Below are 138,006 nucleotides of genomic sequence, written 5' to 3'. Positions count from 1 at the left end.
AGTGGAGAAAAAAGAACACTTTACGTGCTTTTAAACTGTACACAAGCACCCTCACAGTGCCAGCAGTGAGCCTGCAATGTCCCTGGCCCATTTGCAACCTTCCAGGCTGCTATTTTACACATTATGAGTGTTTCAGCTCCAAGGGGGCAAAGTCACTCCTTCTACCCAGGGCTACGGAGCTCCAAGTCGGGTAAGATTCCAGGTTTTCCCCCTGGATGGAAGTGGGGAAAAAAAAGAACACTTTACGTGCTTTAAAACAGCACACAAGCACCCTCACAGTGCCAGCACTGGGCCTGCAATGTCCCTGGCCCATTTGCAACCTTCCAGGCAGCTATTTTACACATTATGGGTGTTTCAGCTCCAAGGGGGAAAAGTCACTCCTTCTACCCAGGGCTACGGAGCTCCAAGTAGGGTAAGATTCCAGGTTTTGCCCCTGGATGGAAGTGGAAAAAAAAGAACACTTTAAGGCCCGTATTTATACTTTTTTTAGCGCCGCATTTGCGCCGCTTTTTGACGGCTAACGGCGCAAACCTACAAAATACAATGGTATTTTGCAAGTTTGCGCCGTTTTTGCGTCAAAAAACGACGCAAATGCGGCGCTAAAAAAAGTATAAATACGGGTAAGTGCTTTAAAACCGCACACAAGCACCCTCACAGTGCCAGCAGTGAGCCTGCAATGTCCCTGGCCCATTTGCAACCTTCCAGGCAGCTATTTTACACATTATGGGTGTTTCAGCTCCCAGGGGGCAAAGTCACTCCTTCTACCCAGGGCTACGGAGCTCCAAGTAGGGTAAGATTCCAGGTTTTCCCCCTGGATGGAAGTGGAGAAAAAAGAACACTTTACGTGCTTCAAAACTGTACACAAGCACCCTCACAGTGTCAGCACTGGGCCTGCAATGTCCCTGGCCCATTTGCAACCTCCAGGCAGCTGTTTTCGACATTAGGCTCCAAGGGGGAAAAGTCACTCCTTCTACCCAGGGCTACGGAGCTCCAAGTAGGGTAAGATTCCAGGTTTTCCCCCTAGATGGAAGTGGAAAAAAAGATCATTTTTCGTGCTTCAAAACTGTACACAAGCACCATCACAGTGTCAGCACTGGGCCTGCAATGTCCCTGGGCCATTTGCAACCTTCCAGGCAGCTATTTTACACATTATGGGTGTTTCAGCTCCAAGAGGGAAAAGTCACTCCTTCTACCCAGGGCTACGGAGCTCCAAGTAGGGTAAGATTCCAGGTTTTCCCCCTGGATGGAAGTGGAAAAAAAAGAACACTTTACGTGCTTCAAAACGGTACACAAGCACCCTCACAGTGTCAGCACTGGGCCTGCAATGTCCCTGGCCCATTTGCAAGCTCCAGGCAGCTGTTTTCGACATTAGGCTCCAAGGGGGAAAAGTCACTCCTTCTACCCAGGGCTACGGAGATCCAAGTAGGGTAAGATTCCAGGTTTTCCCCCTGGATGGAAGTGGGGAAAAAAAAGAACACTTTACGTGCTTTAAAACCGCACACAAGCACCCTCACAGTGCAAGCACTGGGCCTGCAATGTCCCTGGCCCATTTGCAACCTCCAGGCAGCTGTTTTCGACATTAGGCTCCAAGGGGGCAAAGTCACTCCTTCTACCCAGGGCTACGGAGCTCCAAGTAGGGTAATATTCCAGGTTTTCCCCCTGGATGGAAGTGGAAAAAAAAAGAACACTTTACGTGCTTCAAAATGTTACACAAGCACCCTCACAGTGTCAGCGCTGGGCCTGCAATGTCCCTGGGCCATTTGCAACCTTCCAGGCAGCTATTTTACACATTATGGGTGTTTCAGCTCCAAGGGGGCAAAGTCACTCCTTCTACCCAGGGCTACGGAGCTCCAAGTAGGGTAAGATTCCAGGATTTCCCCCTGGATGGAAGTTGGAAAAAAAGAACACTTTACGTGCTTCAAAACGGTACACAAGCACCCTCACAGCGTCAGCACTGGGCCTGCAATGTCCCTGGCCCATTTGCAAGCTCCAGGCAGCTGTTTTCGACATTAGGCTCCAAGGGGGCAAAGTCACTCCTTCTACCCAGGGCTACGGAGCTCCAAGTAGGGTAAGATTCCAGGTTTTCCCCCTGGATGGAAGTGGAAAAAAAATAACACTTTACGTGCTTCAAAACTGTACACAAGCACCCTCACAGTGTCAGCACTGGGCCTGCAATGTCCCTGGCCCATTTGTAACCTTCCAGGCTGCTATTTTACACATTATGAGTGTTTCAGCTCCAAGGGGACAAAGTCACTCCTTCTACCCAGGGCTACGGAGCTCCAAGTAGGGTAAGATTCCAGTTTTTCCCCCTGGATGGAAGTGGAAAAAAAAGAACACTTTACGTGCTTTTAAACTGTACACAAGCACCCTCACAGTGTCATCACTGGGCCTGCAATGTCCCTGGGCCATTTGCACCCTTCCAGGCAGCTATTTTACACATTATGAGTGTTTCAGCTCCAAGGGGGCAAAGTCACTCCTTCTACCCAGGGCTACGGAGCTCCAAGTAGGGTAAGATTCCAGTTTTTCCCCCTGGATGGAAGTGGAAAAAAAAGAACACTTTACGTGCTTCAAAACGGTACACAAGCACCCTCACAGTGTCAGCACTGGGCCTGCAATGTCCCTGGCCCATTTGCAACCTCCAGGCAGCTGTTTTCGACATTAGGCTCCAAGGGGGAAAAGTCACTCCTTCTACCCAGGGCTACGGAGCTCCAAGTAGGGTAAGATTCCAGGTTTTCCCCCTAGATGGAAGTGGAAAAAAAGATCATTTTTCGTGCTTCAAAACTGTACACAAGCACCATCACAGTGTCAGCACTGGGCCTGCAATGTCCCTGGGCCATTTGCAACCTTCCAGGCAGCTATTTTACACATTATGGGTGTTTCAGCTCCAAGGGGGAAAAGTCACTCCTTCTACCCAGGGCTGCGGAGCTCCAAGTAGGGTAAGATTCCAGGTTTTCCCCCTGGATGGAAGTGGAGTAAAAAGAACACTTTACGTGCTTCAAAACGGTACACAAGCACCCTCACAGCGTCAGCACTGGGCCTGCAATGTCCCTGGCCCATTTGCAACCTCCAGGCAGCTGTTTTCGACATTAGGCTCCAAGGGGGCAAAGTCACTCCTTCTACCCAGGGCTACGGAGCTCCAAGTAGGGTAATATTCCAGGTTTTCCCCCTGGATGGAAGTGGAAAAAAAAAGAACACTTTACGTGCTTCAAAATGTTACACAAGCACCCTCACAGTGTCAGCGCTGGGCCTGCAATGTCCCTGGGCCATTTGCAACCTTCCAGGCAGCTATTTTACACATTATGGGTGTTTCAGCTCCAAGGGGGCAAAGTCACTCCTTCTACCCAGGGCTACGGAGCTCCAAGTAGGGTAAGATTCCAGGTTTTCCCCCTGGATGGAAGTGGAGAAAAAAGAACACTTTACGTGCTTTTAAACTGTACACAAGCACCCTCACAGTGCCAGCAGTGAGCCTGCAATGTCCCTGGCCCATTTGCAACCTTCCAGGCTGCTATTTTACACATTATGAGTGTTTCAGCTCCAAGGGGGCAAAGTCACTCCTTCTACCCAGGGCTACGGAGCTCCAAGTCGGGTAAGATTCCAGGTTTTCCCCCTGGATGGAAGTGGGGAAAAAAAAGAACACTTTACGTGCTTTAAAACAGCACACAAGCACCCTCACAGTGCCAGCACTGGGCCTGCAATGTCCCTGGCCCATTTGCAACCTTCCAGGCAGCTATTTTACACATTATGGGTGTTTCAGCTCCAAGGGGGAAAAGTCACTCCTTCTACCCAGGGCTGCGGAGCTCCAAGTAGGGTAAGATTCCAGGTTTTCCCCCTGGATGGAAGTGGAGTAAAAAGAACACTTTACGTGCTTCAAAACGGTACACAAGCACCCTCACAGCGTCAGCACTGGGCCTGCAATGTCCCTGGCCCATTTGCAACCTCCAGGCAGCTGTTTTCGACATTAGGCTCCAAGGGGGCAAAGTCACTCCTTCTACCCAGGGCTACGGAGCTCCAAGTAGGGTAATATTCCAGGTTTTCCCCCTGGATGGAAGTGGAAAAAAAAAGAACACTTTACGTGCTTCAAAATGTTACACAAGCACCCTCACAGTGTCAGCGCTGGGCCTGCAATGTCCCTGGGCCATTTGCAACCTTCCAGGCAGCTATTTTACACATTATGGGTGTTTCAGCTCCAAGGGGGCAAAGTCACTCCTTCTACCCAGGGCTACGGAGCTCCAAGTAGGGTAAGATTCCAGGTTTTCCCCCTGGATGGAAGTGGGATAAAAAAGAACACTTTACGTGCTTTAAAACCGCACACAAGCACCCTCACAGTGCCAGCACTGGGCCTGCAATGTCCCTGGCCCTTTTGCAACCTTCCAGGCTGCTATTTTACACATTATGGGTGTTTCAGCTCCAAGGGGGCAAAGTCACTCCTTCTACCCAGGGCTACGGAGCTCCAAGCAGGGTAAGATTCCAGGTTTTCCCCCTGGATGGAAGTGGAGAAAAAAGAACACTTTACGTGCTTTTAAACTGTACACAAGCACCCTCACAGTGCCAGCAGTGAGCCTGCAATGTCCCTGGCCCATTTGCAACCTTCCAGGCTGCTATTTTACACATTATGAGTGTTTCAGCTCCAAGGGGGCAAAGTCACTCCTTCTACCCAGGGCTACGGAGCTCCAAGTAGGGTAAGATTCCAGGTTTTCCCCCTGGATGGAAGTGGAGAAAAAAGAACACTTTACGTGCTTTTAAACTGTACACAAGCACCCTCACAGTGCCAGCAGTGAGCCTGCAATGTCCCTGGCCCATTTGCAACCTTCCAGGCTGCTATTTTACACATTATGAGTGTTTCAGCTCCAAGGGGGCAAAGTCACTCCTTCTACCCAGGGCTACGGAGCTCCAAGTCGGGTAAGATTCCAGGTTTTCCCCCTGGATGGAAGTGGGGAAAAAAAAGAACACTTTACGTGCTTTAAAACAGCACACAAGCACCCTCACAGTGCCAGCACTGGGCCTGCAATGTCCCTGGCCCATTTGCAACCTTCCAGGCAGCTATTTTACACATTATGGGTGTTTCAGCTCCAAGGGGGAAAAGTCACTCCTTCTACCCAGGGCTACGGAGCTCCAAGTAGGGTAAGATTCCAGGTTTTGCCCCTGGATGGAAGTGGAAAAAAAAGAACACTTTAAGGCCCGTATTTATACTTTTTTTAGCGCCGCATTTGCGCCGCTTTTTGACGGCTAACGGCGCAAACCTACAAAATACAATGGTATTTTGCAAGTTTGCGCCGTTTTTGCGTCAAAAAACGACGCAAATGCGGCGCTAAAAAAAGTATAAATACGGGCCTTAAGTGCTTTAAAACCGCACACAAGCACCCTCACAGTGCCAGCAGTGAGCCTGCAATGTCCCTGGCCCATTTGCAACCTTCCAGGCAGCTATTTTACACATTATGGGTGTTTCAGCTCCCAGGGGGCAAAGTCACTCCTTCTACCCAGGGCTACGGAGCTCCAAGTAGGGTAAGATTCCAGGTTTTCCCCCTGGATGGAAGTGGAGAAAAAAGAACACTTTACGTGCTTCAAAACTGTACACAAGCACCCTCACAGTGTCAGCACTGGGCCTGCAATGTCCCTGGCCCATTTGCAACCTCCAGGCAGCTGTTTTCGACATTAGGCTCCAAGGGGGAAAAGTCACTCCTTCTACCCAGGGCTACGGAGCTCCAAGTAGGGTAAGATTCCAGGTTTTCCCCCTAGATGGAAGTGGAAAAAAAGATCATTTTTCGTGCTTCAAAACTGTACACAAGCACCATCACAGTGTCAGCACTGGGCCTGCAATGTCCCTGGGCCATTTGCAACCTTCCAGGCAGCTATTTTACACATTATGGGTGTTTCAGCTCCAAGAGGGAAAAGTCACTCCTTCTACCCAGGGCTACGGAGCTCCAAGTAGGGTAAGATTCCAGGTTTTCCCCCTGGATGGAAGTGGAAAAAAAAGAACACTTTACGTGCTTCAAAACGGTACACAAGCACCCTCACAGTGTCAGCACTGGGCCTGCAATGTCCCTGGCCCATTTGCAAGCTCCAGGCAGCTGTTTTCGACATTAGGCTCCAAGGGGGAAAAGTCACTCCTTCTACCCAGGGCTACGGAGCTCCAAGTAGGGTAAGATTCCAGGTTTTCCCCCTGGATGGAAGTGGGGAAAAAAAAGAACACTTTACGTGCTTTAAAACCGCACACAAGCACCCTCACAGTGCAAGCACTGGGCCTGCAATGTCCCTGGCCCATTTGCAACCTCCAGGCAGCTGTTTTCGACATTAGGCTCCAAGGGGGCAAAGTCACTCCTTCTACCCAGGGCTACGGAGCTCCAAGTAGGGTAATATTCCAGGTTTTCCCCCTGGATGGAAGTGGAAAAAAAAAGAACACTTTACGTGCTTCAAAATGTTACACAAGCACCCTCACAGTGTCAGCGCTGGGCCTGCAATGTCCCTGGGCCATTTGCAACCTTCCAGGCAGCTATTTTACACATTATGGGTGTTTCAGCTCCAAGGGGGCAAAGTCACTCCTTCTACCCAGGGCTACGGAGCTCCAAGTAGGGTAAGATTCCAGGATTTCCCCCTGGATGGAAGTTGGAAAAAAAGAACACTTTACGTGCTTCAAAACGGTACACAAGCACCCTCACAGCGTCAGCACTGGGCCTGCAATGTCCCTGGCCCATTTGCAAGCTCCAGGCAGCTGTTTTCGACATTAGGCTCCAAGGGGGCAAAGTCACTCCTTCTACCCAGGGCTACGGAGCTCCAAGTAGGGTAAGATTCCAGGTTTTCCCCCTGGATGGAAGTGGAAAAAAAATAACACTTTACGTGCTTCAAAACTGTACACAAGCACCCTCACAGTGTCAGCACTGGGCCTGCAATGTCCCTGGCCCATTTGTAACCTTCCAGGCTGCTATTTTACACATTATGAGTGTTTCAGCTCCAAGGGGACAAAGTCACTCCTTCTACCCAGGGCTACGGAGCTCCAAGTAGGGTAAGATTCCAGTTTTTCCCCCTGGATGGAAGTGGAAAAAAAAGAACACTTTACGTGCTTTTAAACTGTACACAAGCACCCTCACAGTGTCATCACTGGGCCTGCAATGTCCCTGGGCCATTTGCACCCTTCCAGGCAGCTATTTTACACATTATGAGTGTTTCAGCTCCAAGGGGGCAAAGTCACTCCTTCTACCCAGGGCTACGGAGCTCCAAGTAGGGTAAGATTCCAGTTTTTCCCCCTGGATGGAAGTGGAAAAAAAAGAACACTTTACGTGCTTCAAAACGGTACACAAGCACCCTCACAGTGTCAGCACTGGGCCTGCAATGTCCCTGGCCCATTTGCAACCTCCAGGCAGCTGTTTTCGACATTAGGCTCCAAGGGGGAAAAGTCACTCCTTCTACCCAGGGCTACGGAGCTCCAAGTAGGGTAAGATTCCAGGTTTTCCCCCTAGATGGAAGTGGAAAAAAAGATCATTTTTCGTGCTTCAAAACTGTACACAAGCACCATCACAGTGTCAGCACTGGGCCTGCAATGTCCCTGGGCCATTTGCAACCTTCCAGGCAGCTATTTTACACATTATGGGTGTTTCAGCTCCAAGGGGGAAAAGTCACTCCTTCTACCCAGGGCTGCGGAGCTCCAAGTAGGGTAAGATTCCAGGTTTTCCCCCTGGATGGAAGTGGAGTAAAAAGAACACTTTACGTGCTTCAAAACGGTACACAAGCACCCTCACAGCGTCAGCACTGGGCCTGCAATGTCCCTGGCCCATTTGCAACCTCCAGGCAGCTGTTTTCGACATTAGGCTCCAAGGGGGCAAAGTCACTCCTTCTACCCAGGGCTACGGAGCTCCAAGTAGGGTAATATTCCAGGTTTTCCCCCTGGATGGAAGTGGAAAAAAAAAGAACACTTTACGTGCTTCAAAATGTTACACAAGCACCCTCACAGTGTCAGCGCTGGGCCTGCAATGTCCCTGGGCCATTTGCAACCTTCCAGGCAGCTATTTTACACATTATGGGTGTTTCAGCTCCAAGGGGGCAAAGTCACTCCTTCTACCCAGGGCTACGGAGCTCCAAGTAGGGTAAGATTCCAGGTTTTCCCCCTGGATGGAAGTGGAGAAAAAAGAACACTTTACGTGCTTTTAAACTGTACACAAGCACCCTCACAGTGCCAGCAGTGAGCCTGCAATGTCCCTGGCCCATTTGCAACCTTCCAGGCTGCTATTTTACACATTATGAGTGTTTCAGCTCCAAGGGGGCAAAGTCACTCCTTCTACCCAGGGCTACGGAGCTCCAAGTCGGGTAAGATTCCAGGTTTTCCCCCTGGATGGAAGTGGGGAAAAAAAAGAACACTTTACGTGCTTTAAAACAGCACACAAGCACCCTCACAGTGCCAGCACTGGGCCTGCAATGTCCCTGGCCCATTTGCAACCTTCCAGGCAGCTATTTTACACATTATGGGTGTTTCAGCTCCAAGGGGGAAAAGTCACTCCTTCTACCCAGGGCTGCGGAGCTCCAAGTAGGGTAAGATTCCAGGTTTTCCCCCTGGATGGAAGTGGAGTAAAAAGAACACTTTACGTGCTTCAAAACGGTACACAAGCACCCTCACAGCGTCAGCACTGGGCCTGCAATGTCCCTGGCCCATTTGCAACCTCCAGGCAGCTGTTTTCGACATTAGGCTCCAAGGGGGCAAAGTCACTCCTTCTACCCAGGGCTACGGAGCTCCAAGTAGGGTAATATTCCAGGTTTTCCCCCTGGATGGAAGTGGAAAAAAAAAGAACACTTTACGTGCTTCAAAATGTTACACAAGCACCCTCACAGTGTCAGCGCTGGGCCTGCAATGTCCCTGGGCCATTTGCAACCTTCCAGGCAGCTATTTTACACATTATGGGTGTTTCAGCTCCAAGGGGGCAAAGTCACTCCTTCTACCCAGGGCTACGGAGCTCCAAGTAGGGTAAGATTCCAGGTTTTCCCCCTGGATGGAAGTGGGATAAAAAAGAACACTTTACGTGCTTTAAAACCGCACACAAGCACCCTCACAGTGCCAGCACTGGGCCTGCAATGTCCCTGGCCCTTTTGCAACCTTCCAGGCTGCTATTTTACACATTATGGGTGTTTCAGCTCCAAGGGGGCAAAGTCACTCCTTCTACCCAGGGCTACGGAGCTCCAAGCAGGGTAAGATTCCAGGTTTTCCCCCTGGATGGAAGTGGAGAAAAAAGAACACTTTACGTGCTTTTAAACTGTACACAAGCACCCTCACAGTGCCAGCAGTGAGCCTGCAATGTCCCTGGCCCATTTGCAACCTTCCAGGCTGTTATTTTACACATTATGGGTGTTTCAGCTCCAAGGGGGCAAAGTCACTCCTTCTACCCAGGGCTACGGAGCTCCAAGTAGGGTAAGATTCCAGGTTTTCCCCCTGGATGGAAGTGGGAAAAAAAAGAACACTTTACGTGCTTTAAAACCGCACACAAGCACCCTCACAGTGCAAGCACTGGGCCTGCAATGTCCCTGGCCCATTTGCAAGCTCCAGGCAGCTGTTTTCGACATTAGGCTCCAAGGGGGCAAAGTCACTCCTTCTACCCAGGGCTACGGAGCTCCAAGTAGGGTAAGATTCCAGGTTTTACCCCTGGATGGAAGTGGAAAAAAAGAGAACACTTTACGTGCTTCAAAGAGGTACACAAGCACCCTCACAGTGTCAGCGCTGGGCCTACAATGTCCCTGGCCCTTTTTTAACCTCGTTTTACACATTATGAGTGTTTCAGCTCCACGGGGGTAAAGTCACTCCTTCTACCCAGGGCTACGGAGCTCCAAGTCGGGTAAGATTCCAGGTTTTCCCCCTGGATGGAAGTGGGAAAAAAAGAACACTTTACGTGCTTCAAAGAGGTACACAAGCACCCTCACAGTGTCAGCACTGGGCCTGCAGTGTCCCTGGGCCCATTTGTAACCTTCCAGGCAGCTATTTTACACATTATGAGTGTTTCAGCTCCAAGGGGGCAAAGTCACTCCTTCTACCCAGGGCTACGGAGCTCCAAGTAGGGTAAGATTCCAGGTTTAACCCCGGGATGGAAGTGAAAAATAAAAGAACACTTTACATGATTCAAAACGGTACACAAGCACCCTCACAGTGTCAGCACTGGGCCTGCAATGTCCCTGGCCCATTTGCAACCTCCAGGCAGCTGTTTTCGACATTAGGCTCCAAGGGGGCAAAGTCACTCCTTCTACCCAGGGCTACGGAGCTCCAAGTAGGGTAAGATTCCAGGTTTTCCCCCTGGATGGAAGTGGAGAAAAAAGAACACTTTACGTGCTTCAAAACTGTACACAAGCACCCACACAGTGTCAGCACTGGGCCTGCAATGTCCCTGGGCCATTTGCTACCTTCCAGGGAGCTATTTTACACATTATGGGTGTTTCAGCTTCAAGGGGGCAAAGTCACTCCTTCTACCCAGGGCTACGGAGCTCCAAGTAGGGTAAGATTCCAGGTTTTCCCACTGGATGGAAGTGGGGAAAAAAAGAACACTTTACGTGCTTTAAAACCGCACACAAGCACCCTCACAGTGCCAGCAGTGAGCCTGCAATGTCCCTGGCCCATTTGCAACCTTCCAGGCTGTTATTTTACACATTATGGGTGTTTCAGCTCCAAGGGGGCAAAGTCACTCCTTCTACCCAGGGCTACGGAGCACCAAGTAGGGTAAGATTCCAGGTTTTCCCCCTGGATGGAAGTGGAGAAAAAAGAACACTTTACGTGCTTCAAAACTGTGCACAAGCACCCTCACAGTGTCAGCACTGGGCCTGCAATGTCCCTGGCCCATTTGCAACCTTCCAGGAAGCTATTTTACACATTATGGGTGTTTCAGTTCCAAGGGGGCAAAGTCACTCCTTCTACCCAGGGCTACGGAGCTCCAAGTAGGGTAAGATTCCAGGTTTTCCCCCTGGATGGAAGTGGGAAAAAAAAGAACACTTTACGTGCTTTAAAACCGCACACAAGCACCTTCACAGTGCCAGCACTGAGCCTGCAATGTCCCTGTCCCATTTGCGACCTTCCAGGCTGCTATTTTACACATTATGAGTGTTTCAGCTCCAAGGGGGCAAAGTCACTCCTTCTACCCAGGGCTACGGAGCTCCAAGTAGGGTAAGATTCCAGGTTTTCCCCCTGGATGGAAGTGGAGAAAAAAGAACACTTTACGTGCTTCAAAACTGTACACAAGCACCCTCACAGTGTCAGCACTGGGCCTGCAATGTCCCTGGGCCATTTGCAACCTTCCAGGCAGCTATTTTACACATTATGAGTGTTTCAGCTCCAAGGGGGCAAAGTCACTCCTTCTACACGGGGCTACGGAGCTCCAAGTAGGGTAAGATTCCAGGTTTAACCCCGGGATGGAAGTGAAAAATAAAAGAACACTTTACATGATTCAAAACGGTACACAAGCACCCTCACAGTGTCAGCACTGGGCCTGCAATGTCCCTGGCCCATTTGCAACCTCCAGGCAGCGGTTTTCGACATTAGGCTCCAAGGGGGCAAAGTCACTCCTTCTACCCAGGGCTACGGAGCTCCAAGTAGGGTAAGATTCCAGGTTTTCCCCCTGGATGGAAGTGGGAAAAAAAAGAACACTTTACGTGCTTTAAAACGGTACACAAGCACCCTCACAGCGTCAGCACTGGGCCTGCAATGTCCCTGGCCCATTTGCAACCTTCCAGGCAGCTATATTTCACATTATGGGTGTTTCAGCTCCAAGGGGGCAAAGTCACTCCTTCTACCCAGGGCTACGGAGCTCCAAGTAGGGTAAGATTCCAGGTTTTCCCCCTGGATGGAAGTGGAGAAAAAAGAACTCTTTACGTGCTTCAAAACTGTACACAAGCACCCTCACAGTGTCAGCACTGGGCCTGCAATGTCCCTGGGCCATTTGCTACCTTCCAGGCAGCTATTTTACACATTATGGGTGTTTCAGCTCCAAGGGGGCAAAGTCACTCCTTCTACCCAGGGCTACGGAGCTCCAAGTAGTGTAAGATTCCAGGTTTTCCCCCTGGATGGAAGTGGAAAAAAAAGAACACTTTACGTGCTTCAAAACGGTACACAAGCACCCTCACAGTGTCAGCACTGGGCCTGCAATGTCCCTGGCCCATTTGCAAGCTCCAGGCAGCTGTTTTCGACATTAGGCTCCAAGGGGGAAAAGTCACTCCTTCTACCCAGGGCTACGGAGCTCCAAGTAGGGTAAGATTCCAGGTTTTTCCCCTGGATGGAAGTGGGGAAAAAAAAGAACACTTTACGTGCTTTAAAACCGCACATAAGCACCCTCACAGTGCAAGCACTGGGCCTGCAATGTCCCTGGCCCATTTGCAACCTCCAGGCAGCTGTTTTCGACATTAGGCTCCAAGGGGGCAAAGTCACTACTTCTACCCAGGGCTACGGAGCTCCAAGTAAGGTAAGATTCCAGGTTTTCCCCCTGGATGGAAGTGGAGAAAAAAGAACACTTTACGTGCTTTTAAACTGTACACAAGCACCCTCACAGTGCCAGCAGTGAGCCTGCAATGTCCCTGGCCCATTTGCAACCTTCCAGGCTGCTATTTTACTCATTATGAGTGTTTCAGCTCCAAGGGGGCAAAGTCACTCCTTCTACCCAGGGCTACGGAGCTCCAAGTATGGTAAGATTCCAGGTTTTCCCCCTGGATGGAAGTGGAGAAAAAAGAACACTTTACGTGCTTCAAAACTGTACACAAGCACCCCCACCGTGTCAGCACTGGGCCTGCAATGTCCCTGGGCCATTTGCAACCTTCCAGGCAGCTATTTTACACATTATGAGTGTTTCAGCTTCAAGGGGGCAAAGTCACTCCTTCTACACAGGGCTACGGAGCTCCAAGTAGGGTTAGATTCCAGGTTTTCCCCCTGGATGGAAGTGGAAAAAAAAGAACACTTTACGTGCTTCAAAACTGTACACAAGCACCCTCACAGTGTCAGCACTGGGCCTGCAATGTCCCTGGCCATTTGCAACCTCCAGGCAGCTGTTTTCGACATTAGGCTCCAAGGGGGCAAAGTCACTCCTTCTACCCAGGGCTACGGAGCTCCAAGTTGGGTAAGATTCCAGGTTTTCCCCCTGGATGGAAGTGGAGAAAAAAGAACACTTTACGTGCTTCAAAACTGTACACAAGCACCCTCACAGTGTCAGCACTGGGCCTGCAATGTCCCTCGGCCATTTGCAACCTTCCAGGCAGCTATTTTACACATTATGGGTGTTTCAGCTCCAAGGGGGCAAAGTCACTCCTTCTACCCAGGGCTACGGAGCACCAAGTAGGGTAAGATTCCAGGTTTTCCCCCTGGATGGAAGTGGAGAAAAAAGAACACTTTACGTGCTTCAAAACTGTGCACAAGCACCCTCACAGTGTCAGCACTGGGCCTGCAATGTCCCTGGCCCATTTGCAACCTTCCAGGAAGCTATTTTACACATTATGGGTGTTTCAGTTCCAAGGGGGCAAAGTCACTCCTTCTACCCAGGGCTACGGAGCTCCAAGTAGGGTAAGATTCCAGGTTTTCCCCCTGGATGGAAGTGGAAAAAAAAAGAACACTTTACGTGCTTCAAAATGTTACACAAGCACCCTCACAGTGTCAGCGCTGGGCCTGCAATGTCCCTGGGCCATTTGCAACCTTCCAGGCAGCTATTTTACACATTATGGGTGTTTCAGCTCCAAGGGGGCAAAGTCACTCCTTCTACCCAGGGCTACGGAGCTCCAAGTAGGGTAAGATTCCAGGATTTCCCCCTGGATGGAAGTTGGAAAAAAAGAACACTTTACGTGCTTCAAAACGGTACACAAGCACCCTCACAGCGTCAGCACTGGGCCTGCAATGTCCCTGGCCCATTTGCAAGCTCCAGGCAGCTGTTTTCGACATTAGGCTCCAAGGGGGCAAAGTCACTCCTTCTACCCAGGGCTACGGAGCTCCAAGTAGGGTAAGATTCCAGGTTTTCCCCCTGGATGGAAGTGGAAAAAAAATAACACTTTACGTGCTTCAAAACTGTACACAAGCACCCTCACAGTGTCAGCACTGGGCCTGCAATGTCCCTGGCCCATTTGTAACCTTCCAGGCTGCTATTTTACACATTATGAGTGTTTCAGCTCCAAGGGGACAAAGTCACTCCTTCTACCCAGGGCTACGGAGCTCCAAGTAGGGTAAGATTCCAGTTTTTCCCCCTGGATGGAAGTGGAAAAAAAAGAACACTTTACGTGCTTTTAAACTGTACACAAGCACCCTCACAGTGTCATCACTGGGCCTGCAATGTCCCTGGGCCATTTGCACCCTTCCAGGCAGCTATTTTACACATTATGAGTGTTTCAGCTCCAAGGGGGCAAAGTCACTCCTTCTACCCAGGGCTACGGAGCTCCAAGTAGGGTAAGATTCCAGTTTTTCCCCCTGGATGGAAGTGGAAAAAAAAGAACACTTTACGAGCTTCAAAACGGTACACAAGCACCCTCACAGTGTCAGCACTGGGCCTGCAATGTCCCTGGCCCATTTGCAACCTCCAGGCAGCTGTTTTCGACATTAGGCTCCAAGGGGGAAAAGTCACTCCTTCTACCCAGGGCTACGGAGCTCCAAGTAGGGTAAGATTCCAGGTTTTCCCCCTAGATGGAAGTGGAAAAAAAGATCATTTTTCGTGCTTCAAAACTGTACACAAGCACCATCACAGTGTCAGCACTGGGCCTGCAATGTCCCTGGGCCATTTGCAACCTTCCAGGCAGCTATTTTACACATTATGGGTGTTTCAGCTCCAAGGGGGCAAAGTCACTCCTTCTACCCAGGGCTACGGAGCTCCAAGTAGGGTTAGATTCCAGGTTTTCCCCCTGGATGGAAGTGGAAAAAAAAGAACACTTTACGTGCTTCAAAACTGTACACAAGCACCCTCACAGTGTCAGCACTGGGCCTGCAATGTCCCTGGCCCATTTGCAACCTCCAGGCAGCTGTTTTCGACATTAGGCTCCAAGGGGGCAAAGTCACTCCTTCTACCCAGGGCTACGGAGCTCCAAGTAGGGTAAGATTCCAGGTTTTCCCCCTAGATGGAAGTGGAAAAAAAGATCATTTTTCGTGCTTCAAAACTGTACACAAGCACCATCACAGTGTCAGCACTGGGCCTGCAGTGTCCCTGGGCCATTTGCAACCTTCCAGGCAGCTATTTTACACATTATGGGTGTTTCAGCTCCAAGGGGGAAAAGTCACTCCTTCTACCCAGGGCTGCGGAGCTCCAAGTAGGGTAAGATTCCAGGTTTTCCCCCTTGATGGAAGTGGAAAAAAAAGAACATGTTACGTGCTTCAAAACTGTACACAAGCACCCTCACAGTGTCAGCACTGGGCCTGCAATGTCCCTGGGCCATTTGCTACCTTCCAGGCAGCTATTTTACACATTATGGGTGTTTCAGCTCCAAGGGGGCAAAGTCACTCCTTCTACCCAGGGCTACGGAGCTCCAAGTAGGGTAAGATTCCAGGTTTTGCCCCTGGATGGAAGTGGAAAAAAAAGAACACTTTAAGGCCCGTATTTATACTTTTTTTAGCGCCGCATTTGCGCCGCTTTTTGACGGCTAACGGCGCAAACCTACAAAATACAATGGTATTTTGCAAGTTTGCGCCGTTTTTGCGTCAAAAAACGACGCAAATGCGGCGCTAAAAAAAGTATAAATACGGGCCTAAGTGCTTTAAAACCGCACACAAGCACCCTCACAGTGCCAGCAGTGAGCCTGCAATGTCCCTGGCCCATTTGCAACCTTCCAGGCAGCTATTTTACACATTATGGGTGTTTCAGCTCCCAGGGGGCAAAGTCACTCCTTCTACCCAGGGCTACGGAGCTCCAAGTAGGGTAAGATTCCAGGTTTTCCCCCTGGATGGAAGTGGAGAAAAAAGAACACTTTACGTGCTTCAAAACTGTACACAAGCACCCTCACAGTGTCAGCACTGGGCCTGCAATGTCCCTGGCCCATTTGCAACCTCCAGGCAGCTGTTTTCGACATTAGGCTCCAAGGGGGAAAAGTCACTCCTTCTACCCAGGGCTACGGAGCTCCAAGTAGGGTAAGATTCCAGGTTTTCCCCCTAGATGGAAGTGGAAAAAAAGATCATTTTTCGTGCTTCAAAACTGTACACAAGCACCATCACAGTGTCAGCACTGGGCCTGCAATGTCCCTGGGCCATTTGCAACCTTCCAGGCAGCTATTTTACACATTATGGGTGTTTCAGCTCCAAGAGGGAAAAGTCACTCCTTCTACCCAGGGCTACGGAGCTCCAAGTAGGGTAAGATTCCAGGTTTTCCCCCTGGATGGAAGTGGAAAAAAAAGAACACTTTACGTGCTTCAAAACGGTACACAAGCACCCTCACAGTGTCAGCACTGGGCCTGCAATGTCCCTGGCCCATTTGCAAGCTCCAGGCAGCTGTTTTCGACATTAGGCTCCAAGGGGGAAAAGTCACTCCTTCTACCCAGGGCTACGGAGCTCCAAGTAGGGTAAGATTCCAGGTTTTCCCCCTGGATGGAAGTGGGGAAAAAAAAGAACACTTTACGTGCTTTAAAACCGCACACAAGCACCCTCACAGTGCAAGCACTGGGCCTGCAATGTCCCTGGCCCATTTGCAACCTCCAGGCAGCTGTTTTCGACATTAGGCTCCAAGGGGGCAAAGTCACTCCTTCTACCCAGGGCTACGGAGCTCCAAGTAGGGTAATATTCCAGGTTTTCCCCCTGGATGGAAGTGGAAAAAAAAAGAACACTTTACGTGCTTCAAAATGTTACACAAGCACCCTCACAGTGTCAGCGCTGGGCCTGCAATGTCCCTGGGCCATTTGCAACCTTCCAGGCAGCTATTTTACACATTATGGGTGTTTCAGCTCCAAGGGGGCAAAGTCACTCCTTCTACCCAGGGCTACGGAGCTCCAAGTAGGGTAAGATTCCAGGATTTCCCCCTGGATGGAAGTTGGAAAAAAAGAACACTTTACGTGCTTCAAAACGGTACACAAGCACCCTCACAGCGTCAGCACTGGGCCTGCAATGTCCCTGGCCCATTTGCAAGCTCCAGGCAGCTGTTTTCGACATTAGGCTCCAAGGGGGCAAAGTCACTCCTTCTACCCAGGGCTACGGAGCTCCAAGTAGGGTAAGATTCCAGGTTTTCCCCCTGGATGGAAGTGGAAAAAAAATAACACTTTACGTGCTTCAAAACTGTACACAAGCACCCTCACAGTGTCAGCACTGGGCCTGCAATGTCCCTGGCCCATTTGTAACCTTCCAGGCTGCTATTTTACACATTATGAGTGTTTCAGCTCCAAGGGGACAAAGTCACTCCTTCTACCCAGGGCTACGGAGCTCCAAGTAGGGTAAGATTCCAGTTTTTCCCCCTGGATGGAAGTGGAAAAAAAAGAACACTTTACGTGCTTTTAAACTGTACACAAGCACCCTCACAGTGTCATCACTGGGCCTGCAATGTCCCTGGGCCATTTGCACCCTTCCAGGCAGCTATTTTACACATTATGAGTGTTTCAGCTCCAAGGGGGCAAAGTCACTCCTTCTACCCAGGGCTACGGAGCTCCAAGTAGGGTAAGATTCCAGTTTTTCCCCCTGGATGGAAGTGGAAAAAAAAGAACACTTTACGTGCTTCAAAACGGTACACAAGCACCCTCACAGTGTCAGCACTGGGCCTGCAATGTCCCTGGCCCATTTGCAACCTCCAGGCAGCTGTTTTCGACATTAGGCTCCAAGGGGGAAAAGTCACTCCTTCTACCCAGGGCTACGGAGCTCCAAGTAGGGTAAGATTCCAGGTTTTCCCCCTAGATGGAAGTGGAAAAAAAGATCATTTTTCGTGCTTCAAAACTGTACACAAGCACCATCACAGTGTCAGCACTGGGCCTGCAATGTCCCTGGGCCATTTGCAACCTTCCAGGCAGCTATTTTACACATTATGGGTGTTTCAGCTCCAAGGGGGAAAAGTCACTCCTTCTACCCAGGGCTGCGGAGCTCCAAGTAGGGTAAGATTCCAGGTTTTCCCCCTGGATGGAAGTGGAGTAAAAAGAACACTTTACGTGCTTCAAAACGGTACACAAGCACCCTCACAGCGTCAGCACTGGGCCTGCAATGTCCCTGGCCCATTTGCAACCTCCAGGCAGCTGTTTTCGACATTAGGCTCCAAGGGGGCAAAGTCACTCCTTCTACCCAGGGCTACGGAGCTCCAAGTAGGGTAATATTCCAGGTTTTCCCCCTGGATGGAAGTGGAAAAAAAAAGAACACTTTACGTGCTTCAAAATGTTACACAAGCACCCTCACAGTGTCAGCGCTGGGCCTGCAATGTCCCTGGGCCATTTGCAACCTTCCAGGCAGCTATTTTACACATTATGGGTGTTTCAGCTCCAAGGGGGCAAAGTCACTCCTTCTACCCAGGGCTACGGAGCTCCAAGTAGGGTAAGATTCCAGGTTTTCCCCCTGGATGGAAGTGGAGAAAAAAGAACACTTTACGTGCTTTTAAACTGTACACAAGCACCCTCACAGTGCCAGCAGTGAGCCTGCAATGTCCCTGGCCCATTTGCAACCTTCCAGGCTGCTATTTTACACATTATGAGTGTTTCAGCTCCAAGGGGGCAAAGTCACTCCTTCTACCCAGGGCTACGGAGCTCCAAGTCGGGTAAGATTCCAGGTTTTCCCCCTGGATGGAAGTGGGGAAAAAAAAGAACACTTTACGTGCTTTAAAACAGCACACAAGCACCCTCACAGTGCCAGCACTGGGCCTGCAATGTCCCTGGCCCATTTGCAACCTTCCAGGCAGCTATTTTACACATTATGGGTGTTTCAGCTCCAAGGGGGAAAAGTCACTCCTTCTACCCAGGGCTGCGGAGCTCCAAGTAGGGTAAGATTCCAGGTTTTCCCCCTGGATGGAAGTGGAGTAAAAAGAACACTTTACGTGCTTCAAAACGGTACACAAGCACCCTCACAGCGTCAGCACTGGGCCTGCAATGTCCCTGGCCCATTTGCAACCTCCAGGCAGCTGTTTTCGACATTAGGCTCCAAGGGGGCAAAGTCACTCCTTCTACCCAGGGCTACGGAGCTCCAAGTAGGGTAATATTCCAGGTTTTCCCCCTGGATGGAAGTGGAAAAAAAAAGAACACTTTACGTGCTTCAAAATGTTACACAAGCACCCTCACAGTGTCAGCGCTGGGCCTGCAATGTCCCTGGGCCATTTGCAACCTTCCAGGCAGCTATTTTACACATTATGGGTGTTTCAGCTCCAAGGGGGCAAAGTCACTCCTTCTACCCAGGGCTACGGAGCTCCAAGTAGGGTAAGATTCCAGGTTTTCCCCCTGGATGGAAGTGGGATAAAAAAGAACACTTTACGTGCTTTAAAACCGCACACAAGCACCCTCACAGTGCCAGCACTGGGCCTGCAATGTCCCTGGCCCTTTTGCAACCTTCCAGGCTGCTATTTTACACATTATGGGTGTTTCAGCTCCAAGGGGGCAAAGTCACTCCTTCTACCCAGGGCTACGGAGCTCCAAGCAGGGTAAGATTCCAGGTTTTCCCCCTGGATGGAAGTGGAGAAAAAAGAACACTTTACGTGCTTTTAAACTGTACACAAGCACCCTCACAGTGCCAGCAGTGAGCCTGCAATGTCCCTGGCCCATTTGCAACCTTCCAGGCTGCTATTTTACACATTATGAGTGTTTCAGCTCCAAGGGGGCAAAGTCACTCCTTCTACCCAGGGCTACGGAGCTCCAAGTAGGGTAAGATTCCAGGTTTTCCCCCTGGATGGAAGTGGAGAAAAAAGAACACTTTACGTGCTTTTAAACTGTACACAAGCACCCTCACAGTGCCAGCAGTGAGCCTGCAATGTCCCTGGCCCATTTGCAACCTTCCAGGCTGCTATTTTACACATTATGAGTGTTTCAGCTCCAAGGGGGCAAAGTCACTCCTTCTACCCAGGGCTACGGAGCTCCAAGTCGGGTAAGATTCCAGGTTTTCCCCCTGGATGGAAGTGGGGAAAAAAAAGAACACTTTACGTGCTTTAAAACAGCACACAAGCACCCTCACAGTGCCAGCACTGGGCCTGCAATGTCCCTGGCCCATTTGCAACCTTCCAGGCAGCTATTTTACACATTATGGGTGTTTCAGCTCCAAGGGGGAAAAGTCACTCCTTCTACCCAGGGCTACGGAGCTCCAAGTAGGGTAAGATTCCAGGTTTTGCCCCTGGATGGAAGTGGAAAAAAAAGAACACTTTAAGGCCCGTATTTATACTTTTTTTAGCGCCGCATTTGCGCCGCTTTTTGACGGCTAACGGCGCAAACCTACAAAATACAATGGTATTTTGCAAGTTTGCGCCGTTTTTGCGTCAAAAAACGACGCAAATGCGGCGCTAAAAAAAGTATAAATACGGGCCTTAAGTGCTTTAAAACCGCACACAAGCACCCTCACAGTGCCAGCAGTGAGCCTGCAATGTCCCTGGCCCATTTGCAACCTTCCAGGCAGCTATTTTACACATTATGGGTGTTTCAGCTCCCAGGGGGCAAAGTCACTCCTTCTACCCAGGGCTACGGAGCTCCAAGTAGGGTAAGATTCCAGGTTTTCCCCCTGGATGGAAGTGGAGAAAAAAGAACACTTTACGTGCTTCAAAACTGTACACAAGCACCCTCACAGTGTCAGCACTGGGCCTGCAATGTCCCTGGCCCATTTGCAACCTCCAGGCAGCTGTTTTCGACATTAGGCTCCAAGGGGGAAAAGTCACTCCTTCTACCCAGGGCTACGGAGCTCCAAGTAGGGTAAGATTCCAGGTTTTCCCCCTAGATGGAAGTGGAAAAAAAGATCATTTTTCGTGCTTCAAAACTGTACACAAGCACCATCACAGTGTCAGCACTGGGCCTGCAATGTCCCTGGGCCATTTGCAACCTTCCAGGCAGCTATTTTACACATTATGGGTGTTTCAGCTCCAAGAGGGAAAAGTCACTCCTTCTACCCAGGGCTACGGAGCTCCAAGTAGGGTAAGATTCCAGGTTTTCCCCCTGGATGGAAGTGGAAAAAAAAGAACACTTTACGTGCTTCAAAACGGTACACAAGCACCCTCACAGTGTCAGCACTGGGCCTGCAATGTCCCTGGCCCATTTGCAAGCTCCAGGCAGCTGTTTTCGACATTAGGCTCCAAGGGGGAAAAGTCACTCCTTCTACCCAGGGCTACGGAGCTCCAAGTAGGGTAAGATTCCAGGTTTTCCCCCTGGATGGAAGTGGGGAAAAAAAAGAACACTTTACGTGCTTTAAAACCGCACACAAGCTCCCTCACAGTGCAAGCACTGGGCCTGCAATGTCCCTGGCCCATTTGCAACCTCCAGGCAGCTGTTTTCGACATTAGGCTCCAAGGGGGCAAAGTCACTCCTTCTACCCAGGGCTACGGAGCTCCAAGTAGGGTAATATTCCAGGTTTTCCCCCTGGATGGAAGTGGAAAAAAAAAGAACACTTTACATGCTTCAAAATGTTACACAAGCACCCTCACAGTGTCAGCGCTGGGCCTGCAATGTCCCTGGGCCATTTGCAACCTTCCAGGCAGCTATTTTACACATTATGGGTGTTTCAGCTCCAAGGGGGCAAAGTCACTCCTTCTACCCAGGGCTACGGAGCTCCAAGTAGGGTAAGATTCCAGGATTTCCCCCTGGATGGAAGTTGGAAAAAAAGAACACTTTACGTGCTTCAAAACGGTACACAAGCACCCTCACAGCGTCAGCACTGGGCCTGCAATGTCCCTGGCCCATTTGCAAGCTCCAGGCAGCTGTTTTCGACATTAGGCTCCAAGGGGGCAAAGTCACTCCTTCTACCCAGGGCTACGGAGCTCCAAGTAGGGTAAGATTCCAGGTTTTCCCCCTGGATGGAAGTGGAAAAAAAATAACACTTTACGTGCTTCAAAACTGTACACAAGCACCCTCACAGTGTCAGCACTGGGCCTGCAATGTCCCTGGCCCATTTGTAACCTTCCAGGCTGCTATTTTACACATTATGAGTGTTTCAGCTCCAAGGGGACAAAGTCACTCCTTCTACCCAGGGCTACGGAGCTCCAAGTAGGGTAAGATTCCAGTTTTTCCCCCTGGATGGAAGTGGAAAAAAAAGAACACTTTACGTGCTTTTAAACTGTACACAAGCACCCTCACAGTGTCATCACTGGGCCTGCAATGTCCCTGGGCCATTTGCACCCTTCCAGGCAGCTATTTTACACATTATGAGTGTTTCAGCTCCAAGGGGGCAAAGTCACTCCTTCTACCCAGGGCTACGGAGCTCCAAGTAGGGTAAGATTCCAGTTTTTCCCCCTGGATGGAAGTGGAAAAAAAAGAACACTTTACGTGCTTCAAAACGGTACACAAGCACCCTCACAGTGTCAGCACTGGGCCTGCAATGTCCCTGGCCCATTTGCAACCTCCAGGCAGCTGTTTTCGACATTAGGCTCCAAGGGGGAAAAGTCACTCCTTCTACCCAGGGCTACGGAGCTCCAAGTAGGGTAAGATTCCAGGTTTTCCCCCTAGATGGAAGTGGAAAAAAAGATCATTTTTCGTGCTTCAAAACTGTACACAAGCACCATCACAGTGTCAGCACTGGGCCTGCAATGTCCCTGGGCCATTTGCAACCTTCCAGGCAGCTATTTTACACATTATGGGTGTTTCAGCTCCAAGGGGGAAAAGTCACTCCTTCTACCCAGGGCTGCGGAGCTCCAAGTAGGGTAAGATTCCAGGTTTTCCCCCTGGATGGAAGTGGAGTAAAAAGAACACTTTACGTGCTTCAAAACGGTACACAAGCACCCTCACAGCGTCAGCACTGGGCCTGCAATGTCCCTGGCCCATTTGCAACCTCCAGGCAGCTGTTTTCGACATTAGGCTCCAAGGGGGCAAAGTCACTCCTTCTACCCAGGGCTACGGAGCTCCAAGTAGGGTAATATTCCAGGTTTTCCCCCTGGATGGAAGTGGAAAAAAAAAGAACACTTTACGTGCTTCAAAATGTTACACAAGCACCCTCACAGTGTCAGCGCTGGGCCTGCAATGTCCCTGGGCCATTTGCAACCTTCCAGGCAGCTATTTTACACATTATGGGTGTTTCAGCTCCAAGGGGGCAAAGTCACTCCTTCTACCCAGGGCTACGGAGCTCCAAGTAGGGTAAGATTCCAGGTTTTCCCCCTGGATGGAAGTGGAGAAAAAAGAACACTTTACGTGCTTTTAAACTGTACACAAGCACCCTCACAGTGCCAGCAGTGAGCCTGCAATGTCCCTGGCCCATTTGCAACCTTCCAGGCTGCTATTTTACACATTATGAGTGTTTCAGCTCCAAGGGGGCAAAGTCACTCCTTCTACCCAGGGCTACGGAGCTCCAAGTCGGGTAAGATTCCAGGTTTTCCCCCTGGATGGAAGTGGGGAAAAAAAAGAACACTTTACGTGCTTTAAAACAGCACACAAGCACCCTCACAGTGCCAGCACTGGGCCTGCAATGTCCCTGGCCCATTTGCAACCTTCCAGGCAGCTATTTTACACATTATGGGTGTTTCAGCTCCAAGGGGGAAAAGTCACTCCTTCTACCCAGGGCTGCGGAGCTCCAAGTAGGGTAAGATTCCAGGTTTTCCCCCTGGATGGAAGTGGAGTAAAAAGAACACTTTACGTGCTTCAAAACGGTACACAAGCACCCTCACAGCGTCAGCACTGGGCCTGCAATGTCCCTGGCCCATTTGCAACCTCCAGGCAGCTGTTTTCGACATTAGGCTCCAAGGGGGCAAAGTCACTCCTTCTACCCAGGGCTACGGAGCTCCAAGTAGGGTAATATTCCAGGTTTTCCCCCTGGATGGAAGTGGAAAAAAAAAGAACACTTTACGTGCTTCAAAATGTTACACAAGCACCCTCACAGTGTCAGCGCTGGGCCTGCAATGTCCCTGGGCCATTTGCAACCTTCCAGGCAGCTATTTTACACATTATGGGTGTTTCAGCTCCAAGGGGGCAAAGTCACTCCTTCTACCCAGGGCTACGGAGCTCCAAGTAGGGTAAGATTCCAGGTTTTCCCCCTGGATGGAAGTGGGATAAAAAAGAACACTTTACGTGCTTTAAAACCGCACACAAGCACCCTCACAGTGCCAGCACTGGGCCTGCAATGTCCCTGGCCCTTTTGCAACCTTCCAGGCTGCTATTTTACACATTATGGGTGTTTCAGCTCCAAGGGGGCAAAGTCACTCCTTCTACCCAGGGCTACGGAGCTCCAAGCAGGGTAAGATTCCAGGTTTTCCCCCTGGATGGAAGTGGAGAAAAAAGAACACTTTACGTGCTTTTAAACTGTACACAAGCACCCTCACAGTGCCAGCAGTGAGCCTGCAATGTCCCTGGCCCATTTGCAACCTTCCAGGCTGTTATTTTACACATTATGGGTGTTTCAGCTCCAAGGGGGCAAAGTCACTCCTTCTACCCAGGGCTACGGAGCTCCAAGTAGGGTAAGATTCCAGGTTTTCCCCCTGGATGGAAGTGGGAAAAAAAAGAACACTTTACGTGCTTTAAAACCGCACACAAGCACCCTCACAGTGCAAGCACTGGGCCTGCAATGTCCCTGGCCCATTTGCAAGCTCCAGGCAGCTGTTTTCGACATTAGGCTCCAAGGGGGCAAAGTCACTCCTTCTACCCAGGGCTACGGAGCTCCAAGTAGGGTAAGATTCCAGGTTTTACCCCTGGATGGAAGTGGAAAAAAAGAGAACACTTTACGTGCTTCAAAGAGGTACACAAGCACCCTCACAGTGTCAGCGCTGGGCCTACAATGTCCCTGGCCCTTTTTTAACCTCGTTTTACACATTATGAGTGTTTCAGCTCCACGGGGGTAAAGTCACTCCTTCTACCCAGGGCTACGGAGCTCCAAGTCGGGTAAGATTCCAGGTTTTCCCCCTGGATGGAAGTGGGAAAAAAAGAACACTTTACGTGCTTCAAAGAGGTACACAAGCACCCTCACAGTGTCAGCACTGGGCCTGCAGTGTCCCTGGGCCCATTTGTAACCTTCCAGGCAGCTATTTTACACATTATGAGTGTTTCAGCTCCAAGGGGGCAAAGTCACTCCTTCTACCCAGGGCTACGGAGCTCCAAGTAGGGTAAGATTCCAGGTTTAACCCCGGGATGGAAGTGAAAAATAAAAGAACACTTTACATGATTCAAAACGGTACACAAGCACCCTCACAGTGTCAGCACTGGGCCTGCAATGTCCCTGGCCCATTTGCAACCTCCAGGCAGCTGTTTTCGACATTAGGCTCCAAGGGGGCAAAGTCACTCCTTCTACCCAGGGCTACGGAGCTCCAAGTAGGGTAAGATTCCAGGTTTTCCCCCTGGATGGAAGTGGAGAAAAAAGAACACTTTACGTGCTTCAAAACTGTACACAAGCACCCACACAGTGTCAGCACTGGGCCTGCAATGTCCCTGGGCCATTTGCTACCTTCCAGGGAGCTATTTTACACATTATGGGTGTTTCAGCTTCAAGGGGGCAAAGTCACTCCTTCTACCCAGGGCTACGGAGCTCCAAGTAGGGTAAGATTCCAGGTTTTCCCACTGGATGGAAGTGGGGAAAAAAAGAACACTTTACGTGCTTTAAAACCGCACACAAGCACCCTCACAGTGCCAGCAGTGAGCCTGCAATGTCCCTGGCCCATTTGCAACCTTCCAGGCTGTTATTTTACACATTATGGGTGTTTCAGCTCCAAGGGGGCAAAGTCACTCCTTCTACCCAGGGCTACGGAGCACCAAGTAGGGTAAGATTCCAGGTTTTCCCCCTGGATGGAAGTGGAGAAAAAAGAACACTTTACGTGCTTCAAAACTGTGCACAAGCACCCTCACAGTGTCAGCACTGGGCCTGCAATGTCCCTGGCCCATTTGCAACCTTCCAGGAAGCTATTTTACACATTATGGGTGTTTCAGTTCCAAGGGGGCAAAGTCACTCCTTCTACCCAGGGCTACGGAGCTCCAAGTAGGGTAAGATTCCAGGTTTTCCCCCTGGATGGAAGTGGGAAAAAAAAGAACACTTTACGTGCTTTAAAACCGCACACAAGCACCTTCACAGTGCCAGCACTGAGCCTGCAATGTCCCTGTCCCATTTGCGACCTTCCAGGCTGCTATTTTACACATTATGAGTGTTTCAGCTCCAAGGGGGCAAAGTCACTCCTTCTACCCAGGGCTACGGAGCTCCAAGTAGGGTAAGATTCCAGGTTTTCCCCCTGGATGGAAGTGGAGAAAAAAGAACACTTTACGTGCTTCAAAACTGTACACAAGCACCCTCACAGTGTCAGCACTGGGCCTGCAATGTCCCTGGGCCATTTGCAACCTTCCAGGCAGCTATTTTACACATTATGAGTGTTTCAGCTCCAAGGGGGCAAAGTCACTCCTTCTACCCGGGGCTACGGAGCTCCAAGTAGGGTAAGATTCCAGGTTTAACCCCGGGATGGAAGTGAAAAATAAAAGAACACTTTACATGATACAAAACGGTACACAAGCACCCTCACAGTGTCAGCACTGGGCCTGCAATGTCCCTGGCCCATTTGCAACCTCCAGGCAGCGGTTTTCGACATTAGGCTCCAAGGGGGCAAAGTCACTCCTTCTACCCAGGGCTACGGAGCTCCAAGTAGGGTAAGATTCCAGGTTTTCCCCCTGGATGGAAGTGGGAAAAAAAAGAACACTTTACGTGCTTTAAAACGGTACACAAGCACCCTCACAGCGTCAGCACTGGGCCTGCAATGTCCCTGGCCCATTTGCAACCTTCCAGGCAGCTATATTTCACATTATGGGTGTTTCAGCTCCAAGGGGGCAAAGTCACTCCTTCTACCCAGGGCTACGGAGCTCCAAGTAGGGTAAGATTCCAGGTTTTCCCCCTGGATGGAAGTGGAGAAAAAAGAACTCTTTACGTGCTTCAAAACTGTACACAAGCACCCTCACAGTGTCAGCACTGGGCCTGCAATGTCCCTGGGCCATTTGCTACCTTCCAGGCAGCTATTTTACACATTATGGGTGTTTCAGCTCCAAGGGGGCAAAGTCACTCCTTCTACCCAGGGCTACGGAGCTCCAAGTAGTGTAAGATTCCAGGTTTTCCCCCTGGATGGAAGTGGAAAAAAAAGAACACTTTACGTGCTTCAAAACGGTACACAAGCACCCTCACAGTGTCAGCACTGGGCCTGCAATGTCCCTGGCCCATTTGCAAGCTCCAGGCAGCTGTTTTCGACATTAGGCTCCAAGGGGGAAAAGTCACTCCTTCTACCCAGGGCTACGGAGCTCCAAGTAGGGTAAGATTCCAGGTTTTTCCCCTGGATGGAAGTGGGGAAAAAAAAGAACACTTTACGTGCTTTAAAACCGCACATAAGCACCCTCACAGTGCAAGCACTGGGCCTGCAATGTCCCTGGCCCATTTGCAACCTCCAGGCAGCTGTTTTCGACATTAGGCTCCAAGGGGGCAAAGTCACTACTTCTACCCAGGGCTACGGAGCTCCAAGTAAGGTAAGATTCCAGGTTTTCCCCCTGGATGGAAGTGGAGAAAAAAGAACACTTTACGTGCTTTTAAACTGTACACAAGCACCCTCACAGTGCCAGCAGTGAGCCTGCAATGTCCCTGGCCCATTTGCAACCTTCCAGGCTGCTATTTTACTCATTATGAGTGTTTCAGCTCCAAGGGGGCAAAGTCACTCCTTCTACCCAGGGCTACGGAGCTCCAAGTATGGTAAGATTCCAGGTTTTCCCCCTGGATGGAAGTGGAGAAAAAAGAACACTTTACGTGCTTCAAAACTGTACACAAGCACCCCCACCGTGTCAGCACTGGGCCTGCAATGTCCCTGGGCCATTTGCAACCTTCCAGGCAGCTATTTTACACATTATGAGTGTTTCAGCTTCAAGGGGGCAAAGTCACTCCTTCTACACAGGGCTACGGAGCTCCAAGTAGGGTTAGATTCCAGGTTTTCCCCCTGGATGGAAGTGGAAAAAAAAGAACACTTTACGTGCTTCAAAACTGTACACAAGCACCCTCACAGTGTCAGCACTGGGCCTGCAATGTCCCTGGCCATTTGCAACCTCCAGGCAGCTGTTTTCGACATTAGGCTCCAAGGGGGCAAAGTCACTCCTTCTACCCAGGGCTACGGAGCTCCAAGTTGGGTAAGATTCCAGGTTTTCCCCCTGGATGGAAGTGGAGAAAAAAGAACACTTTACGTGCTTCAAAACTGTACACAAGCACCCTCACAGTGTCAGCACTGGGCCTGCAATGTCCCTCGGCCATTTGCAACCTTCCAGGCAGCTATTTTACACATTATGGGTGTTTCAGCTCCAAGGGGGCAAAGTCACTCCTTCTACCCAGGGCTACGGAGCACCAAGTAGGGTAAGATTCCAGGTTTTCCCCCTGGATGGAAGTGGAGAAAAAAGAACACTTTACGTGCTTCAAAACTGTGCACAAGCACCCTCACAGTGTCAGCACTGGGCCTGCAATGTCCCTGGCCCATTTGCAACCTTCCAGGAAGCTATTTTACACATTATGGGTGTTTCAGTTCCAAGGGGGCAAAGTCACTCCTTCTACCCAGGGCTACGGAGCTCCAAGTAGGGTAAGATTCCAGGTTTTCCCCCTGGATGGAAGTGGAAAAAAAAAGAACACTTTACGTGCTTCAAAATGTTACACAAGCACCCTCACAGTGTCAGCGCTGGGCCTGCAATGTCCCTGGGCCATTTGCAACCTTCCAGGCAGCTATTTTACACATTATGGGTGTTTCAGCTCCAAGGGGGCAAAGTCACTCCTTCTACCCAGGGCTACGGAGCTCCAAGTAGGGTAAGATTCCAGGATTTCCCCCTGGATGGAAGTTGGAAAAAAAGAACACTTTACGTGCTTCAAAACGGTACACAAGCACCCTCACAGCGTCAGCACTGGGCCTGCAATGTCCCTGGCCCATTTGCAAGCTCCAGGCAGCTGTTTTCGACATTAGGCTCCAAGGGGGCAAAGTCACTCCTTCTACCCAGGGCTACGGAGCTCCAAGTAGGGTAAGATTCCAGGTTTTCCCCCTGGATGGAAGTGGAAAAAAAATAACACTTTACGTGCTTCAAAACTGTACACAAGCACCCTCACAGTGTCAGCACTGGGCCTGCAATGTCCCTGGCCCATTTGTAACCTTCCAGGCTGCTATTTTACACATTATGAGTGTTTCAGCTCCAAGGGGACAAAGTCACTCCTTCTACCCAGGGCTACGGAGCTCCAAGTAGGGTAAGATTCCAGTTTTTCCCCCTGGATGGAAGTGGAAAAAAAAGAACACTTTACGTGCTTTTAAACTGTACACAAGCACCCTCACAGTGTCATCACTGGGCCTGCAATGTCCCTGGGCCATTTGCACCCTTCCAGGCAGCTATTTTACACATTATGAGTGTTTCAGCTCCAAGGGGGCAAAGTCACTCCTTCTACCCAGGGCTACGGAGCTCCAAGTAGGGTAAGATTCCAGTTTTTCCCCCTGGATGGAAGTGGAAAAAAAAGAACACTTTACGTGCTTCAAAACGGTACACAAGCACCCTCACAGTGTCAGCACTGGGCCTGCAATGTCCCTGGCCCATTTGCAACCTCCAGGCAGCTGTTTTCGACATTAGGCTCCAAGGGGGAAAAGTCACTCCTTCTACCCAGGGCTACGGAGCTCCAAGTAGGGTAAGATTCCAGGTTTTCCCCCTAGATGGAAGTGGAAAAAAAGATCATTTTTCGTGCTTCAAAACTGTACACAAGCACCATCACAGTGTCAGCACTGGGCCTGCAATGTCCCTGGGCCATTTGCAACCTTCCAGGCAGCTATTTTACACATTATGGGTGTTTCAGCTCCAAGGGGGCAAAGTCACTCCTTCTACCCAGGGCTACGGAGCTCCAAGTAGGGTTAGATTCCAGGTTTTCCCCCTGGATGGAAGTGGAAAAAAAAGAACACTTTACGTGCTTCAAAACTGTACACAAGCACCATCACAGTGTCAGCACTGGGCCTGCAATGTCCCTGGGCCATTTGCAACCTTCCAGGCAGCTATTTTACACATTATGGGTGTTTCAGCTCCAAGGGGGCAAAGTCACTCCTTCTACCCAGGGCTACGGAGCTCCAAGTAGGGTTAGATTCCAGGTTTTCCCCCTGGATGGAAGTGGAAAAAAAAGAACACTTTACGTGCTTCAAAACTGTACACAAGCACCCTCACAGTGTCAGCACTGGGCCTGCAATGTCCCTGGCCCATTTGCAACCTCCAGGCAGCTGTTTTCGACATTAGGCTCCAAGGGGGCAAAGTCACTCCTTCTACCCAGGGCTACGGAGCTCCAAGTAGGGTAAGATTCCAGGTTTTCCCCCTAGATGGAAGTGGAAAAAAAGATCATTTTTCGTGCTTCAAAACTGTACACAAGCACCATCACAGTGTCAGCACTGGGCCTGCAGTGTCCCTGGGCCATTTGCAACCTTCCAGGCAGCTATTTTACACATTATGGGTGTTTCAGCTCCAAGGGGGAAAAGTCACTCCTTCTACCCAGGGCTGCGGAGCTCCAAGTAGGGTAAGATTCCAGGTTTTCCCCCTTGATGGAAGTGGAAAAAAAAGAACATGTTACGTGCTTCAAAACTGTACACAAGCACCCTCACAGTGTCAGCACTGGGCCTGCAATGTCCCTGGGCCATTTGCTACCTTCCAGGCAGCTATTTTACACATTATGGGTGTTTCAGCTCCAAGGGGGCAAAGTCACTCCTTCTACCCAGGGCTACGGAGCTCCAAGTAGGGTAAGATTCCAGGTTTTGCCCCTGGATGGAAGTGGAAAAAAAAGAACACTTTAAGGCCCGTATTTATACTTTTTTTAGCGCCGCATTTGCGCCGCTTTTTGACGGCTAACGGCGCAAACCTACAAAATACAATGGTATTTTGCAAGTTTGCGCCGTTTTTGCGTCAAAAAACGACGCAAATGCGGCGCTAAAAAAAGTATAAATACGGGCCTAAGTGCTTTAAAACCGCACACAAGCACCCTCACAGTGCCAGCAGTGAGCCTGCAATGTCCCTGGCCCATTTGCAACCTTCCAGGCAGCTATTTTACACATTATGGGTGTTTCAGCTCCCAGGGGGCAAAGTCACTCCTTCTACCCAGGGCTACGGAGCTCCAAGTAGGGTAAGATTCCAGGTTTTCCCCCTGGATGGAAGTGGAGAAAAAAGAACACTTTACGTGCTTCAAAACTGTACACAAGCACCCTCACAGTGTCAGCACTGGGCCTGCAATGTCCCTGGCCCATTTGCAACCTCCAGGCAGCTGTTTTCGACATTAGGCTCCAAGGGGGAAAAGTCACTCCTTCTACCCAGGGCTACGGAGCTCCAAGTAGGGTAAGATTCCAGGTTTTCCCCCTAGATGGAAGTGGAAAAAAAGATCATTTTTCGTGCTTCAAAACTGTACACAAGCACCATCACAGTGTCAGCACTGGGCCTGCAATGTCCCTGGGCCATTTGCAACCTTCCAGGCAGCTATTTTACACATTATGGGTGTTTCAGCTCCAAGAGGGAAAAGTCACTCCTTCTACCCAGGGCTACGGAGCTCCAAGTAGGGTAAGATTCCAGGTTTTCCCCCTGGATGGAAGTGGAAAAAAAAGAACACTTTACGTGCTTCAAAACGGTACACAAGCACCCTCACAGTGTCAGCACTGGGCCTGCAATGTCCCTGGCCCATTTGCAAGCTCCAGGCAGCTGTTTTCGACATTAGGCTCCAAGGGGGAAAAGTCACTCCTTCTACCCAGGGCTACGGAGCTCCAAGTAGGGTAAGATTCCAGGTTTTCCCCCTGGATGGAAGTGGGGAAAAAAAAGAACACTTTACGTGCTTTAAAACCGCACACAAGCACCCTCACAGTGCAAGCACTGGGCCTGCAATGTCCCTGGCCCATTTGCAACCTCCAGGCAGCTGTTTTCGACATTAGGCTCCAAGGGGGCAAAGTCACTCCTTCTACCCAGGGCTACGGAGCTCCAAGTAGGGTAATATTCCAGGTTTTCCCCCTGGATGGAAGTGGAAAAAAAAAGAACACTTTACGTGCTTCAAAATGTTACACAAGCACCCTCACAGTGTCAGCGCTGGGCCTGCAATGTCCCTGGGCCATTTGCAACCTTCCAGGCAGCTATTTTACACATTATGGGTGTTTCAGCTCCAAGGGGGCAAAGTCACTCCTTCTACCCAGGGCTACGGAGCTCCAAGTAGGGTAAGATTCCAGGATTTCCCCCTGGATGGAAGTTGGAAAAAAAGAACACTTTACGTGCTTCAAAACGGTACACAAGCACCCTCACAGCGTCAGCACTGGGCCTGCAATGTCCCTGGCCCATTTGCAAGCTCCAGGCAGCTGTTTTCGACATTAGGCTCCAAGGGGGCAAAGTCACTCCTTCTACCCAGGGCTACGGAGCTCCAAGTAGGGTAAGATTCCAGGTTTTCCCCCTGGATGGAAGTGGAAAAAAAATAACACTTTACGTGCTTCAAAACTGTACACAAGCACCCTCACAGTGTCAGCACTGGGCCTGCAATGTCCCTGGCCCATTTGTAACCTTCCAGGCTGCTATTTTACACATTATGAGTGTTTCAGCTCCAAGGGGACAAAGTCACTCCTTCTACCCAGGGCTACGGAGCTCCAAGTAGGGTAAGATTCCAGTTTTTCCCCCTGGATGGAAGTGGAAAAAAAAGAACACTTTACGTGCTTTTAAACTGTACACAAGCACCCTCACAGTGTCATCACTGGGCCTGCAATGTCCCTGGGCCATTTGCACCCTTCCAGGCAGCTATTTTACACATTATGAGTGTTTCAGCTCCAAGGGGGCAAAGTCACTCCTTCTACCCAGGGCTACGGAGCTCCAAGTAGGGTAAGATTCCAGTTTTTCCCCCTGGATGGAAGTGGAAAAAAAAGAACACTTTACGTGCTTCAAAACGGTACACAAGCACCCTCACAGTGTCAGCACTGGGCCTGCAATGTCCCTGGCCCATTTGCAACCTCCAGGCAGCTGTTTTCGACATTAGGCTCCAAGGGGGAAAAGTCACTCCTTCTACCCAGGGCTACGGAGCTCCAAGTAGGGTAAGATTCCAGGTTTTCCCCCTAGATGGAAGTGGAAAAAAAGATCATTTTTCGTGCTTCAAAACTGTACACAAGCACCATCACAGTGTCAGCACTGGGCCTGCAATGTCCCTGGGCCATTTGCAACCTTCCAGGCAGCTATTTTACACATTATGGGTGTTTCAGCTCCAAGAGGGAAAAGTCACTCCTTCTACCCAGGGCTGCGGAGCTCCAAGTAGGGTAAGATTCCAGGTTTTCCCCCTGGATGGAAGTGGAAAAAAAAGAACACTTTACGTGCTTCAAAACGGTACACAAGCACCCTCACAGCGTCAGCACTGGGCCTGCAATGTCTCTGGCCCATTTGCAACCTCCAGGCAGCTGTTTTCGACATTAGGCTCCAAGGGGGCAAAGTCACTCATTCTACCCAGGGCTACGGAGCTCCAAGTAGGGTAATATTCCAGGTTTTCCCCCTGGATGGAAGTGGAAAAAAAAAGAACACTTTACGTGCTTCAAAATGTTACACAAGCACCCTCACAGTGTCAGCGCTGGGCCTGCAATGTCCCTGGGCCATTTGCAACCTTCCAGGCAGCTATTTTACACATTATGGGTGTTTCAGCTCCAAGGGGGCAAAGTCACTCCTTCTACCCAGGGCTACGGAGCTCCAAGTAGGGTAAGATTCCAGGTTTTCCCCCTGGATGGAAGTGGAGAAAAAAGAACACTTTACGTGCTTTTAAACTGTACACAAGCACCCTCACAGTGCCAGCAGTGAGCCTGCAATGTCCCTGGCCCATTTGCAACCTCCAGGCAGCTGTTTTCGACATTAGGCTCCAAGGAGGCAAAGTCACTCCTTCTACCCAGGGCTACGGAGCTCCAAGTAGGGTAAGATTCCAGGTTTTCCCCCTGGATGGAAGTGGAAAAAAAAGAACACTTTACGTGCTTCAAAACGGTACACAAGCACCCTCACAGTGTCAGCACTGGGCCTGCAATGTCCCTGGCCCATTTGCAACCTCCAGGCAGCTGTTTTCGACATTAGGCTCCAAGGGGGCAAAGTCACTCCTTCTACCCAGGGCTACGGAGCTCCAAGTAGGGTAAGATTCCAGGTTTTCCCCCTGGATGGAAGTGGAGAAAAAAGAACACTTTACGTGCTTCAAAACTGTACACAAGCACCCTCACAGTGTCAGCACTGGGCCTGCAATGTCCCTGGGCCATTTGCTACCTTCCAGGCAGCTATTTTACACATTATGGGTGTTTCAGCTCCAAGGGGGCAAAGTCACTCCTTCTACCCAGGGCTACGGAGCTCCAAGTAGGGTAAGATTCCAGGTTTTCCCCCTGGATGGAAGTGGAGAAAAAAGAACACTTTACGTGCTTCAAAACTGTACACAAGCACCCTCACAGCGTCAGCACTGGGCCTGCAATGTCCCTGGCCCATTTGCAACCTCCAGGCAGCTGTTTTCGACATTAGGCTCCAAGGGGGCAAAGTCACTCCTTCTACCCAGGGCTACGGAGCTCCAAGTAGGGTAAGATTCCAGGTTTTCCCCCTGGATGGAAGTGGAAAAAAAAGAACACTTTACGTGCTTCAAAACTGTACACAAGCACCCTCACAGTGTCAGCACTGGGCCTGCAATGTCCCTGGCCCATTTGTAACCTTCCAGGCTGCTATTTTACACATTATGAGTGTTTCAGCTCCAAGGGGACAAAGTCACTCCTTCTACCCAGGGCTACGGAGCTCCAAGTAGGGTAAGATTCCAGGTTTCCCCCCTGGATGGAAGTGGGAAAAAAAGAACACTTTACGTGCTTTAAAACCGCACACAAGCACCCTCACAGTGCCAGCACTGAGCCTGCAATGTCCCTGGCCCATTTGCGACCTTCCAGGCTGCTATTTTACACATTATGAGTGTTTCAGCTCCAAGGGGGCAAAGTCACTCCTTCTACCCAGGGCTACGGAGCTCCAAGTAGGGTAAGATTCCAAGTTTTCCCCCTGGATGGAAGTGGAGAAAAAAGAACACTTTACGTGCTTCAAAACTGTACACAAGCACCCTCACAGTGTCAGCACTGGGCCTGCAATGTCCCTGGGCCATTTGCTACCTTCCAGGCAGCTATTTTACACATTATGGGTGTTTCAGCTCCAAGGGGGCAAAGTCACTCCTTCTACCCAGGGCTACGGAGCTCCAAGTAGGGTAATATTCCAGGTTTTCCCCCTGGATGGAAGTGGAAAAAAAAAGAACACTTTACGTGCTTCAAAATGTTACACAAGCACCCTCACAGCGTCAGCACTGGGCCTGCAATGTCCCTGGCCCATTTGCAAGCTCCAGGCAGCTGTTTTCGACATTAGGCTCCAAGGGGGCAAAGTCACTCCTTCTACCCAGGGCTACGGAGCTCCAAGTAGGGTAAGATTCCAGGTTTTCCCCCTGGATGGAAGTGGAGTAAAAAGAACACTTTACGTGCTTCAAAACGGTACACAAGCACCCTCACAGCGTCAGCACTGGGCCTGCAATGTCCCTGGCCCATTTGCAACCTCCAGGCAGCTGTTTTCGACATTAGGCTCCAAGGGGGCAAAGTCACTCCTTCTACCCAGGGCTACGGAGCTCCAAGTAGGGTAAGATTCCAGGTTTTCCCCCTGGATGGAAGTGGAGTAAAAAGAACACTTTACGTGCTTCAAAACGGTACACAAGCACCCTCACAGCGTCAGCACTGGGCCTGCAATGTCCCTGGGCCATTTGCAACCTCCAGGCAGCTGTTTTCGACATTAGGCTCCAAGGGGGCAAAGTCACTCCTTCTACCCAGGGCTACGGAGCTCCAAGTAGGGTAAGATTCCAGGTTTTCCCCCTGGATGGAAGTGGGAAAAAAAAGAACACTTTACGTGCTTCAAAACTGTACACTAGCACCCTCACAGTGCCAGCACTGAGCCTGCAATGTCCCTTGCCCATTTGCAACCTTCCAGGCTGCTATTTTACACATTATGAGTGTTTCAGCTCCAAGGGGGCAAAGTCACTCCTTCTACCCAGGGCTACGGAGCTCCAAGTAGGGTAAGATTCCAGGTTTTCCCCCTGGATGGAAGTGGAGAAAAAAGAACACTTTACGTGCTTTTAAACTGTACACAAGCACCCTCACAGTGCCAGCAGTGAGCCTGCAATGTCCCTGGCCCATTTGCAACCTTCCAGGCTGCTATTTTACACATTATGGGTGTTTCAGCTCCAAGGGGGCAAAGTCACTCCTTCTACCCAGGGCTACGGAGCTCCAAGTAGGGTTAGATTCCAGGTTTTCCCCCTGGATGGAAGTGGAAAAAAAAGAACACTTTACGTGCTTCAAAACTGTACACAAGCACCCTCACAGTGTCAGCACTGGGCCTGCAATGTCCCTGGCCCATTTGCAACCTCCAGGCAGCTGTTTTCGACATTAGGCTCCAAGGGGGCAAAGTCACTCCTTCTACCCAGGGCTACGGAGATCCAAGTAGGGTAAGATTCCAGGTTTTCCCCCTGGATGGAAGTGGGAAAAAAAAAGAACACTTTACGTGCTTTAAAACCGCACACAAGCACCCTCACAGTGCAAGCACTGGGCCTGCAATGTCCCTGGCCCATTTGCAACCTCCAGGCAGCTGTTTTCGACATTAGGCTCCAAGGGGGAAAAGTCACTCCTTCTACCCAGGGCTACGGAGCTCCAAGTAGGGTAAGATTCCAGGTTTTCCCCCTAGATGGAAGTGGAAAAAAATATCATTTTTCGTGCTTCAAAACTGTACACAAGCACCATCACAGTGTCAGCACTGGGCCTGCAATGTCCCTGGGCCATTTGCAACCTTCCAGGCAGCTATTTTACACATTATGGGTGTTTCAGCTCCAAGGGGGAAAAGTCACTCCTTCTACCCAGGGCTGCGGAGCTCCAAGTAGGGTAAGATTCCAGGTTTTCCCCCTTGATGGAAGTGGAAAAAAAAGAACATGTTACGTGCTTCAAAACTGTACACAAGCACCCTCACAGTGTCAGCACTGGGCCTGCAATGTCCCTGGGCCATTTGCAACCTTCCAGGCAGCTATTTTACACATTATGAGTGTTTCAGCTCCAAGGGGGCAAGGTCACTCCTTCTACCCAGGGCTACGGAGCTCCAAGTAGGGTTAGATTCCAGGTTTTCCCCCTGGATGGAAGTGGAGAAAAAAGAACTTGTTACGTGCTTCAAAACTGTACACAAGCACCCTCACAGTGTCAGCACTGGGCCTGCAATGTCCCTGGTCCATTTGTAACCTTCCAGGCAGCTAATTTACACATTATGAGTGTTTCAGCTCCAAGGGGGCAAAGTCACTCCTTCTACCCAGGGCTGCGGTGCTCCAAGTAGGGTAAGATTCCAGGTTTTACCCCTGGATGGAAGTGGAAAAATAAAAGAACACTTTACGTGCTTCAAAACTGTACACAAGCACCCTCACAGTGTCAGCACTGGGCCTGCAATGTCCCTGGCCCATTTGCAACCTCCAGGCAGCTGTTTTCGACATTAGGCTCCAAGGGGGAAAAGTCACTCCTTCTACCCAGGGCTACGGAGCTCCAAGTAGGGTAAGATTCCAGGTTTTCCCCCTGGATGGAAGTGGAAAAAAAAAAAGAACACTTTACGTGCTTTAAAACCGCACACAAGCACCCTCACAGTGCAAGCACTGGGCCTGCAATGTCCCTGGCCCATTTGCAACCTCCAGGCAGCTGTTTTCGACATTAGGCTCCAAGGGGGCAAAGTCACTACTTCTACCCAGGGCTACGGAGCTCCAAGTAGGGTAAGATTCCAGGTTTTCCCCCTGGATGGAAGTGGAAAAAAAAGAACACTTTACGTGCTTCAAAGAGGTACACAAGCACCCTCACAGTGTCAGCACTGGGCCTGCAATGTCCCTGGCCCATTTGCAACCTCCAGGCAGCTGTTTTCGACATTAGGCTCCAAGGGGGCAAAGTCACTACTTCTACCCAGGGCTACGGAGCTCCAAGTAGGGTAAGATTCCAGGTTTTCCCCCTGGATGGAAGTGGAGAAAAAAGAACACTTTACGTGCTTTTAAACTGTACACAAGCACCCTCACAGTGCCAGCAGTGAGCCTGCAATGTCCCTGGCCCATTTGCAACCTTCCAGGCTGCTATTTTACACATTATGAGTGTTTCAGCTCCAAGGGGGCAAAGTCACTCCTTCTACCCAGGGCTACGGAGCTCCAAGTAGGGTTAGATTCCAGGTTTTCCCCTTGAATGGAAGTGGAAAAAAAAAAGAACACTTTACGTGCTTTAAAACCGCACACAAGCACCCTCACAGTGCCAGCACTGAGCCTGCAATGTCGCTGGCCCATTTGCGACCTTCCAGGCTGCTATTTTACACATTATGAGAGTTTCAGCTCCAAGGGGGCAAAGTCACTCCTTCTACCCAGGGCTGCGGAGCTCCAAGCAGGGTAAGATTCCAGGTTTTCCCCCTGGATGGAAGTGGGAAAAAAAGAACACTTTACGTGCTTCAAAGAGGTACACAAGCACCCTCACAGTGTCAGCACTGGGCCTGCAGTGTCCCTGGCCCATTTGCAACCTCCAGGCAGCTGTTTTCGACATTAGGCTCCAAGGGGGCAAAGTCACTCCTTCTACCCAGGGCTACGGAGCTCCAAGTAGGGTAAGATTCCAGGTTTTCCCCCTGGATGGAAGTGGAGAAAAAAGAACACTTTACGTCCTTCAAAACTGTACACAAGCACCCTCACAGTGTCAGCACTGGGCCTGCAATGTCCCTGGGCCATTTGCAACCTTCCAGGCAGCTATTTTACACATTATGGGTGTTTCAGCTCCAAGGGGGCAAAGTCACTCCTTCTACCCAGGGCTACGGAGCTCCAAGTAGGGTAAGATTCCAGGTTTTCCCCCTGGATGGAAGTGGAAAAAAAACAACACTTTACATGATTCCAAAAGGTACACAAGCACCCTCACAATGTCAGTACTGGGCCTGCAATGTCCCTGGGCTCATTTGTAACCTCCAGGCAGCTATTTTACACATTATGTGTGTTTCAGCTCCGAGGGGGCAACATCACTCCTTCTACCCAGGGCTACGGAGCTCCAAGTCGGGTAAGATTCCAGGTTTTCTCCCTTGTATGCAGGTGAACAAAATAATAGTTTACATGGTTAAATAAGGTAGGCAGGCACCTTCACTGTATCAGCGGTGTGCATTCAGTGAGTTTGGCCCGTTTCTATCCTCCTGGCTCCTGTTTCCCCTCTCGCTGGGCACACGAAGGCTTGTGTTATTTCTGCAGTTTATAAAACGTTGTTTCACGGGTGCCAAGAACCCCATTGTGGTGCCCCACGAGTCATTCGGTACAGAAGCACGCTACGATTGATATGCTATCTTTTCTGACCACAAACGTTAAGACTGTGTAGGTGAAAATGGGCTCGTGGACAAAGTTTTCTGACACAAAGGCATCAGCCATCGGAGGAGTGTGGAGTCTACCAGCTGACTAAAAGCCGGTGGCAGCGCGCTGAAACGAGAGGAGAGCACGCATAGGAAAGGGATGAAGTTGGGCTTCTTTTGATGTATAAATGAAAGCCCAGTTCTAACGTTTACTGTTTTAAAACATAGATAATCTGATGAGAGGAAACACAAAAGCCAGCTCGGAGCAGAGAGCCGAGTGTGCCGCGAACAGCCTCCCCTCCTGGGGACCAATCAGGAGGTGGCTCCTCCCTATATATGCGCGGAGCTCCGGCGGGAGGGACATTTCTCATCTGTGCTAGCGCCTCGACTCTCTGTACCATGGCTGAAACCGCTCCAGCTGCCGCGGCCCCTCCCGCTGAAGTAGCCCCCAAGAAGAAGGCGAAGAAGGCGGCGGGGCCGTCTAAGGCCAAGAAGCCCGCGGGACCCAGCGTCGCCGAGCTCATCCTGAAAGCGGTCACCGCCTCTGCCGAGAGGAAGGGGGTCTCCCTGGCGGCGCTGAAGAAGGTGCTGAGCGCCGACGGCTACGATGTGGACAAGAACAAGAGCCGCGTCAAGGCCGCCCTCAAGGGCCTGGTCAGCAAGGGCGCCCTGGCCCAGCTGAAGGGCACCGGCGCCTCCGGCTCCTTCAAGGTGAACAAGAAGCAGCTGGAGGGCAAGAAGGCGGCCAAGAAACCAGCGGCCAAGAAACCAGCGGCCAAGAAAGCCGCCCCGGCCGCCAAGAAGCCCAAGAAGGCCCCCGCGGGGGTGAAGAAGAGCCCGAAGAAGGCCAAGAAGCCGGCGGCGGCCAAGAGCCCCAAGAAGCCCAAAGCTGCCCCGGCCAAGAAGGCTGCCAAGAGTCCCGCGAAAGCAAAGGCGGCCAAGCCCAAGGCAGCCAAGAAAAGCCCCGCCAAGGTGGTGAAACCCAAGGCGGCCAAACCCAAAGCAGCCAAGCCCAAAAAGGCAGCGCCCAAGAAGAAGTAAGGGCTCCTGCCAGACACTGCGAACACAAGGGCTCTTTTAAGAGCCACCCACCCGGTCTAGAAGAGAGCCTGTTCACCCCCCAGCCCCGCGCACGCCGTGCCCCGCTCCCCAGCCATAAACGGCACCGTGAAATCCCGGCGCGCCTCTCCGCGCTCGAGCGCCGCGTGTGATCTTGGGCGGATGCTCGCACGGAGGTTATTATAACTCCTTGATAGTTTTAAGGCTAACTATACGTGTGGGAGGTACTAGACCTCGGTGGATGACACATTCGGGTGATTACGTGTGTGCTTAGCCGCAAACACTATGTCCGAGGCGGACTGGGAATAGTGTCTGCTTGAAGCAGACGAGTGTGCGCCTTAAATCCGTAGGAGGTAACGGCGTGTGCCAGGGTGACCAAAGGGGCTATAACACCGTGGGCTTGTCCCCCGCAGGTGACCGAGACGGGGAGGGGGTGACTGGTGGGGCGGCAGCTAGCCGGGGGGGCAAGGGGGAGAAGACCTGCCCAAAACGCGGGCTTTTTCGGCTCGGGGTACATCAACCAATCGGGGGGCTGCTTTCCATTTTGACCACATTTCATTGGCTACAGACAGCCACGAGCCGCCTCTTCAGTGAGTAACCAATCCTTGCTATTTCCAAACTTGGGCCCGTGGTTTCAACCAATCAGAGCAGCCCTCCGTCTCCCAGGGCATAAATAGGCCTCTGTGCGAGGCAGGCCCCATTCCTTCTCGCACGCCGCGCAGAGAAAGCTCCGTCTTCGCCATGGCCCGCACCAAGCAGACCGCCCGCAAGTCCACCGGAGGGAAGGCGCCTCGCAAGCAGCTGGCCACCAAGGCTGCCCGCAAGAGCGCGCCTGCCACCGGAGGAGTCAAGAAGCCTCACCGCTACAGGCCCGGGACCGTGGCTCTCCGCGAGATCCGCCGCTACCAGAAGTCCACCGAGCTGCTCATCCGCAAGCTGCCCTTCCAGCGCCTGGTGCGGGAGATCGCGCAGGACTTCAAGACCGACCTGCGCTTCCAGAGCTCGGCCGTCATGGCCCTGCAGGAGGCCAGCGAGGCCTACCTGGTCGGGCTCTTTGAGGACACCAACTTGTGCGCCATCCACGCCAAGAGGGTCACCATCATGCCCAAGGACATTCAGCTGGCCCGTCGTATCCGCGGCGAGAGGGCCTAAGGACCGACCCTAACCGACACCACATATACCACAAGGGCTCTTCTAAGAGCCACCACCTTGTCACGTAGGAGCTGTTCATATCCGTGTGTTGTACACGGGGGGAGGCGGGGGCGAAAGGAAGGTGTTGGTAGGCACCGGTACTCATTAACTCATACCGGCACTCGGAAAGCAGAGCGCCTCCTTTTCATATGATAAAGTGCTTTGTTTGGCAGACGGGTTGTGCAGCGACCGGCACCTCGCAAGCCGGGGCTGTGTGGTGTCTGTGCTACTTTTAAACCCCCGGTAATCTTGTCCGGCTTCAGCAGAGGGAGCGCCTGCTCGGGGGCGACTTGTAGCCGCTCTCGTCTCCCTTGGTTTTTAAGTACGAACGGAACGTGCCCCGTGCAAACTTTACACACTTCTCCCCTAACGTGGAAAGCAATAGCGGGACCGTCCGTGCGGGTCAAACGCTATTACATTACAGCGCTTAGTGACACTTTATCCCCAACAAAGCCTGTTCACATAGACGTTTTATTAGGAAGGGCGCTCTGCTCTACCGTCCCTCGCTCTGCTGCAGGCCCCGTCAGAGCGGGACCTAATGCGCACCACACTACGCTTCATTCATAAGACACGCTAAGGGTACCTCTTCACCGATAATATCCGCACAGCAGCTCTTAGAGGAAAAAGTGTTGGCCCTTAAAAGAGCCCTTGTGTTAATTGGAGATGTGCCTCGAAGCCTTACTTGGCGCTAGTGTACTTGGTGACGGCCTTGGTGCCCTCGGACACGGCGTGCTTGGCCAGCTCTCCGGGGAGCAGCAGGCGCACGGCGGTCTGGATCTCCCGGGAGGTGATGGTGCGCCGCTGGTTGTAGTGAGCCAGGCGGGAAGCCTCCCCGGCGATGCGCTCAAAGATGTCGTTGACGAAGGAGTTCATGATGCCCATGGCCTTGGAGGAGATGCCGGTGTCGGGGTGCACCTGCTTCATCACTTTGTAAATGTAGATAGCGTAGCTCTCCTTCCTGGTCCTCTTGCGCTTCTTGCCGTCCTTCTTGGGCGGCTTGGACAGCGCTTTCTTGGAGCCCTTCTTGGGAGCCGGCGCGGACTTGGCTGGTTCAGGCATGATCGACACTGGGCAGGCGCTCGCTGTGCAATCAGGAGAAATGCGGAAGCTGCGCCCGGGCTGCTGTACTTATAGGCTGGGCGTGTAAAGCAGCTGCTTGTTCCATTCTCCGTTCCCATTGGTAGGCACAACCGGCACCCCCTCCGTCCTCATCTTAATACGCGCCTTTCACTTCTGTAATTCTGATTGGTGGAGTAGGTTATTCCTTCCTCCAATGTGGGCCTCAGAGCTTAGCGGGCAACCAATCAGAGACGACCCGAAGTCTTTATATGACCGGGGTCCGGAGCACGCAGGGATAGTCTCTCTGTCTTCTTAGCCCGAGAACCTACAGCAGCTGCTCGCCATGTCTGGACGCGGAAAGCAAGGAGGCAAGGCCCGCGCTAAGGCCAAGACACGCTCTTCCAGAGCCGGACTGCAGTTCCCTGTGGGCCGTGTGCACAGGCTGCTCCGAAAGGGAAGCTACGCCGAGCGGGTCGGCGCCGGTGCCCCCGTCTATCTGGCTGCAGTCCTGGAGTACCTGACGGCCGAGATCCTCGAGCTGGCCGGCAACGCGGCCCGGGACAACAAGAAGACCCGCATCATCCCCAGGCACCTCCAGCTCGCCATCCGCAACGACGAGGAGCTCAACAAGCTGCTGGGCAGAGTCACCATCGCCCAGGGAGGCGTCCTGCCAAACATCCAGGCCGTGCTGCTGCCCAAGAAAACCGAGAGCCACAAGGCTGGGGGCAAAGCAAGCAAGTGAAGCGCCGCAGCCTCCCTTACGAACCACCGTATAAATACATTATAAACACAAGGGCTCTTTTCAGGGCCGCACACAGATTCCATCAAAGAGCTTATCCCTTCTAAGTCTCACTTTTGCCGGCTTCTTTAAATTCAGCGCTCGCACCTTCGCCTCACCGGGCGGCGTGTCCGACCCTCCGGCGATGCACGTGAATAATGTTAACACAGCCGCTAAGGCTACCTTGCGGTCCATACTTTTTATTCATGTTTATACATATATATTTTTCAGTTTGCGGGCACGCCGCTACCGGGCGCGGGGTGTGAACGTGTGCATGTTGTGGCTGCACGCACGCAGCGCGGTGGCGCCGGGGAGGGCTTCGGTGCGCTGGCCCCATTGAGACATTTGAGAGCGGTCGGAGGGGGACCCCGGGTTAGGGTTGCTTCAGGCCGGAACAACCAGCGAGGGGCTGGGGTGCTTTGCACCGTTCCGTTTGCGTGGCCTGAACGCCGGTGGCGTGTGAGGAGGGAAGAGCAGAAGCTGCGGAGCCCGCCCGCCCGCAGGCGAGCCCAGGACAAAGGGGCGCTGGGAGCCCGCGCTTTTTCAAACGGCAGCGGCCGCTCGGGGCCCGCTCTCTGCAGAGGGCGGGCCGGACAGCGGCTCTCCCGCCTCTCGGCCTCACACGTCAGAGGCTCCCTCGCCGGTCCGCAGCTGCTCCATATAAGCAGCCGTTCTCGGGCTGCTGCTCGTATTTCTGCTTCGACCGAGAAGAGAGCATGTCTGGACGCGGCAAAGGAGGAAAGGGGCTCGGCAAAGGCGGTGCCAAGAGGCACAGGAAGGTGCTCCGCGACAACATCCAGGGCATCACCAAGCCCGCCATTCGCCGCCTGGCTCGCCGCGGCGGTGTCAAGCGCATCTCCGGCCTCATCTACGAGGAGACCCGCGGTGTGCTGAAGGTTTTCCTGGAGAACGTCATCCGGGACGCCGTCACCTATACCGAGCACGCCAAGAGAAAGACCGTCACCGCCATGGATGTGGTGTACGCCCTGAAGCGCCAGGGACGTACTCTCTACGGATTTGGCGGTTAAACACCACTCGCCGAGAACGCACAAAAAAACAACCTAAAGGCCCTTCTGAGGGCCGCCCACTGGATCATAACAGAGCTGTGTGTATACGACACCATTTTATTACATTTTCCCTGCCGGGTTGGGCTGCTCTCCAGGCCCATACCCAATTTCTTTACACCTTCCCGTATTTTCGACTATTAAGCCCCCACAGGGTGGGGGCTTACAAATGCGGGTAAAGAACAAAAAGTCGAGCAAAGTCACTCCTTCTACCCAGGGCTACGGAGATCCAAGTAGGGTAAGATTCCAGGTTTTCCCCCTGGATGGAAGTGGGAAAAAAAAAGAACACTTTACGTGCTTTAAAACCGCACACAAGCACCCTCACAGTGCAAGCACTGGGCCTGCAATGTCCCTGGCCCATTTGCAACCTCCAGGCAGCTGTTTTCGACATTAGGCTCCAAGGGGGCAAAGTCACTCCTTCTACCCAGGGCTACGGAGCTCCAAGTAGGGTAAGATTCCAGGATTTCCCCCTGGATGGAAGTTGGAAAAAAAGAACACTTTACGTGCTTCAAAACGGTACACAAGCACCCTCACAGCGTCAGCACTGGGCCTGCAATGTCCCTGGCCCATTTGCAAGCTCCAGGCAGCTGTTTTCGACATTAGGCTCCAAGGGGGCAAAGTCACTCCTTCTACCCAGGGCTACGGAGCTCCAAGTAGGGTAAGATTCCAGGTTTTCCCCCTGGATGGAAGTGGAAAAAAAATAACACTTTACGTGCTTCAAAACTGTACACAAGCACCCTCACAGTGTCAGCACTGGGCCTGCAATGTCCCTGGCCCATTTGTAACCTTCCAGGCTGCTATTTTACACATTATGAGTGTTTCAGCTCCAAGGGGACAAAGTCACTCCTTCTACCCAGGGCTACGGAGCTCCAAGTAGGGTAAGATTCCAGTTTTTCCCCCTGGATGGAAGTGGAAAAAAAAGAACACTTTACGTGCTTTTAAACTGTACACAAGCACCCTCACAGTGTCATCACTGGGCCTGCAATGTCCCTGGGCCATTTGCACCCTTCCAGGCAGCTATTTTACACATTATGAGTGTTTCAGCTCCAAGGGGGCAAAGTCACTCCTTCTACCCAGGGCTACGGAGCTCCAAGTAGGGTAAGATTCCAGTTTTTCCCCCTGGATGGAAGTGGAAAAAAAAGAACACTTTACGTGCTTCAAAACGGTACACAAGCACCCTCACAGTGTCAGCACTGGGCCTGCAATGTCCCTGGCCCATTTGCAACCTCCAGGCAGCTGTTTTCGACATTAGGCTCCAAGGGGGAAAAGTCACTCCTTCTACCCAGGGCTACGGAGCTCCAAGTAGGGTAAGATTCCAGGTTTTCCCCCTAGATGGAAGTGGAAAAAAAGATCATTTTTCGTGCTTCAAAACTGTACACAAGCACCATCACAGTGTCAGCACTGGGCCTGCAATGTCCCTGGGCCATTTGCAACCTTCCAGGCAGCTATTTTACACATTATGGGTGTTTCAGCTCCAAGGGGGCAAAGTCACTCCTTCTACCCAGGGCTACGGAGCTCCAAGTAGGGTTAGATTCCAGGTTTTCCCCCTGGATGGAAGTGGAAAAAAAAGAACACTTTACGTGCTTCAAAACTGTACACAAGCACCATCACAGTGTCAGCACTGGGCCTGCAATGTCCCTGGGCCATTTGCAACCTTCCAGGCAGCTATTTTACACATTATGGGTGTTTCAGCTCCAAGGGGGCAAAGTCACTCCTTCTACCCAGGGCTACGGAGCTCCAAGTAGGGTTAGATTCCAGGTTTTCCCCCTGGATGGAAGTGGAAAAAAAAGAACACTTTACGTGCTTCAAAACTGTACACAAGCACCCTCACAGTGTCAGCACTGGGCCTGCAATGTCCCTGGCCCATTTGCAACCTCCAGGCAGCTGTTTTCGACATTAGGCTCCAAGGGGGCAAAGTCACTCCTTCTACCCAGGGCTACGGAGCTCCAAGTAGGGTAAGATTCCAGGTTTTCCCCCTAGATGGAAGTGGAAAAAAAGATCATTTTTCGTGCTTCAAAACTGTACACAAGCACCATCACAGTGTCAGCACTGGGCCTGCAGTGTCCCTGGGCCATTTGCAACCTTCCAGGCAGCTATTTTACACATTATGGGTGTTTCAGCTCCAAGGGGGAAAAGTCACTCCTTCTACCCAGGGCTGCGGAGCTCCAAGTAGGGTAAGATTCCAGGTTTTCCCCCTTGATGGAAGTGGAAAAAAAAGAACATGTTACGTGCTTCAAAACTGTACACAAGCACCCTCACAGTGTCAGCACTGGGCCTGCAATGTCCCTGGGCCATTTGCTACCTTCCAGGCAGCTATTTTACACATTATGGGTGTTTCAGCTCCAAGGGGGCAAAGTCACTCCTTCTACCCAGGGCTACGGAGCTCCAAGTAGGGTAAGATTCCAGGTTTTGCCCCTGGATGGAAGTGGAAAAAAAAGAACACTTTAAGGCCCGTATTTATACTTTTTTTAGCGCCGCATTTGCGCCGCTTTTTGACGGCTAACGGCGCAAACCTACAAAATACAATGGTATTTTGCAAGTTTGCGCCGTTTTTGCGTCAAAAAACGACGCAAATGCGGCGCTAAAAAAAGTATAAATACGGGCCTAAGTGCTTTAAAACCGCACACAAGCACCCTCACAGTGCCAGCAGTGAGCCTGCAATGTCCCTGGCCCATTTGCAACCTTCCAGGCAGCTATTTTACACATTATGGGTGTTTCAGCTCCCAGGGGGCAAAGTCACTCCTTCTACCCAGGGCTACGGAGCTCCAAGTAGGGTAAGATTCCAGGTTTTCCCCCTGGATGGAAGTGGAGAAAAAAGAACACTTTACGTGCTTCAAAACTGTACACAAGCACCCTCACAGTGTCAGCACTGGGCCTGCAATGTCCCTGGCCCATTTGCAACCTCCAGGCAGCTGTTTTCGACATTAGGCTCCAAGGGGGAAAAGTCACTCCTTCTACCCAGGGCTACGGAGCTCCAAGTAGGGTAAGATTCCAGGTTTTCCCCCTAGATGGAAGTGGAAAAAAAGATCATTTTTCGTGCTTCAAAACTGTACACAAGCACCATCACAGTGTCAGCACTGGGCCTGCAATGTCCCTGGGCCATTTGCAACCTTCCAGGCAGCTATTTTACACATTATGGGTGTTTCAGCTCCAAGAGGGAAAAGTCACTCCTTCTACCCAGGGCTACGGAGCTCCAAGTAGGGTAAGATTCCAGGTTTTCCCCCTGGATGGAAGTGGAAAAAAAAGAACACTTTACGTGCTTCAAAACGGTACACAAGCACCCTCACAGTGTCAGCACTGGGCCTGCAATGTCCCTGGCCCATTTGCAAGCTCCAGGCAGCTGTTTTCGACATTAGGCTCCAAGGGGGAAAAGTCACTCCTTCTACCCAGGGCTACGGAGCTCCAAGTAGGGTAAGATTCCAGGTTTTCCCCCTGGATGGAAGTGGGGAAAAAAAAGAACACTTTACGTGCTTTAAAACCGCACACAAGCACCCTCACAGTGCAAGCACTGGGCCTGCAATGTCCCTGGCCCATTTGCAACCTCCAGGCAGCTGTTTTCGACATTAGGCTCCAAGGGGGCAAAGTCACTCCTTCTACCCAGGGCTACGGAGCTCCAAGTAGGGTAATATTCCAGGTTTTCCCCCTGGATGGAAGTGGAAAAAAAAAGAACACTTTACGTGCTTCAAAATGTTACACAAGCACCCTCACAGTGTCAGCGCTGGGCCTGCAATGTCCCTGGGCCATTTGCAACCTTCCAGGCAGCTATTTTACACATTATGGGTGTTTCAGCTCCAAGGGGGCAAAGTCACTCCTTCTACCCAGGGCTACGGAGCTCCAAGTAGGGTAAGATTCCAGGATTTCCCCCTGGATGGAAGTTGGAAAAAAAGAACACTTTACGTGCTTCAAAACGGTACACAAGCACCCTCACAGCGTCAGCACTGGGCCTGCAATGTCCCTGGCCCATTTGCAAGCTCCAGGCAGCTGTTTTCGACATTAGGCTCCAAGGGGGCAAAGTCACTCCTTCTACCCAGGGCTACGGAGCTCCAAGTAGGGTAAGATTCCAGGTTTTCCCCCTGGATGGAAGTGGAAAAAAAATAACACTTTACGTGCTTCAAAACTGTACACAAGCACCCTCACAGTGTCAGCACTGGGCCTGCAATGTCCCTGGCCCATTTGTAACCTTCCAGGCTGCTATTTTACACATTATGAGTGTTTCAGCTCCAAGGGGACAAAGTCACTCCTTCTACCCAGGGCTACGGAGCTCCAAGTAGGGTAAGATTCCAGTTTTTCCCCCTGGATGGAAGTGGAAAAAAAAGAACACTTTACGTGCTTTTAAACTGTACACAAGCACCCTCACAGTGTCATCACTGGGCCTGCAATGTCCCTGGGCCATTTGCACCCTTCCAGGCAGCTATTTTACACATTATGAGTGTTTCAGCTCCAAGGGGGCAAAGTCACTCCTTCTACCCAGGGCTACGGAGCTCCAAGTAGGGTAAGATTCCAGTTTTTCCCCCTGGATGGAAGTGGAAAAAAAAGAACACTTTACGTGCTTCAAAACGGTACACAAGCACCCTCACAGTGTCAGCACTGGGCCTGCAATGTCCCTGGCCCATTTGCAACCTCCAGGCAGCTGTTTTCGACATTAGGCTCCAAGGGGGAAAAGTCACTCCTTCTACCCAGGGCTACGGAGCTCCAAGTAGGGTAAGATTCCAGGTTTTCCCCCTAGATGGAAGTGGAAAAAAAGATCATTTTTCGTGCTTCAAAACTGTACACAAGCACCATCACAGTGTCAGCACTGGGCCTGCAATGTCCCTGGGCCATTTGCAACCTTCCAGGCAGCTATTTTACACATTATGGGTGTTTCAGCTCCAAGGGGGAAAAGTCACTCCTTCTACCCAGGGCTGCGGAGCTCCAAGTAGGGTAAGATTCCAGGTTTTCCCCCTGGATGGAAGTGGAGTAAAAAGAACACTTTACGTGCTTCAAAACGGTACACAAGCACCCTCACAGCGTCAGCACTGGGCCTGCAATGTCCCTGGCCCATTTGCAACCTCCAGGCAGCTGTTTTCGACATTAGGCTCCAAGGGGGCAAAGTCACTCCTTCTACCCAGGGCTACGGAGCTCCAAGTAGGGTAATATTCCAGGTTTTCCCCCTGGATGGAAGTGGAAAAAAAAAGAACACTTTACGTGCTTCAAAATGTTACACAAGCACCCTCACAGTGTCAGCGCTGGGCCTGCAATGTCCCTGGGCCATTTGCAACCTTCCAGGCAGCTATTTTACACATTATGGGTGTTTCAGCTCCAAGGGGGCAAAGTCACTCCTTCTACCCAGGGCTACGGAGCTCCAAGTAGGGTAAGATTCCAGGTTTTCCCCCTGGATGGAAGTGGAGAAAAAAGAACACTTTACGTGCTTTTAAACTGTACACAAGCACCCTCACAGTGCCAGCAGTGAGCCTGCAATGTCCCTGGCCCATTTGCAACCTTCCAGGCTGCTATTTTACACATTATGAGTGTTTCAGCTCCAAGGGGGCAAAGTCACTCCTTCTACCCAGGGCTACGGAGCTCCAAGTCGGGTAAGATTCCAGGTTTTCCCCCTGGATGGAAGTGGGGAAAAAAAAGAACACTTTACGTGCTTTAAAACAGCACACAAGCACCCTCACAGTGCCAGCACTGGGCCTGCAATGTCCCTGGCCCATTTGCAACCTTCCAGGCAGCTATTTTACACATTATGGGTGTTTCAGCTCCAAGGGGGAAAAGTCACTCCTTCTACCCAGGGCTGCGGAGCTCCAAGTAGGGTAAGATTCCAGGTTTTCCCCCTGGATGGAAGTGGAGTAAAAAGAACACTTTACGTGCTTCAAAACGGTACACAAGCACCCTCACAGCGTCAGCACTGGGCCTGCAATGTCCCTGGCCCATTTGCAACCTCCAGGCAGCTGTTTTCGACATTAGGCTCCAAGGGGGCAAAGTCACTCCTTCTACCCAGGGCTACGGAGCTCCAAGTAGGGTAATATTCCAGGTTTTCCCCCTGGATGGAAGTGGAAAAAAAAAGAACACTTTACGTGCTTCAAAATGTTACACAAGCACCCTCACAGTGTCAGCGCTGGGCCTGCAATGTCCCTGGGCCATTTGCAACCTTCCAGGCAGCTATTTTACACATTATGGGTGTTTCAGCTCCAAGGGGGCAAAGTCACTCCTTCTACCCAGGGCTACGGAGCTCCAAGTAGGGTAAGATTCCAGGTTTTCCCCCTGGATGGAAGTGGGATAAAAAAGAACACTTTACGTGCTTTAAAACCGCACACAAGCACCCTCACAGTGCCAGCACTGGGCCTGCAATGTCCCTGGCCCTTTTGCAACCTTCCAGGCTGCTATTTTACACATTATGGGTGTTTCAGCTCCAAGGGGGCAAAGTCACTCCTTCTACCCAGGGCTACGGAGCTCCAAGCAGGGTAAGATTCCAGGTTTTCCCCCTGGATGGAAGTGGAGAAAAAAGAACACTTTACGTGCTTTTAAACTGTACACAAGCACCCTCACAGTGCCAGCAGTGAGCCTGCAATGTCCCTGGCCCATTTGCAACCTTCCAGGCTGTTATTTTACACATTATGGGTGTTTCAGCTCCAAGGGGGCAAAGTCACTCCTTCTACCCAGGGCTACGGAGCTCCAAGTAGGGTAAGATTCCAGGTTTTCCCCCTGGATGGAAGTGGGAAAAAAAAGAACACTTTACGTGCTTTAAAACCGCACACAAGCACCCTCACAGTGCAAGCACTGGGCCTGCAATGTCCCTGGCCCATTTGCAAGCTCCAGGCAGCTGTTTTCGACATTAGGCTCCAAGGGGGCAAAGTCACTCCTTCTACCCAGGGCTACGGAGCTCCAAGTAGGGTAAGATTCCAGGTTTTACCCCTGGATGGAAGTGGAAAAAAAGAGAACACTTTACGTGCTTCAAAGAGGTACACAAGCACCCTCACAGTGTCAGCGCTGGGCCTACAATGTCCCTGGCCCTTTTTTAACCTCGTTTTACACATTATGAGTGTTTCAGCTCCACGGGGGTAAAGTCACTCCTTCTACCCAGGGCTACGGAGCTCCAAGTCGGGTAAGATTCCAGGTTTTCCCCCTGGATGGAAGTGGGAAAAAAAGAACACTTTACGTGCTTCAAAGAGGTACACAAGCACCCTCACAGTGTCAGCACTGGGCCTGCAGTGTCCCTGGGCCCATTTGTAACCTTCCAGGCAGCTATTTTACACATTATGAGTGTTTCAGCTCCAAGGGGGCAAAGTCACTCCTTCTACCCAGGGCTACGGAGCTCCAAGTAGGGTAAGATTCCAGGTTTAACCCCGGGATGGAAGTGAAAAATAAAAGAACACTTTACATGATTCAAAACGGTACACAAGCACCCTCACAGTGTCAGCACTGGGCCTGCAATGTCCCTGGCCCATTTGCAACCTCCAGGCAGCTGTTTTCGACATTAGGCTCCAAGGGGGCAAAGTCACTCCTTCTACCCAGGGCTACGGAGCTCCAAGTAGGGTAAGATTCCAGGTTTTCCCCCTGGATGGAAGTGGAGAAAAAAGAACACTTTACGTGCTTCAAAACTGTACACAAGCACCCACACAGTGTCAGCACTGGGCCTGCAATGTCCCTGGGCCATTTGCTACCTTCCAGGGAGCTATTTTACACATTATGGGTGTTTCAGCTTCAAGGGGGCAAAGTCACTCCTTCTACCCAGGGCTACGGAGCTCCAAGTAGGGTAAGATTCCAGGTTTTCCCACTGGATGGAAGTGGGGAAAAAAAGAACACTTTACGTGCTTTAAAACCGCACACAAGCACCCTCACAGTGCCAGCAGTGAGCCTGCAATGTCCCTGGCCCATTTGCAACCTTCCAGGCTGTTATTTTACACATTATGGGTGTTTCAGCTCCAAGGGGGCAAAGTCACTCCTTCTACCCAGGGCTACGGAGCACCAAGTAGGGTAAGATTCCAGGTTTTCCCCCTGGATGGAAGTGGAGAAAAAAGAACACTTTACGTGCTTCAAAACTGTGCACAAGCACCCTCACAGTGTCAGCACTGGGCCTGCAATGTCCCTGGCCCATTTGCAACCTTCCAGGAAGCTATTTTACACATTATGGGTGTTTCAGTTCCAAGGGGGCAAAGTCACTCCTTCTACCCAGGGCTACGGAGCTCCAAGTAGGGTAAGATTCCAGGTTTTCCCCCTGGATGGAAGTGGGAAAAAAAAGAACACTTTACGTGCTTTAAAACCGCACACAAGCACCTTCACAGTGCCAGCACTGAGCCTGCAATGTCCCTGTCCCATTTGCGACCTTCCAGGCTGCTATTTTACACATTATGAGTGTTTCAGCTCCAAGGGGGCAAAGTCACTCCTTCTACCCAGGGCTACGGAGCTCCAAGTAGGGTAAGATTCCAGGTTTTCCCCCTGGATGGAAGTGGAGAAAAAAGAACACTTTACGTGCTTCAAAACTGTACACAAGCACCCTCACAGTGTCAGCACTGGGCCTGCAATGTCCCTGGGCCATTTGCAACCTTCCAGGCAGCTATTTTACACATTATGAGTGTTTCAGCTCCAAGGGGGCAAAGTCACTCCTTCTACACGGGGCTACGGAGCTCCAAGTAGGGTAAGATTCCAGGTTTAACCCCGGGATGGAAGTGAAAAATAAAAGAACACTTTACATGATTCAAAACGGTACACAAGCACCCTCACAGTGTCAGCACTGGGCCTGCAATGTCCCTGGCCCATTTGCAACCTCCAGGCAGCGGTTTTCGACATTAGGCTCCAAGGGGGCAAAGTCACTCCTTCTACCCAGGGCTACGGAGCTCCAAGTAGGGTAAGATTCCAGGTTTTCCCCCTGGATGGAAGTGGGAAAAAAAAGAACACTTTACGTGCTTTAAAACGGTACACAAGCACCCTCACAGCGTCAGCACTGGGCCTGCAATGTCCCTGGCCCATTTGCAACCTTCCAGGCAGCTATATTTCACATTATGGGTGTTTCAGCTCCAAGGGGGCAAAGTCACTCCTTCTACCCAGGGCTACGGAGCTCCAAGTAGGGTAAGATTCCAGGTTTTCCCCCTGGATGGAAGTGGAGAAAAAAGAACTCTTTACGTGCTTCAAAACTGTACACAAGCACCCTCACAGTGTCAGCACTGGGCCTGCAATGTCCCTGGGCCATTTGCTACCTTCCAGGCAGCTATTTTACACATTATGGGTGTTTCAGCTCCAAGGGGGCAAAGTCACTCCTTCTACCCAGGGCTACGGAGCTCCAAGTAGTGTAAGATTCCAGGTTTTCCCCCTGGATGGAAGTGGAAAAAAAAGAACACTTTACGTGCTTCAAAACGGTACACAAGCACCCTCACAGTGTCAGCACTGGGCCTGCAATGTCCCTGGCCCATTTGCAAGCTCCAGGCAGCTGTTTTCGACATTAGGCTCCAAGGGGGAAAAGTCACTCCTTCTACCCAGGGCTACGGAGCTCCAAGTAGGGTAAGATTCCAGGTTTTTCCCCTGGATGGAAGTGGGGAAAAAAAAGAACACTTTACGTGCTTTAAAACCGCACATAAGCACCCTCACAGTGCAAGCACTGGGCCTGCAATGTCCCTGGCCCATTTGCAACCTCCAGGCAGCTGTTTTCGACATTAGGCTCCAAGGGGGCAAAGTCACTACTTCTACCCAGGGCTACGGAGCTCCAAGTAAGGTAAGATTCCAGGTTTTCCCCCTGGATGGAAGTGGAGAAAAAAGAACACTTTACGTGCTTTTAAACTGTACACAAGCACCCTCACAGTGCCAGCAGTGAGCCTGCAATGTCCCTGGCCCATTTGCAACCTTCCAGGCTGCTATTTTACTCATTATGAGTGTTTCAGCTCCAAGGGGGCAAAGTCACTCCTTCTACCCAGGGCTACGGAGCTCCAAGTATGGTAAGATTCCAGGTTTTCCCCCTGGATGGAAGTGGAGAAAAAAGAACACTTTACGTGCTTCAAAACTGTACACAAGCACCCCCACCGTGTCAGCACTGGGCCTGCAATGTCCCTGGGCCATTTGCAACCTTCCAGGCAGCTATTTTACACATTATGAGTGTTTCAGCTTCAAGGGGGCAAAGTCACTCCTTCTACACAGGGCTACGGAGCTCCAAGTAGGGTTAGATTCCAGGTTTTCCCCCTGGATGGAAGTGGAAAAAAAAGAACACTTTACGTGCTTCAAAACTGTACACAAGCACCCTCACAGTGTCAGCACTGGGCCTGCAATGTCCCTGGCCATTTGCAACCTCCAGGCAGCTGTTTTCGACATTAGGCTCCAAGGGGGCAAAGTCACTCCTTCTACCCAGGGCTACGGAGCTCCAAGTTGGGTAAGATTCCAGGTTTTCCCCCTGGATGGAAGTGGAGAAAAAAGAACACTTTACGTGCTTCAAAACTGTACACAAGCACCCTCACAGTGTCAGCACTGGGCCTGCAATGTCCCTCGGCCATTTGCAACCTTCCAGGCAGCTATTTTACACATTATGGGTGTTTCAGCTCCAAGGGGGCAAAGTCACTCCTTCTACCCAGGGCTACGGAGCACCAAGTAGGGTAAGATTCCAGGTTTTCCCCCTGGATGGAAGTGGAGAAAAAAGAACACTTTACGTGCTTCAAAACTGTGCACAAGCACCCTCACAGTGTCAGCACTGGGCCTGCAATGTCCCTGGCCCATTTGCAACCTTCCAGGAAGCTATTTTACACATTATGGGTGTTTCAGTTCCAAGGGGGCAAAGTCACTCCTTCTACCCAGGGCTACGGAGCTCCAAGTAGGGTAAGATTCCAGGTTTTCCCCCTGGATGGAAGTGGAAAAAAAAAGAACACTTTACGTGCTTCAAAATGTTACACAAGCACCCTCACAGTGTCAGCGCTGGGCCTGCAATGTCCCTGGGCCATTTGCAACCTTCCAGGCAGCTATTTTACACATTATGGGTGTTTCAGCTCCAAGGGGGCAAAGTCACTCCTTCTACCCAGGGCTACGGAGCTCCAAGTAGGGTAAGATTCCAGGATTTCCCCCTGGATGGAAGTTGGAAAAAAAGAACACTTTACGTGCTTCAAAACGGTACACAAGCACCCTCACAGCGTCAGCACTGGGCCTGCAATGTCCCTGGCCCATTTGCAAGCTCCAGGCAGCTGTTTTCGACATTAGGCTCCAAGGGGGCAAAGTCACTCCTTCTACCCAGGGCTACGGAGCTCCAAGTAGGGTAAGATTCCAGGTTTTCCCCCTGGATGGAAGTGGAAAAAAAATAACACTTTACGTGCTTCAAAACTGTACACAAGCACCCTCACAGTGTCAGCACTGGGCCTGCAATGTCCCTGGCCCATTTGTAACCTTCCAGGCTGCTATTTTACACATTATGAGTGTTTCAGCTCCAAGGGGACAAAGTCACTCCTTCTACCCAGGGCTACGGAGCTCCAAGTAGGGTAAGATTCCAGTTTTTCCCCCTGGATGGAAGTGGAAAAAAAAGAACACTTTACGTGCTTTTAAACTGTACACAAGCACCCTCACAGTGTCATCACTGGGCCTGCAATGTCCCTGGGCCATTTGCACCCTTCCAGGCAGCTATTTTACACATTATGAGTGTTTCAGCTCCAAGGGGGCAAAGTCACTCCTTCTACCCAGGGCTACGGAGCTCCAAGTAGGGTAAGATTCCAGTTTTTCCCCCTGGATGGAAGTGGAAAAAAAAGAACACTTTACGAGCTTCAAAACGGTACACAAGCACCCTCACAGTGTCAGCACTGGGCCTGCAATGTCCCTGGCCCATTTGCAACCTCCAGGCAGCTGTTTTCGACATTAGGCTCCAAGGGGGAAAAGTCACTCCTTCTACCCAGGGCTACGGAGCTCCAAGTAGGGTAAGATTCCAGGTTTTCCCCCTAGATGGAAGTGGAAAAAAAGATCATTTTTCGTGCTTCAAAACTGTACACAAGCACCATCACAGTGTCAGCACTGGGCCTGCAATGTCCCTGGGCCATTTGCAACCTTCCAGGCAGCTATTTTACACATTATGGGTGTTTCAGCTCCAAGGGGGCAAAGTCACTCCTTCTACCCAGGGCTACGGAGCTCCAAGTAGGGTTAGATTCCAGGTTTTCCCCCTGGATGGAAGTGGAAAAAAAAGAACACTTTACGTGCTTCAAAACTGTACACAAGCACCCTCACAGTGTCAGCACTGGGCCTGCAATGTCCCTGGCCCATTTGCAACCTCCAGGCAGCTGTTTTCGACATTAGGCTCCAAGGGGGCAAAGTCACTCCTTCTACCCAGGGCTACGGAGCTCCAAGTAGGGTAAGATTCCAGGTTTTCCCCCTAGATGGAAGTGGAAAAAAAGATCATTTTTCGTGCTTCAAAACTGTACACAAGCACCATCACAGTGTCAGCACTGGGCCTGCAGTGTCCCTGGGCCATTTGCAACCTTCCAGGCAGCTATTTTACACATTATGGGTGTTTCAGCTCCAAGGGGGAAAAGTCACTCCTTCTACCCAGGGCTGCGGAGCTCCAAGTAGGGTAAGATTCCAGGTTTTCCCCCTTGATGGAAGTGGAAAAAAAAGAACATGTTACGTGCTTCAAAACTGTACACAAGCACCCTCACAGTGTCAGCACTGGGCCTGCAATGTCCCTGGGCCATTTGCTACCTTCCAGGCAGCTATTTTACACATTATGGGTGTTTCAGCTCCAAGGGGGCAAAGTCACTCCTTCTACCCAGGGCTACGGAGCTCCAAGTAGGGTAAGATTCCAGGTTTTGCCCCTGGATGGAAGTGGAAAAAAAAGAACACTTTAAGGCCCGTATTTATACTTTTTTTAGCGCCGCATTTGCGCCGCTTTTTGACGGCTAACGGCGCAAACCTACAAAATACAATGGTATTTTGCAAGTTTGCGCCGTTTTTGCGTCAAAAAACGACGCAAATGCGGCGCTAAAAAAAGTATAAATACGGGCCTAAGTGCTTTAAAACCGCACACAAGCACCCTCACAGTGCCAGCAGTGAGCCTGCAATGTCCCTGGCCCATTTGCAACCTTCCAGGCAGCTATTTTACACATTATGGGTGTTTCAGCTCCCAGGGGGCAAAGTCACTCCTTCTACCCAGGGCTACGGAGCTCCAAGTAGGGTAAGATTCCAGGTTTTCCCCCTGGATGGAAGTGGAGAAAAAAGAACACTTTACGTGCTTCAAAACTGTACACAAGCACCCTCACAGTGTCAGCACTGGGCCTGCAATGTCCCTGGCCCATTTGCAACCTCCAGGCAGCTGTTTTCGACATTAGGCTCCAAGGGGGAAAAGTCACTCCTTCTACCCAGGGCTACGGAGCTCCAAGTAGGGTAAGATTCCAGGTTTTCCCCCTAGATGGAAGTGGAAAAAAAGATCATTTTTCGTGCTTCAAAACTGTACACAAGCACCATCACAGTGTCAGCACTGGGCCTGCAATGTCCCTGGGCCATTTGCAACCTTCCAGGCAGCTATTTTACACATTATGGGTGTTTCAGCTCCAAGAGGGAAAAGTCACTCCTTCTACCCAGGGCTACGGAGCTCCAAGTAGGGTAAGATTCCAGGTTTTCCCCCTGGATGGAAGTGGAAAAAAAAGAACACTTTACGTGCTTCAAAACGGTACACAAGCACCCTCACAGTGTCAGCACTGGGCCTGCAATGTCCCTGGCCCATTTGCAAGCTCCAGGCAGCTGTTTTCGACATTAGGCTCCAAGGGGGAAAAGTCACTCCTTCTACCCAGGGCTACGGAGCTCCAAGTAGGGTAAGATTCCAGGTTTTCCCCCTGGATGGAAGTGGGGAAAAAAAAGAACACTTTACGTGCTTTAAAACCGCACACAAGCACCCTCACAGTGCAAGCACTGGGCCTGCAATGTCCCTGGCCCATTTGCAACCTCCAGGCAGCTGTTTTCGACATTAGGCTCCAAGGGGGCAAAGTCACTCCTTCTACCCAGGGCTACGGAGCTCCAAGTAGGGTAATATTCCAGGTTTTCCCCCTGGATGGAAGTGGAAAAAAAAAGAACACTTTACGTGCTTCAAAATGTTACACAAGCACCCTCACAGTGTCAGCGCTGGGCCTGCAATGTCCCTGGGCCATTTGCAACCTTCCAGGCAGCTATTTTACACATTATGGGTGTTTCAGCTCCAAGGGGGCAAAGTCACTCCTTCTACCCAGGGCTACGGAGCTCCAAGTAGGGTAAGATTCCAGGATTTCCCCCTGGATGGAAGTTGGAAAAAAAGAACACTTTACGTGCTTCAAAACGGTACACAAGCACCCTCACAGCGTCAGCACTGGGCCTGCAATGTCCCTGGCCCATTTGCAAGCTCCAGGCAGCTGTTTTCGACATTAGGCTCCAAGGGGGCAAAGTCACTCCTTCTACCCAGGGCTACGGAGCTCCAAGTAGGGTAAGATTCCAGGTTTTCCCCCTGGATGGAAGTGGAAAAAAAATAACACTTTACGTGCTTCAAAACTGTACACAAGCACCCTCACAGTGTCAGCACTGGGCCTGCAATGTCCCTGGCCCATTTGTAACCTTCCAGGCTGCTATTTTACACATTATGAGTGTTTCAGCTCCAAGGGGACAAAGTCACTCCTTCTACCCAGGGCTACGGAGCTCCAAGTAGGGTAAGATTCCAGTTTTTCCCCCTGGATGGAAGTGGAAAAAAAAGAACACTTTACGTGCTTTTAAACTGTACACAAGCACCCTCACAGTGTCATCACTGGGCCTGCAATGTCCCTGGGCCATTTGCACCCTTCCAGGCAGCTATTTTACACATTATGAGTGTTTCAGCTCCAAGGGGGCAAAGTCACTCCTTCTACCCAGGGCTACGGAGCTCCAAGTAGGGTAAGATTCCAGTTTTTCCCCCTGGATGGAAGTGGAAAAAAAAGAACACTTTACGTGCTTCAAAACGGTACACAAGCACCCTCACAGTGTCAGCACTGGGCCTGCAATGTCCCTGGCCCATTTGCAACCTCCAGGCAGCTGTTTTCGACATTAGGCTCCAAGGGGGAAAAGTCACTCCTTCTACCCAGGGCTACGGAGCTCCAAGTAGGGTAAGATTCCAGGTTTTCCCCCTAGATGGAAGTGGAAAAAAAGATCATTTTTCGTGCTTCAAAACTGTACACAAGCACCATCACAGTGTCAGCACTGGGCCTGCAATGTCCCTGGGCCATTTGCAACCTTCCAGGCAGCTATTTTACACATTATGGGTGTTTCAGCTCCAAGGGGGAAAAGTCACTCCTTCTACCCAGGGCTGCGGAGCTCCAAGTAGGGTAAGATTCCAGGTTTTCCCCCTGGATGGAAGTGGAGTAAAAAGAACACTTTACGTGCTTCAAAACGGTACACAAGCACCCTCACAGCGTCAGCACTGGGCCTGCAATGTCCCTGGCCCATTTGCAACCTCCAGGCAGCTGTTTTCGACATTAGGCTCCAAGGGGGCAAAGTCACTCCTTCTACCCAGGGCTACGGAGCTCCAAGTAGGGTAATATTCCAGGTTTTCCCCCTGGATGGAAGTGGAAAAAAAAAGAACACTTTACGTGCTTCAAAATGTTACACAAGCACCCTCACAGTGTCAGCGCTGGGCCTGCAATGTCCCTGGGCCATTTGCAACCTTCCAGGCAGCTATTTTACACATTATGGGTGTTTCAGCTCCAAGGGGGCAAAGTCACTCCTTCTACCCAGGGCTACGGAGCTCCAAGTAGGGTAAGATTCCAGGTTTTCCCCCTGGATGGAAGTGGAGAAAAAAGAACACTTTACGTGCTTTTAAACTGTACACAAGCACCCTCACAGTGCCAGCAGTGAGCCTGCAATGTCCCTGGCCCATTTGCAACCTTCCAGGCTGCTATTTTACACATTATGAGTGTTTCAGCTCCAAGGGGGCAAAGTCACTCCTTCTACCCAGGGCTACGGAGCTCCAAGTCGGGTAAGATTCCAGGTTTTCCCCCTGGATGGAAGTGGGGAAAAAAAAGAACACTTTACGTGCTTTAAAACAGCACACAAGCACCCTCACAGTGCCAGCACTGGGCCTGCAATGTCCCTGGCCCATTTGCAACCTTCCAGGCAGCTATTTTACACATTATGGGTGTTTCAGCTCCAAGGGGGAAAAGTCACTCCTTCTACCCAGGGCTGCGGAGCTCCAAGTAGGGTAAGATTCCAGGTTTTCCCCCTGGATGGAAGTGGAGTAAAAAGAACACTTTACGTGCTTCAAAACGGTACACAAGCACCCTCACAGCGTCAGCACTGGGCCTGCAATGTCCCTGGCCCATTTGCAACCTCCAGGCAGCTGTTTTCGACATTAGGCTCCAAGGGGGCAAAGTCACTCCTTCTACCCAGGGCTACGGAGCTCCAAGTAGGGTAATATTCCAGGTTTTCCCCCTGGATGGAAGTGGAAAAAAAAAGAACACTTTACGTGCTTCAAAATGTTACACAAGCACCCTCACAGTGTCAGCGCTGGGCCTGCAATGTCCCTGGGCCATTTGCAACCTTCCAGGCAGCTATTTTACACATTATGGGTGTTTCAGCTCCAAGGGGGCAAAGTCACTCCTTCTACCCAGGGCTACGGAGCTCCAAGTAGGGTAAGATTCCAGGTTTTCCCCCTGGATGGAAGTGGGATAAAAAAGAACACTTTACGTGCTTTAAAACCGCACACAAGCACCCTCACAGTGCCAGCACTGGGCCTGCAATGTCCCTGGCCCTTTTGCAACCTTCCAGGCTGCTATTTTACACATTATGGGTGTTTCAGCTCCAAGGGGGCAAAGTCACTCCTTCTACCCAGGGCTACGGAGCTCCAAGCAGGGTAAGATTCCAGGTTTTCCCCCTGGATGGAAGTGGAGAAAAAAGAACACTTTACGTGCTTTTAAACTGTACACAAGCACCCTCACAGTGCCAGCAGTGAGCCTGCAATGTCCCTGGCCCATTTGCAACCTTCCAGGCTGCTATTTTACACATTATGAGTGTTTCAGCTCCAAGGGGGCAAAGTCACTCCTTCTACCCAGGGCTACGGAGCTCCAAGTAGGGTAAGATTCCAGGTTTTCCCCCTGGATGGAAGTGGAGAAAAAAGAACACTTTACGTGCTTTTAAACTGTACACAAGCACCCTCACAGTGCCAGCAGTGAGCCTGCAATGTCCCTGGCCCATTTGCAACCTTCCAGGCTGCTATTTTACACATTATGAGTGTTTCAGCTCCAAGGGGGCAAAGTCACTCCTTCTACCCAGGGCTACGGAGCTCCAAGTCGGGTAAGATTCCAGGTTTTCCCCCTGGATGGAAGTGGGGAAAAAAAAGAACACTTTACGTGCTTTAAAACAGCACACAAGCACCCTCACAGTGCCAGCACTGGGCCTGCAATGTCCCTGGCCCATTTGCAACCTTCCAGGCAGCTATTTTACACATTATGGGTGTTTCAGCTCCAAGGGGGAAAAGTCACTCCTTCTACCCAGGGCTACGGAGCTCCAAGTAGGGTAAGATTCCAGGTTTTGCCCCTGGATGGAAGTGGAAAAAAAAGAACACTTTAAGGCCCGTATTTATACTTTTTTTAGCGCCGCATTTGCGCCGCTTTTTGACGGCTAACGGCGCAAACCTACAAAATACAATGGTATTTTGCAAGTTTGCGCCGTTTTTGCGTCAAAAAACGACGCAAATGCGGCGCTAAAAAAAGTATAAATACGGGCCTTAAGTGCTTTAAAACCGCACACAAGCACCCTCACAGTGCCAGCAGTGAGCCTGCAATGTCCCTGGCCCATTTGCAACCTTCCAGGCAGCTATTTTACACATTATGGGTGTTTCAGCTCCCAGGGGGCAAAGTCACTCCTTCTACCCAGGGCTACGGAGCTCCAAGTAGGGTAAGATTCCAGGTTTTCCCCCTGGATGGAAGTGGAGAAAAAAGAACACTTTACGTGCTTCAAAACTGTACACAAGCACCCTCACAGTGTCAGCACTGGGCCTGCAATGTCCCTGGCCCATTTGCAACCTCCAGGCAGCTGTTTTCGACATTAGGCTCCAAGGGGGAAAAGTCACTCCTTCTACCCAGGGCTACGGAGCTCCAAGTAGGGTAAGATTCCAGGTTTTCCCCCTAGATGGAAGTGGAAAAAAAGATCATTTTTCGTGCTTCAAAACTGTACACAAGCACCATCACAGTGTCAGCACTGGGCCTGCAATGTCCCTGGGCCATTTGCAACCTTCCAGGCAGCTATTTTACACATTATGGGTGTTTCAGCTCCAAGAGGGAAAAGTCACTCCTTCTACCCAGGGCTACGGAGCTCCAAGTAGGGTAAGATTCCAGGTTTTCCCCCTGGATGGAAGTGGAAAAAAAAGAACACTTTACGTGCTTCAAAACGGTACACAAGCACCCTCACAGTGTCAGCACTGGGCCTGCAATGTCCCTGGCCCATTTGCAAGCTCCAGGCAGCTGTTTTCGACATTAGGCTCCAAGGGGGAAAAGTCACTCCTTCTACCCAGGGCTACGGAGCTCCAAGTAGGGTAAGATTCCAGGTTTTCCCCCTGGATGGAAGTGGGGAAAAAAAAGAACACTTTACGTGCTTTAAAACCGCACACAAGCACCCTCACAGTGCAAGCACTGGGCCTGCAATGTCCCTGGCCCATTTGCAACCTCCAGGCAGCTGTTTTCGACATTAGGCTCCAAGGGGGCAAAGTCACTCCTTCTACCCAGGGCTACGGAGCTCCAAGTAGGGTAATATTCCAGGTTTTCCCCCTGGATGGAAGTGGAAAAAAAAAGAACACTTTACATGCTTCAAAATGTTACACAAGCACCCTCACAGTGTCAGCGCTGGGCCTGCAATGTCCCTGGGCCATTTGCAACCTTCCAGGCAGCTATTTTACACATTATGGGTGTTTCAGCTCCAAGGGGGCAAAGTCACTCCTTCTACCCAGGGCTACGGAGCTCCAAGTAGGGTAAGATTCCAGGATTTCCCCCTGGATGGAAGTTGGAAAAAAAGAACACTTTACGTGCTTCAAAACGGTACACAAGCACCCTCACAGCGTCAGCACTGGGCCTGCAATGTCCCTGGCCCATTTGCAAGCTCCAGGCAGCTGTTTTCGACATTAGGCTCCAAGGGGGCAAAGTCACTCCTTCTACCCAGGGCTACGGAGCTCCAAGTAGGGTAAGATTCCAGGTTTTCCCCCTGGATGGAAGTGGAAAAAAAATAACACTTTACGTGCTTCAAAACTGTACACAAGCACCCTCACAGTGTCAGCACTGGGCCTGCAATGTCCCTGGCCCATTTGTAACCTTCCAGGCTGCTATTTTACACATTATGAGTGTTTCAGCTCCAAGGGGACAAAGTCACTCCTTCTACCCAGGGCTACGGAGCTCCAAGTAGGGTAAGATTCCAGTTTTTCCCCCTGGATGGAAGTGGAAAAAAAAGAACACTTTACGTGCTTTTAAACTGTACACAAGCACCCTCACAGTGTCATCACTGGGCCTGCAATGTCCCTGGGCCATTTGCACCCTTCCAGGCAGCTATTTTACACATTATGAGTGTTTCAGCTCCAAGGGGGCAAAGTCACTCCTTCTACCCAGGGCTACGGAGCTCCAAGTAGGGTAAGATTCCAGTTTTTCCCCCTGGATGGAAGTGGAAAAAAAAGAACACTTTACGTGCTTCAAAACGGTACACAAGCACCCTCACAGTGTCAGCACTGGGCCTGCAATGTCCCTGGCCCATTTGCAACCTCCAGGCAGCTGTTTTCGACATTAGGCTCCAAGGGGGAAAAGTCACTCCTTCTACCCAGGGCTACGGAGCTCCAAGTAGGGTAAGATTCCAGGTTTTCCCCCTAGATGGAAGTGGAAAAAAAGATCATTTTTCGTGCTTCAAAACTGTACACAAGCACCATCACAGTGTCAGCACTGGGCCTGCAATGTCCCTGGGCCATTTGCAACCTTCCAGGCAGCTATTTTACACATTATGGGTGTTTCAGCTCCAAGGGGGAAAAGTCACTCCTTCTACCCAGGGCTGCGGAGCTCCAAGTAGGGTAAGATTCCAGGTTTTCCCCCTGGATGGAAGTGGAGTAAAAAGAACACTTTACGTGCTTCAAAACGGTACACAAGCACCCTCACAGCGTCAGCACTGGGCCTGCAATGTCCCTGGCCCATTTGCAACCTCCAGGCAGCTGTTTTCGACATTAGGCTCCAAGGGGGCAAAGTCACTCCTTCTACCCAGGGCTACGGAGCTCCAAGTAGGGTAATATTCCAGGTTTTCCCCCTGGATGGAAGTGGAAAAAAAAAGAACACTTTACGTGCTTCAAAATGTTACACAAGCACCCTCACAGTGTCAGCGCTGGGCCTGCAATGTCCCTGGGCCATTTGCAACCTTCCAGGCAGCTATTTTACACATTATGGGTGTTTCAGCTCCAAGGGGGCAAAGTCACTCCTTCTACCCAGGGCTACGGAGCTCCAAGTAGGGTAAGATTCCAGGTTTTCCCCCTGGATGGAAGTGGAGAAAAAAGAACACTTTACGTGCTTTTAAACTGTACACAAGCACCCTCACAGTGCCAGCAGTGAGCCTGCAATGTCCCTGGCCCATTTGCAACCTTCCAGGCTGCTATTTTACACATTATGAGTGTTTCAGCTCCAAGGGGGCAAAGTCACTCCTTCTACCCAGGGCTACGGAGCTCCAAGTCGGGTAAGATTCCAGGTTTTCCCCCTGGATGGAAGTGGGGAAAAAAAAGAACACTTTACGTGCTTTAAAACAGCACACAAGCACCCTCACAGTGCCAGCACTGGGCCTGCAATGTCCCTGGCCCATTTGCAACCTTCCAGGCAGCTATTTTACACATTATGGGTGTTTCAGCTCCAAGGGGGAAAAGTCACTCCTTCTACCCAGGGCTGCGGAGCTCCAAGTAGGGTAAGATTCCAGGTTTTCCCCCTGGATGGAAGTGGAGTAAAAAGAACACTTTACGTGCTTCAAAACGGTACACAAGCACCCTCACAGCGTCAGCACTGGGCCTGCAATGTCCCTGGCCCATTTGCAACCTCCAGGCAGCTGTTTTCGACATTAGGCTCCAAGGGGGCAAAGTCACTCCTTCTACCCAGGGCTACGGAGCTCCAAGTAGGGTAATATTCCAGGTTTTCCCCCTGGATGGAAGTGGAAAAAAAAAGAACACTTTACGTGCTTCAAAATGTTACACAAGCACCCTCACAGTGTCAGCGCTGGGCCTGCAATGTCCCTGGGCCATTTGCAACCTTCCAGGCAGCTATTTTACACATTATGGGTGTTTCAGCTCCAAGGGGGCAAAGTCACTCCTTCTACCCAGGGCTACGGAGCTCCAAGTAGGGTAAGATTCCAGGTTTTCCCCCTGGATGGAAGTGGGATAAAAAAGAACACTTTACGTGCTTTAAAACCGCACACAAGCACCCTCACAGTGCCAGCACTGGGCCTGCAATGTCCCTGGCCCTTTTGCAACCTTCCAGGCTGCTATTTTACACATTATGGGTGTTTCAGCTCCAAGGGGGCAAAGTCACTCCTTCTACCCAGGGCTACGGAGCTCCAAGCAGGGTAAGATTCCAGGTTTTCCCCCTGGATGGAAGTGGAGAAAAAAGAACACTTTACGTGCTTTTAAACTGTACACAAGCACCCTCACAGTGCCAGCAGTGAGCCTGCAATGTCCCTGGCCCATTTGCAACCTTCCAGGCTGTTATTTTACACATTATGGGTGTTTCAGCTCCAAGGGGGCAAAGTCACTCCTTCTACCCAGGGCTACGGAGCTCCAAGTAGGGTAAGATTCCAGGTTTTCCCCCTGGATGGAAGTGGGAAAAAAAAGAACACTTTACGTGCTTTAAAACCGCACACAAGCACCCTCACAGTGCAAGCACTGGGCCTGCAATGTCCCTGGCCCATTTGCAAGCTCCAGGCAGCTGTTTTCGACATTAGGCTCCAAGGGGGCAAAGTCACTCCTTCTACCCAGGGCTACGGAGCTCCAAGTAGGGTAAGATTCCAGGTTTTACCCCTGGATGGAAGTGGAAAAAAAGAGAACACTTTACGTGCTTCAAAGAGGTACACAAGCACCCTCACAGTGTCAGCGCTGGGCCTACAATGTCCCTGGCCCTTTTTTAACCTCGTTTTACACATTATGAGTGTTTCAGCTCCACGGGGGTAAAGTCACTCCTTCTACCCAGGGCTACGGAGCTCCAAGTCGGGTAAGATTCCAGGTTTTCCCCCTGGATGGAAGTGGGAAAAAAAGAACACTTTACGTGCTTCAAAGAGGTACACAAGCACCCTCACAGTGTCAGCACTGGGCCTGCAGTGTCCCTGGGCCCATTTGTAACCTTCCAGGCAGCTATTTTACACATTATGAGTGTTTCAGCTCCAAGGGGGCAAAGTCACTCCTTCTACCCAGGGCTACGGAGCTCCAAGTAGGGTAAGATTCCAGGTTTAACCCCGGGATGGAAGTGAAAAATAAAAGAACACTTTACATGATTCAAAACGGTACACAAGCACCCTCACAGTGTCAGCACTGGGCCTGCAATGTCCCTGGCCCATTTGCAACCTCCAGGCAGCTGTTTTCGACATTAGGCTCCAAGGGGGCAAAGTCACTCCTTCTACCCAGGGCTACGGAGCTCCAAGTAGGGTAAGATTCCAGGTTTTCCCCCTGGATGGAAGTGGAGAAAAAAGAACACTTTACGTGCTTCAAAACTGTACACAAGCACCCACACAGTGTCAGCACTGGGCCTGCAATGTCCCTGGGCCATTTGCTACCTTCCAGGGAGCTATTTTACACATTATGGGTGTTTCAGCTTCAAGGGGGCAAAGTCACTCCTTCTACCCAGGGCTACGGAGCTCCAAGTAGGGTAAGATTCCAGGTTTTCCCACTGGATGGAAGTGGGGAAAAAAAGAACACTTTACGTGCTTTAAAACCGCACACAAGCACCCTCACAGTGCCAGCAGTGAGCCTGCAATGTCCCTGGCCCATTTGCAACCTTCCAGGCTGTTATTTTACACATTATGGGTGTTTCAGCTCCAAGGGGGCAAAGTCACTCCTTCTACCCAGGGCTACGGAGCACCAAGTAGGGTAAGATTCCAGGTTTTCCCCCTGGATGGAAGTGGAGAAAAAAGAACACTTTACGTGCTTCAAAACTGTGCACAAGCACCCTCACAGTGTCAGCACTGGGCCTGCAATGTCCCTGGCCCATTTGCAACCTTCCAGGAAGCTATTTTACACATTATGGGTGTTTCAGTTCCAAGGGGGCAAAGTCACTCCTTCTACCCAGGGCTACGGAGCTCCAAGTAGGGTAAGATTCCAGGTTTTCCCCCTGGATGGAAGTGGGAAAAAAAAGAACACTTTACGTGCTTTAAAACCGCACACAAGCACCTTCACAGTGCCAGCACTGAGCCTGCAATGTCCCTGTCCCATTTGCGACCTTCCAGGCTGCTATTTTACACATTATGAGTGTTTCAGCTCCAAGGGGGCAAAGTCACTCCTTCTACCCAGGGCTACGGAGCTCCAAGTAGGGTAAGATTCCAGGTTTTCCCCCTGGATGGAAGTGGAGAAAAAAGAACACTTTACGTGCTTCAAAACTGTACACAAGCACCCTCACAGTGTCAGCACTGGGCCTGCAATGTCCCTGGGCCATTTGCAACCTTCCAGGCAGCTATTTTACACATTATGAGTGTTTCAGCTCCAAGGGGGCAAAGTCACTCCTTCTACCCGGGGCTACGGAGCTCCAAGTAGGGTAAGATTCCAGGTTTAACCCCGGGATGGAAGTGAAAAATAAAAGAACACTTTACATGATTCAAAACGGTACACAAGCACCCTCACAGTGTCAGCACTGGGCCTGCAATGTCCCTGGCCCATTTGCAACCTCCAGGCAGCTATTTTACACATTATGGGTGTTTCAGCTCCAAGGGGGCAAAGTCACTCCTTCTACCCAGGGCTACGGAGCTCCAAGTAGGGTAAGATTCCAGGATTTCCCCCTGGATGGAAGTTGGAAAAAAAGAACACTTTACGTGCTTCAAAACGGTACACAAGCACCCTCACAGCGTCAGCACTGGGCCTGCAATGTCCCTGGCCCATTTGCAAGCTCCAGGCAGCTGTTTTCGACATTAGGCTCCAAGGGGGCAAAGTCACTCCTTCTACCCAGGGCTACGGAGCTCCAAGTAGGGTAAGATTCCAGGTTTTCCCCCTGGATGGAAGTGGGAAAAAAAAGAACACTTTACGTGCTTTAAAACGGTACACAAGCACCCTCACAGCGTCAGCACTGGGCCTGCAATGTCCCTGGCCCATTTGCAACCTTCCAGGCAGCTATATTTCACATTATGGGTGTTTCAGCTCCAAGGGGGCAAAGTCACTCCTTCTACCCAGGGCTACGGAGCTCCAAGTAGGGTAAGATTCCAGGTTTTCCCCCTGGATGGAAGTGGAGAAAAAAGAACTCTTTACGTGCTTCAAAACTGTACACAAGCACCCTCACAGTGTCAGCACTGGGCCTGCAATGTCCCTGGGCCATTTGCTACCTTCCAGGCAGCTATTTTACACATTATGGGTGTTTCAGCTCCAAGGGGGCAAAGTCACTCCTTCTACCCAGGGCTACGGAGCTCCAAGTAGTGTAAGATTCCAGGTTTTCCCCCTGGATGGAAGTGGAAAAAAAAGAACACTTTACGTGCTTCAAAACGGTACACAAGCACCCTCACAGTGTCAGCACTGGGCCTGCAATGTCCCTGGCCCATTTGCAAGCTCCAGGCAGCTGTTTTCGACATTAGGCTCCAAGGGGGAAAAGTCACTCCTTCTACCCAGGGCTACGGAGCTCCAAGTAGGGTAAGATTCCAGGTTTTTCCCCTGGATGGAAGTGGGGAAAAAAAAGAACACTTTACGTGCTTTAAAACCGCACATAAGCACCCTCACAGTGCAAGCACTGGGCCTGCAATGTCCCTGGCCCATTTGCAACCTCCAGGCAGCTGTTTTCGACATTAGGCTCCAAGGGGGCAAAGTCACTACTTCTACCCAGGGCTACGGAGCTCCAAGTAAGGTAAGATTCCAGGTTTTCCCCCTGGATGGAAGTGGAGAAAAAAGAACACTTTACGTGCTTTTAAACTGTACACAAGCACCCTCACAGTGCCAGCAGTGAGCCTGCAATGTCCCTGGCCCATTTGCAACCTTCCAGGCTGCTATTTTACTCATTATGAGTGTTTCAGCTCCAAGGGGGCAAAGTCACTCCTTCTACCCAGGGCTACGGAGCTCCAAGTATGGTAAGATTCCAGGTTTTCCCCCTGGATGGAAGTGGAGAAAAAAGAACACTTTACGTGCTTCAAAACTGTACACAAGCACCCCCACCGTGTCAGCACTGGGCCTGCAATGTCCCTGGGCCATTTGCAACCTTCCAGGCAGCTATTTTACACATTATGAGTGTTTCAGCTTCAAGGGGGCAAAGTCACTCCTTCTACACAGGGCTACGGAGCTCCAAGTAGGGTTAGATTCCAGGTTTTCCCCCTGGATGGAAGTGGAAAAAAAAGAACACTTTACGTGCTTCAAAACTGTACACAAGCACCCTCACAGTGTCAGCACTGGGCCTGCAATGTCCCTGGCCATTTGCAACCTCCAGGCAGCTGTTTTCGACATTAGGCTCCAAGGGGGCAAAGTCACTCCTTCTACCCAGGGCTACGGAGCTCCAAGTTGGGTAAGATTCCAGGTTTTCCCCCTGGATGGAAGTGGAGAAAAAAGAACACTTTACGTGCTTCAAAACTGTACACAAGCACCCTCACAGTGTCAGCACTGGGCCTGCAATGTCCCTCGGCCATTTGCAACCTTCCAGGCAGCTATTTTACACATTATGGGTGTTTCAGCTCCAAGGGGGCAAAGTCACTCCTTCTACCCAGGGCTACGGAGCACCAAGTAGGGTAAGATTCCAGGTTTTCCCCCTGGATGGAAGTGGAGAAAAAAGAACACTTTACGTGCTTCAAAACTGTGCACAAGCACCCTCACAGTGTCAGCACTGGGCCTGCAATGTCCCTGGCCCATTTGCAACCTTCCAGGAAGCTATTTTACACATTATGGGTGTTTCAGTTCCAAGGGGGCAAAGTCACTCCTTCTACCCAGGGCTACGGAGCTCCAAGTAGGGTAAGATTCCAGGTTTTCCCCCTGGATGGAAGTGGAAAAAAAAAGAACACTTTACGTGCTTCAAAATGTTACACAAGCACCCTCACAGTGTCAGCGCTGGGCCTGCAATGTCCCTGGGCCATTTGCAACCTTCCAGGCAGCTATTTTACACATTATGGGTGTTTCAGCTCCAAGGGGGCAAAGTCACTCCTTCTACCCAGGGCTACGGAGCTCCAAGTAGGGTAAGATTCCAGGATTTCCCCCTGGATGGAAGTTGGAAAAAAAGAACACTTTACGTGCTTCAAAACGGTACACAAGCACCCTCACAGCGTCAGCACTGGGCCTGCAATGTCCCTGGCCCATTTGCAAGCTCCAGGCAGCTGTTTTCGACATTAGGCTCCAAGGGGGCAAAGTCACTCCTTCTACCCAGGGCTACGGAGCTCCAAGTAGGGTAAGATTCCAGGTTTTCCCCCTGGATGGAAGTGGAAAAAAAATAACACTTTACGTGCTTCAAAACTGTACACAAGCACCCTCACAGTGTCAGCACTGGGCCTGCAATGTCCCTGGCCCATTTGTAACCTTCCAGGCTGCTATTTTACACATTATGAGTGTTTCAGCTCCAAGGGGACAAAGTCACTCCTTCTACCCAGGGCTACGGAGCTCCAAGTAGGGTAAGATTCCAGTTTTTCCCCCTGGATGGAAGTGGAAAAAAAAGAACACTTTACGTGCTTTTAAACTGTACACAAGCACCCTCACAGTGTCATCACTGGGCCTGCAATGTCCCTGGGCCATTTGCACCCTTCCAGGCAGCTATTTTACACATTATGAGTGTTTCAGCTCCAAGGGGGCAAAGTCACTCCTTCTACCCAGGGCTACGGAGCTCCAAGTAGGGTAAGATTCCAGTTTTTCCCCCTGGATGGAAGTGGAAAAAAAAGAACACTTTACGTGCTTCAAAACGGTACACAAGCACCCTCACAGTGTCAGCACTGGGCCTGCAATGTCCCTGGCCCATTTGCAACCTCCAGGCAGCTGTTTTCGACATTAGGCTCCAAGGGGGAAAAGTCACTCCTTCTACCCAGGGCTACGGAGCTCCAAGTAGGGTAAGATTCCAGGTTTTCCCCCTAGATGGAAGTGGAAAAAAAGATCATTTTTCGTGCTTCAAAACTGTACACAAGCACCATCACAGTGTCAGCACTGGGCCTGCAATGTCCCTGGGCCATTTGCAACCTTCCAGGCAGCTATTTTACACATTATGGGTGTTTCAGCTCCAAGGGGGCAAAGTCACTCCTTCTACCCAGGGCTACGGAGCTCCAAGTAGGGTTAGATTCCAGGTTTTCCCCCTGGATGGAAGTGGAAAAAAAAGAACACTTTACGTGCTTCAAAACTGTACACAAGCACCATCACAGTGTCAGCACTGGGCCTGCAATGTCCCTGGGCCATTTGCAACCTTCCAGGCAGCTATTTTACACATTATGGGTGTTTCAGCTCCAAGGGGGCAAAGTCACTCCTTCTACCCAGGGCTACGGAGCTCCAAGTAGGGTTAGATTCCAGGTTTTCCCCCTGGATGGAAGTGGAAAAAAAAGAACACTTTACGTGCTTCAAAACTGTACACAAGCACCCTCACAGTGTCAGCACTGGGCCTGCAATGTCCCTGGCCCATTTGCAACCTCCAGGCAGCTGTTTTCGACATTAGGCTCCAAGGGGGCAAAGTCACTCCTTCTACCCAGGGCTACGGAGCTCCAAGTAGGGTAAGATTCCAGGTTTTCCCCCTAGATGGAAGTGGAAAAAAAGATCATTTTTCGTGCTTCAAAACTGTACACAAGCACCATCACAGTGTCAGCACTGGGCCTGCAGTGTCCCTGGGCCATTTGCAACCTTCCAGGCAGCTATTTTACACATTATGGGTGTTTCAGCTCCAAGGGGGAAAAGTCACTCCTTCTACCCAGGGCTGCGGAGCTCCAAGTAGGGTAAGATTCCAGGTTTTCCCCCTTGATGGAAGTGGAAAAAAAAGAACATGTTACGTGCTTCAAAACTGTACACAAGCACCCTCACAGTGTCAGCACTGGGCCTGCAATGTCCCTGGGCCATTTGCTACCTTCCAGGCAGCTATTTTACACATTATGGGTGTTTCAGCTCCAAGGGGGCAAAGTCACTCCTTCTACCCAGGGCTACGGAGCTCCAAGTAGGGTAAGATTCCAGGTTTTGCCCCTGGATGGAAGTGGAAAAAAAAGAACACTTTAAGGCCCGTATTTATACTTTTTTTAGCGCCGCATTTGCGCCGCTTTTTGACGGCTAACGGCGCAAACCTACAAAATACAATGGTATTTTGCAAGTTTGCGCCGTTTTTGCGTCAAAAAACGACGCAAATGCGGCGCTAAAAAAAGTATAAATACGGGCCTAAGTGCTTTAAAACCGCACACAAGCACCCTCACAGTGCCAGCAGTGAGCCTGCAATGTCCCTGGCCCATTTGCAACCTTCCAGGCAGCTATTTTACACATTATGGGTGTTTCAGCTCCCAGGGGGCAAAGTCACTCCTTCTACCCAGGGCTACGGAGCTCCAAGTAGGGTAAGATTCCAGGTTTTCCCCCTGGATGGAAGTGGAGAAAAAAGAACACTTTACGTGCTTCAAAACTGTACACAAGCACCCTCACAGTGTCAGCACTGGGCCTGCAATGTCCCTGGCCCATTTGCAACCTCCAGGCAGCTGTTTTCGACATTAGGCTCCAAGGGGGAAAAGTCACTCCTTCTACCCAGGGCTACGGAGCTCCAAGTAGGGTAAGATTCCAGGTTTTCCCCCTAGATGGAAGTGGAAAAAAAGATCATTTTTCGTGCTTCAAAACTGTACACAAGCACCATCACAGTGTCAGCACTGGGCCTGCAATGTCCCTGGGCCATTTGCAACCTTCCAGGCAGCTATTTTACACATTATGGGTGTTTCAGCTCCAAGAGGGAAAAGTCACTCCTTCTACCCAGGGCTACGGAGCTCCAAGTAGGGTAAGATTCCAGGTTTTCCCCCTGGATGGAAGTGGAAAAAAAAGAACACTTTACGTGCTTCAAAACGGTACACAAGCACCCTCACAGTGTCAGCACTGGGCCTGCAATGTCCCTGGCCCATTTGCAAGCTCCAGGCAGCTGTTTTCGACATTAGGCTCCAAGGGGGAAAAGTCACTCCTTCTACCCAGGGCTACGGAGCTCCAAGTAGGGTAAGATTCCAGGTTTTCCCCCTGGATGGAAGTGGGGAAAAAAAAGAACACTTTACGTGCTTTAAAACCGCACACAAGCACCCTCACAGTGCAAGCACTGGGCCTGCAATGTCCCTGGCCCATTTGCAACCTCCAGGCAGCTGTTTTCGACATTAGGCTCCAAGGGGGCAAAGTCACTCCTTCTACCCAGGGCTACGGAGCTCCAAGTAGGGTAATATTCCAGGTTTTCCCCCTGGATGGAAGTGGAAAAAAAAAGAACACTTTACGTGCTTCAAAATGTTACACAAGCACCCTCACAGTGTCAGCGCTGGGCCTGCAATGTCCCTGGGCCATTTGCAACCTTCCAGGCAGCTATTTTACACATTATGGGTGTTTCAGCTCCAAGGGGGCAAAGTCACTCCTTCTACCCAGGGCTACGGAGCTCCAAGTAGGGTAAGATTCCAGGATTTCCCCCTGGATGGAAGTTGGAAAAAAAGAACACTTTACGTGCTTCAAAACGGTACACAAGCACCCTCACAGCGTCAGCACTGGGCCTGCAATGTCCCTGGCCCATTTGCAAGCTCCAGGCAGCTGTTTTCGACATTAGGCTCCAAGGGGGCAAAGTCACTCCTTCTACCCAGGGCTACGGAGCTCCAAGTAGGGTAAGATTCCAGGTTTTCCCCCTGGATGGAAGTGGAAAAAAAATAACACTTTACGTGCTTCAAAACTGTACACAAGCACCCTCACAGTGTCAGCACTGGGCCTGCAATGTCCCTGGCCCATTTGTAACCTTCCAGGCTGCTATTTTACACATTATGAGTGTTTCAGCTCCAAGGGGACAAAGTCACTCCTTCTACCCAGGGCTACGGAGCTCCAAGTAGGGTAAGATTCCAGTTTTTCCCCCTGGATGGAAGTGGAAAAAAAAGAACACTTTACGTGCTTTTAAACTGTACACAAGCACCCTCACAGTGTCATCACTGGGCCTGCAATGTCCCTGGGCCATTTGCACCCTTCCAGGCAGCTATTTTACACATTATGAGTGTTTCAGCTCCAAGGGGGCAAAGTCACTCCTTCTACCCAGGGCTACGGAGCTCCAAGTAGGGTAAGATTCCAGTTTTTCCCCCTGGATGGAAGTGGAAAAAAAAGAACACTTTACGTGCTTCAAAACGGTACACAAGCACCCTCACAGTGTCAGCACTGGGCCTGCAATGTCCCTGGCCCATTTGCAACCTCCAGGCAGCTGTTTTCGACATTAGGCTCCAAGGGGGAAAAGTCACTCCTTCTACCCAGGGCTACGGAGCTCCAAGTAGGGTAAGATTCCAGGTTTTCCCCCTAGATGGAAGTGGAAAAAAAGATCATTTTTCGTGCTTCAAAACTGTACACAAGCACCATCACAGTGTCAGCACTGGGCCTGCAATGTCCCTGGGCCATTTGCAACCTTCCAGGCAGCTATTTTACACATTATGGGTGTTTCAGCTCCAAGAGGGAAAAGTCACTCCTTCTACCCAGGGCTGCGGAGCTCCAAGTAGGGTAAGATTCCAGGTTTTCCCCCTGGATGGAAGTGGAAAAAAAAGAACACTTTACGTGCTTCAAAACGGTACACAAGCACCCTCACAGCGTCAGCACTGGGCCTGCAATGTCCCTGGCCCATTTGCAACCTCCAGGCAGCTGTTTTCGACATTAGGCTCCAAGGGGGCAAAGTCACTCATTCTACCCAGGGCTACGGAGCTCCAAGTAGGGTAATATTCCAGGTTTTCCCCCTGGATGGAAGTGGAAAAAAAAAGAACACTTTACGTGCTTCAAAATGTTACACAAGCACCCTCACAGTGTCAGCGCTGGGCCTGCAATGTCCCTGGGCCATTTGCAACCTTCCAGGCAGCTATTTTACACATTATGGGTGTTTCAGCTCCAAGGGGGCAAAGTCACTCCTTCTACCCAGGGCTACGGAGCTCCAAGTAGGGTAAGATTCCAGGTTTTCCCCCTGGATGGAAGTGGAGAAAAAAGAACACTTTACGTGCTTTTAAACTGTACACAAGCACCCTCACAGTGCCAGCAGTGAGCCTGCAATGTCCCTGGCCCATTTGCAACCTCCAGGCAGCTGTTTTCGACATTAGGCTCCAAGGAGGCAAAGTCACTCCTTCTACCCAGGGCTACGGAGCTCCAAGTAGGGTAAGATTCCAGGTTTTCCCCCTGGATGGAAGTGGAAAAAAAAGAACACTTTACGTGCTTCAAAACGGTACACAAGCACCCTCACAGTGTCAGCACTGGGCCTGCAATGTCCCTGGCCCATTTGCAACCTCCAGGCAGCTGTTTTCGACATTAGGCTCCAAGGGGGCAAAGTCACTCCTTCTACCCAGGGCTACGGAGCTCCAAGTAGGGTAAGATTCCAGGTTTTCCCCCTGGATGGAAGTGGAGAAAAAAGAACACTTTACGTGCTTCAAAACTGTACACAAGCACCCTCACAGTGTCAGCACTGGGCCTGCAATGTCCCTGGGCCATTTGCTACCTTCCAGGCAGCTATTTTACACATTATGGGTGTTTCAGCTCCAAGGGGGCAAAGTCACTCCTTCTACCCAGGGCTACGGAGCTCCAAGTAGGGTAAGATTCCAGGTTTTCCCCCTGGATGGAAGTGGAGAAAAAAGAACACTTTACGTGCTTCAAAACTGTACACAAGCACCCTCACAGCGTCAGCACTGGGCCTGCAATGTCCCTGGCCCATTTGCAACCTCCAGGCAGCTGTTTTCGACATTAGGCTCCAAGGGGGCAAAGTCACTCCTTCTACCCAGGGCTACGGAGCTCCAAGTAGGGTAAGATTCCAGGTTTTCCCCCTGGATGGAAGTGGAAAAAAAAGAACACTTTACGTGCTTCAAAACTGTACACAAGCACCCTCACAGTGTCAGCACTGGGCCTGCAATGTCCCTGGCCCATTTGTAACCTTCCAGGCTGCTATTTTACACATTATGAGTGTTTCAGCTCCAAGGGGACAAAGTCACTCCTTCTACCCAGGGCTACGGAGCTCCAAGTAGGGTAAGATTCCAGGTTTCCCCCCTGGATGGAAGTGGGAAAAAAAGAACACTTTACGTGCTTTAAAACCGCACACAAGCACCCTCACAGTGCCAGCACTGAGCCTGCAATGTCCCTGGCCCATTTGCGACCTTCCAGGCTGCTATTTTACACATTATGAGTGTTTCAGCTCCAAGGGGGCAAAGTCACTCCTTCTACCCAGGGCTACGGAGCTCCAAGTAGGGTAAGATTCCAAGTTTTCCCCCTGGATGGAAGTGGAGAAAAAAGAACACTTTACGTGCTTCAAAACTGTACACAAGCACCCTCACAGTGTCAGCACTGGGCCTGCAATGTCCCTGGGCCATTTGCTACCTTCCAGGCAGCTATTTTACACATTATGGGTGTTTCAGCTCCAAGGGGGCAAAGTCACTCCTTCTACCCAGGGCTACGGAGCTCCAAGTAGGGTAATATTCCAGGTTTTCCCCCTGGATGGAAGTGGAAAAAAAAAGAACACTTTACGTGCTTCAAAATGTTACACAAGCACCCTCACAGCGTCAGCACTGGGCCTGCAATGTCCCTGGCCCATTTGCAAGCTCCAGGCAGCTGTTTTCGACATTAGGCTCCAAGGGGGCAAAGTCACTCCTTCTACCCAGGGCTACGGAGCTCCAAGTAGGGTAAGATTCCAGGTTTTCCCCCTGGATGGAAGTGGAGTAAAAAGAACACTTTACGTGCTTCAAAACGGTACACAAGCACCCTCACAGCGTCAGCACTGGGCCTGCAATGTCCCTGGCCCATTTGCAACCTCCAGGCAGCTGTTTTCGACATTAGGCTCCAAGGGGGCAAAGTCACTCCTTCTACCCAGGGCTACGGAGCTCCAAGTAGGGTAAGATTCCAGGTTTTCCCCCTGGATGGAAGTGGAGTAAAAAGAACACTTTACGTGCTTCAAAACGGTACACAAGCACCCTCACAGCGTCAGCACTGGGCCTGCAATGTCCCTGGGCCATTTGCAACCTCCAGGCAGCTGTTTTCGACATTAGGCTCCAAGGGGGCAAAGTCACTCCTTCTACCCAGGGCTACGGAGCTCCAAGTAGGGTAAGATTCCAGGTTTTCCCCCTGGATGGAAGTGGGAAAAAAAAGAACACTTTACGTGCTTCAAAACTGTACACTAGCACCCTCACAGTGCCAGCACTGAGCCTGCAATGTCCCTTGCCCATTTGCAACCTTCCAGGCTGCTATTTTACACATTATGAGTGTTTCAGCTCCAAGGGGGCAAAGTCACTCCTTCTACCCAGGGCTACGGAGCTCCAAGTAGGGTAAGATTCCAGGTTTTCCCCCTGGATGGAAGTGGAGAAAAAAGAACACTTTACGTGCTTTTAAACTGTACACAAGCACCCTCACAGTGCCAGCAGTGAGCCTGCAATGTCCCTGGCCCATTTGCAACCTTCCAGGCTGCTATTTTACACATTATGGGTGTTTCAGCTCCAAGGGGGCAAAGTCACTCCTTCTACCCAGGGCTACGGAGCTCCAAGTAGGGTTAGATTCCAGGTTTTCCCCCTGGATGGAAGTGGAAAAAAAAGAACACTTTACGTGCTTCAAAACTGTACACAAGCACCCTCACAGTGTCAGCACTGGGCCTGCAATGTCCCTGGCCCATTTGCAACCTCCAGGCAGCTGTTTTCGACATTAGGCTCCAAGGGGGCAAAGTCACTCCTTCTACCCAGGGCTACGGAGATCCAAGTAGGGTAAGATTCCAGGTTTTCCCCCTGGATGGAAGTGGGAAAAAAAAAGAACACTTTACGTGCTTTAAAACCGCACACAAGCACCCTCACAGTGCAAGCACTGGGCCTGCAATGTCCCTGGCCCATTTGCAACCTCCAGGCAGCTGTTTTCGACATTAGGCTCCAAGGGGGAAAAGTCACTCCTTCTACCCAGGGCTACGGAGCTCCAAGTAGGGTAAGATTCCAGGTTTTCCCCCTAGATGGAAGTGGAAAAAAATATCATTTTTCGTGCTTCAAAACTGTACACAAGCACCATCACAGTGTCAGCACTGGGCCTGCAATGTCCCTGGGCCATTTGCAACCTTCCAGGCAGCTATTTTACACATTATGGGTGTTTCAGCTCCAAGGGGGAAAAGTCACTCCTTCTACCCAGGGCTGCGGAGCTCCAAGTAGGGTAAGATTCCAGGTTTTCCCCCTTGATGGAAGTGGAAAAAAAAGAACATGTTACGTGCTTCAAAACTGTACACAAGCACCCTCACAGTGTCAGCACTGGGCCTGCAATGTCCCTGGGCCATTTGCAACCTTCCAGGCAGCTATTTTACACATTATGAGTGTTTCAGCTCCAAGGGGGCAAGGTCACTCCTTCTACCCAGGGCTACGGAGCTCCAAGTAGGGTTAGATTCCAGGTTTTCCCCCTGGATGGAAGTGGAGAAAAAAGAACTTGTTACGTGCTTCAAAACTGTACACAAGCACCCTCACAGTGTCAGCACTGGGCCTGCAATGTCCCTGGTCCATTTGTAACCTTCCAGGCAGCTAATTTACACATTATGAGTGTTTCAGCTCCAAGGGGGCAAAGTCACTCCTTCTACCCAGGGCTGCGGTGCTCCAAGTAGGGTAAGATTCCAGGTTTTACCCCTGGATGGAAGTGGAAAAATAAAAGAACACTTTACGTGCTTCAAAACTGTACACAAGCACCCTCACAGTGTCAGCACTGGGCCTGCAATGTCCCTGGCCCATTTGCAACCTCCAGGCAGCTGTTTTCGACATTAGGCTCCAAGGGGGAAAAGTCACTCCTTCTACCCAGGGCTACGGAGCTCCAAGTAGGGTAAGATTCCAGGTTTTCCCCCTGGATGGAAGTGGAAAAAAAAAAAGAACACTTTACGTGCTTTAAAACCGCACACAAGCACCCTCACAGTGCAAGCACTGGGCCTGCAATGTCCCTGGCCCATTTGCAACCTCCAGGCAGCTGTTTTCGACATTAGGCTCCAAGGGGGCAAAGTCACTACTTCTACCCAGGGCTACGGAGCTCCAAGTAGGGTAAGATTCCAGGTTTTCCCCCTGGATGGAAGTGGAAAAAAAAGAACACTTTACGTGCTTCAAAGAGGTACACAAGCACCCTCACAGTGTCAGCACTGGGCCTGCAATGTCCCTGGCCCATTTGCAACCTCCAGGCAGCTGTTTTCGACATTAGGCTCCAAGGGGGCAAAGTCACTACTTCTACCCAGGGCTACGGAGCTCCAAGTAGGGTAAGATTCCAGGTTTTCCCCCTGGATGGAAGTGGAGAAAAAAGAACACTTTACGTGCTTTTAAACTGTACACAAGCACCCTCACAGTGCCAGCAGTGAGCCTGCAATGTCCCTGGCCCATTTGCAACCTTCCAGGCTGCTATTTTACACATTATGAGTGTTTCAGCTCCAAGGGGGCAAAGTCACTCCTTCTACCCAGGGCTACGGAGCTCCAAGTAGGGTTAGATTCCAGGTTTTCCCCTTGAATGGAAGTGGAAAAAAAAAAGAACACTTTACGTGCTTTAAAACCGCACACAAGCACCCTCACAGTGCCAGCACTGAGCCTGCAATGTCGCTGGCCCATTTGCGACCTTCCAGGCTGCTATTTTACACATTATGAGAGTTTCAGCTCCAAGGGGGCAAAGTCACTCCTTCTACCCAGGGCTGCGGAGCTCCAAGCAGGGTAAGATTCCAGGTTTTCCCCCTGGATGGAAGTGGGAAAAAAAGAACACTTTACGTGCTTCAAAGAGGTACACAAGCACCCTCACAGTGTCAGCACTGGGCCTGCAGTGTCCCTGGCCCATTTGCAACCTCCAGGCAGCTGTTTTCGACATTAGGCTCCAAGGGGGCAAAGTCACTCCTTCTACCCAGGGCTACGGAGCTCCAAGTAGGGTAAGATTCCAGGTTTTCCCCCTGGATGGAAGTGGAGAAAAAAGAACACTTTACGTCCTTCAAAACTGTACACAAGCACCCTCACAGTGTCAGCACTGGGCCTGCAATGTCCCTGGGCCATTTGCAACCTTCCAGGCAGCTATTTTACACATTATGGGTGTTTCAGCTCCAAGGGGGCAAAGTCACTCCTTCTACCCAGGGCTACGGAGCTCCAAGTAGGGTAAGATTCCAGGTTTTCCCCCTGGATGGAAGTGGAAAAAAAACAACACTTTACATGATTCCAAAAGGTACACAAGCACCCTCACAATGTCAGTACTGGGCCTGCAATGTCCCTGGGCTCATTTGTAACCTCCAGGCAGCTATTTTACACATTATGTGTGTTTCAGCTCCGAGGGGGCAACATCACTCCTTCTACCCAGGGCTACGGAGCTCCAAGTCGGGTAAGATTCCAGGTTTTCTCCCTTGTATGCAGGTGAACAAAATAATAGTTTACATGGTTAAATAAGGTAGGCAGGCACCTTCACTGTATCAGCGGTGTGCATTCAGTGAGTTTGGCCCGTTTCTATCCTCCTGGCTCCTGTTTCCCCTCTCGCTGGGCACACGAAGGCTTGTGTTATTTCTGCAGTTTATAAAACGTTGTTTCACGGGTGCCAAGAACCCCATTGTGGTGCCCCACGAGTCATTCGGTACAGAAGCACGCTACGATTGATATGCTATCTTTTCTGACCACAAACGTTAAGACTGTGTAGGTGAAAATGGGCTCGTGGACAAAGTTTTCTGACACAAAGGCATCAGCCATCGGAGGAGTGTGGAGTCTACCAGCTGACTAAAAGCCGGTGGCAGCGCGCTGAAACGAGAGGAGAGCACGCATAGGAAAGGGATGAAGTTGGGCTTCTTTTGATGTATAAATGAAAGCCCAGTTCTAACGTTTACTGTTTTAAAACATAGATAATCTGATGAGAGGAAACACAAAAGCCAGCTCGGAGCAGAGAGCCGAGTGTGCCGCGAACAGCCTCCCCTCCTGGGGACCAATCAGGAGGTGGCTCCTCCCTATATATGCGCGGAGCTCCGGCGGGAGGGACATTTCTCATCTGTGCTAGCGCCTCGACTCTCTGTACCATGGCTGAAACCGCTCCAGCTGCCGCGGCCCCTCCCGCTGAAGTAGCCCCCAAGAAGAAGGCGAAGAAGGCGGCGGGGCCGTCTAAGGCCAAGAAGCCCGCGGGACCCAGCGTCGCCGAGCTCATCCTGAAAGCGGTCACCGCCTCTGCCGAGAGGAAGGGGGTCTCCCTGGCGGCGCTGAAGAAGGTGCTGAGCGCCGACGGCTACGATGTGGACAAGAACAAGAGCCGCGTCAAGGCCGCCCTCAAGGGCCTGGTCAGCAAGGGCGCCCTGGCCCAGCTGAAGGGCACCGGCGCCTCCGGCTCCTTCAAGGTGAACAAGAAGCAGCTGGAGGGCAAGAAGGCGGCCAAGAAACCAGCGGCCAAGAAACCAGCGGCCAAGAAAGCCGCCCCGGCCGCCAAGAAGCCCAAGAAGGCCCCCGCGGGGGTGAAGAAGAGCCCGAAGAAGGCCAAGAAGCCGGCGGCGGCCAAGAGCCCCAAGAAGCCCAAAGCTGCCCCGGCCAAGAAGGCTGCCAAGAGTCCCGCGAAAGCAAAGGCGGCCAAGCCCAAGGCAGCCAAGAAAAGCCCCGCCAAGGTGGTGAAACCCAAGGCGGCCAAACCCAAAGCAGCCAAGCCCAAAAAGGCAGCGCCCAAGAAGAAGTAAGGGCTCCTGCCAGACACTGCGAACACAAGGGCTCTTTTAAGAGCCACCCACCCGGTCTAGAAGAGAGCCTGTTCACCCCCCAGCCCCGCGCACGCCGTGCCCCGCTCCCCAGCCATAAACGGCACCGTGAAATCCCGGCGCGCCTCTCCGCGCTCGAGCGCCGCGTGTGATCTTGGGCGGATGCTCGCACGGAGGTTATTATAACTCCTTGATAGTTTTAAGGCTAACTATACGTGTGGGAGGTACTAGACCTCGGTGGATGACACATTCGGGTGATTACGTGTGTGCTTAGCCGCAAACACTATGTCCGAGGCGGACTGGGAATAGTGTCTGCTTGAAGCAGACGAGTGTGCGCCTTAAATCCGTAGGAGGTAACGGCGTGTGCCAGGGTGACCAAAGGGGCTATAACACCGTGGGCTTGTCCCCCGCAGGTGACCGAGACGGGGAGGGGGTGACTGGTGGGGCGGCAGCTAGCCGGGGGGGCAAGGGGGAGAAGACCTGCCCAAAACGCGGGCTTTTTCGGCTCGGGGTACATCAACCAATCGGGGGGCTGCTTTCCATTTTGACCACATTTCATTGGCTACAGACAGCCACGAGCCGCCTCTTCAGTGAGTAACCAATCCTTGCTATTTCCAAACTTGGGCCCGTGGTTTCAACCAATCAGAGCAGCCCTCCGTCTCCCAGGGCATAAATAGGCCTCTGTGCGAGGCAGGCCCCATTCCTTCTCGCACGCCGCGCAGAGAAAGCTCCGTCTTCGCCATGGCCCGCACCAAGCAGACCGCCCGCAAGTCCACCGGAGGGAAGGCGCCTCGCAAGCAGCTGGCCACCAAGGCTGCCCGCAAGAGCGCGCCTGCCACCGGAGGAGTCAAGAAGCCTCACCGCTACAGGCCCGGGACCGTGGCTCTCCGCGAGATCCGCCGCTACCAGAAGTCCACCGAGCTGCTCATCCGCAAGCTGCCCTTCCAGCGCCTGGTGCGGGAGATCGCGCAGGACTTCAAGACCGACCTGCGCTTCCAGAGCTCGGCCGTCATGGCCCTGCAGGAGGCCAGCGAGGCCTACCTGGTCGGGCTCTTTGAGGACACCAACTTGTGCGCCATCCACGCCAAGAGGGTCACCATCATGCCCAAGGACATTCAGCTGGCCCGTCGTATCCGCGGCGAGAGGGCCTAAGGACCGACCCTAACCGACACCACATATACCACAAGGGCTCTTCTAAGAGCCACCACCTTGTCACGTAGGAGCTGTTCATATCCGTGTGTTGTACACGGGGGGAGGCGGGGGCGAAAGGAAGGTGTTGGTAGGCACCGGTACTCATTAACTCATACCGGCACTCGGAAAGCAGAGCGCCTCCTTTTCATATGATAAAGTGCTTTGTTTGGCAGACGGGTTGTGCAGCGACCGGCACCTCGCAAGCCGGGGCTGTGTGGTGTCTGTGCTACTTTTAAACCCCCGGTAATCTTGTCCGGCTTCAGCAGAGGGAGCGCCTGCTCGGGGGCGACTTGTAGCCGCTCTCGTCTCCCTTGGTTTTTAAGTACGAACGGAACGTGCCCCGTGCAAACTTTACACACTTCTCCCCTAACGTGGAAAGCAATAGCGGGACCGTCCGTGCGGGTCAAACGCTATTACATTACAGCGCTTAGTGACACTTTATCCCCAACAAAGCCTGTTCACATAGACGTTTTATTAGGAAGGGCGCTCTGCTCTACCGTCCCTCGCTCTGCTGCAGGCCCCGTCAGAGCGGGACCTAATGCGCACCACACTACGCTTCATTCATAAGACACGCTAAGGGTACCTCTTCACCGATAATATCCGCACAGCAGCTCTTAGAGGAAAAAGTGTTGGCCCTTAAAAGAGCCCTTGTGTTAATTGGAGATGTGCCTCGAAGCCTTACTTGGCGCTAGTGTACTTGGTGACGGCCTTGGTGCCCTCGGACACGGCGTGCTTGGCCAGCTCTCCGGGGAGCAGCAGGCGCACGGCGGTCTGGATCTCCCGGGAGGTGATGGTGCGCCGCTGGTTGTAGTGAGCCAGGCGGGAAGCCTCCCCGGCGATGCGCTCAAAGATGTCGTTGACGAAGGAGTTCATGATGCCCATGGCCTTGGAGGAGATGCCGGTGTCGGGGTGCACCTGCTTCATCACTTTGTAAATGTAGATAGCGTAGCTCTCCTTCCTGGTCCTCTTGCGCTTCTTGCCGTCCTTCTTGGGCGGCTTGGACAGCGCTTTCTTGGAGCCCTTCTTGGGAGCCGGCGCGGACTTGGCTGGTTCAGGCATGATCGACACTGGGCAGGCGCTCGCTGTGCAATCAGGAGAAATGCGGAAGCTGCGCCCGGGCTGCTGTACTTATAGGCTGGGCGTGTAAAGCAGCTGCTTGTTCCATTCTCCGTTCCCATTGGTAGGCACAACCGGCACCCCCTCCGTCCTCATCTTAATACGCGCCTTTCACTTCTGTAATTCTGATTGGTGGAGTAGGTTATTCCTTCCTCCAATGTGGGCCTCAGAGCTTAGCGGGCAACCAATCAGAGACGACCCGAAGTCTTTATATGACCGGGGTCCGGAGCACGCAGGGATAGTCTCTCTGTCTTCTTAGCCCGAGAACCTACAGCAGCTGCTCGCCATGTCTGGACGCGGAAAGCAAGGAGGCAAGGCCCGCGCTAAGGCCAAGACACGCTCTTCCAGAGCCGGACTGCAGTTCCCTGTGGGCCGTGTGCACAGGCTGCTCCGAAAGGGAAGCTACGCCGAGCGGGTCGGCGCCGGTGCCCCCGTCTATCTGGCTGCAGTCCTGGAGTACCTGACGGCCGAGATCCTCGAGCTGGCCGGCAACGCGGCCCGGGACAACAAGAAGACCCGCATCATCCCCAGGCACCTCCAGCTCGCCATCCGCAACGACGAGGAGCTCAACAAGCTGCTGGGCAGAGTCACCATCGCCCAGGGAGGCGTCCTGCCAAACATCCAGGCCGTGCTGCTGCCCAAGAAAACCGAGAGCCACAAGGCTGGGGGCAAAGCAAGCAAGTGAAGCGCCGCAGCCTCCCTTACGAACCACCGTATAAATACATTATAAACACAAGGGCTCTTTTCAGGGCCGCACACAGATTCCATCAAAGAGCTTATCCCTTCTAAGTCTCACTTTTGCCGGCTTCTTTAAATTCAGCGCTCGCACCTTCGCCTCACCGGGCGGCGTGTCCGACCCTCCGGCGATGCACGTGAATAATGTTAACACAGCCGCTAAGGCTACCTTGCGGTCCATACTTTTTATTCATGTTTATACATATATATTTTTCAGTTTGCGGGCACGCCGCTACCGGGCGCGGGGTGTGAACGTGTGCATGTTGTGGCTGCACGCACGCAGCGCGGTGGCGCCGGGGAGGGCTTCGGTGCGCTGGCCCCATTGAGACATTTGAGAGCGGTCGGAGGGGGACCCCGGGTTAGGGTTGCTTCAGGCCGGAACAACCAGCGAGGGGCTGGGGTGCTTTGCACCGTTCCGTTTGCGTGGCCTGAACGCCGGTGGCGTGTGAGGAGGGAAGAGCAGAAGCTGCGGAGCCCGCCCGCCCGCAGGCGAGCCCAGGACAAAGGGGCGCTGGGAGCCCGCGCTTTTTCAAACGGCAGCGGCCGCTCGGGGCCCGCTCTCTGCAGAGGGCGGGCCGGACAGCGGCTCTCCCGCCTCTCGGCCTCACACGTCAGAGGCTCCCTCGCCGGTCCGCAGCTGCTCCATATAAGCAGCCGTTCTCGGGCTGCTGCTCGTATTTCTGCTTCGACCGAGAAGAGAGCATGTCTGGACGCGGCAAAGGAGGAAAGGGGCTCGGCAAAGGCGGTGCCAAGAGGCACAGGAAGGTGCTCCGCGACAACATCCAGGGCATCACCAAGCCCGCCATTCGCCGCCTGGCTCGCCGCGGCGGTGTCAAGCGCATCTCCGGCCTCATCTACGAGGAGACCCGCGGTGTGCTGAAGGTTTTCCTGGAGAACGTCATCCGGGACGCCGTCACCTATACCGAGCACGCCAAGAGAAAGACCGTCACCGCCATGGATGTGGTGTACGCCCTGAAGCGCCAGGGACGTACTCTCTACGGATTTGGCGGTTAAACACCACTCGCCGAGAACGCACAAAAAAACAACCTAAAGGCCCTTCTGAGGGCCGCCCACTGGATCATAACAGAGCTGTGTGTATACGACACCATTTTATTACATTTTCCCTGCCGGGTTGGGCTGCTCTCCAGGCCCATACCCAATTTCTTTACACCTTCCCGTATTTTCGACTATTAAGCCCCCACAGGGTGGGGGCTTACAAATGCGGGTAAAGAACAAAAAGTCGAGTTATCCCGGCCGGCTGGCACTCCGGCCATCTGGTCGCACATCACGCTGAGCCATCTGGTTGCACACGTGGCCGACCAGATGGCCGGAGTGCCAGCCGGCCGGGATAACTCGACTTTTTGTTCCTCACACGCTTTTGTAAGCCCCCACACTGTGGGGGCTTAATAGTCGAGAATATGTGTACATGTTTCCTTTTTCAGCTCCAAGGGGGCAAAGTCACTCCTTCTACCCAGGGCTGCGGAGCTCCAAGTAGGGTAAGATTCAAGGTTTTCCCCCTGGATGGAAGTGGGGAAAAAAAAAGAACATTTTACGTGCTTCAAAACCGTACACAAGCACCCTCACAGTGCCAGCACTGGGCCTGCAATGTCCCTGGCCCATTTGCAACCTCCAGCCTGCTGTTTTCGACATTAGGCTCCAAGGGGGCAAAGTCACTCCTTCTACCCAGGGCTACGGAGCTCCAAGTAGGGTAAGATTCCAGGTTTTCCCCCTGGATGGAAGTGGAAAAAAAATAACACTTTACGTGCTTCAAAACTGTACACAAGCACCCTCACAGTGTCAGCACTGGGCCTGCAATGTCCCTGGCCCATTTGTAACCTTCCAGGCTGCTATTTTACACATTATGAGTGTTTCAGCTCCAAGGGGACAAAGTCACTCCTTCTACCCAGGGCTACGGAGCTCCAAGTAGGGTAAGATTCCAGTTTTTCCCCCTGGATGGAAGTGGAAAAAAAAGAACACTTTACGTGCTTTTAAACTGTACACAAGCACCCTCACAGTGTCATCACTGGGCCTGCAATGTCCCTGGGCCATTTGCACCCTTCCAGGCAGCTATTTTACACATTATGAGTGTTTCAGCTCCAAGGGGGCAAAGTCACTCCTTCTACCCAGGGCTACGGAGCTCCAAGTAGGGTAAGATTCCAGTTTTTCCCCCTGGATGGAAGTGGAAAAAAAAGAACACTTTACGTGCTTCAAAACGGTACACAAGCACCCTCACAGTGTCAGCACTGGGCCTGCAATGTCCCTGGCCCATTTGCAACCTCCAGGCAGCTGTTTTCGACATTAGGCTCCAAGGGGGAAAAGTCACTCCTTCTACCCAGGGCTACGGAGCTCCAAGTAGGGTAAGATTCCAGGTTTTCCCCCTAGATGGAAGTGGAAAAAAAGATCATTTTTCGTGCTTCAAAACTGTACACAAGCACCATCACAGTGTCAGCACTGGGCCTGCAATGTCCCTGGGCCATTTGCAACCTTCCAGGCAGCTATTTTACACATTATGGGTGTTTCAGCTCCAAGGGGGCAAAGTCACTCCTTCTACCCAGGGCTACGGAGCTCCAAGTAGGGTTAGATTCCAGGTTTTCCCCCTGGATGGAAGTGGAAAAAAAAGAACACTTTACGTGCTTCAAAACTGTACACAAGCACCATCACAGTGTCAGCACTGGGCCTGCAATGTCCCTGGGCCATTTGCAACCTTCCAGGCAGCTATTTTACACATTATGGGTGTTTCAGCTCCAAGGGGGCAAAGTCACTCCTTCTACCCAGGGCTACGGAGCTCCAAGTAGGGTTAGATTCCAGGTTTTCCCCCTGGATGGAAGTGGAAAAAAAAGAACACTTTACGTGCTTCAAAACTGTACACAAGCACCCTCACAGTGTCAGCACTGGGCCTGCAATGTCCCTGGCCCATTTGCAACCTCCAGGCAGCTGTTTTCGACATTAGGCTCCAAGGGGGCAAAGTCACTCCTTCTACCCAGGGCTACGGAGCTCCAAGTAGGGTAAGATTCCAGGTTTTCCCCCTAGATGGAAGTGGAAAAAAAGATCATTTTTCGTGCTTCAAAACTGTACACAAGCACCATCACAGTGTCAGCACTGGGCCTGCAGTGTCCCTGGGCCATTTGCAACCTTCCAGGCAGCTATTTTACACATTATGGGTGTTTCAGCTCCAAGGGGGAAAAGTCACTCCTTCTACCCAGGGCTGCGGAGCTCCAAGTAGGGTAAGATTCCAGGTTTTCCCCCTTGATGGAAGTGGAAAAAAAAGAACATGTTACGTGCTTCAAAACTGTACACAAGCACCCTCACAGTGTCAGCACTGGGCCTGCAATGTCCCTGGGCCATTTGCTACCTTCCAGGCAGCTATTTTACACATTATGGGTGTTTCAGCTCCAAGGGGGCAAAGTCACTCCTTCTACCCAGGGCTACGGAGCTCCAAGTAGGGTAAGATTCCAGGTTTTGCCCCTGGATGGAAGTGGAAAAAAAAGAACACTTTAAGGCCCGTATTTATACTTTTTTTAGCGCCGCATTTGCGCCGCTTTTTGACGGCTAACGGCGCAAACCTACAAAATACAATGGTATTTTGCAAGTTTGCGCCGTTTTTGCGTCAAAAAACGACGCAAATGCGGCGCTAAAAAAAGTATAAATACGGGCCTAAGTGCTTTAAAACCGCACACAAGCACCCTCACAGTGCCAGCAGTGAGCCTGCAATGTCCCTGGCCCATTTGCAACCTTCCAGGCAGCTATTTTACACATTATGGGTGTTTCAGCTCCCAGGGGGCAAAGTCACTCCTTCTACCCAGGGCTACGGAGCTCCAAGTAGGGTAAGATTCCAGGTTTTCCCCCTGGATGGAAGTGGAGAAAAAAGAACACTTTACGTGCTTCAAAACTGTACACAAGCACCCTCACAGTGTCAGCACTGGGCCTGCAATGTCCCTGGCCCATTTGCAACCTCCAGGCAGCTGTTTTCGACATTAGGCTCCAAGGGGGAAAAGTCACTCCTTCTACCCAGGGCTACGGAGCTCCAAGTAGGGTAAGATTCCAGGTTTTCCCCCTAGATGGAAGTGGAAAAAAAGATCATTTTTCGTGCTTCAAAACTGTACACAAGCACCATCACAGTGTCAGCACTGGGCCTGCAATGTCCCTGGGCCATTTGCAACCTTCCAGGCAGCTATTTTACACATTATGGGTGTTTCAGCTCCAAGAGGGAAAAGTCACTCCTTCTACCCAGGGCTACGGAGCTCCAAGTAGGGTAAGATTCCAGGTTTTCCCCCTGGATGGAAGTGGAAAAAAAAGAACACTTTACGTGCTTCAAAACGGTACACAAGCACCCTCACAGTGTCAGCACTGGGCCTGCAATGTCCCTGGCCCATTTGCAAGCTCCAGGCAGCTGTTTTCGACATTAGGCTCCAAGGGGGAAAAGTCACTCCTTCTACCCAGGGCTACGGAGCTCCAAGTAGGGTAAGATTCCAGGTTTTCCCCCTGGATGGAAGTGGGGAAAAAAAAGAACACTTTACGTGCTTTAAAACCGCACACAAGCACCCTCACAGTGCAAGCACTGGGCCTGCAATGTCCCTGGCCCATTTGCAACCTCCAGGCAGCTGTTTTCGACATTAGGCTCCAAGGGGGCAAAGTCACTCCTTCTACCCAGGGCTACGGAGCTCCAAGTAGGGTAATATTCCAGGTTTTCCCCCTGGATGGAAGTGGAAAAAAAAAGAACACTTTACGTGCTTCAAAATGTTACACAAGCACCCTCACAGTGTCAGCGCTGGGCCTGCAATGTCCCTGGGCCATTTGCAACCTTCCAGGCAGCTATTTTACACATTATGGGTGTTTCAGCTCCAAGGGGGCAAAGTCACTCCTTCTACCCAGGGCTACGGAGCTCCAAGTAGGGTAAGATTCCAGGATTTCCCCCTGGATGGAAGTTGGAAAAAAAGAACACTTTACGTGCTTCAAAACGGTACACAAGCACCCTCACAGCGTCAGCACTGGGCCTGCAATGTCCCTGGCCCATTTGCAAGCTCCAGGCAGCTGTTTTCGACATTAGGCTCCAAGGGGGCAAAGTCACTCCTTCTACCCAGGGCTACGGAGCTCCAAGTAGGGTAAGATTCCAGGTTTTCCCCCTGGATGGAAGTGGAAAAAAAATAACACTTTACGTGCTTCAAAACTGTACACAAGCACCCTCACAGTGTCAGCACTGGGCCTGCAATGTCCCTGGCCCATTTGTAACCTTCCAGGCTGCTATTTTACACATTATGAGTGTTTCAGCTCCAAGGGGACAAAGTCACTCCTTCTACCCAGGGCTACGGAGCTCCAAGTAGGGTAAGATTCCAGTTTTTCCCCCTGGATGGAAGTGGAAAAAAAAGAACACTTTACGTGCTTTTAAACTGTACACAAGCACCCTCACAGTGTCATCACTGGGCCTGCAATGTCCCTGGGCCATTTGCACCCTTCCAGGCAGCTATTTTACACATTATGAGTGTTTCAGCTCCAAGGGGGCAAAGTCACTCCTTCTACCCAGGGCTACGGAGCTCCAAGTAGGGTAAGATTCCAGTTTTTCCCCCTGGATGGAAGTGGAAAAAAAAGAACACTTTACGTGCTTCAAAACGGTACACAAGCACCCTCACAGTGTCAGCACTGGGCCTGCAATGTCCCTGGCCCATTTGCAACCTCCAGGCAGCTGTTTTCGACATTAGGCTCCAAGGGGGAAAAGTCACTCCTTCTACCCAGGGCTACGGAGCTCCAAGTAGGGTAAGATTCCAGGTTTTCCCCCTAGATGGAAGTGGAAAAAAAGATCATTTTTCGTGCTTCAAAACTGTACACAAGCACCATCACAGTGTCAGCACTGGGCCTGCAATGTCCCTGGGCCATTTGCAACCTTCCAGGCAGCTATTTTACACATTATGGGTGTTTCAGCTCCAAGAGGGAAAAGTCACTCCTTCTACCCAGGGCTGCGGAGCTCCAAGTAGGGTAAGATTCCAGGTTTTCCCCCTGGATGGAAGTGGAAAAAAAAGAACACTTTACGTGCTTCAAAACGGTACACAAGCACCCTCACAGCGTCAGCACTGGGCCTGCAATGTCCCTGGCCCATTTGCAACCTCCAGGCAGCTGTTTTCGACATTAGGCTCCAAGGGGGCAAAGTCACTCATTCTACCCAGGGCTACGGAGCTCCAAGTAGGGTAATATTCCAGGTTTTCCCCCTGGATGGAAGTGGAAAAAAAAAGAACACTTTACGTGCTTCAAAATGTTACACAAGCACCCTCACAGTGTCAGCGCTGGGCCTGCAATGTCCCTGGGCCATTTGCAACCTTCCAGGCAGCTATTTTACACATTATGGGTGTTTCAGCTCCAAGGGGGCAAAGTCACTCCTTCTACCCAGGGCTACGGAGCTCCAAGTAGGGTAAGATTCCAGGTTTTCCCCCTGGATGGAAGTGGAGAAAAAAGAACACTTTACGTGCTTTTAAACTGTACACAAGCACCCTCACAGTGCCAGCAGTGAGCCTGCAATGTCCCTGGCCCATTTGCAACCTCCAGGCAGCTGTTTTCGACATTAGGCTCCAAGGAGGCAAAGTCACTCCTTCTACCCAGGGCTACGGAGCTCCAAGTAGGGTAAGATTCCAGGTTTTCCCCCTGGATGGAAGTGGAAAAAAAAGAACACTTTACGTGCTTCAAAACGGTACACAAGCACCCTCACAGTGTCAGCACTGGGCCTGCAATGTCCCTGGCCCATTTGCAACCTCCAGGCAGCTGTTTTCGACATTAGGCTCCAAGGGGGCAAAGTCACTCCTTCTACCCAGGGCTACGGAGCTCCAAGTAGGGTAAGATTCCAGGTTTTCCCCCTGGATGGAAGTGGAGAAAAAAGAACACTTTACGTGCTTCAAAACTGTACACAAGCACCCTCACAGTGTCAGCACTGGGCCTGCAATGTCCCTGGGCCATTTGCTACCTTCCAGGCAGCTATTTTACACATTATGGGTGTTTCAGCTCCAAGGGGGCAAAGTCACTCCTTCTACCCAGGGCTACGGAGCTCCAAGTAGGGTAAGATTCCAGGTTTTCCCCCTGGATGGAAGTGGAGAAAAAAGAACACTTTACGTGCTTCAAAACTGTACACAAGCACCCTCACAGCGTCAGCACTGGGCCTGCAATGTCCCTGGCCCATTTGCAACCTCCAGGCAGCTGTTTTCGACATTAGGCTCCAAGGGGGCAAAGTCACTCCTTCTACCCAGGGCTACGGAGCTCCAAGTAGGGTAAGATTCCAGGTTTTCCCCCTGGATGGAAGTGGAGAAAAAAGAACACTTTACGTGCTTCAAAACTGTACACAAGCACCCACACAGTGTCAGCACTGGGCCTGCAATGTCCCTGGGCCATTTGCTACCTTCCAGGGAGCTATTTTACACATTATGGGTGTTTCAGCTTCAAGGGGGCAAAGTCACTCCTTCTACCCAGGGCTACGGAGCTCCAAGTAGGGTAAGATTCCAGGTTTTCCCACTGGATGGAAGTGGGGAAAAAAAGAACACTTTACGTGCTTTAAAACCGCACACAAGCACCCTCACAGTGCCAGCAGTGAGCCTGCAATGTCCCTGGCCCATTTGCAACCTTCCAGGCTGTTATTTTACACATTATGGGTGTTTCAGCTCCAAGGGGGCAAAGTCACTCCTTCTACCCAGGGCTACGGAGCACCAAGTAGGGTAAGATTCCAGGTTTTCCCCCTGGATGGAAGTGGAGAAAAAAGAACACTTTACGTGCTTCAAAACTGTGCACAAGCACCCTCACAGTGTCAGCACTGGGCCTGCAATGTCCCTGGCCCATTTGCAACCTTCCAGGAAGCTATTTTACACATTATGGGTGTTTCAGTTCCAAGGGGGCAAAGTCACTCCTTCTACCCAGGGCTACGGAGCTCCAAGTAGGGTAAGATTCCAGGTTTTCCCCCTGGATGGAAGTGGGAAAAAAAAGAACACTTTACGTGCTTTAAAACCGCACACAAGCACCTTCACAGTGCCAGCACTGAGCCTGCAATGTCCCTGTCCCATTTGCGACCTTCCAGGCTGCTATTTTACACATTATGAGTGTTTCAGCTCCAAGGGGGCAAAGTCACTCCTTCTACCCAGGGCTACGGAGCTCCAAGTAGGGTAAGATTCCAGGTTTTCCCCCTGGATGGAAGTGGAGAAAAAAGAACACTTTACGTGCTTCAAAACTGTACACAAGCACCCTCACAGTGTCAGCACTGGGCCTGCAATGTCCCTGGGCCATTTGCAACCTTCCAGGCAGCTATTTTACACATTATGAGTGTTTCAGCTCCAAGGGGGCAAAGTCACTCCTTCTACCCGGGGCTACGGAGCTCCAAGTAGGGTAAGATTCCAGGTTTAACCCCGGGATGGAAGTGAAAAATAAAAGAACACTTTACATGATTCAAAACGGTACACAAGCACCCTCACAGTGTCAGCACTGGGCCTGCAATGTCCCTGGCCCATTTGCAACCTCCAGGCAGCGGTTTTCGACATTAGGCTCCAAGGGGGCAAAGTCACTCCTTCTACCCAGGGCTACGGAGCTCCAAGTAGGGTAAGATTCCAGGTTTTCCCCCTGGATGGAAGTGGGAAAAAAAAGAACACTTTACGTGCTTTAAAACGGTACACAAGCACCCTCACAGCGTCAGCACTGGGCCTGCAATGTCCCTGGCCCATTTGCAACCTTCCAGGCAGCTATATTTCACATTATGGGTGTTTCAGCTCCAAGGGGGCAAAGTCACTCCTTCTACCCAGGGCTACGGAGCTCCAAGTAGGGTAAGATTCCAGGTTTTCCCCCTGGATGGAAGTGGAGAAAAAAGAACTCTTTACGTGCTTCAAAACTGTACACAAGCACCCTCACAGTGTCAGCACTGGGCCTGCAATGTCCCTGGGCCATTTGCTACCTTCCAGGCAGCTATTTTACACATTATGGGTGTTTCAGCTCCAAGGGGGCAAAGTCACTCCTTCTACCCAGGGCTACGGAGCTCCAAGTAGTGTAAGATTCCAGGTTTTCCCCCTGGATGGAAGTGGAAAAAAAAGAACACTTTACGTGCTTCAAAACGGTACACAAGCACCCTCACAGTGTCAGCACTGGGCCTGCAATGTCCCTGGCCCATTTGCAAGCTCCAGGCAGCTGTTTTCGACATTAGGCTCCAAGGGGGAAAAGTCACTCCTTCTACCCAGGGCTACGGAGCTCCAAGTAGGGTAAGATTCCAGGTTTTTCCCCTGGATGGAAGTGGGGAAAAAAAAGAACACTTTACGTGCTTTAAAACCGCACATAAGCACCCTCACAGTGCAAGCACTGGGCCTGCAATGTCCCTGGCCCATTTGCAACCTCCAGGCAGCTGTTTTCGACATTAGGCTCCAAGGGGGCAAAGTCACTACTTCTACCCAGGGCTACGGAGCTCCAAGTAAGGTAAGATTCCAGGTTTTCCCCCTGGATGGAAGTGGAGAAAAAAGAACACTTTACGTGCTTTTAAACTGTACACAAGCACCCTCACAGTGCCAGCAGTGAGCCTGCAATGTCCCTGGCCCATTTGCAACCTTCCAGGCTGCTATTTTACTCATTATGAGTGTTTCAGCTCCAAGGGGGCAAAGTCACTCCTTCTACCCAGGGCTACGGAGCTCCAAGTATGGTAAGATTCCAGGTTTTCCCCCTGGATGGAAGTGGAGAAAAAAGAACACTTTACGTGCTTCAAAACTGTACACAAGCACCCCCACCGTGTCAGCACTGGGCCTGCAATGTCCCTGGGCCATTTGCAACCTTCCAGGCAGCTATTTTACACATTATGAGTGTTTCAGCTTCAAGGGGGCAAAGTCACTCCTTCTACACAGGGCTACGGAGCTCCAAGTAGGGTTAGATTCCAGGTTTTCCCCCTGGATGGAAGTGGAAAAAAAAGAACACTTTACGTGCTTCAAAACTGTACACAAGCACCCTCACAGTGTCAGCACTGGGCCTGCAATGTCCCTGGCCATTTGCAACCTCCAGGCAGCTGTTTTCGACATTAGGCTCCAAGGGGGCAAAGTCACTCCTTCTACCCAGGGCTACGGAGCTCCAAGTTGGGTAAGATTCCAGGTTTTCCCCCTGGATGGAAGTGGAGAAAAAAGAACACTTTACGTGCTTCAAAACTGTACACAAGCACCCTCACAGTGTCAGCACTGGGCCTGCAATGTCCCTCGGCCATTTGCAACCTTCCAGGCAGCTATTTTACACATTATGGGTGTTTCAGCTCCAAGGGGGCAAAGTCACTCCTTCTACCCAGGGCTACGGAGCACCAAGTAGGGTAAGATTCCAGGTTTTCCCCCTGGATGGAAGTGGAGAAAAAAGAACACTTTACGTGCTTCAAAACTGTGCACAAGCACCCTCACAGTGTCAGCACTGGGCCTGCAATGTCCCTGGCCCATTTGCAACCTTCCAGGAAGCTATTTTACACATTATGGGTGTTTCAGTTCCAAGGGGGCAAAGTCACTCCTTCTACCCAGGGCTACGGAGCTCCAAGTAGGGTAAGATTCCAGGTTTTCCCCCTGGATGGAAGTGGAAAAAAAAAGAACACTTTACGTGCTTCAAAATGTTACACAAGCACCCTCACAGTGTCAGCGCTGGGCCTGCAATGTCCCTGGGCCATTTGCAACCTTCCAGGCAGCTATTTTACACATTATGGGTGTTTCAGCTCCAAGGGGGCAAAGTCACTCCTTCTACCCAGGGCTACGGAGCTCCAAGTAGGGTAAGATTCCAGGATTTCCCCCTGGATGGAAGTTGGAAAAAAAGAACACTTTACGTGCTTCAAAACGGTACACAAGCACCCTCACAGCGTCAGCACTGGGCCTGCAATGTCCCTGGCCCATTTGCAAGCTCCAGGCAGCTGTTTTCGACATTAGGCTCCAAGGGGGCAAAGTCACTCCTTCTACCCAGGGCTACGGAGCTCCAAGTAGGGTAAGATTCCAGGTTTTCCCCCTGGATGGAAGTGGAAAAAAAATAACACTTTACGTGCTTCAAAACTGTACACAAGCACCCTCACAGTGTCAGCACTGGGCCTGCAATGTCCCTGGCCCATTTGTAACCTTCCAGGCTGCTATTTTACACATTATGAGTGTTTCAGCTCCAAGGGGACAAAGTCACTCCTTCTACCCAGGGCTACGGAGCTCCAAGTAGGGTAAGATTCCAGTTTTTCCCCCTGGATGGAAGTGGAAAAAAAAGAACACTTTACGTGCTTTTAAACTGTACACAAGCACCCTCACAGTGTCATCACTGGGCCTGCAATGTCCCTGGGCCATTTGCACCCTTCCAGGCAGCTATTTTACACATTATGAGTGTTTCAGCTCCAAGGGGGCAAAGTCACTCCTTCTACCCAGGGCTACGGAGCTCCAAGTAGGGTAAGATTCCAGTTTTTCCCCCTGGATGGAAGTGGAAAAAAAAGAACACTTTACGTGCTTCAAAACGGTACACAAGCACCCTCACAGTGTCAGCACTGGGCCTGCAATGTCCCTGGCCCATTTGCAACCTCCAGGCAGCTGTTTTCGACATTAGGCTCCAAGGGGGAAAAGTCACTCCTTCTACCCAGGGCTACGGAGCTCCAAGTAGGGTAAGATTCCAGGTTTTCCCCCTAGATGGAAGTGGAAAAAAAGATCATTTTTCGTGCTTCAAAACTGTACACAAGCACCATCACAGTGTCAGCACTGGGCCTGCAATGTCCCTGGGCCATTTGCAACCTTCCAGGCAGCTATTTTACACATTATGGGTGTTTCAGCTCCAAGGGGGCAAAGTCACTCCTTCTACCCAGGGCTACGGAGCTCCAAGTAGGGTTAGATTCCAGGTTTTCCCCCTGGATGGAAGTGGAAAAAAAAGAACACTTTACGTGCTTCAAAACTGTACACAAGCACCATCACAGTGTCAGCACTGGGCCTGCAATGTCCCTGGGCCATTTGCAACCTTCCAGGCAGCTATTTTACACATTATGGGTGTTTCAGCTCCAAGGGGGCAAAGTCACTCCTTCTACCCAGGGCTACGGAGCTCCAAGTAGGGTTAGATTCCAGGTTTTCCCCCTGGATGGAAGTGGAAAAAAAAGAACACTTTACGTGCTTCAAAACTGTACACAAGCACCCTCACAGTGTCAGCACTGGGCCTGCAATGTCCCTGGCCCATTTGCAACCTCCAGGCAGCTGTTTTCGACATTAGGCTCCAAGGGGGCAAAGTCACTCCTTCTACCCAGGGCTACGGAGCTCCAAGTAGGGTAAGATTCCAGGTTTTCCCCCTAGATGGAAGTGGAAAAAAAGATCATTTTTCGTGCTTCAAAACTGTACACAAGCACCATCACAGTGTCAGCACTGGGCCTGCAGTGTCCCTGGGCCATTTGCAACCTTCCAGGCAGCTATTTTACACATTATGGGTGTTTCAGCTCCAAGGGGGAAAAGTCACTCCTTCTACCCAGGGCTGCGGAGCTCCAAGTAGGGTAAGATTCCAGGTTTTCCCCCTTGATGGAAGTGGAAAAAAAAGAACATGTTACGTGCTTCAAAACTGTACACAAGCACCCTCACAGTGTCAGCACTGGGCCTGCAATGTCCCTGGGCCATTTGCTACCTTCCAGGCAGCTATTTTACACATTATGGGTGTTTCAGCTCCAAGGGGGCAAAGTCACTCCTTCTACCCAGGGCTACGGAGCTCCAAGTAGGGTAAGATTCCAGGTTTTGCCCCTGGATGGAAGTGGAAAAAAAAGAACACTTTAAGGCCCGTATTTATACTTTTTTTAGCGCCGCATTTGCGCCGCTTTTTGACGGCTAACGGCGCAAACCTACAAAATACAATGGTATTTTGCAAGTTTGCGCCGTTTTTGCGTCAAAAAACGACGCAAATGCGGCGCTAAAAAAAGTATAAATACGGGCCTAAGTGCTTTAAAACCGCACACAAGCACCCTCACAGTGCCAGCAGTGAGCCTGCAATGTCCCTGGCCCATTTGCAACCTTCCAGGCAGCTATTTTACACATTATGGGTGTTTCAGCTCCCAGGGGGCAAAGTCACTCCTTCTACCCAGGGCTACGGAGCTCCAAGTAGGGTAAGATTCCAGGTTTTCCCCCTGGATGGAAGTGGAGAAAAAAGAACACTTTACGTGCTTCAAAACTGTACACAAGCACCCTCACAGTGTCAGCACTGGGCCTGCAATGTCCCTGGCCCATTTGCAACCTCCAGGCAGCTGTTTTCGACATTAGGCTCCAAGGGGGAAAAGTCACTCCTTCTACCCAGGGCTACGGAGCTCCAAGTAGGGTAAGATTCCAGGTTTTCCCCCTAGATGGAAGTGGAAAAAAAGATCATTTTTCGTGCTTCAAAACTGTACACAAGCACCATCACAGTGTCAGCACTGGGCCTGCAATGTCCCTGGGCCATTTGCAACCTTCCAGGCAGCTATTTTACACATTATGGGTGTTTCAGCTCCAAGAGGGAAAAGTCACTCCTTCTACCCAGGGCTACGGAGCTCCAAGTAGGGTAAGATTCCAGGTTTTCCCCCTGGATGGAAGTGGAAAAAAAAGAACACTTTACGTGCTTCAAAACGGTACACAAGCACCCTCACAGTGTCAGCACTGGGCCTGCAATGTCCCTGGCCCATTTGCAAGCTCCAGGCAGCTGTTTTCGACATTAGGCTCCAAGGGGGAAAAGTCACTCCTTCTACCCAGGGCTACGGAGCTCCAAGTAGGGTAAGATTCCAGGTTTTCCCCCTGGATGGAAGTGGGGAAAAAAAAGAACACTTTACGTGCTTTAAAACCGCACACAAGCACCCTCACAGTGCAAGCACTGGGCCTGCAATGTCCCTGGCCCATTTGCAACCTCCAGGCAGCTGTTTTCGACATTAGGCTCCAAGGGGGCAAAGTCACTCCTTCTACCCAGGGCTACGGAGCTCCAAGTAGGGTAATATTCCAGGTTTTCCCCCTGGATGGAAGTGGAAAAAAAAAGAACACTTTACGTGCTTCAAAATGTTACACAAGCACCCTCACAGTGTCAGCGCTGGGCCTGCAATGTCCCTGGGCCATTTGCAACCTTCCAGGCAGCTATTTTACACATTATGGGTGTTTCAGCTCCAAGGGGGCAAAGTCACTCCTTCTACCCAGGGCTACGGAGCTCCAAGTAGGGTAAGATTCCAGGATTTCCCCCTGGATGGAAGTTGGAAAAAAAGAACACTTTACGTGCTTCAAAACGGTACACAAGCACCCTCACAGCGTCAGCACTGGGCCTGCAATGTCCCTGGCCCATTTGCAAGCTCCAGGCAGCTGTTTTCGACATTAGGCTCCAAGGGGGCAAAGTCACTCCTTCTACCCAGGGCTACGGAGCTCCAAGTAGGGTAAGATTCCAGGTTTTCCCCCTGGATGGAAGTGGAAAAAAAATAACACTTTACGTGCTTCAAAACTGTACACAAGCACCCTCACAGTGTCAGCACTGGGCCTGCAATGTCCCTGGCCCATTTGTAACCTTCCAGGCTGCTATTTTACACATTATGAGTGTTTCAGCTCCAAGGGGACAAAGTCACTCCTTCTACCCAGGGCTACGGAGCTCCAAGTAGGGTAAGATTCCAGTTTTTCCCCCTGGATGGAAGTGGAAAAAAAAGAACACTTTACGTGCTTTTAAACTGTACACAAGCACCCTCACAGTGTCATCACTGGGCCTGCAATGTCCCTGGGCCATTTGCACCCTTCCAGGCAGCTATTTTACACATTATGAGTGTTTCAGCTCCAAGGGGGCAAAGTCACTCCTTCTACCCAGGGCTACGGAGCTCCAAGTAGGGTAAGATTCCAGTTTTTCCCCCTGGATGGAAGTGGAAAAAAAAGAACACTTTACGTGCTTCAAAACGGTACACAAGCACCCTCACAGTGTCAGCACTGGGCCTGCAATGTCCCTGGCCCATTTGCAACCTCCAGGCAGCTGTTTTCGACATTAGGCTCCAAGGGGGAAAAGTCACTCCTTCTACCCAGGGCTACGGAGCTCCAAGTAGGGTAAGATTCCAGGTTTTCCCCCTAGATGGAAGTGGAAAAAAAGATCATTTTTCGTGCTTCAAAACTGTACACAAGCACCATCACAGTGTCAGCACTGGGCCTGCAATGTCCCTGGGCCATTTGCAACCTTCCAGGCAGCTATTTTACACATTATGGGTGTTTCAGCTCCAAGAGGGAAAAGTCACTCCTTCTACCCAGGGCTGCGGAGCTCCAAGTAGGGTAAGATTCCAGGTTTTCCCCCTGGATGGAAGTGGAAAAAAAAGAACACTTTACGTGCTTCAAAACGGTACACAAGCACCCTCACAGCGTCAGCACTGGGCCTGCAATGTCCCTGGCCCATTTGCAACCTCCAGGCAGCTGTTTTCGACATTAGGCTCCAAGGGGGCAAAGTCACTCATTCTACCCAGGGCTACGGAGCTCCAAGTAGGGTAATATTCCAGGTTTTCCCCCTGGATGGAAGTGGAAAAAAAAAGAACACTTTACGTGCTTCAAAATGTTACACAAGCACCCTCACAGTGTCAGCGCTGGGCCTGCAATGTCCCTGGGCCATTTGCAACCTTCCAGGCAGCTATTTTACACATTATGGGTGTTTCAGCTCCAAGGGGGCAAAGTCACTCCTTCTACCCAGGGCTACGGAGCTCCAAGTAGGGTAAGATTCCAGGTTTTCCCCCTGGATGGAAGTGGAGAAAAAAGAACACTTTACGTGCTTTTAAACTGTACACAAGCACCCTCACAGTGCCAGCAGTGAGCCTGCAATGTCCCTGGCCCATTTGCAACCTCCAGGCAGCTGTTTTCGACATTAGGCTCCAAGGAGGCAAAGTCACTCCTTCTACCCAGGGCTACGGAGCTCCAAGTAGGGTAAGATTCCAGGTTTTCCCCCTGGATGGAAGTGGAAAAAAAAGAACACTTTACGTGCTTCAAAACGGTACACAAGCACCCTCACAGTGTCAGCACTGGGCCTGCAATGTCCCTGGCCCATTTGCAACCTCCAGGCAGCTGTTTTCGACATTAGGCTCCAAGGGGGCAAAGTCACTCCTTCTACCCAGGGCTACGGAGCTCCAAGTAGGGTAAGATTCCAGGTTTTCCCCCTGGATGGAAGTGGAGAAAAAAGAACACTTTACGTGCTTCAAAACTGTACACAAGCACCCTCACAGTGTCAGCACTGGGCCTGCAATGTCCCTGGGCCATTTGCTACCTTCCAGGCAGCTATTTTACACATTATGGGTGTTTCAGCTCCAAGGGGGCAAAGTCACTCCTTCTACCCAGGGCTACGGAGCTCCAAGTAGGGTAAGATTCCAGGTTTTCCCCCTGGATGGAAGTGGAGAAAAAAGAACACTTTACGTGCTTCAAAACTGTACACAAGCACCCTCACAGCGTCAGCACTGGGCCTGCAATGTCCCTGGCCCATTTGCAACCTCCAGGCAGCTGTTTTCGACATTAGGCTCCAAGGGGGCAAAGTCACTCCTTCTACCCAGGGCTACGGAGCTCCAAGTAGGGTAAGATTCCAGGTTTTCCCCCTGGATGGAAGTGGAAAAAAAAGAACACTTTACGTGCTTCAAAACTGTACACAAGCACCCTCACAGTGTCAGCACTGGGCCTGCAATGTCCCTGGCCCATTTGTAACCTTCCAGGCTGCTATTTTACACATTATGAGTGTTTCAGCTCCAAGGGGACAAAGTCACTCCTTCTACCCAGGGCTACGGAGCTCCAAGTAGGGTAAGATTCCAGGTTTCCCCCCTGGATGGAAGTGGGAAAAAAAGAACACTTTACGTGCTTTAAAACCGCACACAAGCACCCTCACAGTGCCAGCACTGAGCCTGCAATGTCCCTGGCCCATTTGCGACCTTCCAGGCTGCTATTTTACACATTATGAGTGTTTCAGCTCCAAGGGGGCAAAGTCACTCCTTCTACCCAGGGCTACGGAGCTCCAAGTAGGGTAAGATTCCAAGTTTTCCCCCTGGATGGAAGTGGAGAAAAAAGAACACTTTACGTGCTTCAAAACTGTACACAAGCACCCTCACAGTGTCAGCACTGGGCCTGCAATGTCCCTGGGCCATTTGCTACCTTCCAGGCAGCTATTTTACACATTATGGGTGTTTCAGCTCCAAGGGGGCAAAGTCACTCCTTCTACCCAGGGCTACGGAGCTCCAAGTAGGGTAATATTCCAGGTTTTCCCCCTGGATGGAAGTGGAAAAAAAAAGAACACTTTACGTGCTTCAAAATGTTACACAAGCACCCTCACAGCGTCAGCACTGGGCCTGCAATGTCCCTGGCCCATTTGCAAGCTCCAGGCAGCTGTTTTCGACATTAGGCTCCAAGGGGGCAAAGTCACTCCTTCTACCCAGGGCTACGGAGCTCCAAGTAGGGTAAGATTCCAGGTTTTCCCCCTGGATGGAAGTGGAGTAAAAAGAACACTTTACGTGCTTCAAAACGGTACACAAGCACCCTCACAGCGTCAGCACTGGGCCTGCAATGTCCCTGGCCCATTTGCAACCTCCAGGCAGCTGTTTTCGACATTAGGCTCCAAGGGGGCAAAGTCACTCCTTCTACCCAGGGCTACGGAGCTCCAAGTAGGGTAAGATTCCAGGTTTTCCCCCTGGATGGAAGTGGAGTAAAAAGAACACTTTACGTGCTTCAAAACGGTACACAAGCACCCTCACAGCGTCAGCACTGGGCCTGCAATGTCCCTGGGCCATTTGCAACCTCCAGGCAGCTGTTTTCGACATTAGGCTCCAAGGGGGCAAAGTCACTCCTTCTACCCAGGGCTACGGAGCTCCAAGTAGGGTAAGATTCCAGGTTTTCCCCCTGGATGGAAGTGGGAAAAAAAAGAACACTTTACGTGCTTCAAAACTGTACACTAGCACCCTCACAGTGCCAGCACTGAGCCTGCAATGTCCCTTGCCCATTTGCAACCTTCCAGGCTGCTATTTTACACATTATGAGTGTTTCAGCTCCAAGGGGGCAAAGTCACTCCTTCTACCCAGGGCTACGGAGCTCCAAGTAGGGTAAGATTCCAGGTTTTCCCCCTGGATGGAAGTGGAGAAAAAAGAACACTTTACGTGCTTTTAAACTGTACACAAGCACCCTCACAGTGCCAGCAGTGAGCCTGCAATGTCCCTGGCCCATTTGCAACCTTCCAGGCTGCTATTTTACACATTATGGGTGTTTCAGCTCCAAGGGGGCAAAGTCACTCCTTCTACCCAGGGCTACGGAGCTCCAAGTAGGGTTAGATTCCAGGTTTTCCCCCTGGATGGAAGTGGAAAAAAAAGAACACTTTACGTGCTTCAAAACTGTACACAAGCACCCTCACAGTGTCAGCACTGGGCCTGCAATGTCCCTGGCCCATTTGCAACCTCCAGGCAGCTGTTTTCGACATTAGGCTCCAAGGGGGCAAAGTCACTCCTTCTACCCAGGGCTACGGAGATCCAAGTAGGGTAAGATTCCAGGTTTTCCCCCTGGATGGAAGTGGGAAAAAAAAAGAACACTTTACGTGCTTTAAAACCGCACACAAGCACCCTCACAGTGCAAGCACTGGGCCTGCAATGTCCCTGGCCCATTTGCAACCTCCAGGCAGCTGTTTTCGACATTAGGCTCCAAGGGGGAAAAGTCACTCCTTCTACCCAGGGCTACGGAGCTCCAAGTAGGGTAAGATTCCAGGTTTTCCCCCTAGATGGAAGTGGAAAAAAATATCATTTTTCGTGCTTCAAAACTGTACACAAGCACCATCACAGTGTCAGCACTGGGCCTGCAATGTCCCTGGGCCATTTGCAACCTTCCAGGCAGCTATTTTACACATTATGGGTGTTTCAGCTCCAAGGGGGAAAAGTCACTCCTTCTACCCAGGGCTGCGGAGCTCCAAGTAGGGTAAGATTCCAGGTTTTCCCCCTTGATGGAAGTGGAAAAAAAAGAACATGTTACGTGCTTCAAAACTGTACACAAGCACCCTCACAGTGTCAGCACTGGGCCTGCAATGTCCCTGGGCCATTTGCAACCTTCCAGGCAGCTATTTTACACATTATGAGTGTTTCAGCTCCAAGGGGGCAAGGTCACTCCTTCTACCCAGGGCTACGGAGCTCCAAGTAGGGTTAGATTCCAGGTTTTCCCCCTGGATGGAAGTGGAGAAAAAAGAACTTGTTACGTGCTTCAAAACTGTACACAAGCACCCTCACAGTGTCAGCACTGGGCCTGCAATGTCCCTGGTCCATTTGTAACCTTCCAGGCAGCTAATTTACACATTATGAGTGTTTCAGCTCCAAGGGGGCAAAGTCACTCCTTCTACCCAGGGCTGCGGTGCTCCAAGTAGGGTAAGATTCCAGGTTTTACCCCTGGATGGAAGTGGAAAAATAAAAGAACACTTTACGTGCTTCAAAACTGTACACAAGCACCCTCACAGTGTCAGCACTGGGCCTGCAATGTCCCTGGCCCATTTGCAACCTCCAGGCAGCTGTTTTCGACATTAGGCTCCAAGGGGGAAAAGTCACTCCTTCTACCCAGGGCTACGGAGCTCCAAGTAGGGTAAGATTCCAGGTTTTCCCCCTGGATGGAAGTGGAAAAAAAAAAAGAACACTTTACGTGCTTTAAAACCGCACACAAGCACCCTCACAGTGCAAGCACTGGGCCTGCAATGTCCCTGGCCCATTTGCAACCTCCAGGCAGCTGTTTTCGACATTAGGCTCCAAGGGGGCAAAGTCACTACTTCTACCCAGGGCTACGGAGCTCCAAGTAGGGTAAGATTCCAGGTTTTCCCCCTGGATGGAAGTGGAAAAAAAAGAACACTTTACGTGCTTCAAAGAGGTACACAAGCACCCTCACAGTGTCAGCACTGGGCCTGCAATGTCCCTGGCCCATTTGCAACCTCCAGGCAGCTGTTTTCGACATTAGGCTCCAAGGGGGCAAAGTCACTACTTCTACCCAGGGCTACGGAGCTCCAAGTAGGGTAAGATTCCAGGTTTTCCCCCTGGATGGAAGTGGAGAAAAAAGAACACTTTACGTGCTTTTAAACTGTACACAAGCACCCTCACAGTGCCAGCAGTGAGCCTGCAATGTCCCTGGCCCATTTGCAACCTTCCAGGCTGCTATTTTACACATTATGAGTGTTTCAGCTCCAAGGGGGCAAAGTCACTCCTTCTACCCAGGGCTACGGAGCTCCAAGTAGGGTTAGATTCCAGGTTTTCCCCTTGAATGGAAGTGGAAAAAAAAAAGAACACTTTACGTGCTTTAAAACCGCACACAAGCACCCTCACAGTGCCAGCACTGAGCCTGCAATGTCGCTGGCCCATTTGCGACCTTCCAGGCTGCTATTTTACACATTATGAGAGTTTCAGCTCCAAGGGGGCAAAGTCACTCCTTCTACCCAGGGCTGCGGAGCTCCAAGCAGGGTAAGATTCCAGGTTTTCCCCCTGGATGGAAGTGGGAAAAAAAGAACACTTTACGTGCTTCAAAGAGGTACACAAGCACCCTCACAGTGTCAGCACTGGGCCTGCAGTGTCCCTGGCCCATTTGCAACCTCCAGGCAGCTGTTTTCGACATTAGGCTCCAAGGGGGCAAAGTCACTCCTTCTACCCAGGGCTACGGAGCTCCAAGTAGGGTAAGATTCCAGGTTTTCCCCCTGGATGGAAGTGGAGAAAAAAGAACACTTTACGTCCTTCAAAACTGTACACAAGCACCCTCACAGTGTCAGCACTGGGCCTGCAATGTCCCTGGGCCATTTGCAACCTTCCAGGCAGCTATTTTACACATTATGGGTGTTTCAGCTCCAAGGGGGCAAAGTCACTCCTTCTACCCAGGGCTACGGAGCTCCAAGTAGGGTAAGATTCCAGGTTTTCCCCCTGGATGGAAGTGGAAAAAAAACAACACTTTACATGATTCCAAAAGGTACACAAGCACCCTCACAATGTCAGTACTGGGCCTGCAATGTCCCTGGGCTCATTTGTAACCTCCAGGCAGCTATTTTACACATTATGTGTGTTTCAGCTCCGAGGGGGCAACATCACTCCTTCTACCCAGGGCTACGGAGCTCCAAGTCGGGTAAGATTCCAGGTTTTCTCCCTTGTATGCAGGTGAACAAAATAATAGTTTACATGGTTAAATAAGGTAGGCAGGCACCTTCACTGTATCAGCGGTGTGCATTCAGTGAGTTTGGCCCGTTTCTATCCTCCTGGCTCCTGTTTCCCCTCTCGCTGGGCACACGAAGGCTTGTGTTATTTCTGCAGTTTATAAAACGTTGTTTCACGGGTGCCAAGAACCCCATTGTGGTGCCCCACGAGTCATTCGGTACAGAAGCACGCTACGATTGATATGCTATCTTTTCTGACCACAAACGTTAAGACTGTGTAGGTGAAAATGGGCTCGTGGACAAAGTTTTCTGACACAAAGGCATCAGCCATCGGAGGAGTGTGGAGTCTACCAGCTGACTAAAAGCCGGTGGCAGCGCGCTGAAACGAGAGGAGAGCACGCATAGGAAAGGGATGAAGTTGGGCTTCTTTTGATGTATAAATGAAAGCCCAGTTCTAACGTTTACTGTTTTAAAACATAGATAATCTGATGAGAGGAAACACAAAAGCCAGCTCGGAGCAGAGAGCCGAGTGTGCCGCGAACAGCCTCCCCTCCTGGGGACCAATCAGGAGGTGGCTCCTCCCTATATATGCGCGGAGCTCCGGCGGGAGGGACATTTCTCATCTGTGCTAGCGCCTCGACTCTCTGTACCATGGCTGAAACCGCTCCAGCTGCCGCGGCCCCTCCCGCTGAAGTAGCCCCCAAGAAGAAGGCGAAGAAGGCGGCGGGGCCGTCTAAGGCCAAGAAGCCCGCGGGACCCAGCGTCGCCGAGCTCATCCTGAAAGCGGTCACCGCCTCTGCCGAGAGGAAGGGGGTCTCCCTGGCGGCGCTGAAGAAGGTGCTGAGCGCCGACGGCTACGATGTGGACAAGAACAAGAGCCGCGTCAAGGCCGCCCTCAAGGGCCTGGTCAGCAAGGGCGCCCTGGCCCAGCTGAAGGGCACCGGCGCCTCCGGCTCCTTCAAGGTGAACAAGAAGCAGCTGGAGGGCAAGAAGGCGGCCAAGAAACCAGCGGCCAAGAAACCAGCGGCCAAGAAAGCCGCCCCGGCCGCCAAGAAGCCCAAGAAGGCCCCCGCGGGGGTGAAGAAGAGCCCGAAGAAGGCCAAGAAGCCGGCGGCGGCCAAGAGCCCCAAGAAGCCCAAAGCTGCCCCGGCCAAGAAGGCTGCCAAGAGTCCCGCGAAAGCAAAGGCGGCCAAGCCCAAGGCAGCCAAGAAAAGCCCCGCCAAGGTGGTGAAACCCAAGGCGGCCAAACCCAAAGCAGCCAAGCCCAAAAAGGCAGCGCCCAAGAAGAAGTAAGGGCTCCTGCCAGACACTGCGAACACAAGGGCTCTTTTAAGAGCCACCCACCCGGTCTAGAAGAGAGCCTGTTCACCCCCCAGCCCCGCGCACGCCGTGCCCCGCTCCCCAGCCATAAACGGCACCGTGAAATCCCGGCGCGCCTCTCCGCGCTCGAGCGCCGCGTGTGATCTTGGGCGGATGCTCGCACGGAGGTTATTATAACTCCTTGATAGTTTTAAGGCTAACTATACGTGTGGGAGGTACTAGACCTCGGTGGATGACACATTCGGGTGATTACGTGTGTGCTTAGCCGCAAACACTATGTCCGAGGCGGACTGGGAATAGTGTCTGCTTGAAGCAGACGAGTGTGCGCCTTAAATCCGTAGGAGGTAACGGCGTGTGCCAGGGTGACCAAAGGGGCTATAACACCGTGGGCTTGTCCCCCGCAGGTGACCGAGACGGGGAGGGGGTGACTGGTGGGGCGGCAGCTAGCCGGGGGGGCAAGGGGGAGAAGACCTGCCCAAAACGCGGGCTTTTTCGGCTCGGGGTACATCAACCAATCGGGGGGCTGCTTTCCATTTTGACCACATTTCATTGGCTACAGACAGCCACGAGCCGCCTCTTCAGTGAGTAACCAATCCTTGCTATTTCCAAACTTGGGCCCGTGGTTTCAACCAATCAGAGCAGCCCTCCGTCTCCCAGGGCATAAATAGGCCTCTGTGCGAGGCAGGCCCCATTCCTTCTCGCACGCCGCGCAGAGAAAGCTCCGTCTTCGCCATGGCCCGCACCAAGCAGACCGCCCGCAAGTCCACCGGAGGGAAGGCGCCTCGCAAGCAGCTGGCCACCAAGGCTGCCCGCAAGAGCGCGCCTGCCACCGGAGGAGTCAAGAAGCCTCACCGCTACAGGCCCGGGACCGTGGCTCTCCGCGAGATCCGCCGCTACCAGAAGTCCACCGAGCTGCTCATCCGCAAGCTGCCCTTCCAGCGCCTGGTGCGGGAGATCGCGCAGGACTTCAAGACCGACCTGCGCTTCCAGAGCTCGGCCGTCATGGCCCTGCAGGAGGCCAGCGAGGCCTACCTGGTCGGGCTCTTTGAGGACACCAACTTGTGCGCCATCCACGCCAAGAGGGTCACCATCATGCCCAAGGACATTCAGCTGGCCCGTCGTATCCGCGGCGAGAGGGCCTAAGGACCGACCCTAACCGACACCACATATACCACAAGGGCTCTTCTAAGAGCCACCACCTTGTCACGTAGGAGCTGTTCATATCCGTGTGTTGTACACGGGGGGAGGCGGGGGCGAAAGGAAGGTGTTGGTAGGCACCGGTACTCATTAACTCATACCGGCACTCGGAAAGCAGAGCGCCTCCTTTTCATATGATAAAGTGCTTTGTTTGGCAGACGGGTTGTGCAGCGACCGGCACCTCGCAAGCCGGGGCTGTGTGGTGTCTGTGCTACTTTTAAACCCCCGGTAATCTTGTCCGGCTTCAGCAGAGGGAGCGCCTGCTCGGGGGCGACTTGTAGCCGCTCTCGTCTCCCTTGGTTTTTAAGTACGAACGGAACGTGCCCCGTGCAAACTTTACACACTTCTCCCCTAACGTGGAAAGCAATAGCGGGACCGTCCGTGCGGGTCAAACGCTATTACATTACAGCGCTTAGTGACACTTTATCCCCAACAAAGCCTGTTCACATAGACGTTTTATTAGGAAGGGCGCTCTGCTCTACCGTCCCTCGCTCTGCTGCAGGCCCCGTCAGAGCGGGACCTAATGCGCACCACACTACGCTTCATTCATAAGACACGCTAAGGGTACCTCTTCACCGATAATATCCGCACAGCAGCTCTTAGAGGAAAAAGTGTTGGCCCTTAAAAGAGCCCTTGTGTTAATTGGAGATGTGCCTCGAAGCCTTACTTGGCGCTAGTGTACTTGGTGACGGCCTTGGTGCCCTCGGACACGGCGTGCTTGGCCAGCTCTCCGGGGAGCAGCAGGCGCACGGCGGTCTGGATCTCCCGGGAGGTGATGGTGCGCCGCTGGTTGTAGTGAGCCAGGCGGGAAGCCTCCCCGGCGATGCGCTCAAAGATGTCGTTGACGAAGGAGTTCATGATGCCCATGGCCTTGGAGGAGATGCCGGTGTCGGGGTGCACCTGCTTCATCACTTTGTAAATGTAGATAGCGTAGCTCTCCTTCCTGGTCCTCTTGCGCTTCTTGCCGTCCTTCTTGGGCGGCTTGGACAGCGCTTTCTTGGAGCCCTTCTTGGGAGCCGGCGCGGACTTGGCTGGTTCAGGCATGATCGACACTGGGCAGGCGCTCGCTGTGCAATCAGGAGAAATGCGGAAGCTGCGCCCGGGCTGCTGTACTTATAGGCTGGGCGTGTAAAGCAGCTGCTTGTTCCATTCTCCGTTCCCATTGGTAGGCACAACCGGCACCCCCTCCGTCCTCATCTTAATACGCGCCTTTCACTTCTGTAATTCTGATTGGTGGAGTAGGTTATTCCTTCCTCCAATGTGGGCCTCAGAGCTTAGCGGGCAACCAATCAGAGACGACCCGAAGTCTTTATATGACCGGGGTCCGGAGCACGCAGGGATAGTCTCTCTGTCTTCTTAGCCCGAGAACCTACAGCAGCTGCTCGCCATGTCTGGACGCGGAAAGCAAGGAGGCAAGGCCCGCGCTAAGGCCAAGACACGCTCTTCCAGAGCCGGACTGCAGTTCCCTGTGGGCCGTGTGCACAGGCTGCTCCGAAAGGGAAGCTACGCCGAGCGGGTCGGCGCCGGTGCCCCCGTCTATCTGGCTGCAGTCCTGGAGTACCTGACGGCCGAGATCCTCGAGCTGGCCGGCAACGCGGCCCGGGACAACAAGAAGACCCGCATCATCCCCAGGCACCTCCAGCTCGCCATCCGCAACGACGAGGAGCTCAACAAGCTGCTGGGCAGAGTCACCATCGCCCAGGGAGGCGTCCTGCCAAACATCCAGGCCGTGCTGCTGCCCAAGAAAACCGAGAGCCACAAGGCTGGGGGCAAAGCAAGCAAGTGAAGCGCCGCAGCCTCCCTTACGAACCACCGTATAAATACATTATAAACACAAGGGCTCTTTTCAGGGCCGCACACAGATTCCATCAAAGAGCTTATCCCTTCTAAGTCTCACTTTTGCCGGCTTCTTTAAATTCAGCGCTCGCACCTTCGCCTCACCGGGCGGCGTGTCCGACCCTCCGGCGATGCACGTGAATAATGTTAACACAGCCGCTAAGGCTACCTTGCGGTCCATACTTTTTATTCATGTTTATACATATATATTTTTCAGTTTGCGGGCACGCCGCTACCGGGCGCGGGGTGTGAACGTGTGCATGTTGTGGCTGCACGCACGCAGCGCGGTGGCGCCGGGGAGGGCTTCGGTGCGCTGGCCCCATTGAGACATTTGAGAGCGGTCGGAGGGGGACCCCGGGTTAGGGTTGCTTCAGGCCGGAACAACCAGCGAGGGGCTGGGGTGCTTTGCACCGTTCCGTTTGCGTGGCCTGAACGCCGGTGGCGTGTGAGGAGGGAAGAGCAGAAGCTGCGGAGCCCGCCCGCCCGCAGGCGAGCCCAGGACAAAGGGGCGCTGGGAGCCCGCGCTTTTTCAAACGGCAGCGGCCGCTCGGGGCCCGCTCTCTGCAGAGGGCGGGCCGGACAGCGGCTCTCCCGCCTCTCGGCCTCACACGTCAGAGGCTCCCTCGCCGGTCCGCAGCTGCTCCATATAAGCAGCCGTTCTCGGGCTGCTGCTCGTATTTCTGCTTCGACCGAGAAGAGAGCATGTCTGGACGCGGCAAAGGAGGAAAGGGGCTCGGCAAAGGCGGTGCCAAGAGGCACAGGAAGGTGCTCCGCGACAACATCCAGGGCATCACCAAGCCCGCCATTCGCCGCCTGGCTCGCCGCGGCGGTGTCAAGCGCATCTCCGGCCTCATCTACGAGGAGACCCGCGGTGTGCTGAAGGTTTTCCTGGAGAACGTCATCCGGGACGCCGTCACCTATACCGAGCACGCCAAGAGAAAGACCGTCACCGCCATGGATGTGGTGTACGCCCTGAAGCGCCAGGGACGTACTCTCTACGGATTTGGCGGTTAAACACCACTCGCCGAGAACGCACAAAAAAACAACCTAAAGGCCCTTCTGAGGGCCGCCCACTGGATCATAACAGAGCTGTGTGTATACGACACCATTTTATTACATTTTCCCTGCCGGGTTGGGCTGCTCTCCAGGCCCATACCCAATTTCTTTACACCTTCCCGTATTTTCGACTATTAAGCCCCCACAGGGTGGGGGCTTACAAATGCGGGTAAAGAACAAAAAGTCGAGTTATCCCGGCCGGCTGGCACTCCGGCCATCTGGTCGCACATCACGCTGAGCCATCTGGTTGCACACGTGGCCGACCAGATGGCCGGAGTGCCAGCCGGCCGGGATAACTCGACTTTTTGTTCCTCACACGCTTTTGTAAGCCCCCACGCTGTGGGGGCTTAATAGTCGAGAATATGTGTACATGTTTCCTTTTTCAGCTCCAAGGGGGCAAAGTCACTCCTTCTACCCAGGGCTGCGGAGCTCCAAGTAGGGTAAGATTCAAGGTTTTCCCCCTGGATGGAAGTGGGGAAAAAAAAAGAACATTTTACGTGCTTCAAAACCGTACACAAGCACCCTCACAGTGCCAGCACTGGGCCTGCAATGTCCCTGGCCCATTTGCAACCTCCAGCCTGCTGTTTTCGACATTAGGCTCCAAGGGGGCAAAGTCACTCCTTCTACCCAGGGCTACGGAGCTCCAAGTAGGGTAAGATTCCAGGTTTTCCCCCTGGATGGAAGTGGAAAAAAAAGAACACTTTACGTGCTTTTAAACTGTACACAAGCACCCTCACAGTGTCAGCACTGGGCCTGCAATGTCCCTGGCCCATTTGCAACCTTCCAGGCTGCTATTTTACACCTTATGAGTGTTTCAGCTCCAAGGGGGCAAAGTCACTCCTTCTACCCAGGGCTACGGAGCTCCAAGTAGGGTAAGATTCCAGGTTTTCCCCCTGGATGGAAGTGGACAAAAAAGAACACTTTACGTGCTTTTAAACTGTACACAAGCACCCTCACAGTGCCAGCAGTGAGCCTGCAATGTCCCTGGCCCATTTGCAACCTTCCAGGCTGTTATTTTACACATTATGGGTGTTTCAGCTCCAAGGGGGCAAAGTCACTCCTTCTACCCAGGGCTACGGAGCTCCAAGTAGGGTAAGATTCCAGGTTTTCCCCCTGGATGGAAGTGGGAAAAAAAAGAACACTTTACGTGCTTTAAAACCGCACACAAGCACCCTCACAGTGCAAGCACTGGGCCTGCAATGTCCCTGGCCCATTTGCAAGCTCCAGGCAGCTGTTTTCGACATTAGGCTCCAAGGGGGCAAAGTCACTCCTTCTACCCAGGGCTACGGAGCTCCAAGTAGGGTAAGATTCCAGGTTTTACCCCTGGATGGAAGTGGAAAAAAAGAGAACACTTTACGTGCTTCAAAGAGGTACACAAGCACCCTCACAGTGTCAGCGCTGGGCCTACAATGTCCCTGGCCCTTTTTTAACCTCGTTTTACACATTATGAGTGTTTCAGCTCCACGGGGGTAAAGTCACTCCTTCTACCCAGGGCTACGGAGCTCCAAGTCGGGTAAGATTCCAGGTTTTCCCCCTGGATGGAAGTGGGAAAAAAAGAACACTTTACGTGCTTCAAAGAGGTACACAAGCACCCTCACAGTGTCAGCACTGGGCCTGCAGTGTCCCTGGGCCCATTTGTAACCTTCCAGGCAGCTATTTTACACATTATGAGTGTTTCAGCTCCAAGGGGGCAAAGTCACTCCTTCTACCCAGGGCTACGGAGCTCCAAGTAGGGTAAGATTCCAGGTTTAACCCCGGGATGGAAGTGAAAAATAAAAGAACACTTTACATGATTCAAAACGGTACACAAGCACCCTCACAGTGTCAGCACTGGGCCTGCAATGTCCCTGGCCCATTTGCAACCTCCAGGCAGCTGTTTTCGACATTAGGCTCCAAGGGGGCAAAGTCACTCCTTCTACCCAGGGCTACGGAGCTCCAAGTAGGGTAAGATTCCAGGTTTTCCCCCTGGATGGAAGTGGAGAAAAAAGAACACTTTACGTGCTTCAAAACTGTACACAAGCACCCACACAGTGTCAGCACTGGGCCTGCAATGTCCCTGGGCCATTTGCTACCTTCCAGGGAGCTATTTTACACATTATGGGTGTTTCAGCTTCAAGGGGGCAAAGTCACTCCTTCTACCCAGGGCTACGGAGCTCCAAGTAGGGTAAGATTCCAGGTTTTCCCACTGGATGGAAGTGGGGAAAAAAAGAACACTTTACGTGCTTTAAAACCGCACACAAGCACCCTCACAGTGCCAGCAGTGAGCCTGCAATGTCCCTGGCCCATTTGCAACCTTCCAGGCTGTTATTTTACACATTATGGGTGTTTCAGCTCCAAGGGGGCAAAGTCACTCCTTCTACCCAGGGCTACGGAGCACCAAGTAGGGTAAGATTCCAGGTTTTCCCCCTGGATGGAAGTGGAGAAAAAAGAACACTTTACGTGCTTCAAAACTGTGCACAAGCACCCTCACAGTGTCAGCACTGGGCCTGCAATGTCCCTGGCCCATTTGCAACCTTCCAGGAAGCTATTTTACACATTATGGGTGTTTCAGTTCCAAGGGGGCAAAGTCACTCCTTCTACCCAGGGCTACGGAGCTCCAAGTAGGGTAAGATTCCAGGTTTTCCCCCTGGATGGAAGTGGGAAAAAAAAGAACACTTTACGTGCTTTAAAACCGCACACAAGCACCTTCACAGTGCCAGCACTGAGCCTGCAATGTCCCTGTCCCATTTGCGACCTTCCAGGCTGCTATTTTACACATTATGAGTGTTTCAGCTCCAAGGGGGCAAAGTCACTCCTTCTACCCAGGGCTACGGAGCTCCAAGTAGGGTAAGATTCCAGGTTTTCCCCCTGGATGGAAGTGGAGAAAAAAGAACACTTTACGTGCTTCAAAACTGTACACAAGCACCCTCACAGTGTCAGCACTGGGCCTGCAATGTCCCTGGGCCATTTGCAACCTTCCAGGCAGCTATTTTACACATTATGAGTGTTTCAGCTCCAAGGGGGCAAAGTCACTCCTTCTACCCGGGGCTACGGAGCTCCAAGTAGGGTAAGATTCCAGGTTTAACCCCGGGATGGAAGTGAAAAATAAAAGAACACTTTACATGATTCAAAACGGTACACAAGCACCCTCACAGTGTCAGCACTGGGCCTGCAATGTCCCTGGCCCATTTGCAACCTCCAGGCAGCGGTTTTCGACATTAGGCTCCAAGGGGGCAAAGTCACTCCTTCTACCCAGGGCTACGGAGCTCCAAGTAGGGTAAGATTCCAGGTTTTCCCCCTGGATGGAAGTGGGAAAAAAAAGAACACTTTACGTGCTTTAAAACGGTACACAAGCACCCTCACAGCGTCAGCACTGGGCCTGCAATGTCCCTGGCCCATTTGCAACCTTCCAGGCAGCTATATTTCACATTATGGGTGTTTCAGCTCCAAGGGGGCAAAGTCACTCCTTCTACCCAGGGCTACGGAGCTCCAAGTAGGGTAAGATTCCAGGTTTTCCCCCTGGATGGAAGTGGAGAAAAAAGAACTCTTTACGTGCTTCAAAACTGTACACAAGCACCCTCACAGTGTCAGCACTGGGCCTGCAATGTCCCTGGGCCATTTGCTACCTTCCAGGCAGCTATTTTACACATTATGGGTGTTTCAGCTCCAAGGGGGCAAAGTCACTCCTTCTACCCAGGGCTACGGAGCTCCAAGTAGTGTAAGATTCCAGGTTTTCCCCCTGGATGGAAGTGGAAAAAAAAGAACACTTTACGTGCTTCAAAACGGTACACAAGCACCCTCACAGTGTCAGCACTGGGCCTGCAATGTCCCTGGCCCATTTGCAAGCTCCAGGCAGCTGTTTTCGACATTAGGCTCCAAGGGGGAAAAGTCACTCCTTCTACCCAGGGCTACGGAGCTCCAAGTAGGGTAAGATTCCAGGTTTTCCCCCTGGATGGAAGTGGGGAAAAAAAAGAACACTTTACGTGCTTTAAAACCGCACATAAGCACCCTCACAGTGCAAGCACTGGGCCTGCAATGTCCCTGGCCCATTTGCAACCTCCAGGCAGCTGTTTTCGACATTAGGCTCCAAGGGGGCAAAGTCACTACTTCTACCCAGGGCTACGGAGCTCCAAGTAAGGTAAGATTCCAGGTTTTCCCCCTGGATGGAAGTGGAGAAAAAAGAACACTTTACGTGCTTTTAAACTGTACACAAGCACCCTCACAGTGCCAGCAGTGAGCCTGCAATGTCCCTGGCCCATTTGCAACCTTCCAGGCTGCTATTTTACTCATTATGAGTGTTTCAGCTCCAAGGGGGCAAAGTCACTCCTTCTACCCAGGGCTACGGAGCTCCAAGTATGGTAAGATTCCAGGTTTTCCCCCTGGATGGAAGTGGAGAAAAAAGAACACTTTACGTGCTTCAAAACTGTACACAAGCACCCCCACCGTGTCAGCACTGGGCCTGCAATGTCCCTGGGCCATTTGCAACCTTCCAGGCAGCTATTTTACACATTATGAGTGTTTCAGCTTCAAGGGGGCAAAGTCACTCCTTCTACACAGGGCTACGGAGCTCCAAGTAGGGTTAGATTCCAGGTTTTCCCCCTGGATGGAAGTGGAAAAAAAAGAACACTTTACGTGCTTCAAAACTGTACACAAGCACCCTCACAGTGTCAGCACTGGGCCTGCAATGTCCCTGGCCATTTGCAACCTCCAGGCAGCTGTTTTCGACATTAGGCTCCAAGGGGGCAAAGTCACTCCTTCTACCCAGGGCTACGGAGCTCCAAGTTGGGTAAGATTCCAGGTTTTCCCCCTGGATGGAAGTGGAGAAAAAAGAACACTTTACGTGCTTCAAAACTGTACACAAGCACCCTCACAGTGTCAGCACTGGGCCTGCAATGTCCCTCGGCCATTTGCAACCTTCCAGGCAGCTATTTTACACATTATGGGTGTTTCAGCTCCAAGGGGGCAAAGTCACTCCTTCTACCCAGGGCTACGGAGCACCAAGTAGGGTAAGATTCCAGGTTTTCCCCCTGGATGGAAGTGGAGAAAAAAGAACACTTTACGTGCTTCAAAACTGTGCACAAGCACCCTCACAGTGTCAGCACTGGGCCTGCAATGTCCCTGGCCCATTTGCAACCTTCCAGGAAGCTATTTTACACATTATGGGTGTTTCAGTTCCAAGGGGGCAAAGTCACTCCTTCTACCCAGGGCTACGGAGCTCCAAGTAGGGTAAGATTCCAGGTTTTCCCCCTGGATGGAAGTGGGAAAAAAAAGAACACTTTACGTGCTTTAAAACCGCACACAAGCACCTTCACAGTGCCAGCACTGAGCCTGCAATGTCCCTGTCCCATTTGCGACCTTCCAGGCTGCTATTTTACACATTATGAGTGTTTCAGCTCCAAGGGGGCAAAGTCACTCCTTCTACCCAGGGCTACGGAGCTCCAAGTAGGGTAAGATTCCAGGTTTTCCCCCTGGATGGAAGTGGAGAAAAAAGAACACTTTACGTGCTTCAAAACGGTACACAAGCACCCTCACAGTGTCAGCACTGGGCCTGCAATGTCCCTGGCCCATTTGCAACCTCCAGGCAGCTGTTTTCGACATTAGGCTCCAAGGGGGAAAAGTCACTCCTTCTACCCAGGGCTACGGAGCTCCAAGTAGGGTAAGATTCCAGGTTTTCCCCCTAGATGGAAGTGGAAAAAAAGATCATTTTTCGTGCTTCAAAACTGTACACAAGCACCATCACAGTGTCAGCACTGGGCCTGCAATGTCCCTGGGCCATTTGCAACCTTCCAGGCAGCTATTTTACACATTATGGGTGTTTCAGCTCCAAGGGGGAAAAGTCACTCCTTCTACCCAGGGCTGCGGAGCTCCAAGTAGGGTAAGATTCCAGGTTTTCCCCCTGGATGGAAGTGGAGTAAAAAGAACACTTTACGTGCTTCAAAACGGTACACAAGCACCCTCACAGCGTCAGCACTGGGCCTGCAATGTCCCTGGCCCATTTGCAACCTCCAGGCAGCTGTTTTCGACATTAGGCTCCAAGGGGGCAAAGTCACTCCTTCTACCCAGGGCTACGGAGCTCCAAGTAGGGTAATATTCCAGGTTTTCCCCCTGGATGGAAGTGGAAAAAAAAAGAACACTTTACGTGCTTCAAAATGTTACACAAGCACCCTCACAGTGTCAGCGCTGGGCCTGCAATGTCCCTGGGCCATTTGCAACCTTCCAGGCAGCTATTTTACACATTATGGGTGTTTCAGCTCCAAGGGGGCAAAGTCACTCCTTCTACCCAGGGCTACGGAGCTCCAAGTAGGGTAAGATTCCAGGTTTTCCCCCTGGATGGAAGTGGAGAAAAAAGAACACTTTACGTGCTTTTAAACTGTACACAAGCACCCTCACAGTGCCAGCAGTGAGCCTGCAATGTCCCTGGCCCATTTGCAACCTTCCAGGCTGCTATTTTACACATTATGAGTGTTTCAGCTCCAAGGGGGCAAAGTCACTCCTTCTACCCAGGGCTACGGAGCTCCAAGTCGGGTAAGATTCCAGGTTTTCCCCCTGGATGGAAGTGGGGAAAAAAAAGAACACTTTACGTGCTTTAAAACAGCACACAAGCACCCTCACAGTGCCAGCACTGGGCCTGCAATGTCCCTGGCCCATTTGCAACCTTCCAGGCAGCTATTTTACACATTATGGGTGTTTCAGCTCCAAGGGGGAAAAGTCACTCCTTCTACCCAGGGCTGCGGAGCTCCAAGTAGGGTAAGATTCCAGGTTTTCCCCATGGATGGAAGTGGAGTAAAAAGAACACTTTACGTGCTTCAAAACGGTACACAAGCACCCTCACAGCGTCAGCACTGGGCCTGCAATGTCCCTGGCCCATTTGCAACCTCCAGGCAGCTGTTTTCGACATTAGGCTCCAAGGGGGCAAAGTCACTCCTTCTACCCAGGGCTACGGAGCTCCAAGTAGGGTAATATTCCAGGTTTTCCCCCTGGATGGAAGTGGAAAAAAAAAGAACACTTTACGTGCTTCAAAATGTTACACAAGCACCCTCACAGTGTCAGCGCTGGGCCTGCAATGTCCCTGGGCCATTTGCAACCTTCCAGGCAGCTATTTTACACATTATGGGTGTTTCAGCTCCAAGGGGGCAAAGTCACTCCTTCTACCCAGGGCTACGGAGCTCCAAGTAGGGTAAGATTCCAGGTTTTCCCCCTGGATGGAAGTGGGATAAAAAAGAACACTTTACGTGCTTTAAAACCGCACACAAGCACCCTCACAGTGCCAGCACTGGGCCTGCAATGTCCCTGGCCCTTTTGCAACCTTCCAGGCTGCTATTTTACACATTATGGGTGTTTCAGCTCCAAGGGGGCAAAGTCACTCCTTCTACCCAGGGCTACGGAGCTCCAAGCAGGGTAAGATTCCAGGTTTTCCCCCTGGATGGAAGTGGAGAAAAAAGAACACTTTACGTGCTTTTAAACTGTACACAAGCACCCTCACAGTGCCAGCAGTGAGCCTGCAATGTCCCTGGCCCATTTGCAACCTTCCAGGCTGCTATTTTACACATTATGAGTGTTTCAGCTCCAAGGGGGCAAAGTCACTCCTTCTACCCAGGGCTACGGAGCTCCAAGTAGGGTAAGATTCCAGGTTTTCCCCCTGGATGGAAGTGGAGAAAAAAGAACACTTTACGTGCTTTTAAACTGTACACAAGCACCCTCACAGTGCCAGCAGTGAGCCTGCAATGTCCCTGGCCCATTTGCAACCTTCCAGGCTGCTATTTTACACATTATGAGTGTTTCAGCTCCAAGGGGGCAAAGTCACTCCTTCTACCCAGGGCTACGGAGCTCCAAGTCGGGTAAGATTCCAGGTTTTCCCCCTGGATGGAAGTGGGGAAAAAAAAGAACACTTTACGTGCTTTAAAACAGCACACAAGCACCCTCACAGTGCCAGCACTGGGCCTGCAATGTCCCTGGCCCATTTGCAACCTTCCAGGCAGCTATTTTACACATTATGGGTGTTTCAGCTCCAAGGGGGAAAAGTCACTCCTTCTACCCAGGGCTACGGAGCTCCAAGTAGGGTAAGATTCCAGGTTTTGCCCCTGGATGGAAGTGGAAAAAAAAGAACACTTTAAGGCCCGTATTTATACTTTTTTTAGCGCCGCATTTGCGCCGCTTTTTGACGGCTAACGGCGCAAACCTACAAAATACAATGGTATTTTGCAAGTTTGCGCCGTTTTTGCGTCAAAAAACGACGCAAATGCGGCGCTAAAAAAAGTATAAATACGGGCCTTAAGTGCTTTAAAACCGCACACAAGCACCCTCACAGTGCCAGCAGTGAGCCTGCAATGTCCCTGGCCCATTTGCAACCTTCCAGGCAGCTATTTTACACATTATGGGTGTTTCAGCTCCCAGGGGGCAAAGTCACTCCTTCTACCCAGGGCTACGGAGCTCCAAGTAGGGTAAGATTCCAGGTTTTCCCCCTGGATGGAAGTGGAGAAAAAAGAACACTTTACGTGCTTCAAAACTGTACACAAGCACCCTCACAGTGTCAGCACTGGGCCTGCAATGTCCCTGGCCCATTTGCAACCTCCAGGCAGCTGTTTTCGACATTAGGCTCCAAGGGGGAAAAGTCACTCCTTCTACCCAGGGCTACGGAGCTCCAAGTAGGGTAAGATTCCAGGTTTTCCCCCTAGATGGAAGTGGAAAAAAAGATCATTTTTCGTGCTTCAAAACTGTACACAAGCACCATCACAGTGTCAGCACTGGGCCTGCAATGTCCCTGGGCCATTTGCAACCTTCCAGGCAGCTATTTTACACATTATGGGTGTTTCAGCTCCAAGAGGGAAAAGTCACTCCTTCTACCCAGGGCTACGGAGCTCCAAGTAGGGTAAGATTCCAGGTTTTCCCCCTGGATGGAAGTGGAAAAAAAAGAACACTTTACGTGCTTCAAAACGGTACACAAGCACCCTCACAGTGTCAGCACTGGGCCTGCAATGTCCCTGGCCCATTTGCAAGCTCCAGGCAGCTGTTTTCGACATTAGGCTCCAAGGGGGAAAAGTCACTCCTTCTACCCAGGGCTACGGAGCTCCAAGTAGGGTAAGATTCCAGGTTTTCCCCCTGGATGGAAGTGGGGAAAAAAAAGAACACTTTACGTGCTTTAAAACCGCACACAAGCACCCTCACAGTGCAAGCACTGGGCCTGCAATGTCCCTGGCCCATTTGCAACCTCCAGGCAGCTGTTTTCGACATTAGGCTCCAAGGGGGCAAAGTCACTCCTTCTACCCAGGGCTACGGAGCTCCAAGTAGGGTAATATTCCAGGTTTTCCCCCTGGATGGAAGTGGAAAAAAAAAGAACACTTTACGTGCTTCAAAATGTTACACAAGCACCCTCACAGTGTCAGCGCTGGGCCTGCAATGTCCCTGGGCCATTTGCAACCTTCCAGGCAGCTATTTTACACATTATGGGTGTTTCAGCTCCAAGGGGGCAAAGTCACTCCTTCTACCCAGGGCTACGGAGCTCCAAGTAGGGTAAGATTCCAGGATTTCCCCCTGGATGGAAGTTGGAAAAAAAGAACACTTTACGTGCTTCAAAACGGTACACAAGCACCCTCACAGCGTCAGCACTGGGCCTGCAATGTCCCTGGCCCATTTGCAAGCTCCAGGCAGCTGTTTTCGACATTAGGCTCCAAGGGGGCAAAGTCACTCCTTCTACCCAGGGCTACGGAGCTCCAAGTAGGGTAAGATTCCAGGTTTTCCCCCTGGATGGAAGTGGAAAAAAAATAACACTTTACGTGCTTCAAAACTGTACACAAGCACCCTCACAGTGTCAGCACTGGGCCTGCAATGTCCCTGGCCCATTTGTAACCTTCCAGGCTGCTATTTTACACATTATGAGTGTTTCAGCTCCAAGGGGACAAAGTCACTCCTTCTACCCAGGGCTACGGAGCTCCAAGTAGGGTAAGATTCCAGTTTTTCCCCCTGGATGGAAGTGGAAAAAAAAGAACACTTTACGTGCTTTTAAACTGTACACAAGCACCCTCACAGTGTCATCACTGGGCCTGCAATGTCCCTGGGCCATTTGCACCCTTCCAGGCAGCTATTTTACACATTATGAGTGTTTCAGCTCCAAGGGGGCAAAGTCACTCCTTCTACCCAGGGCTACGGAGCTCCAAGTAGGGTAAGATTCCAGTTTTTCCCCCTGGATGGAAGTGGAAAAAAAAGAACACTTTACGTGCTTCAAAACGGTACACAAGCACCCTCACAGTGTCAGCACTGGGCCTGCAATGTCCCTGGCCCATTTGCAACCTCCAGGCAGCTGTTTTCGACATTAGGCTCCAAGGGGGAAAAGTCACTCCTTCTACCCAGGGCTACGGAGCTCCAAGTAGGGTAAGATTCCAGGTTTTCCCCCTAGATGGAAGTGGAAAAAAAGATCATTTTTCGTGCTTCAAAACTGTACACAAGCACCATCACAGTGTCAGCACTGGGCCTGCAATGTCCCTGGGCCATTTGCAACCTTCCAGGCAGCTATTTTACACATTATGGGTGTTTCAGCTCCAAGGGGGAAAAGTCACTCCTTCTACCCAGGGCTGCGGAGCTCCAAGTAGGGTAAGATTCCAGGTTTTCCCCCTGGATGGAAGTGGAGTAAAAAGAACACTTTACGTGCTTCAAAACGGTACACAAGCACCCTCACAGCGTCAGCACTGGGCCTGCAATGTCCCTGGCCCATTTGCAACCTCCAGGCAGCTGTTTTCGACATTAGGCTCCAAGGGGGCAAAGTCACTCCTTCTACCCAGGGCTACGGAGCTCCAAGTAGGGTAATATTCCAGGTTTTCCCCCTGGATGGAAGTGGAAAAAAAAAGAACACTTTACGTGCTTCAAAATGTTACACAAGCACCCTCACAGTGTCAGCGCTGGGCCTGCAATGTCCCTGGGCCATTTGCAACCTTCCAGGCAGCTATTTTACACATTATGGGTGTTTCAGCTCCAAGGGGGCAAAGTCACTCCTTCTACCCAGGGCTACGGAGCTCCAAGTAGGGTAAGATTCCAGGTTTTCCCCCTGGATGGAAGTGGAGAAAAAAGAACACTTTACGTGCTTTTAAACTGTACACAAGCACCCTCACAGTGCCAGCAGTGAGCCTGCAATGTCCCTGGCCCATTTGCAACCTTCCAGGCTGCTATTTTACACATTATGAGTGTTTCAGCTCCAAGGGGGCAAAGTCACTCCTTCTACCCAGGGCTACGGAGCTCCAAGTCGGGTAAGATTCCAGGTTTTCCCCCTGGATGGAAGTGGGGAAAAAAAAGAACACTTTACGTGCTTTAAAACAGCACACAAGCACCCTCACAGTGCCAGCACTGGGCCTGCAATGTCCCTGGCCCATTTGCAACCTTCCAGGCAGCTATTTTACACATTATGGGTGTTTCAGCTCCAAGGGGGAAAAGTCACTCCTTCTACCCAGGGCTGCGGAGCTCCAAGTAGGGTAAGATTCCAGGTTTTCCCCCTGGATGGAAGTGGAGTAAAAAGAACACTTTACGTGCTTCAAAACGGTACACAAGCACCCTCACAGCGTCAGCACTGGGCCTGCAATGTCCCTGGCCCATTTGCAACCTCCAGGCAGCTGTTTTCGACATTAGGCTCCAAGGGGGCAAAGTCACTCCTTCTACCCAGGGCTACGGAGCTCCAAGTAGGGTAATATTCCAGGTTTTCCCCCTGGATGGAAGTGGAAAAAAAAAGAACACTTTACGTGCTTCAAAATGTTACACAAGCACCCTCACAGTGTCAGCGCTGGGCCTGCAATGTCCCTGGGCCATTTGCAACCTTCCAGGCAGCTATTTTACACATTATGGGTGTTTCAGCTCCAAGGGGGCAAAGTCACTCCTTCTACCCAGGGCTACGGAGCTCCAAGTAGGGTAAGATTCCAGGTTTTCCCCCTGGATGGAAGTGGGATAAAAAAGAACACTTTACGTGCTTTAAAACCGCACACAAGCACCCTCACAGTGCCAGCACTGGGCCTGCAATGTCCCTGGCCCTTTTGCAACCTTCCAGGCTGCTATTTTACACATTATGGGTGTTTCAGCTCCAAGGGGGCAAAGTCACTCCTTCTACCCAGGGCTACGGAGCTCCAAGCAGGGTAAGATTCCAGGTTTTCCCCCTGGATGGAAGTGGAGAAAAAAGAACACTTTACGTGCTTTTAAACTGTACACAAGCACCCTCACAGTGCCAGCAGTGAGCCTGCAATGTCCCTGGCCCATTTGCAACCTTCCAGGCTGTTATTTTACACATTATGGGTGTTTCAGCTCCAAGGGGGCAAAGTCACTCCTTCTACCCAGGGCTACGGAGCTCCAAGTAGGGTAAGATTCCAGGTTTTCCCCCTGGATGGAAGTGGGAAAAAAAAGAACACTTTACGTGCTTTAAAACCGCACACAAGCACCCTCACAGTGCAAGCACTGGGCCTGCAATGTCCCTGGCCCATTTGCAAGCTCCAGGCAGCTGTTTTCGACATTAGGCTCCAAGGGGGCAAAGTCACTCCTTCTACCCAGGGCTACGGAGCTCCAAGTAGGGTAAGATTCCAGGTTTTACCCCTGGATGGAAGTGGAAAAAAAGAGAACACTTTACGTGCTTCAAAGAGGTACACAAGCACCCTCACAGTGTCAGCGCTGGGCCTACAATGTCCCTGGCCCTTTTTTAACCTCGTTTTACACATTATGAGTGTTTCAGCTCCACGGGGGTAAAGTCACTCCTTCTACCCAGGGCTACGGAGCTCCAAGTCGGGTAAGATTCCAGGTTTTCCCCCTGGATGGAAGTGGGAAAAAAAGAACACTTTACGTGCTTCAAAGAGGTACACAAGCACCCTCACAGTGTCAGCACTGGGCCTGCAGTGTCCCTGGGCCCATTTGTAACCTTCCAGGCAGCTATTTTACACATTATGAGTGTTTCAGCTCCAAGGGGGCAAAGTCACTCCTTCTACCCAGGGCTACGGAGCTCCAAGTAGGGTAAGATTCCAGGTTTAACCCCGGGATGGAAGTGAAAAATAAAAGAACACTTTACATGATTCAAAACGGTACACAAGCACCCTCACAGTGTCAGCACTGGGCCTGCAATGTCCCTGGCCCATTTGCAACCTCCAGGCAGCTGTTTTCGACATTAGGCTCCAAGGGGGCAAAGTCACTCCTTCTACCCAGGGCTACGGAGCTCCAAGTAGGGTAAGATTCCAGGTTTTCCCCCTGGATGGAAGTGGAGAAAAAAGAACACTTTACGTGCTTCAAAACTGTACACAAGCACCCACACAGTGTCAGCACTGGGCCTGCAATGTCCCTGGGCCATTTGCTACCTTCCAGGGAGCTATTTTACACATTATGGGTGTTTCAGCTTCAAGGGGGCAAAGTCACTCCTTCTACCCAGGGCTACGGAGCTCCAAGTAGGGTAAGATTCCAGGTTTTCCCACTGGATGGAAGTGGGGAAAAAAAGAACACTTTACGTGCTTTAAAACCGCACACAAGCACCCTCACAGTGCCAGCAGTGAGCCTGCAATGTCCCTGGCCCATTTGCAACCTTCCAGGCTGTTATTTTACACATTATGGGTGTTTCAGCTCCAAGGGGGCAAAGTCACTCCTTCTACCCAGGGCTACGGAGCACCAAGTAGGGTAAGATTCCAGGTTTTCCCCCTGGATGGAAGTGGAGAAAAAAGAACACTTTACGTGCTTCAAAACTGTGCACAAGCACCCTCACAGTGTCAGCACTGGGCCTGCAATGTCCCTGGCCCATTTGCAACCTTCCAGGAAGCTATTTTACACATTATGGGTGTTTCAGTTCCAAGGGGGCAAAGTCACTCCTTCTACCCAGGGCTACGGAGCTCCAAGTAGGGTAAGATTCCAGGTTTTCCCCCTGGATGGAAGTGGGAAAAAAAAGAACACTTTACGTGCTTTAAAACCGCACACAAGCACCTTCACAGTGCCAGCACTGAGCCTGCAATGTCCCTGTCCCATTTGCGACCTTCCAGGCTGCTATTTTACACATTATGAGTGTTTCAGCTCCAAGGGGGCAAAGTCACTCCTTCTACCCAGGGCTACGGAGCTCCAAGTAGGGTAAGATTCCAGGTTTTCCCCCTGGATGGAAGTGGAGAAAAAAGAACACTTTACGTGCTTCAAAACTGTACACAAGCACCCTCACAGTGTCAGCACTGGGCCTGCAATGTCCCTGGGCCATTTGCAACCTTCCAGGCAGCTATTTTACACATTATGAGTGTTTCAGCTCCAAGGGGGCAAAGTCACTCCTTCTACCCGGGGCTACGGAGCTCCAAGTAGGGTAAGATTCCAGGTTTAACCCCGGGATGGAAGTGAAAAATAAAAGAACACTTTACATGATTCAAAACGGTACACAAGCACCCTCACAGTGTCAGCACTGGGCCTGCAATGTCCCTGGCCCATTTGCAACCTCCAGGCAGCGGTTTTCGACATTAGGCTCCAAGGGGGCAAAGTCACTCCTTCTACCCAGGGCTACGGAGCTCCAAGTAGGGTAAGATTCCAGGTTTTCCCCCTGGATGGAAGTGGGAAAAAAAAGAACACTTTACGTGCTTTAAAACGGTACACAAGCACCCTCACAGCGTCAGCACTGGGCCTGCAATGTCCCTGGCCCATTTGCAACCTTCCAGGCAGCTATATTTCACATTATGGGTGTTTCAGCTCCAAGGGGGCAAAGTCACTCCTTCTACCCAGGGCTACGGAGCTCCAAGTAGGGTAAGATTCCAGGTTTTCCCCCTGGATGGAAGTGGAGAAAAAAGAACTCTTTACGTGCTTCAAAACTGTACACAAGCACCCTCACAGTGTCAGCACTGGGCCTGCAATGTCCCTGGGCCATTTGCTACCTTCCAGGCAGCTATTTTACACATTATGGGTGTTTCAGCTCCAAGGGGGCAAAGTCACTCCTTCTACCCAGGGCTACGGAGCTCCAAGTAGTGTAAGATTCCAGGTTTTCCCCCTGGATGGAAGTGGAAAAAAAAGAACACTTTACGTGCTTCAAAACGGTACACAAGCACCCTCACAGTGTCAGCACTGGGCCTGCAATGTCCCTGGCCCATTTGCAAGCTCCAGGCAGCTGTTTTCGACATTAGGCTCCAAGGGGGAAAAGTCACTCCTTCTACCCAGGGCTACGGAGCTCCAAGTAGGGTAAGATTCCAGGTTTTCCCCCTGGATGGAAGTGGGGAAAAAAAAGAACACTTTACGTGCTTTAAAACCGCACATAAGCACCCTCACAGTGCAAGCACTGGGCCTGCAATGTCCCTGGCCCATTTGCAACCTCCAGGCAGCTGTTTTCGACATTAGGCTCCAAGGGGGCAAAGTCACTACTTCTACCCAGGGCTACGGAGCTCCAAGTAAGGTAAGATTCCAGGTTTTCCCCCTGGATGGAAGTGGAGAAAAAAGAACACTTTACGTGCTTTTAAACTGTACACAAGCACCCTCACAGTGCCAGCAGTGAGCCTGCAATGTCCCTGGCCCATTTGCAACCTTCCAGGCTGCTATTTTACTCATTATGAGTGTTTCAGCTCCAAGGGGGCAAAGTCACTCCTTCTACCCAGGGCTACGGAGCTCCAAGTATGGTAAGATTCCAGGTTTTCCCCCTGGATGGAAGTGGAGAAAAAAGAACACTTTACGTGCTTCAAAACTGTACACAAGCACCCCCACCGTGTCAGCACTGGGCCTGCAATGTCCCTGGGCCATTTGCAACCTTCCAGGCAGCTATTTTACACATTATGAGTGTTTCAGCTTCAAGGGGGCAAAGTCACTCCTTCTACACAGGGCTACGGAGCTCCAAGTAGGGTTAGATTCCAGGTTTTCCCCCTGGATGGAAGTGGAAAAAAAAGAACACTTTACGTGCTTCAAAACTGTACACAAGCACCCTCACAGTGTCAGCACTGGGCCTGCAATGTCCCTGGCCATTTGCAACCTCCAGGCAGCTGTTTTCGACATTAGGCTCCAAGGGGGCAAAGTCACTCCTTCTACCCAGGGCTACGGAGCTCCAAGTTGGGTAAGATTCCAGGTTTTCCCCCTGGATGGAAGTGGAGAAAAAAGAACACTTTACGTGCTTCAAAACTGTACACAAGCACCCTCACAGTGTCAGCACTGGGCCTGCAATGTCCCTCGGCCATTTGCAACCTTCCAGGCAGCTATTTTACACATTATGGGTGTTTCAGCTCCAAGGGGGCAAAGTCACTCCTTCTACCCAGGGCTACGGAGCACCAAGTAGGGTAAGATTCCAGGTTTTCCCCCTGGATGGAAGTGGAGAAAAAAGAACACTTTACGTGCTTCAAAACTGTGCACAAGCACCCTCACAGTGTCAGCACTGGGCCTGCAATGTCCCTGGCCCATTTGCAACCTTCCAGGAAGCTATTTTACACATTATGGGTGTTTCAGTTCCAAGGGGGCAAAGTCACTCCTTCTACCCAGGGCTACGGAGCTCCAAGTAGGGTAAGATTCCAGGTTTTCCCCCTGGATGGAAGTGGAAAAAAAAAGAACACTTTACGTGCTTCAAAATGTTACACAAGCACCCTCACAGTGTCAGCGCTGGGCCTGCAATGTCCCTGGGCCATTTGCAACCTTCCAGGCAGCTATTTTACACATTATGGGTGTTTCAGCTCCAAGGGGGCAAAGTCACTCCTTCTACCCAGGGCTACGGAGCTCCAAGTAGGGTAAGATTCCAGGATTTCCCCCTGGATGGAAGTTGGAAAAAAAGAACACTTTACGTGCTTCAAAACGGTACACAAGCACCCTCACAGCGTCAGCACTGGGCCTGCAATGTCCCTGGCCCATTTGCAAGCTCCAGGCAGCTGTTTTCGACATTAGGCTCCAAGGGGGCAAAGTCACTCCTTCTACCCAGGGCTACGGAGCTCCAAGTAGGGTAAGATTCCAGGTTTTCCCCCTGGATGGAAGTGGAAAAAAAATAACACTTTACGTGCTTCAAAACTGTACACAAGCACCCTCACAGTGTCAGCACTGGGCCTGCAATGTCCCTGGCCCATTTGTAACCTTCCAGGCTGCTATTTTACACATTATGAGTGTTTCAGCTCCAAGGGGACAAAGTCACTCCTTCTACCCAGGGCTACGGAGCTCCAAGTAGGGTAAGATTCCAGTTTTTCCCCCTGGATGGAAGTGGAAAAAAAAGAACACTTTACGTGCTTTTAAACTGTACACAAGCACCCTCACAGTGTCATCACTGGGCCTGCAATGTCCCTGGGCCATTTGCACCCTTCCAGGCAGCTATTTTACACATTATGAGTGTTTCAGCTCCAAGGGGGCAAAGTCACTCCTTCTACCCAGGGCTACGGAGCTCCAAGTAGGGTAAGATTCCAGTTTTTCCCCCTGGATGGAAGTGGAAAAAAAAGAACACTTTACGTGCTTCAAAACGGTACACAAGCACCCTCACAGTGTCAGCACTGGGCCTGCAATGTCCCTGGCCCATTTGCAACCTCCAGGCAGCTGTTTTCGACATTAGGCTCCAAGGGGGAAAAGTCACTCCTTCTACCCAGGGCTACGGAGCTCCAAGTAGGGTAAGATTCCAGGTTTTCCCCCTAGATGGAAGTGGAAAAAAAGATCATTTTTCGTGCTTCAAAACTGTACACAAGCACCATCACAGTGTCAGCACTGGGCCTGCAATGTCCCTGGGCCATTTGCAACCTTCCAGGCAGCTATTTTACACATTATGGGTGTTTCAGCTCCAAGGGGGCAAAGTCACTCCTTCTACCCAGGGCTACGGAGCTCCAAGTAGGGTTAGATTCCAGGTTTTCCCCCTGGATGGAAGTGGAAAAAAAAGAACACTTTACGTGCTTCAAAACTGTACACAAGCACCCTCACAGTGTCAGCACTGGGCCTGCAATGTCCCTGGCCCATTTGCAACCTCCAGGCAGCTGTTTTCGACATTAGGCTCCAAGGGGGCAAAGTCACTCCTTCTACCCAGGGCTACGGAGCTCCAAGTAGGGTAAGATTCCAGGTTTTCCCCCTAGATGGAAGTGGAAAAAAAGATCATTTTTCGTGCTTCAAAACTGTACACAAGCACCATCACAGTGTCAGCACTGGGCCTGCAGTGTCCCTGGGCCATTTGCAACCTTCCAGGCAGCTATTTTACACATTATGGGTGTTTCAGCTCCAAGGGGGAAAAGTCACTCCTTCTACCCAGGGCTGCGGAGCTCCAAGTAGGGTAAGATTCCAGGTTTTCCCCCTTGATGGAAGTGGAAAAAAAAGAACATGTTACGTGCTTCAAAACTGTACACAAGCACCCTCACAGTGTCAGCACTGGGCCTGCAATGTCCCTGGGCCATTTGCTACCTTCCAGGCAGCTATTTTACACATTATGGGTGTTTCAGCTCCAAGGGGGCAAAGTCACTCCTTCTACCCAGGGCTACGGAGCTCCAAGTAGGGTAAGATTCCAGGTTTTGCCCCTGGATGGAAGTGGAAAAAAAAGAACACTTTAAGGCCCGTATTTATACTTTTTTTAGCGCCGCATTTGCGCCGCTTTTTGACGGCTAACGGCGCAAACCTACAAAATACAATGGTATTTTGCAAGTTTGCGCCGTTTTTGCGTCAAAAAACGACGCAAATGCGGCGCTAAAAAAAGTATAAATACGGGCCTAAGTGCTTTAAAACCGCACACAAGCACCCTCACAGTGCCAGCAGTGAGCCTGCAATGTCCCTGGCCCATTTGCAACCTTCCAGGCAGCTATTTTACACATTATGGGTGTTTCAGCTCCCAGGGGGCAAAGTCACTCCTTCTACCCAGGGCTACGGAGCTCCAAGTAGGGTAAGATTCCAGGTTTTCCCCCTGGATGGAAGTGGAGAAAAAAGAACACTTTACGTGCTTCAAAACTGTACACAAGCACCCTCACAGTGTCAGCACTGGGCCTGCAATGTCCCTGGCCCATTTGCAACCTCCAGGCAGCTGTTTTCGACATTAGGCTCCAAGGGGGAAAAGTCACTCCTTCTACCCAGGGCTACGGAGCTCCAAGTAGGGTAAGATTCCAGGTTTTCCCCCTAGATGGAAGTGGAAAAAAAGATCATTTTTCGTGCTTCAAAACTGTACACAAGCACCATCACAGTGTCAGCACTGGGCCTGCAATGTCCCTGGGCCATTTGCAACCTTCCAGGCAGCTATTTTACACATTATGGGTGTTTCAGCTCCAAGAGGGAAAAGTCACTCCTTCTACCCAGGGCTACGGAGCTCCAAGTAGGGTAAGATTCCAGGTTTTCCCCCTGGATGGAAGTGGAAAAAAAAGAACACTTTACGTGCTTCAAAACGGTACACAAGCACCCTCACAGTGTCAGCACTGGGCCTGCAATGTCCCTGGCCCATTTGCAAGCTCCAGGCAGCTGTTTTCGACATTAGGCTCCAAGGGGGAAAAGTCACTCCTTCTACCCAGGGCTACGGAGCTCCAAGTAGGGTAAGATTCCAGGTTTTCCCCCTGGATGGAAGTGGGGAAAAAAAAGAACACTTTACGTGCTTTAAAACCGCACACAAGCACCCTCACAGTGCAAGCACTGGGCCTGCAATGTCCCTGGCCCATTTGCAACCTCCAGGCAGCTGTTTTCGACATTAGGCTCCAAGGGGGCAAAGTCACTCCTTCTACCCAGGGCTACGGAGCTCCAAGTAGGGTAATATTCCAGGTTTTCCCCCTGGATGGAAGTGGAAAAAAAAAGAACACTTTACGTGCTTCAAAATGTTACACAAGCACCCTCACAGTGTCAGCGCTGGGCCTGCAATGTCCCTGGGCCATTTGCAACCTTCCAGGCAGCTATTTTACACATTATGGGTGTTTCAGCTCCAAGGGGGCAAAGTCACTCCTTCTACCCAGGGCTACGGAGCTCCAAGTAGGGTAAGATTCCAGGATTTCCCCCTGGATGGAAGTTGGAAAAAAAGAACACTTTACGTGCTTCAAAACGGTACACAAGCACCCTCACAGCGTCAGCACTGGGCCTGCAATGTCCCTGGCCCATTTGCAAGCTCCAGGCAGCTGTTTTCGACATTAGGCTCCAAGGGGGCAAAGTCACTCCTTCTACCCAGGGCTACGGAGCTCCAAGTAGGGTAAGATTCCAGGTTTTCCCCCTGGATGGAAGTGGAAAAAAAAGAACACTTTACGTGCTTTTAAACTGTACACAAGCACCCTCACAGTGTCAGCACTGGGCCTGCAATGTCCCTGGCCCATTTGCAACCTTCCAGGCTGCTATTTTACACCTTATGAGTGTTTCAGCTCCAAGGGGGCAAAGTCACTCCTTCTACCCAGGGCTACGGAGCTCCAAGTAGGGTAAGATTCCAGGTTTTCCCCCTGGATGGAAGTGGACAAAAAAGAACACTTTACGTGCTTTTAAACTGTACACAAGCACCCTCACAGTGCCAGCAGTGAGCCTGCAATGTCCCTGGCCCATTTGCAACCTTCCAGGCTGTTATTTTACACATTATGGGTGTTTCAGCTCCAAGGGGGCAAAGTCACTCCTTCTACCCAGGGCTACGGAGCTCCAAGTAGGGTAAGATTCCAGGTTTTCCCCCTGGATGGAAGTGGGAAAAAAAAGAACACTTTACGTGCTTTAAAACCGCACACAAGCACCCTCACAGTGCAAGCACTGGGCCTGCAATGTCCCTGGCCCATTTGCAAGCTCCAGGCAGCTGTTTTCGACATTAGGCTCCAAGGGGGCAAAGTCACTCCTTCTACCCAGGGCTACGGAGCTCCAAGTAGGGTAAGATTCCAGGTTTTACCCCTGGATGGAAGTGGAAAAAAAGAGAACACTTTACGTGCTTCAAAGAGGTACACAAGCACCCTCACAGTGTCAGCGCTGGGCCTACAATGTCCCTGGCCCTTTTTTAACCTCGTTTTACACATTATGAGTGTTTCAGCTCCACGGGGGTAAAGTCACTCCTTCTACCCAGGGCTACGGAGCTCCAAGTCGGGTAAGATTCCAGGTTTTCCCCCTGGATGGAAGTGGGAAAAAAAGAACACTTTACGTGCTTCAAAGAGGTACACAAGCACCCTCACAGTGTCAGCACTGGGCCTGCAGTGTCCCTGGGCCCATTTGTAACCTTCCAGGCAGCTATTTTACACATTATGAGTGTTTCAGCTCCAAGGGGGCAAAGTCACTCCTTCTACCCAGGGCTACGGAGCTCCAAGTAGGGTAAGATTCCAGGTTTAACCCCGGGATGGAAGTGAAAAATAAAAGAACACTTTACATGATTCAAAACGGTACACAAGCACCCTCACAGTGTCAGCACTGGGCCTGCAATGTCCCTGGCCCATTTGCAACCTCCAGGCAGCTGTTTTCGACATTAGGCTCCAAGGGGGCAAAGTCACTCCTTCTACCCAGGGCTACGGAGCTCCAAGTAGGGTAAGATTCCAGGTTTTCCCCCTGGATGGAAGTGGAGAAAAAAGAACACTTTACGTGCTTCAAAACTGTACACAAGCACCCACACAGTGTCAGCACTGGGCCTGCAATGTCCCTGGGCCATTTGCTACCTTCCAGGGAGCTATTTTACACATTATGGGTGTTTCAGCTTCAAGGGGGCAAAGTCACTCCTTCTACCCAGGGCTACGGAGCTCCAAGTAGGGTAAGATTCCAGGTTTTCCCACTGGATGGAAGTGGGGAAAAAAAGAACACTTTACGTGCTTTAAAACCGCACACAAGCACCCTCACAGTGCCAGCAGTGAGCCTGCAATGTCCCTGGCCCATTTGCAACCTTCCAGGCTGTTATTTTACACATTATGGGTGTTTCAGCTCCAAGGGGGCAAAGTCACTCCTTCTACCCAGGGCTACGGAGCACCAAGTAGGGTAAGATTCCAGGTTTTCCCCCTGGATGGAAGTGGAGAAAAAAGAACACTTTACGTGCTTCAAAACTGTGCACAAGCACCCTCACAGTGTCAGCACTGGGCCTGCAATGTCCCTGGCCCATTTGCAACCTTCCAGGAAGCTATTTTACACATTATGGGTGTTTCAGTTCCAAGGGGGCAAAGTCACTCCTTCTACCCAGGGCTACGGAGCTCCAAGTAGGGTAAGATTCCAGGTTTTCCCCCTGGATGGAAGTGGGAAAAAAAAGAACACTTTACGTGCTTTAAAACCGCACACAAGCACCTTCACAGTGCCAGCACTGAGCCTGCAATGTCCCTGTCCCATTTGCGACCTTCCAGGCTGCTATTTTACACATTATGAGTGTTTCAGCTCCAAGGGGGCAAAGTCACTCCTTCTACCCAGGGCTACGGAGCTCCAAGTAGGGTAAGATTCCAGGTTTTCCCCCTGGATGGAAGTGGAGAAAAAAGAACACTTTACGTGCTTCAAAACTGTACACAAGCACCCTCACAGTGTCAGCACTGGGCCTGCAATGTCCCTGGGCCATTTGCAACCTTCCAGGCAGCTATTTTACACATTATGAGTGTTTCAGCTCCAAGGGGGCAAAGTCACTCCTTCTACCCGGGGCTACGGAGCTCCAAGTAGGGTAAGATTCCAGGTTTAACCCCGGGATGGAAGTGAAAAATAAAAGAACACTTTACATGATTCAAAACGGTACACAAGCACCCTCACAGTGTCAGCACTGGGCCTGCAATGTCCCTGGCCCATTTGCAACCTCCAGGCAGCGGTTTTCGACATTAGGCTCCAAGGGGGCAAAGTCACTCCTTCTACCCAGGGCTACGGAGCTCCAAGTAGGGTAAGATTCCAGGTTTTCCCCCTGGATGGAAGTGGGAAAAAAAAGAACACTTTACGTGCTTTAAAACGGTACACAAGCACCCTCACAGCGTCAGCACTGGGCCTGCAATGTCCCTGGCCCATTTGCAACCTTCCAGGCAGCTATATTTCACATTATGGGTGTTTCAGCTCCAAGGGGGCAAAGTCACTCCTTCTACCCAGGGCTACGGAGCTCCAAGTAGGGTAAGATTCCAGGTTTTCCCCCTGGATGGAAGTGGAGAAAAAAGAACTCTTTACGTGCTTCAAAACTGTACACAAGCACCCTCACAGTGTCAGCACTGGGCCTGCAATGTCCCTGGGCCATTTGCTACCTTCCAGGCAGCTATTTTACACATTATGGGTGTTTCAGCTCCAAGGGGGCAAAGTCACTCCTTCTACCCAGGGCTACGGAGCTCCAAGTAGTGTAAGATTCCAGGTTTTCCCCCTGGATGGAAGTGGAAAAAAAAGAACACTTTACGTGCTTCAAAACGGTACACAAGCACCCTCACAGTGTCAGCACTGGGCCTGCAATGTCCCTGGCCCATTTGCAAGCTCCAGGCAGCTGTTTTCGACATTAGGCTCCAAGGGGGAAAAGTCACTCCTTCTACCCAGGGCTACGGAGCTCCAAGTAGGGTAAGATTCCAGGTTTTCCCCCTGGATGGAAGTGGGGAAAAAAAAGAACACTTTACGTGCTTTAAAACCGCACATATGCACCCTCACAGTGCAAGCACTGGGCCTGCAATGTCCCTGGCCCATTTGCAACCTCCAGGCAGCTGTTTTCGACATTAGGCTCCAAGGGGGCAAAGTCACTACTTCTACCCAGGGCTACGGAGCTCCAAGTAAGGTAAGATTCCAGGTTTTCCCCCTGGATGGAAGTGGAGAAAAAAGAACACTTTACGTGCTTTTAAACTGTACACAAGCACCCTCACAGTGCCAGCAGTGAGCCTGCAATGTCCCTGGCCCATTTGCAACCTTCCAGGCTGCTATTTTACTCATTATGAGTGTTTCAGCTCCAAGGGGGCAAAGTCACTCCTTCTACCCAGGGCTACGGAGCTCCAAGTATGGTAAGATTCCAGGTTTTCCCCCTGGATGGAAGTGGAGAAAAAAGAACACTTTACGTGCTTCAAAACTGTACACAAGCACCCCCACCGTGTCAGCACTGGGCCTGCAATGTCCCTGGGCCATTTGCAACCTTCCAGGCAGCTATTTTACACATTATGAGTGTTTCAGCTTCAAGGGGGCAAAGTCACTCCTTCTACACAGGGCTACGGAGCTCCAAGTAGGGTTAGATTCCAGGTTTTCCCCCTGGATGGAAGTGGAAAAAAAAGAACACTTTACGTGCTTCAAAACTGTACACAAGCACCCTCACAGTGTCAGCACTGGGCCTGCAATGTCCCTGGCCATTTGCAACCTCCAGGCAGCTGTTTTCGACATTAGGCTCCAAGGGGGCAAAGTCACTCCTTCTACCCAGGGCTACGGAGCTCCAAGTTGGGTAAGATTCCAGGTTTTCCCCCTGGATGGAAGTGGAGAAAAAAGAACACTTTACGTGCTTCAAAACTGTACACAAGCACCCTCACAGTGTCAGCACTGGGCCTGCAATGTCCCTCGGCCATTTGCAACCTTCCAGGCAGCTATTTTACACATTATGGGTGTTTCAGCTCCAAGGGGGCAAAGTCACTCCTTCTACCCAGGGCTACGGAGCACCAAGTAGGGTAAGATTCCAGGTTTTCCCCCTGGATGGAAGTGGAGAAAAAAGAACACTTTACGTGCTTCAAAACTGTGCACAAGCACCCTCACAGTGTCAGCACTGGGCCTGCAATGTCCCTGGCCCATTTGCAACCTTCCAGGAAGCTATTTTACACATTATGGGTGTTTCAGTTCCAAGGGGGCAAAGTCACTCCTTCTACCCAGGGCTACGGAGCTCCAAGTAGGGTAAGATTCCAGGTTTTCCCCCTGGATGGAAGTGGGAAAAAAAAGAACACTTTACGTGCTTTAAAACCGCACACAAGCACCTTCACAGTGCCAGCACTGAGCCTGCAATGTCCCTGTCCCATTTGCGACCTTCCAGGCTGCTATTTTACACATTATGAGTGTTTCAGCTCCAAGGGGGCAAAGTCACTCCTTCTACCCAGGGCTACGGAGCTCCAAGTAGGGTAAGATTCCAGGTTTTCCCCCTGGATGGAAGTGGAGAAAAAAGAACACTTTACGTGCTTCAAAACTGTACACAAGCACCCTCACAGTGTCAGCACTGGGCCTGCAATGTCCCTGGGCCATTTGCAAACTTCCAGGCAGCTATTTTACACATTATGGGTGTTTCAGCTCCAAGGGGGCAAAGTCACTCCTTCTACCCAGGGCTACGGAGCTCCAAGTAGGGTAAGATTCCAGGTTTTCCCCCTGGATGGAAGTGGAAAAAAAAGAACACTTTACGTGCTTTTAAACTGTACACAAGCACCCTCACAGTGTCAGCACTGGGCCTGCAATGTCCCTGGCCCATTTGCAAGCTCCAGGCAGCTGTTTTCGACATTAGGCTCCAAGGGGGAAAAGTCACTCCTTCTACCCAGGGCTACGGAGCTCCAAGTAGGGTAAGATTCCAGGTTTTCCCCCTGGATGGAAGTGGGAAAAAAAGAACACTTTACGTGGTTCAAAACGGTACACAAGCACCCTCACAGTGTCAGCACTGGGCCTGCAATGTCCCTGGGCCATTTGCAACCTTCCAGGCAGCTATTTTACACATTATGAGTGTTTCAGCTCCAAGGGGGCAAAGTCACTCCTTCTACCCAGGGCTACGGAGCTCCAAGTAGGGTAAGATTCTAGGTTTTCCCCCTGGATGGAATAGAAAAAAAAGAACACTTTACGTGCTTCAAAACGGTACACTAGCACCCTCACAGTGTCAGCACTGGGCCTGCATAGTCCCTGGCCCATTTGCAACCTCCAGGCAGCTGTTTTCGACATTAGGCTCCAAGGGGGCAAAGTCACTCCTTCTACCCAGGGCTACGGAGCTCCAAGTAGGGTAAGATTCCAGGTTTTCCCCCTGGATGGAAGTGGAAAAAAAAAGAACACTTTACGTGCTTTTAAACTGTACACAAGCACCCTCACAGTGTCATCACTGGGCCTGCAATGTCCCTCGGCCATTTGCAACCTTCCAGGCAGCTATTTTACACATTATGGGTGTTTCAGCTCCAAGGGGGCAAAGTCACTCCTTCTACCCAGGGCTACGGAGCTCCAAGTAGGGTAAGATTCCAGGTTTTCCCCCTGGATGGAATAGAAAAAAAAGAACACTTTACGTGCTTCAAAACGGTACACTAGCACCCTCACAGTGTCAGCACTGGGCCTGCATAGTCCCTGGCCCATTTGCAACCTCCAGGCAGCTGTTTTCGACATTAGGCTCCAAGGGGGCAAAGTCACTCCTTCTACACAGGGCTACGGAGCTCCAAGTAGGGTAAGATTCCAGGTTTTCCCCCTGGATGGAAGTGGAAAAAAAAGAACACTTTACGTGCTTCAAAACGGTACACAAGCACCCTCA

At 51.4% G+C, this 138,006-nt stretch overlaps 15 protein-coding genes across 15 annotated transcripts; 12 read left to right on the top strand and 3 right to left on the bottom strand.

The window, feature by feature from the left end:
- The first annotated feature begins 39,474 nt into the window (after positions 1-39,474).
- On the top strand, positions 39,475-40,383 carry LOC138274528 (histone H1-like). The gene has a single exon (XM_069219003.1). It carries the CDS (start codon positions 39,661-39,663, stop codon positions 40,363-40,365), a length of 705 nt encoding a protein of 234 aa, XP_069075104.1. The 5' UTR covers positions 39,475-39,660; the 3' UTR covers positions 40,366-40,383.
- A 367-nt stretch (positions 40,384-40,750) lies between these two features.
- Positions 40,751-42,674, top strand: LOC138274529 (histone H3). Its single transcript, XM_069219004.1, has one exon. The coding sequence runs from the start codon at positions 41,125-41,127 to the stop codon at positions 41,533-41,535; it is 411 nt and encodes a 136-aa protein (XP_069075105.1). The 5' UTR covers positions 40,751-41,124; the 3' UTR covers positions 41,536-42,674.
- On the bottom strand, positions 42,202-42,633 carry LOC138274531 (histone H2B 1.2-like). Its single transcript, XM_069219006.1, has one exon. The coding sequence runs from the start codon at positions 42,631-42,633 to the stop codon at positions 42,253-42,255; it is 381 nt and encodes a 126-aa protein (XP_069075107.1). The 3' UTR covers positions 42,202-42,252.
- A 136-nt stretch (positions 42,675-42,810) lies between the features above and the next one.
- On the top strand, positions 42,811-43,448 carry LOC138274530 (histone H2A type 2-C). The gene has a single exon (XM_069219005.1). It carries the CDS (start codon positions 42,977-42,979, stop codon positions 43,373-43,375), a length of 399 nt encoding a protein of 132 aa, XP_069075106.1. The 5' UTR covers positions 42,811-42,976; the 3' UTR covers positions 43,376-43,448.
- Positions 43,449-43,993: 545 nt separating this feature from the next.
- On the top strand, positions 43,994-44,495 carry LOC138274532 (histone H4). The gene has a single exon (XM_069219007.1). The coding sequence runs from the start codon at positions 44,128-44,130 to the stop codon at positions 44,437-44,439; it is 312 nt and encodes a 103-aa protein (XP_069075108.1). The 5' UTR covers positions 43,994-44,127; the 3' UTR covers positions 44,440-44,495.
- Positions 44,496-81,440: 36,945 nt separating this feature from the next.
- On the top strand, positions 81,441-82,349 carry LOC138274517 (histone H1-like). Its single transcript, XM_069218993.1, has one exon. The coding sequence runs from the start codon at positions 81,627-81,629 to the stop codon at positions 82,329-82,331; it is 705 nt and encodes a 234-aa protein (XP_069075094.1). The 5' UTR covers positions 81,441-81,626; the 3' UTR covers positions 82,332-82,349.
- A 367-nt stretch (positions 82,350-82,716) lies between these two features.
- Positions 82,717-84,640, top strand: LOC138274518 (histone H3). Its single transcript, XM_069218994.1, has one exon. It carries the CDS (start codon positions 83,091-83,093, stop codon positions 83,499-83,501), a length of 411 nt encoding a protein of 136 aa, XP_069075095.1. The 5' UTR covers positions 82,717-83,090; the 3' UTR covers positions 83,502-84,640.
- LOC138274520 (histone H2B 1.2-like) lies at positions 84,168-84,599 on the bottom strand. Its single transcript, XM_069218996.1, has one exon. It carries the CDS (start codon positions 84,597-84,599, stop codon positions 84,219-84,221), a length of 381 nt encoding a protein of 126 aa, XP_069075097.1. The 3' UTR covers positions 84,168-84,218.
- Positions 84,641-84,776: 136 nt separating the features above from the next.
- Positions 84,777-85,414, top strand: LOC138274519 (histone H2A type 2-C). Its single transcript, XM_069218995.1, has one exon. The coding sequence runs from the start codon at positions 84,943-84,945 to the stop codon at positions 85,339-85,341; it is 399 nt and encodes a 132-aa protein (XP_069075096.1). The 5' UTR covers positions 84,777-84,942; the 3' UTR covers positions 85,342-85,414.
- Positions 85,415-85,959: 545 nt separating this feature from the next.
- Positions 85,960-86,461, top strand: LOC138274521 (histone H4). The gene has a single exon (XM_069218997.1). The coding sequence runs from the start codon at positions 86,094-86,096 to the stop codon at positions 86,403-86,405; it is 312 nt and encodes a 103-aa protein (XP_069075098.1). The 5' UTR covers positions 85,960-86,093; the 3' UTR covers positions 86,406-86,461.
- A 20,368-nt stretch (positions 86,462-106,829) lies between these two features.
- On the top strand, positions 106,830-107,738 carry LOC138274512 (histone H1-like). The gene has a single exon (XM_069218987.1). It carries the CDS (start codon positions 107,016-107,018, stop codon positions 107,718-107,720), a length of 705 nt encoding a protein of 234 aa, XP_069075088.1. The 5' UTR covers positions 106,830-107,015; the 3' UTR covers positions 107,721-107,738.
- Positions 107,739-108,105: 367 nt separating this feature from the next.
- Positions 108,106-110,029, top strand: LOC138274513 (histone H3). Its single transcript, XM_069218988.1, has one exon. It carries the CDS (start codon positions 108,480-108,482, stop codon positions 108,888-108,890), a length of 411 nt encoding a protein of 136 aa, XP_069075089.1. The 5' UTR covers positions 108,106-108,479; the 3' UTR covers positions 108,891-110,029.
- LOC138274515 (histone H2B 1.2-like) lies at positions 109,557-109,988 on the bottom strand. Its single transcript, XM_069218990.1, has one exon. It carries the CDS (start codon positions 109,986-109,988, stop codon positions 109,608-109,610), a length of 381 nt encoding a protein of 126 aa, XP_069075091.1. The 3' UTR covers positions 109,557-109,607.
- Positions 110,030-110,165: 136 nt separating the features above from the next.
- LOC138274514 (histone H2A type 2-C) lies at positions 110,166-110,803 on the top strand. The gene has a single exon (XM_069218989.1). The coding sequence runs from the start codon at positions 110,332-110,334 to the stop codon at positions 110,728-110,730; it is 399 nt and encodes a 132-aa protein (XP_069075090.1). The 5' UTR covers positions 110,166-110,331; the 3' UTR covers positions 110,731-110,803.
- Positions 110,804-111,348: 545 nt separating this feature from the next.
- LOC138274516 (histone H4) lies at positions 111,349-111,850 on the top strand. Its single transcript, XM_069218991.1, has one exon. The coding sequence runs from the start codon at positions 111,483-111,485 to the stop codon at positions 111,792-111,794; it is 312 nt and encodes a 103-aa protein (XP_069075092.1). The 5' UTR covers positions 111,349-111,482; the 3' UTR covers positions 111,795-111,850.
- The last annotated feature ends 26,156 nt before the right edge of the window (positions 111,851-138,006 follow it).

This window comes from Pleurodeles waltl, unplaced genomic scaffold (genome assembly GCF_031143425.1).
Source record: "Pleurodeles waltl isolate 20211129_DDA unplaced genomic scaffold, aPleWal1.hap1.20221129 scaffold_188, whole genome shotgun sequence".
In the NCBI taxonomy this organism is placed as follows: Eukaryota; Metazoa; Chordata; class Amphibia; order Caudata; family Salamandridae; genus Pleurodeles; species Pleurodeles waltl.
Note: the sequence above shows the minus strand (reverse complement) of the source record. Positions and strands in the feature narration are given on the sequence as shown.

What these genes read in the sequence shown, in the direction of transcription:
- LOC138274528 (XM_069219003.1), top strand. Translation starts at nt 39,661, where the DNA reads ATGCGCGGAGCTCCGGCGGGAGGGACATTTCTCATCTGTGCTAGCGCC.
- LOC138274529 (XM_069219004.1), top strand. Translation starts at nt 41,125, where the DNA reads ATGGCCCGCACCAAGCAGACCGCCCGCAAGTCCACCGGAGGGAAGGCG.
- LOC138274531 (XM_069219006.1), bottom strand. Translation starts at nt 42,633, where the DNA reads ATGCCTGAACCAGCCAAGTCCGCGCCGGCTCCCAAGAAGGGCTCCAAG.
- LOC138274530 (XM_069219005.1), top strand. Translation starts at nt 42,977, where the DNA reads ATGTCTGGACGCGGAAAGCAAGGAGGCAAGGCCCGCGCTAAGGCCAAG.
- LOC138274532 (XM_069219007.1), top strand. Translation starts at nt 44,128, where the DNA reads ATGTCTGGACGCGGCAAAGGAGGAAAGGGGCTCGGCAAAGGCGGTGCC.
- LOC138274517 (XM_069218993.1), top strand. Translation starts at nt 81,627, where the DNA reads ATGCGCGGAGCTCCGGCGGGAGGGACATTTCTCATCTGTGCTAGCGCC.
- LOC138274518 (XM_069218994.1), top strand. Translation starts at nt 83,091, where the DNA reads ATGGCCCGCACCAAGCAGACCGCCCGCAAGTCCACCGGAGGGAAGGCG.
- LOC138274520 (XM_069218996.1), bottom strand. Translation starts at nt 84,599, where the DNA reads ATGCCTGAACCAGCCAAGTCCGCGCCGGCTCCCAAGAAGGGCTCCAAG.
- LOC138274519 (XM_069218995.1), top strand. Translation starts at nt 84,943, where the DNA reads ATGTCTGGACGCGGAAAGCAAGGAGGCAAGGCCCGCGCTAAGGCCAAG.
- LOC138274521 (XM_069218997.1), top strand. Translation starts at nt 86,094, where the DNA reads ATGTCTGGACGCGGCAAAGGAGGAAAGGGGCTCGGCAAAGGCGGTGCC.
- LOC138274512 (XM_069218987.1), top strand. Translation starts at nt 107,016, where the DNA reads ATGCGCGGAGCTCCGGCGGGAGGGACATTTCTCATCTGTGCTAGCGCC.
- LOC138274513 (XM_069218988.1), top strand. Translation starts at nt 108,480, where the DNA reads ATGGCCCGCACCAAGCAGACCGCCCGCAAGTCCACCGGAGGGAAGGCG.
- LOC138274515 (XM_069218990.1), bottom strand. Translation starts at nt 109,988, where the DNA reads ATGCCTGAACCAGCCAAGTCCGCGCCGGCTCCCAAGAAGGGCTCCAAG.
- LOC138274514 (XM_069218989.1), top strand. Translation starts at nt 110,332, where the DNA reads ATGTCTGGACGCGGAAAGCAAGGAGGCAAGGCCCGCGCTAAGGCCAAG.
- LOC138274516 (XM_069218991.1), top strand. Translation starts at nt 111,483, where the DNA reads ATGTCTGGACGCGGCAAAGGAGGAAAGGGGCTCGGCAAAGGCGGTGCC.